The sequence below is a fragment of the Artemia sp. Qi Xiang Cuo genome, chromosome 12, assembly GCF_049724085.1.
Source record: "Artemia sp. Qi Xiang Cuo chromosome 12, ASM4972408v1, whole genome shotgun sequence".
Lineage (NCBI taxonomy): Eukaryota > Metazoa > Arthropoda > Branchiopoda > Anostraca > Artemiidae > Artemia > Artemia sp. Qi Xiang Cuo.
This window is the reverse complement of record NC_142805.1, coordinates 58,972,953-59,117,131: the sequence shown is the minus strand read 5'-3', so window position 1 is coordinate 59,117,131 and position 144,179 is coordinate 58,972,953. Positions and strand designations below refer to the sequence as shown.

Sequence of the window (144,179 nt, the reverse complement as noted above, 5' to 3'; positions counted from 1 at the left end):
GCCTCTGTACAGCAAGGTAGGTATTCGGGTTTGAGTAGGGGTGTAAGTATGTGAGTTAACCATGCAGAAATTATCCCTGGGGTGAAAACCCTGAAAACTCTTATATGGCTTTGTTGCTGAGAAATACCGAACGAAAACTGGGAAGTTTTTGATTATTTTGATCAAAAGCTTCCGTCAATCAATTGATTAAAGCGGGATTGACGATCTAAGAACTTTTTTAACGCTTGAGTTAAGCGTTGACGGTGATTGATAGCAAGTTTGAAGGACTCAATCGGTTCCTAGACGGTCAATCATGCTTTAATCAATTGGTTGATGGAAGCTTTCGATCAAAATGATGGACCGTCTAGAGTGTCCTTAACTCAAAAATAGGACAAACAACACGAAGTGAATACAGAAAAAAACATATATTTGAATTCTAATTTAACCTTAACTCAAAACAACAATTGTTGTTCTTCGCTTAAAAACCCAAGAACATGTGGAAAGAAACTAATCAAATATATCCATGGTCAATGCCATGGACATGGTCAATGGCTCGGCTCAATAAATATTAGCAACTTGTCATTAGCAACTTGGCCCTCTTTGGGGCAAAATTGTAGTTTTACGACGCAAAATGGCAGAAAACGCCACTTTGCTCTGGTACAAATTTAAATAGAATTTTTTATTTATTTTCATTGAAATGACTGCTTTACGATACAATCACCCGTGGTAAAAAAAATAAATAAATAAATACGTGTCTGTAATTTCCCTTCTCGAAAAAATGTAAAATTTCACATTTTTGGGGATAGTAGCTAGAAGCTCCTACAAAAGTGCTCTCTGATAAGCTAAGCTTGAAGGTGTAATTTACATCATGATCACTTGCTCCATTGGGGTTGTTCCGCTCTTTTCCGAAAATCAGGCAAACTTTCTAAGGCAAGCTTTTGATGGGTATATTTTAACGTTCGTGCCTGCAGCTTTCACTCCTGCTGGCCCATTGAATACTTCACAATCCTATCAAATTTCTTTTCTCGTTTGATTTTTTGTTCCAGGTATTCTCTATTCCCTCTCATTTTCTAAGAGTCCTGAAACCTCCACTGAATAGCACCAAAAGATTCAGTATACTGAAAATCATTTTTATTTTTGTGTTCTACTTGTCTATATAGAAACTTTATGCAGATAAATTTAAACACCTTAACCTAGTTATTTTGTAGCCCCTCGGCTAGATACTTACGCGATAGCTCTTTGATTTTGTAAGAATAAGATTTTGAATCTCAAGTTTGGTAATTCTCTGGAAATTTTTCACTCTTTCGTTTCTTTAAGTTCGAAGTTTCTCTTATAATTAATACATCATTTTTGAAAACAACCCAGTTAAAAGTAGCTATTGGAACCTATGCAACTCTTTGAAATCTTATGCAAAAGTTGACTTCTCAAAAGAGAGTTTGGGGATGATTCCTCTCAAATTCTCCTGTTTCGGGCCTAAACTCACTCTAAAAGATTGCTTTCAAACACAATCTTTGCAAGAAGTCAGGACCATGTACTTTCTAGAGCCAAGTAAATGCTCAGAACAATCGGTCTGTATACAAAATTCTGCTCTCTCTCTTTTTGAGAAACCTCATGGACAAAGAACACGCTGTGTCCAATTGACGGAAAAAGAGTTATTCAAAATTTACACAGGAGTTTGGCAGGGATATGCCGCAGCTCTTAAATTCTTTCGTTTTGTCATTGACTATGTCATGACGAGGATGGCTACCCGACTCAATTTCAGTCTGGATCTTGGTGACAGACCTTTAAAAGAAGTTTAATTCATGACAAACACAACTCAAAGAACTAGTTGCAGTACTGACAATCACGAGAAAATAAGCTAGAAAATTACCTCAATTACCCTCTCCTTTAGTTGAAGCATATGAAAAGCAAGTAGCAGCCACATAACACTTTACGGACCTCAGCTCCATTTTATCAAATGATGAATCAGTCAAGGGCAAAGTCAACGCACGAGTCGCCAAGACATCTTTTGTCCTAGGTAGACTTAACAAAATTATACATTACCCTGCTGCATGCTGCCTCACAGAGATACGAATATTTAACACATGTTTAGGCTCAGTCCTATTTTACAGTTCAAAAACGGCCATTAGCCAACAGGATTTTGTAGAAGATGAATGTGGCTCAGGCCAAATGACTCCAAAATATATAGGGAACCCGCTAAGTGGATTTTACCAGAAACGCCAACCACCTGACCCCTAAGATTTCATTTTCCCTGAAGTAGCGAAGCGTACACTGAAGTGGTAGTTATCTCCTTTGAATGCCAGAAAACAAGCACATGGTTGTCCAAAAATTAGATTGTCCAATAGCCTACCAGCCAACCCTCCGTGACACATGATCTATGGCTGGCAAAGTGCAACCCTCTAGCACACATTATCACACTTAAGTGTTTTTCACCCTTTTCCCAAGAAAATAACATTATAAACTAAAAATAACCAAAATATACTTCTTATACAATAAAAAACGATTCTTGCAAAACAAATTACCTTCAAAACAATAACCGATTCTTCCTACATAATACAAAATACTTACTACAAAACAAAAAATACTTCTTCAAAAAAAAATTAAAAAAACTACATCGTAAAAGATCATAAATGCTTATTACAAAATACGAAATACTTTGCAAAAAAAAAAATAATTCTTACAAAACAAAATAGCATCCTGAAAAGTCACAAATTCTCCTTACAAAATACAAAATATTTCTAGAAAATAATAAAATCTTCTTAGAATCTAAAAAATTATCCTAAAAACAAAAATATATACTAAAAAATTAGAGATTGTATTTACGAAACATAAACACATCCTAAAAAATCACAAATTCTTATTACAAAACAAAAATTACTTCTTACAAAACAAAAACTAATTCTTAAAATACAAACATATATCCATAAAAATAAAAATATAAAAACAAAAAACTATCAAAATTCTTCTTGCAAAATACAAAATACTTTTTACAAAAAATATACTTCTTACTAAACAAAAATACATCCTAAGCAATCATATATTGTTCAATACTTCTTACAAAACAAATATACTTCTTACAATGCGAAATTTATTTCTTACAATACAAAAATATACCCTAAACAATCAGAGATTGTTCTTAAAAAAAATAAAATACTTCTTACACAACAATTCATACTTCTTAAAAAACAAAAATATATGATAAAGAATCAGAGATTGTTCTTACAAAATATGAAATGCTTCTTAAAAAGCAAAAATACTTCTTACAAAACAAAAACATAATGCATACAAAACAAATATACATCCTATATAATAACAAATTCTTCTGACAAAATACAAAATTCTTCTTACAAAAAAAAAAATACTTCTTAAAAACGAAAATACGTCCAAAACAATCAGAGATTGTTCTAACCAAATATAAAATACTTCTTACGAAACCAAAAATACTTCTTACAGAACAAAAAAAATTATTCTTACGAAACAAAACTATATCTTAAACCATCACAAATTCTTCTTAAAAATACAAAATCTTCTTAAAAAACAAAAAATACTTCTTACAAATAAAAAAATAATTCTTACAAAACAAAAATACATCCTAAAAAATCAGAGATTATTTTTACAAAATACAAAAAACTTCTTACAAAACAAAAAATGTTTCTTACAGAACAAAATATAATTCTTACAAAACGAAAATACATCCCAAGCAATCAGAGATTGTTATTACAAAATATAAAATGCTTCTTACGAAACCAAATCTACTTCTTACAAAACCAAAAAAAATAGTTCTTACAAAGCAAAAAGAAATCCTAGGAAATCAAAAATTCTTCTTACAGAATACAAAATACTTCCTACAAAACAAAAATAATTCTTACAAAACAAAAATACATCCTAAGACTTCTTGCAAAACAAAAAATACTTTTTAAAAAACAAACAATAATTCTTAAAAAACAAAAATATATCCTAAACAATCAGAAATTGTTCTTAAAAATACAAAATCTTCTTACAAAACAAAAAATACTTCTTACAAAGCAAATAAATAAATCTTACAAAACAAAAATATATCCTTAACAATCAGAGATTGTTCTTACAAAATATAAAATGCTTCTTAAAAAACAAAAAATTATTCTTATAAACCGAAAATACAGGCCAAGCAATCAGAGATTGTTATTACAAAATATAAAATGCTTCTTACGAAACCAAATCTACTTCTTACAAAACCAAAAAAAATAGTTCTTACAAAGCAAAAATACATCCTAGGAAATCAAAAATTCTTCTTACAAAATACAAAATACTTCCTACAAAACAAAAAATAATTCTTACAAAACAAAAATACATCCTAAGACATCTTGCAAAACAAAAAAATACTTCTTAAAAAACAAACAATAATTCTTACAAGATAAAAATATATCCTAAACAATCACAAATTCTTATTACAAAATACAATATGCTTCTTATAAAACAAAAATGATTTTTACAAACCAAAAAATAATTCTTGCAAAACATTACATCATAAGAAATCACAAATTTTTATTACAAAATACAAAACACTTCCTATGAAAAGAAAAATAATTCTTACAAATGAAAATATATCCTAAACAATCATAAATTCTTCTTACAAAATGCTGGTTAAAAAACAAAATACTTCTTAAAAAACAAAACAATAATCTTTACAAAACAAAACATAAATCCTAAGAAAACAGAGATTGTTCTTAAAAAACACAAAATGCTTCTTACAAAACAAAACCAATAATTCTTACAAAACAAGAATACATCCTAAAAGATCACTAATTCTTATTAAAAAATGTAAAATACTTCTTAAGAAACAAAACAAAATTCTTACGAAACAAAAATACATCATAAACAATCACAAACTGTTCTTACAAAATAAAAATACTTGTTACAAAACAGAAAATAATTCTTACAAAATAAAAAATAAATCTTACCAAACAAAAATACATCGTAAAAGATCACAAAATCCTTTTAAAAATATAAATACTTCTTACAAAACAAAAATATAGCCTAAACAATCAAAGATTGTTCTTAAAAAATATAAAATACTTCTTACACAACAATTCATACTTCTTAAAAAACAAAAATATATCATACAGAATCAGAGATTGTTCTTACAAAATATGAAATGCTTCTTAAAAAGCAAAAATAACTTCTTACAAAACAAAAAAATAATCCATAAAAAAAAAATATACATCCTAAATAATAACAAATTCTTCTGACAAAATACAAAATTCTTCTTAAAAAACAAAAATACTTCTTAAAAACGAAAATACGTCCTAAACAATCAGAGATTGTTCTAACAAAATATAAAATACTTCTTACATAACCAAAAATACTTCTTACAGAACAAAAAAAATATTCTTACGAAACAAAACTATATCTTAAACCATCACAAATTCTTCTTAAAAATACGAAATCTTCTTACAATACAAAAAATACTTCCTACAAAGAAAAAAATAATTCTTAAAAGATAAAATTACATCCTAAACAATCATAGATTGTTCTTAGAAAATATAAAATACTTCGTACAAAACAAACAATGCTTCTTACAAAACAAAAAATAATTCTTATAAAACGAAAATACATCCCAAGCAATCAGAGATTGTTATTACAAAATATAAAATACTTCTTACGAAACCAAATCTACTTGTTACAAAACAAAAAATAGTTTTTACAAAGCAAGTATACGTCCTAAGAAATCACAAATTCTTGTCACAAAATACAAAATACTTCCTGCAAAACAAAAAAAAATTCTCACAAAACAAAAATGCATCCTAAGACTTCTTGCAAAACAAAAAATACTTTTTAAAAAACAAACAATAATTCTTAAAAGATAAAAATATATCCTAAAAAATCACAAATTCTTATTACAAAATACAAAATACTTCTTATAAAACAAAAATGATTTTTACAAACGAAAAAATAGTTCTTGCAAAACATTACATCATAAGAAATCACAAATTCATATTACAAAATACAAAACACTTCTTATGAAACAAAAAATAATTCTTACAAGTGACAATATATCCTAAACAATCATAAACTCTTCTTGCAAAATGCTGGTTAAAAAACAAAATACTTCTTAAAAAACAAAACAATAATCTTTACAAAACAAAAAATAAATCCTAAGAAAACGGAGATTGTTCTTAAAAAACACAAAATTCTTCTTACAAAACAAAACCAATAATTCTTACAAAACAAGAATACATCCTAAAAGATCACTAATTCTTATTAAAAAATGTAAAATACTTCTTAAGAAACAAAACAAAATTCTTACGAAACAAAAATACATCATAAACAATCACAAACTGTCCTTACAAAATAAAAATACTTGTTAAAAAACATAAAATATTTCTTACAAAATAAAAAATAAATCTTACCAAAAAAAAATACATCGTAAAAGATCACAAAATCCTTTTAAAAATATAAATACTTCTTACAAAACAAAAATATAGCCTAAACAATCAGAGATTGTTCTTAAAAAATACAAAATTCTTCTTACAAAACAATTCATACTTCTTAAAAAACGAAAATATATCGTACAGAATCAGAGATTGTTCTTACAAAATATGAAATGCTTCTTAAAAAGCAAAAATACTTCTTACAAAACAAAAACATAATCCATAAAAAAAAAATATACATCCTAAATAATAACAAATTCTTCTGACAAAATACAAAATTCTTCTTACAAAACAAAAATACTTCTTAAAAAACAAAATACGTCCTAAACAATCAGAGATTGTTCTAACAAAATATAAAATACTTCTTACGAAACCAAAAATACTTCTTACAGAACAAAAAAATTATTCTTACGAAACAAAACTATATCTTAAACAATCAAAAATTCTTCTTAAAAATACAAAATACTTCTTACAAAACAAAAAATACTTCTTACAAACCAAAAATTATTCTTACAAAACAAAAATACATCCTCAACAATCATAGATTGTTCTTAGAAAATATAAAATACTTCTTACAAAACAAACAATTCTTCTTACAAAACAAAAAATAATTCTAATAAAACGAAAATACATCCCAAGCAATCAGAGATTGTTATTACAAAATATAAAATACTTCTTACGAAACCAAATCTACTTCTTACAAAGCAAAAAAATAGTTTTTACAAAACAAGTATACGTCCTAAGAAATCAAAAATTCTTCTTACAACATACAGAACACTTCATACAAAACAAAAAAAAATTCTTACAAAACAAAAATACATCATAAGACTTCTTGCAAAACAAAAAATACTTTTTAAAAAACAAACAATATTTCTTAAAAGATAAAAATATATCCTAAAAAATCACAAATTCTTATTACAAAATACAAAATACTTCTTATAAAACAAAAATGATTTTTACAAACGAAAAAATAGTTCTTGCAAAACATTACATCATAAGAAATCACAAATTCTTATTACAAAACACAAAACACTTCTTATGAATAAAAAATAATTCTTACAAGTGACAATATATCCTAAACAATCATAAACTCTTCTTGCAAAATGCTGGTTAAAAAACAAAATACTTCTTAAAAAACAAAACAATAATCTTTACAAAACAAAAAATAAATCCTAAGAAAACGGAGATTGTTCTTAAAAAACACAAAATTCTTCTTACAAAACAAAACCAATAATTCTTACAAAACAAGAATACATCCTAAAAGATCACTAATTCTTATTAAAAAATGTAAAATACTTCTTAAGAAACAAAACAAAATTCTTACGAAACGAAAATACATCATAAACAATCACAAACTGTTCTTACAAAATAAAAATACTTGTTACAAAATAGAAAATATTTCTTACAAAACAAAAAATAAATCTTACCAAACAAAAATACATCGTAAAAGATCACAAAATCCTTTTAAAAATATAAATACTTCTTACAAAACAAAAATATAGCCTAAACAATCAGAGATTGTTCTTAAAAAATATAAAATACTTCTTACAAAACAATTCATACTTCTTAAAAAACAAAAATATATCGTACAGAATCAGAGATTGTTCTTACAAAATATGAAATGTTTCTTAAAAAGCAAAAATACTTCTTACAAAACAAAAAAATAATCCATAAAAAAAAAATATACATCCTATATAATAACAAATTCTTCTGACAAAATACAAAATTCTTCTTAAAAAAAAAAAATACTTCTTAAAAAACAAAATACGTCGTAAAGAATCAGAGATTGTTCTAACAAAATATAAAATACTTCTTACGAAACCAAAAATACTTCTTACAGAACAAAAAAATTATTCTTACGAAACAAAACTATATCTTAAACAATCAAAAATTCTTCTTAAAAATACAAAATCTTCTTACAAAACAAAAAATACTTCTTACAAACCAAAAATTAATCTTACAAAACAAAAATACATCCTTAACAATCAGAGATTGTTCTTACAAAATGTAAAATACTTCTTACAAAACAAACAATGCTTCTTACAAAACAAAAAATAATTCTTATAAACCGAAAATACATCCCAAGCAATCAGAGATTGTTATTACAAAATATAAAATACTTCTTACGAAACCAAATCTACTTCTTACAAAACAAAAAAATAGTTCTTACAAAGCAAGTATACATCCTAAGAAATCAAAAACTCTTCTTACAAAATACAAAATACTTCCTACAAAACAAAAAAAAATTCTTACAAAACAAAAATACATCATAAGACTTCTTGCAAAACAAAAAATACTTCTTAAAAAACAAACAATAATTCTTACAAGATAAAAATATATCCTAAAAAATCACAAATTCTTATTACAAAATACAAAATACTTCTTATAAAACAAAAATGATTTTTACAAACCAAAAAATAGTTCTCGCAAAACATTACATCATAAGAAATCACAAATTCATATTACAAAATACAAAACACTTCTTATGAAACAAAAAATAATTCTTACAAGTGACAATATATCCTAAACAATCATAAACTCTTCTTACAAAATGCTGGTTAAAAACCAAAAAACTTCTTAAAAAACAAAACAACAATCTTTACAAAACAAAAAATAAATCCTAAGAAAACAGAGATTGTTCTTACAAAATACAAAATGCTTCTTACAAAACAAAACCAATAATTCTTACAAAACAAGAATACATCCTAAAAGATCACTAATTCTTATTACATAATGCAAAATACTTCTTAAGAAACAAAACAAAATTCTTACGAAACAAAAATACATCATAAACAATCACAAACTGTCCTTACAAAATAAAAATACTTGTTACAAAACAGAAAATAATTCTTACAAAACAAAAAATAAATCTTACCAAACAAAAATACATCGTAAAAGATCACAAAATCCTTTTAAAAATAAAAATACTTCTTACAAAACAAAAATTCATCCTACGAAATCACAAATTCTTATCACAAAATAAAAATACTTCTTACAAAACAAAAATTATTCTTAAACAACAAAAATACTTCCTAAACAATCAAAAATTGTCGTTATAAAACAAAATATACTTCTTAAGAAACAAAAACTAATTCTTACAAAACGGAAATACATCCTAAGCAATCACAAATTCTTCTTACAAAATACAAAATACTTAATACAAAACAAAAATTAATTCTTACAAAACAAAAATACAACCTAAACAATCAAAAATTCCCCTTACAAAATACAAAATATTTCTTACAAAACAAAAATGTTTCTTGCAAAACAAAAAATAATTCCTACAAAACCATAATACATACTACAAATCAGACATTGTACTTACAAACAAAATACATCCTAAAAAATCACAAATTCTTACAATAAAACGAAAAATACTTCTTACAAAACAAAAAATAATTCTTAAAAAACAAAAATATATCCTAAACTATCAAAAATTCTTCTTACAAAGTTCTTTTTACAAAAAATATACTTCTTGCAAAGCAAAATACATCCTAAAATATCAAAAATTCTTATTACAAAATAAAAAAACACCTTCTTACAAAACAAAACTAATTCTTAAAAAACAAAAACATATCCTAAACTATTAAAAATTCTTCTTACAAAAAAAATACTTTTTCCAAAAAATAGACTTCTTACAAAAACAATCACATATTCTTCAATACTTCTTGCAAAACAAAAATAATTCTTACAAAGCAAAAAATATTTCTTACAAAACAAAAATATATCGTAAACAATCAAAGATTATTCTTGTAAAATATAAAATACTTCTTAAAAACAAAAATAATTCTTAAAAAACCAACATACATCTTAAACAACCCAGATTGTTCTTACAAAATATGAAATACTTCTTACAAAGCAAAAAATACTTCTTAAAAAACAAAAATAATATATACAAAACAAAAATACATCCCAAAGAATCACAAAGTACTTCTTACAAAACAAAAAATAAATCCTATACATACTTCTCAAAAAACAATACATGCACACACATGCACATACATTCTCCTTACAAAACAATAATACTTCTTAAAAAACGAAAATACATCCTATATATAGGATGTATTTTAAATACATCATATAAAATACTTCTTACAAAACAAAAGATACTTATTAAAATACGAAAATACTTTCTAAACAATCACAGATTGTCCTTATAAAGTATAAAACACTTCTTACGAAACCAAAAATACTTCTTAAAGAATAAAAAGATTATTCATACGAAAAAAAATACATCTTAAACAATCCCAAATTCTACTTAAAAATACAAAATAATTCTTACGAAACAAAAAATACTTCTTACAAAGCAGAAACTTTTTCACAAAAAAAATACATCATAAGCAATCAGAAATTGTTCTTACAAAATAAAAATACTATTTACAAAACAAAACAAAATTCTCACAAAACGAAAATACATCCTGAGGCTGTTCTTACAAAATATAAAATACTTCTTACGAAACCAAAAATACTTCATACAAAACAAAGAATTATTCTTAAAAAACAAAAATACATCCTAAGAAATCAAAATTCTTCTTGCGAAACCCAAAATATTTCTTACAAAACAAAGATAAAAACACACTCTAAACAATCACAAATTCTTCTTACAAAATACTTCTTATAACAAAAATAGTTCTTAAAAAACAAAAATTAATTCTTACAAATAAAAATTCCATCATAAGAGACAACAAATTCTTATTACAAATAAAAAACACTTCTTATGAAACAAAAAATAATTCTTGCAAATGAAAATAGAGCCTAAGAAATCACAAACTCTTCTTACAAAATATTGGCTGCAAAACAAAAAATACTTCTTACAAAACAAAACAACAATCTTTAAAAAAATACATCCTAAGAAATCAGATATTGTTTTTACAAAATATAGAATACTTCTTACAAAAAAAAGTAATTCTTACAAAACAAAAATACATCCTAGAAGATCTCAAATTATTTTTACAAAATGCAAAATACTTCTTACGAAACAAAAAATAATTCTTACAAAACGAAAATAAATCATAAACAATCACAAACTTTTCTTATAAAATACAAATACTTCTTAAAAAACAAAACATAACTCTTGCAAAACAAAAATACATCCTAAACAATCACAGATTCTTCTTACAAAATATAAAATACTTCTTACAAAAAAAATTAATTTATAAAAATAAAAGCACTTCCAAAAAAATCGGAGATTATTTTTACAAAATACAATATTCATGTTAAAAATAAAATACTATATAGAAAAACAAAAAATAATTCTTACAAAATCAAAATACATCCTAAACAATCAAATTTTGTTCTTATAAAACAAAATATATTTCTTACGAAACAAAAACTATTTCGTACAAAACAAAAATACATCCTAAATGAACACAAATTCTTCTTACCAAATACAAAATACTTCTTGCAAAACAAAACAAAACACCCTAAAAAGCAAAGATTGTTCTTATAAAATACAAAAAACTTGTTACAAAACAAAATATACTTCATAAAAAGCAAAGAATAATTCTTACAAAGCAAAATTACATCCTAAGAAAGTACAAATTCTTATTACAAAATATAAGGAACAAAAAAATAATTTTTACAAAACAAAAATCGATTCTAAGCCATCACATACTGTTCTTACAAAATATTTGGCATAAAACAAAAAATACTTCTTACAAAACAAAAATAATTCTTACAAAACATAAATAAATACTAAAATATGACAAGTTTGTCTTACAAAATACAATATACTTCATACAAAACAAGGAATAATTCTCAGGTGTTTAGAGTTAGAGACATATGAAGTGGTAATTTATCAAGATTTACACCTGAAGGCATTATTAACAGGTTAATATTAGAATCTCTACTGCTATCATCTATTCATTGCTTAACCTATTTTTTAGCTAGGTTCGTGTGGGTTCAGCAAGCGTACGGGCACGCTTACTGAACCCATAAGAACCTAGCTTAAAAAACAGTTAACAGAATGTAAGATAGGTAAAAAAATTGGTTTACTGTAGGTAGCTTGGTTCATGGCAGGTTGGCTGTGGGTACCCTGGGTGTTGCAAGATGGGAGGACTTGAAGTATTAAAAAAATATCACCATCTATGATTTAAATTCATATATGATAGCAGTAGAGATTCTAATATTAACCTGTTACAAATTCTTTTATATCTGAATCATTATAAATTCCGATTTCATATGTCTCTAGCTCTAAGCACTTGAGAATTATTTTCTTTTTTGTGAGAAGTGTGTTGTATTTTCTAAGACGAACTCGGAATATTTTTAGTATGTATTTATGTTTTGCAATAATTAATTTTGTTTTGAAAGAGTTATTTGTGTTTTGTAAGAATAATTTGTGATCTTGTGGGATGTATTTTTGTTTTTTAAGAATTATTTTTGTTTTTTAAGAATTATTTTGTGTTTTGTAAAAAACATTTTGTATTTTTCAGAATGGTTTGTGATTGTTTAGGATCTATTGTCGTTTTGTATGAATTATTTTTTGTTTCGTAAGAAGTATTTTATATTTTGTAATAAGAATTTGCGGTCTTTTATGGTGTATTTCAGTTTTACACGACTATTTTTTGCTTTGAATGAAGAATTTTTGGTTTTGTAACAAGCTTTTTGTGTTTTGCAAAAATACTCTTTGAACTTTTAGGATGTATTTAATTTTGTAAGAATTATTTTCTGTTTTGTAAAAAGTATTTGTATTTTCTAAGAAAAATTTTTGATTTATTAGGATTCCTTTTTGTTTTGTAAGAATTATTATTTATTTTGTAATTAGTATTTTGTATTTTGCAACAAGTATGTTTTATTTTGTAACAACAGTTTGGGACTGTTTAGGATGTATTATTGTTATGTTAGAATTATTTTTTGTTTCGGAAGAAGTAATTTTTATATTTTAATAAGAATTTGTGATCTTTTAGGATGTATGTTTGTTTTGTATGAATTATTTTTATCTTTTATGAAGTATTTTTTGTTTTGTAACAAGTATTTTGTATTTTGTATTTTGTAAGAAAAATCTCTGATTTCTTAGGAAGTCGATTCTAAGCCATCACATACTGTTGTTACAAAATATTTGTTACAAAACAAAAAATACTTCTTACAAAACAAAAATAATTCTTACAAAACATAAATAAATACTAAAAGATCACATACTTGTCTTACAAAATACAATATACTTCATATAAAACAAGAAATAATTCTCAGATGTTTAGAGTTAGAGACATATGAAGTGGTAATTTATCAAGATTTAAACCTGAAGGCATTATTAACAGGTTAATATTAAAATCTCTACTGATATCATCTATTCATTGCTTAACCTATCTTTTTAGCTAGGTTTATGTGGATTCAGCAAGCGTACGGGCACGCTTACTGAACCCAAAAGAACCTAGCATAAAAAACAGTTCACAAAATGTAAGATAGGTAAAAAAAATTGGTTTACTGTAGGTAGCTTGGTTCACGGCAGGTTGGTTGCGGGTACCCTGGGTGTTGAAAGATGGGAGGACTTGGAGTATTAAAAAAATATCACCATCTATGATTTTAAATTCATATATGATAGCAGTAGAGATTCTAATATGAACCTGTTAAAAATTCTTTTATATCTGAATCATTATAAATTCCGATTTCATATGTCTCTAGCTCTAAGCACTTCAGAATTATTTTCTGTTTTGTGACAAGTGTGCTGTATTTTTTAAGACGAACTCGGAATATTTTAGGGTGTATTTATGTTTAGCAGGAATTAATTTTGTTTTGAAAGAATTATTTGTATTTTGTAAGAAGAATTTGTGATCTTTTAGGATGTATTTTCGTATTGTAAGAATTATTTTTTGTTTTGTAAGAATTAATTTGTGTTTTGTAACCAACATTTTGTATTTTTCAGAATGGTTTGTGATTGTTTAGGATCTATTGTCGTTTTGTATGAATTATTTTTTGTTTCGTAAGAATCATTTTATATTTTTTAATAAGAATTTTTGATTTCTTATGATGTATTTATGTTTTGTAAGAATTATATTTTTCTTTGAATTAAGAATTTTTGGTTTTGTAACAAGCTTTATGTGTTTTGCAAAAATACTCTTTGAACTTTTAGGATGTATTTAATTTTGTAAGAATTATTTTCTGTTTTGTAAAAAGTATTTGTACTTTGTAAGAAGAATTTTTGATTTATTAAGATTCATTTTTGTTTTGTAAGAATTATTATTTGTTTTGTAAGTATTATTTTGTATTTTGCAACAAGTATGTTTTATTTTGTAAGAACAGTTTGGGATTGCTTAGGATGTATTTTTGTTTTGTAAGAATTATTTCTTGTTTAGGAAGCAGTAATTTTATTTTTTAATAAGAATTTGTGATCTTTTAGGATGTATGTTTGTTTTGTAAGAATTATTTTTATCTTTTATGAAGTATTTTTATTTTTGTAACAAGTATTTTGTATTTTGTAGGAAAAATCTCTGATTTCTTAGGAAGTATTTTTGTTTTGTAAGAGTTATTTTCTTAAGAAGTAGTTTGTATTTTGTAAGAAAAACTTGTGATCTTTTAGTATATATTTTAGTTTTGTGAGAATTATTTTTATGTTTTGTAAGAAGTATTTTTGTCTTCTAACAATTTTTTTGTATTTTGTAAGAACAATTTGTGATTGTTCAGGATATATTTTTGTTTTCTAAGAATTATTTTTTGTTTCTCAAGAAGTATTTTGTGCTTTGTAATATAAATTTGTGATCTTTTAGGATGTATTTTTGTTTTGTAAATGTTATATTTTGTTCGGAAGAAGTATTTTTTTTGATTTTTCAATAAGAATTTGTGATCTTTTAGTATGTATTTTTGTTTTTTAAGAATTATTTTTATCTTTTATGAAGTTTTTTTGTTTTGTAACTAGTACTTTGTATTTTGTAAGAGCAATTTTTTATTTCTTAGGATGTATTTTTGTTTTGTAAGAGTTATTTTCTTAAGAAGTAGTTTGTATTTTGTAAGAAAAACTTGTGATCTTTCAGTATATGTTTTTGATTTGTGAGAATTACTTTTAAGTTTTTTAAGAAGTATTTTTGTCTTTTAACAATTATTTTGTATTTTGTAAGGACAGTTTGTGATTGTTAAAGATATATTTTTGTTTTCTAAGAATTATTTTTTGTTTCGTAAGAAATATTTTGTGTTTTGTAATATAAATTTGTGATCTTTGAGGATGTATTTTTGTTTTGTAAGAATTATTTTTTATTCTTAAGAGGTATTTTTTATTTTATAATAAGAAGTTTTGATCTTTTAGGAAGGATATTTGTTTTGTAAGAATTATTGTTTTTCTTTTATGAAGTACTTCTTGTTTTGTAACAAGTGTTTTGAATTTTGTAAGAACAATCTCTGATTTCTAAGGAAGTTTTTTTGTAAGAGCTATTTTTAAGAAGTATTTTGCATTTTTTAAGAAGAATTTGTTATCTGTTATGTGTTATCTTTTAACAATTATTTTGTATTTTGTAAGGACAGTTTGTGATTGTTAAAGATATATTTTTGTTTTCAAGAAATATTTTGTGTTTTGTAATATAAATTTGTGATCTTTGAGGATGTATTTTGTTTGTGAATTATTTTTATTCTTAAGAGGTATTTTTTATTTTATAATAAGAGTTTGATCTTTTAGGATGTATTTTTGTTTTGTAAGAATTATTTTCGTTTATTAAGAATAATTTTTTGTTTCGTAACAAGTATTCATATTTTGTAATAAGAATTTCTGATTTCTTAGGATTTATTTCTGTTTTGTAAGAATTATTTTTTGTTTTGTAAGAAGCCCTTTTTGTTTTGTAACAAGTATTTTGTGTTTTGTAAGAACGATCTTTGAACTTTTAGGATGTATTATATGAACTTTTAGCTTTGCAAGAATTATTTTCTGTTTTGAAAGAATTATTTTGTATTTCGTAAGAAGAATTTTTGATTTATTAGGATTTATTTTATTTTTGTAAAAATTATTATTTATTTTGTAAGAAGTATTTTGTGTTTTTAACAAGTATTTTTTATTTTATAATAACAGTTTGTGATTGCTTATGATATATTTTTGTTTTGTAAGAATTATTTTTTGTTTCCGAAGAAGTATTTATTTTTGTAATAAGAATCTGTGATCTTTTAGGATGTATTTTTGTTTTGTAAGAATAATTTTCTTTAATTAGTCAGCAGTATTTTTTGTTTTGCAAGAAGTATTTTGCATTTTGCAAGGGTAATCTCTGATTTCTTTGGATTTATTTTTGATATTGTAAGAATTATTGTTCTGTTTTGTAAGAAGTATTTTTTGTTTCGTAACAAGTATTTTATATTTTAGAAGAAGAGTTTGTGATTGCTTAGGATGTATTTTCGTGCAAAACAAAAAAAATTTTTTTTTCAAAAATATATCCTAAACTATCAAAAATTTCTCTTACAAAATAAAAAATACTTTTTAAAAGAATATACTTTTTACAAAACAAAAATACATCCTAAACAATCACATATTCTTCAAGACTTCTTACAAAAGAAAAAGACTTCTAGAAAGCAAAAATATTTCTTACAAAACAAAAATATATCCTAAACAATCAGAGATTGTTCTTACAAAATGTAAAATATTTCTTATAAAAAAAAATACTTTTTAAAAAACAAACATACATCTTAAACAATCAGATATTGTTCTTACAAAATATGAAATGCTTCTTACAAAGCAAAAAATAATTTTTACAAAACTAAAAACAATACATACAAAACATACATATTTACATACTATTCAACAAAATACATACTTCAACAAAAATACAATATACTTTTTACAAAACAAGAAATACATCCTATACATACTTCTTAAAAAACAATACATACATAAACATACACACAGGCCTAAATACTTCTTACAAAAAATAATACTTCTTAAAAACCGAAAATACATCCTAAACAATCAGAAATTGTTCTTACAAAACATAAAATACTTTTTACAAAACAAAAAATACTTCTTAAAATACGAAAATACTTTCTAAACAATCAGAGATTGTTCTTACAAAATATAAAACACTTCTTACGAAACCAAAAATACTTCTTACAGAACCAAAAAATTATTCTTACGAAACAAAAATACATCTTAATCAATCACAAATTCTTCTAACAAGTACAAAATACTTCTTACAAACAAAAGATACTTCTTACAAAGCAGAAAATATTTCTCACAAAAAAAATACATTATAAACAACCAGATATTGTTCTTACAAAATAAAAATATTTCTTACAAAAGAAAAAATACTTCTTACAAATCCAAAAATAATTCTTACAAAGCAAAAATACATGCTAAGAAATCAAAAATTCTTCTTACAAAAACTAAAATACTTCTTACAAAATATACATCCTAAGACTTCTTACCCAACAAAAAATACTTCTTACAAAACAAAAAATAATTCTTACAAGATAGAAACACATCCTAAACAATCACAAATTCTTCTTACAAAATACTTCTTATAATAAAAATAGTTCTTACAAACCGAAAAATAATTCTTACAAAACAAAAATAAATCCTGAAAAATCACAAGTTCTTATTACAAATAAAAAACACTTCTTGTAAGCCAAAAATAAGACTTGCAAATGAAAATACATCCTAAGAAATCAAGAAACTCTTCTTACAAAATAATATATTTTTGCACATATTTTCTTACATATTTTTTGTTTTGTAACAAATATTTTGTATTTTGTAAGAACAATCTTTGATTTCCTAGGAAGTATTGTTATTTTGTAAGAGTTATTTTCTTAAGAAGTATTTTGTATTTTATAAGAAGAATTTGTGATCTTTTAGTATGTATTTTCGGTTTGTGAGAATTATTTTTATGATTTGTAAGAAGTATTTTGCTTTGTAACAATTATTTTGTAGTTTTTAGGAACAGCTTGTTATTGTTCAGGATAAGTTGTTTTTTCTAAGAATTATTTTTTGTTTCGTAAGAAGTATTTTGTAATTTGTAATAAGAATATGTGATCTTTCAGGATTTATTTTTGTTTTGTTACAATAGTTTTTTTGTTTTGTAAGAAATATCTTGTATTTTGTAACAAGTTTTTTTTATCTTTTAAGAACAGTTTATGATTGCTTAGGATATATTTTTGTTTTTTACGAATTATTTTTTGTTCTTAAAAGTAGTTTTTATTTTGTAATAAGACTTTGTTATCTTTTAGGATGTATGTTTGTTTTTTTAAGAATTATTTTTTGATTTTATGAAGTATTTCTTATTTTGTAACAAATATTTTGAGTTTCGTAAGTAAAATCTCTGATTTCTTAGGAAGTATTTTTGTGTTGTAAGAGTTATTATTTAAGAAGTATTTTGTATTTTGTAAGAAGAACTTATGATCTTTTAAGATGTATTTTTGTTTTGTGAGAATTACTGTTATGTTTTGAAAAAAGTGTTTATTTTGTAATAATTATTCTGTATTTTGTAAGAACAGTTTTATTTTTGTTAGAAGTATTTTGTATTTTTTAAAAACCGTCTCCTATCTTTTCGGATGCCTTTGTATGTTTTGTAATGCTTTGGTTGTTTAGGATGTTTTGTAAGAATTATCTTTTGTTTTGTAAGAAGTATTTTGTATTTTGTAAGAAGAATTTGTAATTGTTTAGGATGTACTTTGTTTTTTAAGAATTACTATTTGTTTTGTAAGAACTATTTTTGTTTGTAATAGTTCTTAGAAAGTATTTTTATTTTGTTATTTTTTGTTTTGTAAGAAGTATTTTGTATTCTTTAAGAAGAATTTGTGATCTTTTAGTGTGTATTTTTGTTTTGTAAGAATTAGTTTTGTTTTTTAAGAAGTTTTTTTTGTAGTTTATCAAGTATTTTGTATTTTGTAAGAAGAGTTTGTGATTGTTTAGGATGTATTTTAGTTTTGGAATAACTATTTTTGTTTCGTAAGAAGTATTTTGTATTTTGTAAGAAGAATCTGTGATTTCTTAGGATGTATTTTGTTTCGTAAGATTCATTTTTTTTGTTTTGTAAGAAGTATTATTAGTTTTGTAAGAAGGATTTTGAATTTTGTAAGAACAACCTCTGATTGTTAGGATGTATTTTCGTTTTGTAAGAATTATTTTTTTTGTAAGAAGTATTTGTATTTTGTAAGAAGAATTTGTGACTGTTTAGGATGTAATTTTGTTTTATAAGAATTATCTTTTGCTTTGTAAGAAATATTTTTTGTTTTGCAAGAAATATTTTGTATTTTCCAAGAAGAATATCCGATTTTTCAGGATGTAGTTTTGTTTTGTAAGAAGTATTTTGTGTTTTTGTAACAAGAATTTGTCATTGTTAAGTATGCATTTTTCCTTTGTTAGAATTGTTTTTTTTTTTTTTAAGAAGCATTTATTGTTTATAATGAGAATTTGTTATTTATTGGGATGAAGTTTTTTTTGTAAGATTTATTCTTGTTTTCTAAGAACAATCTATGATTTTCAATTGTGTATATCTGTATTGTAGGAAATACTTTCTAAATGCTCTTTACATAATTTTAATTAAACATGTACCAGTTACTAAAAGACCTTTGATGTTAGCTACCAAAAAGGCAAGATTAGAGATAAAAACGTGTTTTAAATCATTCTTCTTTTATTTCAATGACTTGCCTTGCTTCACGTCACTTTATTTACCAGGCCTGGTTGAACTTCGCTGAAGTAAGGATGCTGGGACTGTTTTAAAAAAATTTTGCTTTTAGTTTTATTGGTCGTATGTTGCTGTCAGTCTTTCTTCTTTGATTTATTTATGTTCTTCTGAGGACGGCCCTTGAACATAGGGTCAAAATATTCTCTCAAATTAGAATTTCACTGTCTTACGAATAGAATTCAATATTGTTCTTCCTGTGTTTGATGTTTAGAATTATTTTTTGTTTTGTAACAAGTATTTTGTATTTTATAAGAACAGTGTGCGATTGTTTAGGATGTATTTTCGTTTTATAAGAATTATTTTTGGTTTCGTAAGAAGTATTTTTGTTTTGCAATAAGAGTTTCAGATTTCTTAGGATGTATTTTTATTTAGTAACAATAATTTTTTGCTTTTTAAGAAGTATTTTTTGTTTAGTAAAAAGAATTTTGTATTTTGTGAGAATAATCTCTGATATCCTAGGATTTATTTTTGTTTTGTAGGAATTATTTTTTGTTTTATAAGAAGTATTATTTTCTAATAATTATTTCATATTTTGTACGAAAAGTTCGTGTTTCTTTAGGATGTATTTTTGTTTTGTAAGAATCACATTTTGATTTGTAAGATGTATTTTTGTTTTGTAAGACGAATTTGTTACTTTTTAGGATGCATTATTTCGTAAGAACTATTTTTGTTTTGTAAGAAGTCTTTTTTGTTTTGTAACAATTGTTTTGTATTTTTTAGGAAGAATTTGTGACCTTTTAGGATGTATTTTTGTTTTGCAAAAAATATTTTTCTTTTTTAAGAAGTTACATTTGTTTTTTAAAAAGTATTTTGTATTTTCTAATAACAATCTCTGATTTTTTGGATGTACTTTGTTTTCTAAGATTTTTTGTTTTTTAATAGTTATTTTTTGTTTTTTAAGAAGTATTTTTTGGTAATTTTAGTTTATAAAGTTACTTTCTTGGAAAAAGGGTTGAAAAACCCTTACGTTTTATAATATGCACCAGAGGTAGGCCTTTAGCCAGCCATAGATTACTACGGAGGCAGGCACATACTAAATCTTGGAATCGGCGGAACTTGGAACGGAATTGGTGGAATCAGAATTGGTCGAATCGGGGGTAGGGTTGAAAAATCTAGAACTGACGCAACCAAAGCCTGATTTGGAATTGGGGTCAGAGTGAGCATAGTGGGTACTGGAATCTATTCAAACAGAGTGAAAACCAACATAATCGGATGTAGAACCGATGTAACCAGGAGTCACAAGCGGGGGAAGCTGTATTGGATATTACTTTATTTTAAACACAAACCAGTGGATTTAAAAAACACAAAAACACAAACCAGTGGATTTAATCCATGATTTTTAACAAAAAAATGTCTGGAAAATACCTTAGCATTGATGAGCGGTGCCAGAAGGCCAGTCATATTCTGGCACGATGGTTTGAATTGACTTGGTGCATCACGTGAGGGTTGGCTTGTGAAAACAAGATCCAATGGATTTAAGGCATACATTTTAAGAAGAAAACACCTGACAAATGCCTTTGGAATGATGATGGTGCCATATGGTGCCTTTTGCCATTCATTATTTGCCACGATAATGTGAATTGGTGTGAACTAACACCTTCTACAGCTTAATATTAAAGCGGGAGATGTTAAAAGTATTTTTTGGTGGAAAGGTATTGAAATCTAACATCCAGTCAAAGAAACGGGGCATTTTCATTTAAACTTCTCAAAAATATCTCTTAATGTGGTTTAAATTTACCTCTAACGAGAATGCGTGAAATGCAAAGAAAAATATTACTCAAGCTTAGACTTGTCAACCACGTATGCATAGTCTTGGCTCAAAAAACGAGGCATTTTCATTAAAACCTCTCAGAAATATATCTTAATATGGTTTAAATTTACCTTTAATAAGAAAAACCTACCCTCTAGAATTGGTTGCTAGAGTTTCCACCTTTCTTTAATCCATGCTTTTTTTGTTTATATTTTATCCTATATCATCTTTTCGTTTTATGTTTTTCTGTTTTTTGAGTTTTAACTGTTTTTTTCTGTGATTTCATGATTTCATAATGCTTGTGATGGTTAGCAATCAGCAGTCCATGTTTTTGGCTCAATGAACCGTGGCATTTTCATTAAAAATTTCTCAGAATTGTCTCTTAATTTGGTTTAAATTTATCTCTAAAATAACCCCCCTCTCCCCTGGAATTAGTTCCTATGGGTCCCCGCCTTTTGGTTAATTCTCGTGTTTCTGCTTATATTTTATCCATAGCAGCTTTTCACGTTTTGTTTCTCCGTTTGTTGAGTTTCAACTACTTTTTCTACAATAAGCTTCAACTAAAATAACAGTCTTCTGTCCTTAAATTTCTTGTTCCATGATGAATATTCAATAAGTAATCATTTACGCAATGAAATATCTAAGGCCAATGTTATGCAATATTCCACTGATTCAATAGCTTAACCTGTCTAGTTCGCGTTAGAACATTAACAGAATGGAGCAAGCAGGTGCATTTAATAGATCAAAAATCAATAGCATTGGGATGCTTGCGCGCTCGCATGTTGAAAGGGTTGGAAACACGCCGTCCATTTAATCGTTTTAGAAAGCGGGCAGTGATTTTCCATAAGAGGAATAGGTTATTTAGTAGAATCAATTTCCTGAAGTCCAATACATCCCGTGTATTAAAAGTTTAGTACAACAAATTAAATCTTACAGAGTCAAAATCCATTCAAAACTACGAGCAAATGAATAGCGCGATACACGGGGCCATTGCAATAGAGCTTGGTTTAATTATGAGATGCTAGTGCTGGGCGTGGGGTTTGGGGGAAGTGGAGGGGGATATGTACTGTAGCATTAGTGGTGAATCTATCTGAAAAAACCGAGTCTATTCAATATTTACCTTCGTGCACCCAAAGCTTGTTTATGCTATACCACTGTCGTCTATGGCAGCTCATTGCTGAAAATTAGAGGCAAGGCTATAGCGTTTCCTATAGTAATGGCCATACGGCTTCAATATTTTATTATTTATTATTATTATTTATTTAATTTTTTCTCAGAGGCGCTTCATACGGAAAGGGTAGTCGCATAAACTTCAAAAGGGGCTCATTCGATTGGAAATCGAGAGTTCTAGTGCCCTTTTTAAGGGTCGAAAGTGATTGGAAGGCAACTAACAACCCTTCCACGCCAACCATTTCCCCAAACACATCCAATCAAACTATTTAGAGAGCCGTTTTATTCTATGTAGTAGATTTCCAGAAAGATACAAAGAAATAAATAGATCTTAAAGCAAGTAATGCTTAGACTGAATATGAAAATCGAGCTTAAAACGAAAAAAACATTTTTCTATTGAAGTATAAACGAAACTTAAAACGAACAGAAATTAAATAAACAATCAATTCAAACAAATGTACAACGGACATTAATGTAAATGAATAAATAAATTTTAAAACGAGTAAATCTTAAACTGAATATGCAAATCAAGCTTGAAACGAACAAAAATCTCTACAAACAAGAGCTTGGGTATTGCCTCCTTCTGTCACTGTAAACGTCTATAACCTACTGCGTCACTGAATCTCTATGTACACACCACTCTTTCCGGTGGACGCTAAAAATGTCCCTTCTCTTTTGGAGAGTTGCTGTGTCACACCCTGAAATGCAGTGCATGGATGCCAGGGAGTTCACAACATTTGTCTCTCAGTTCTGTGGAAGAAAGGATCAATGGGGATACAATAATTTGGAAACTTCACGGAGAGCTGCGGCACAGCACCCGCCCCAGGACAAATGTTAAGGAGACGAGGGAATTGGTTCACTGGTACCACAACTACATCAGTATCCTTAGCACAAACATTCACCCTTTCAAAGCCGTTTCTTAAGTAAAACACAACTTGCAGAGCCATTCTAGTGTCCGCTTCCTCATGTGTCTACATAGAAATTCCTCTAAACTGATCGAATCAACATAATGAACCAAACTTATGGCTCTCAACTGTCTTCAAATCCTCCAGACAGCCATACATGCAAGGTATTGGCAGTACTTAAGCTGCTTATAAAGTCCAGTCCATTTGTTTCCCATGTTTCATAAATTGCTTTCATCCAATTTGCTTTGCTCTTTGTATTTGCAACAACCTTTGTCCAGTTTCCAATTTTTAGCTCGTCGAGAAGAAGTAGACTATCGAGCAGCGGCCAAGTATCTGGTGACACACACAGCAGTTCTTCAGAGATATACTGCCACCATTTGGATCAGCGCGACCAAACAGTCCGTCATACCTGTCAACCACGATATGAATTTCACTTGCTGTTTCATCCCTTTCAACACGGCTTTAAGCAACCGCATGACAGAGATTCCAATGGTTTCATGTTCAGCTGGTGGCTTTCGGTGAACCAGTGGCATGAATTCGATAACAAAGATATAAAGCCCATACAAGCAACGTTCCTCTTCGAAGCTCGGGTTTTCAGGCCATTTGTGCAAGCCACTGGTGTCTCTCAGAAAGTCTAGCACGATAGACCTAAAACCACTTTGAAGTACCAACGTAGAATCCCTTAGCTCAAAAATTGAAGTTGTAAGCGAAACGAGTTAAAAGCACAGAATATTTTTAAGCTGTGTCAGTCCACTTTTAGGACTGAAATCTATCCCACACAGGATTCTCTTCATTGTCATAAGCTCTAAAAATAACTGCGGCACTCGTTATTGACCCCACATTTCTAGAAGATACATCCGTTGGGATTACATTAACTTTTGAAAAGGCTTTTTCATCCCCTTCGACATGCTTGGCTACAGCTTTAAGTCCTCGTTCTTCATCTGCAAGTAAGGAGCTTACAACCGATGGACTGGCCTGCTCATTGGTAGTAGTGGGGGGGGGGATTCAGTTTTAAACGGTGCTCTATTCTTACTTTTAAACGGTACCCTGCCTTTTAAACGAAGCCCAGGAAGACACACACCCGTCATTCCATGACAACAGGTGTTACGTCACAGGGAATATTTACATTTGGTAAGACGACCCCTGCATTCCTACGACACCCTGTTTTAAAATCCCAGAAGGTGTTACATCAAAGGGAATGTTTAAATTTGGTGGCTATATAATTGGAGTTGAGGGTCTTACGGGATTTGATAGGTTTACTGGGAATGAGGGAATCGTACGCAACTTGAGAGATTTATTGGGAATGACGCAATCTTACGTGACTTGGCAGATTTATTGGGAATAACTTAATGACGTCAAAAACGTGGTTTTTACGTAATGACAGCGCACATGTAGGGAGCTACGTAATGAGAGCATACATATGGGATGTTACGTAATGGCGGCGAAATAATACTTTAAGAGATCTTTTTTCTTTGGAAATTCTTTTTTACATGACGTTTTTTAATAGGTTTCAAAACATTTCAAGTCGTTTATAAGACATTTTCTTCGACACGTTTTTTCAAAGCGTTTTTGTTTTCTTTCTTCTAAGAGGTTTCAAGACGTTTCAAGACATTTTTCTTTGACATCTTTTTTCAAGACACTTAAAGACAATTTAAGACGTTTTTAAGACATTTTTTAAAAGACATTTCAAGACATTTTTATTCAAGCCGTTCAGAGACGGTTATTGATGGTAAAGGTTCTAATCATGAGCTTAAAAATAACCTAAGTTGTACTCTAGTGTCGCTGGGTGCCTCAAATTCAAAATGCTAGACGAAAATATAAGTTTATCCAAATGAGACGACAAGGCCATTCAAATAGACTATTATGAAGTAATTCATAACAGGGGCTCTGAATATGAGCTTAAAAATACCCTAAGTTGTACTCTAGTGCCGTTAGGTGCCTTAAATTCAAAATGGCTGACGGAAATATCAGTTGGAAAAAATCAGAAGATATGATCATTCAAATATGCTAGTATGGGGTAATTGATGGCAAAGATTCTGAATATGAGCTTAAAAATAACCCAAGTTGTACTCTAGTGTCGCTTGGTACCTCAAATTCAAATTGGTAGAATTTTTTTGAACTTAGAATTTTTTAACTCTATTTTGAACTAAGTTCGGTTAAGATACACTTCTTTTAATCAAATGTCTGGTTCAAATGTCTTGTACTCTGTTTCGCACAAAACTCGATGAAGATACGTTTCTTTGAATCGAATGTGTGATTCAAAGATTTTTTACTCTATTTTACACAAAGCTTGATGAAGATACGCTTCTTTGAATCACATGTCTGGTTCAAATTTTTTATACTATGTTTTGCACAAAGCTTGATTAAGATACGTTTCTTGTGTGATTCAAAGATTTTTGTACTCTGTTTTACACAAAGTTTGATGAAGTACTTTGGATCAAATGTCTTGTTCAAATGTGTTGTACTCTGTTTTGTACAAAGCTCGATGGAGATACGTTTCTTTGAATCAAGTGTGTGATTCAAAATGTTTGGTACTCTGTTTTGCACAAAGCCCGCTGAATATACGTTTCCTTGAAGCAAATGTGTAGTTTTAATTTTTTTTTCTTACTCTAAGCTATTAAAATAAAATCATTCTTGTAAATATTTTATTCAAACGTTAAATCAACATAACATATAACTTTTAAAACTGTAATGTCATCCTTATGTGAATGAGTATCACCCTCTTCATCATCAAGGGTAATTATTTCAACTTGAGGTGATGGCACTGTAACTATTTGAATACTTTCCTCATCATCTCGGCACATATTTCTATTTTCCTCAGGGGGGGGGGCATCAAGTAAGTGGTCGTCATATTCAATGTATTGGTCCCTAAGGACAACACCGTACCAAGTCCTCTGAGGTGTATAAGAGATTGTCTCCATCAGCATAATAAATTTGTTGTATCGCATAACTTTCTACAGTCGAATCAATGCAGAGGAACAATTTTTCCGACTCCATTAGTCTCCAGTCATCCTCTATGTTCTGTCCTTCCTGAGCATGAATAGACTGCTCCTATAAAAGAAACAAACTTAATGTCACATTTAAAAATTCAAAAAAAAATACAGAGTTATTTTAAAAGCGGCAGAGACAAAATCTCCTACTTTAATCCGCATTTTTAAAAGCCCCCTAAGAACAATAAAAAAAAATACAAATCTTGAAATATTATTATTGGAAATAAGAGAAATTTCAAATTTTACTTCTGCAGCCACTTCTGTTATAAATGAACTAGATCAAAGAATGAACAAAAATTCAAAACAAAATCGTTAGGGTTGTTGAAAGGTTATTAGTTACATTCAGAGTAAAACTTACTGAAATTCTTTCCTCAACCATGGTATTTTCAGTCACTCCACTTCATAACGCTCTCGAAAGAGCCACTTACGAAATTTGGGCACAAATTCATAAGTTTGCTCAGAAAATTGAAGACTTACTACATTCTGTTATGTTATCGCAAAGTAATTCCTTTCCTTCACAACTTGTTTAGCCTCAAGATCTATTGGAATATCTAAATTCAATAGCAAGCAGTTACCAGTAACATTCCTATTATACATTGACTATAAAAATGGGAATATTCTTAATATTTACAAACATATCAATTACGAGTTGGCAAATGATTCGCATCACGTTATTATTGTCTGTTTTTATTTTTCCCATCTCGTGAGTAGCCGAAGAATTTGTTTTATATAAAACTTTCGAAGTGCCTTCTCTCGTAAAAGTTTCAAATTTTGTCCTATCATTAAAAGAGAAACATCGAAAAATCCTTCCACCACCAATTTGTTTGAATTGGAACCACTATTCGGAAGCAAATTAATTAAAATCGGTCATCAGTCAAAACAGGAATGTAATTTAATGAATTTATTAGAATATCGAGCTTAGCATGCTGAAGACCCGACTTTAAATGCCTTTGAGTCTCAAAATTAGCAAACTTGTGTCCCGATTTTAGATCCCAAAGAGCAGTGACTCGGGTACCGAAGACCTGATTTTAGTAAGAACCATCATGTATAGCTTTGGAAGGTAATGGGAATATTATTTAAAATAATATACTTTCTGTTAGTTTTATATACTGAACATTTTACATAATAATTTTTTCAGAAACCCTCAAAGATTTGGTTGAGAAATAAATGGCCTTATAGCTCAACAAACATATGGTGTATAATTTTGCTGAAAATGCAACTTGATTCGTACTTAAGGGCCAGATATACGCCTTTTGGGGCATTTTGATGCCTTTTTCGGGCATCAATTTCAGCAGCTCAGTTGGCAAACGTTAGCGGTACAAAAACAATGCCTTTTGCTTGAGATTTCCAAAACCAAACATCAAGGACACTAATAGTCAACTGTATGTTATCAATAGTTGCACGATTTATCTCAACTTATTATTTAGTTACATTTATTATTAAAAATTGTAATTATTATTATTAGGTTCTTTTAATTTTCCTTAGTTCTTTTAAAATTGACTCCAATTTGGTAAATCGGCAACGAAAAACGCTACGCATATCCTGCTCTTTAAACAGGATTCATAAATTTTGACATAAATTCATCAATTCCAACTTTGACAGCTCATATTTTGCAAAGGGTGGTGGTTATACACCGTTTATATTACATCTTCATGTAAAGCTAAATGACTTTTTGTTGTCGTGCCTTATGATTTAAAGAATATTTAATTTTCAGAAAGAAAGAAAACGATAAAAAAAATTTGGTTTTTAAAGGCTAAACGAAAATACTGAAGAAACACAAAAAACGAAAATTTCGAGACAACAACTGCCTCTCTTCTTCAGCGCGAACATAATAATATAATTAAGGAAAATGCCGAAGAAAAAACAAAGCAAACGCGGAAAGTCAACAAGACCAATTAAAAACCAATGAAAAAACAACCAAAAAATTAATAGTTCAAAAACAAATTCAATAAAAGACAAAAATTATAAAAATTAAAATCAAATACCAAAAAACCATATAGTAAGTCATTCGACAATATCAGCGATTTGCAAGAAATCCAAAAATTCTTAAGTGCCATCGACAGATACTAATGAACAACTCGTTCGTTGACAAATATTCGAACAACTGAAAAATTGACAAATATTCGGGGAAATTAAAGGAATATTATAAAATACAAATAAGTGATATGAGACGACAGGATATTATTCCGAATATACAGAATAGCCTGTTTCAATGACCATGTCTTCTCAGTTTTACAAACTTATATTTTCGTCCGCAATTTTGAATTTGAGGCACCTTGCGGTACTAGAGTACAACATAGGTTATTTTTAAGAATGTTGAGAAAGGAGGAGGAGCCCACGGGGGAGGGGACTCCTCGGTTAATTAAATCCCCATGAAAAATCTATGAAGAAATGAATACTCACAGAAATTTTGTGCCTACTACGGCGTCCCCGGTAAGCGACGCGATCCCGCTCCCCAACAGCGGCGAGATCGACAAGTTTACGAGCAATTCCCTGTGATATAAATTACCTTTTTTTTCTCACAGGTAACTTTTTTCTTTTGAGAGTTCTATACAACATAGGCTAGAGTACAACATAGGCTAGAGTGCAACAATTTTGGGATGAGATTGCTTTAGAGATGGAAAAAGCAGCCAGAAATAATGACACGAGTAGGCTGTTTAGAACCCTCAAAGAAATAACTGGAATAAAGTCATCCATCGCTAGTCCCTTAAAATACGCTCAAGGAAGTGTGATCCCTGACATGCAAGGTAAACTTGATCACTGGAAGAATCACTTTAAAGACCTGCTTAATCAAAATACAGATGGGCAAGAAGCAACACCGATGCTGCCAACAACAGCTGAAAGACCGCCATATGAAATCGACATGGCACCACCTTCATCTTCAGAGATACTAAACGTGATCAAACGGCTAAAAAACAATAAGTCTCCTGGAGAAGATGGTCTCCCTCCCGAGGTCTACAAATCGTCGCCACACGTTGTAACGGAGCAACTAGAAACCCTCTTCAGTCTGATATCGGAGAAGAAGACCTTCTAGTCTGATTGAAAGGTGTCAATAATAGTCCCAGTATTTAAAAAGGGGGACAAATGCGACAGCCGAAACTACCGAGGGATATCACTTATGGATATGGTTACCAAAGTATTTGCAATGATTTTGCTTAAAAGGTTCGAGGAAGCAAGGAATAGGCAGACACGTGAAAATCAATGAGGATTTCGAAGAGGGAGAGGTTGTACTGACCAGGTCTTCGCTCTTCACCTTATTCTCCAACAGTGTGAACGCTACAAATTCCCCATAATTAACATGTTCCTTGAATTTGTGGCTGCTTTCGACTCTGTAACTCGCAATAACCTTTGGCGAATCATGTTGGAGGATGGTATATCGGTTGAATTCATGGAGCTGTTGAAGGCCTACTACAAGCATTGCAATCGACAGTAAGAGTGCTGGGAGAAGAAACTGAGCCCTTCAATGTTGAAAGTGGTGTAAAACAGGGGTGCATATTGTCCCCTGTTCTGTTTAACTACTGTATAGACTGGATTCTAGAGAGTGCACTCTCGAGTTTTGATGGAGTTGTTATGGGATTGGGCATTAACGTGTCTGACCTGGACTAAGCGGGTGACATCGACGCTCTTGCTGCTGATCCAGCAACTATCCAAGCAATGTTAAATGAAGTACCACATTTCTCTCGGCTACTGGGTATGAAAATCTACACGGCCAAAACTAAAGTCATGGACCTAATCATACAGTCGGATTATCAGCTTGTGCTTTACGGACAAGAATTGGAAAAATTCGACAGCTTTACCTATCTTGTCTCAATAATAGACTCTCGTGGAGGCTGTGACCTTGACATACAGAACAGAATCAATAAAGCCCAAGCCATCTTCTCACAACTCCACTGCCATTTGTGGATCCAGCGGGAGATCAGTATGAAGACAAAAATTTCTGTCTATAAAGCGGCTGTTAGATCTGTTCTGAAGAGAATGGAGATGAAGGCGCTTCATCTCAATGATTTGGAAGTCTTTGACCACCGCTGTCTACGAAAAATCCTGAGGATTCGATACTCTGATAGAATCTCAAATGTTGATGCGTGCCACTGCTGCTGTAACATCGAACCCGCCGCCATGATTGTCAAACAGAGAAGACTGCGTTGGCTTGGTCATGTCCTTAGAAGACCCAATGACCGCATCATAAAGCAAGTGCTTCTAGCTGTCCCATTGCCAGATTCACGCAGGTGACCTGGCGGTCAATTTAAGAATTGGTGGACAACTGCCAAAAACGACCTCGGCCCCATTGGCGGATTTCGAAAGTTTGGCAGAAAGTGGGAGAGCTGCTGGCTCCGGTCTTTATGGCCCAATCTTTATTTTTTTCCTTTTTCTGCAGACACGCCCTTTTTGCCATTGGCGCAAGGAATTTTGAATGCGCCACCAGAGTTTTGTTCAGTGCTTGTTTCTGCCCAAGATTCTATATTCAAACCTTCTTTAGCTTGTTGAAGCCTGGTGCATATTTTCTAGTGATCTTTCTTTATCGTGGGTCCTTGACTATTAATATTAGGTCTGTCTAACACTTTAATTTTCAATTCACTCTTAATTTCATTATCCTGGTTTTATCATTTTCCAAGCAAGAGGTCCTGTTTCTCTCTGTTTTAATAAATATGAAAGAAAATTATGACATCTTTGAGGATGATATAAAATTTATTTGGTCATAGTAATTTTAAGGAGATTATTTTAAATACAAGGGGTTTATAATTCTTAGTAATTATAATTCAGTAATAATCATATATTCTTAATAACTATAAATGATTTTATTATAAATAAATTAAGTTGGATATCTACATTGATAACATCACAAGACGGCCAACCCATCCCTTACTCACCTTAAGCTTCTTTCAAAATGAGACACCCAATAAATTATCTTTTCCGTATTTTCATATCCTTTGTTCAATTTTTATTGAAATATCCGTGTGCCATTTATCATTATAACCTGACCAAAGAAAATAGGCATAGAATTAAATAGATTTAAAAGAGCCCTGAAGATTATTTTTAATTGCAAATGCCTTACGTTCGTCTTTTTTAAGAAGCGGGATTTATCACCCTTGATGACAGATGTGAGGCTCATATAAAACGTTTGGACAAAAGGCTTAAATGCCCCGACATAGGAATTCTTTCCTTACCATAACAACCCAATTATAAATCATCTTCCAAGGGCAAGAGGCAAAAGATGGTTATAATCACTGATTTTCTTACAAAATGGAAAGGTGTAAGAAGATATTTACATGGACTTTTATTTTGAATTAATTCAAAAAAAACTTTCCAAAAAATAAGTTTTTCGAAAGAAAAGTAAAGGCAATTTTAAACTTAAGCTCAGCAGATACAAATACCTTTTAAAATTCAAACTCAAAACGACCAGAAATTACTATTAAAGAATAAATGAAACCCAAAACGAACAGAAATTAAATAAACAATCATAGCAAAAACATACAACAAGTAATAATATAAATCAATAAATAGATCTTAATGCGATTTAAGGCTTAGATTGAATATGAATATCAACTTAAAATGAAAAAATATTTTCCTATTGAAGTATAAATGAAACTTAGAACCAACAGAAATTAAATAAATAATCATTGCAAAGAAACATACAATAGATATTAATGTAAATTAATAAATAAATCTTAAAATGAGTGAAACTTAAATTGAATATGCAAATCAAGCTTGAAACGAACAAAAATTACCACAAACAAGAGTTTGGGTATGACCTCCTTCTCTCACAGTAAAAGTCTAAAACCTACTGCGTCATTGGCACTTTACTAAAAACCAATTTTATGACAAATATTTTCTTTTGTACTTAATATTGAAAATAAACATTAAATTATAACATTTTGAACTGATGAGCTTTCAGCAATTAACATCGTTATACATCAAATATTCAGTTTAATTTATTAGCTCTTTTTAAAGTTGTTAAAGACGAATATAGTTTCCCTACGAACAAGTGCTTGGATACTGCCTCCTTTCCTAACTGTAAATAAAAATCAAAAGCCTACTGCGTCATTGCCGCTTAACTGAAAACACAATTATATTACAAATATTTTCTTTTCCAGTTCTTAAAGCATTGAAAATAAAAGTACAATTACAGTGAAATAAATTCTTGAACTGATGGATCTTTGGAGAATTAATACTATTATACATCAAATATTCAATTTGATGTTGTTTATACTTTCTAAGACTGTTCAAGACGCATATAGTTTTCAGTAAAGCGCCAATGACGCAGTAGGTTTTAGACTTTTACAGTGAAAGAAGGAGGTCATACCAAAAATCTTGTTTGTAGTGATTTTTGTTTGTTTCAAGCTTGATTTGCATATTCAATTTAAGTTTCACTCGTTTTAATATATATTTATTAATTTACATTAATATCTATTGTATGTTTGTTTGCATTGATTGTTTTTTTCATTTCTGTTCGTTTTAAGTTTCATTTATACTTCAATAGAAAATATTTTTTTTCGTTTTAAGCTTGATTTTCATATTCAATCTAAGTATTGCTCGCTTTAATATTTATTTATTCATTTAGATTATTATTTGTGATATGTTTTTGCTGTGATGTTTATTTAATTTCTGTTCGTTTTGGGTTTCATTTATTCTTTGATAATAATTTCTGGTCATTTTGAGTTTGAATTTTAAAAGGTATTTGTATCTGCTGAGCTCAAGTTTAAAATGGCCTTTACTTTTCTTTGAAAAACTTATTTTTTGGAAACTTTTTTTTTAATTAATTTTTGTTCGTTTTTGATTGCAAAAAAATTCAATTTTTAAAAAATTTCTTATTTAAAAATCAAACTTTAAAAAAAAATCAAATATTCATCAAAGTATAAAAACTGATATCAAAGTAACAATATCAAAGTGAAAAAATAGGTTTGTGTCAACCTCGGACTTTTTATTATCTGATGTTTGAACTATTTTTAACAAAATTGCTATCTCTAAATTTTTATCGGATTAGTTTGGGGGAAAAGGGCGGGGGGACTAGATTAAGCTTCGGTCTCTTTTGACTCTTTAAAAGTGAACTAGAACTTTCAATTTTCAATCAAATGAACTCTCTCTGAAGTTTATTCGTGTATCCCTTCAATAAGAACCATATATATCCCTAGAGTATAACTTACAATGCCTGTCCCTGAGCCCTGGGGGTTGTGTCGACCCTGGAGTTTTAACATCTTATGGTTTAACTATTTTTAACAAAATGGAAACCTGAAATTTTTATCTGATGGAATTGTCCATTCGATACCTCCAAAGGCGTGGAGGGCGGGAGGGGTTAGTTGCCCTCCGATCTTTTTTCACTCTGAAAAAATGAACTACAACTTTTAATTTCCATTCAAATGATCCCTCTCTGAAGTTTATACGAGCATACCTTCCATAAGAACCATACATGCCCCCAGAGCAATACTTACAACGCCTCCCCCGGCTCGGAGGGGGGGCTGTCGACACAGGAGTTTTTCTTATCTGACCTTTGAACTATTTTTAACGAAATGACCATACTTAAAGGAGTTTTTATATTATCTTTGAACTATTTTTAACAAAATGGCTACCTCAAGTTGGGGGGGGAGCAGTTGCACGCTGATTACTTTAGGCTCTTAAAAAGGGCACTAGAACTCTCAATTTCCAATTGAATGAGCAACTTTTGAAGTTTATAAGACGACCCCTTCTATATGAAGTGCCTCTGGGAAAAAATGGAGTGTTAGGGGAGGCTAGCTGCCCTCCAATCACTTTTGACTCTTAAAAAGTGAATTAAAACTTTCAATTGCCAATCAAATGAGCCCTCTCGGAAGTTTATACGAGCATCCCTTCCATAACAACAATACATGCCCCAAGGGCAGAACTTACAACGCCTACCCCTGGGCCCGGGGGGTGGGGGGGAGCTGTGTCGACACCGGAGTTTTTTGTTATCTGAATTTTGAACTATTTTTACCAAATTTTCTGTAAAAAAATTTTTATCTGATGTATTTAGGGCGTGAATGAGGAGGGGGCTAGTTACCCTCCGATCTCTTTTGACACAAAAGTGAACAAGAACTTCCAATTTCCAATCAAATGAGCCCTCTCCGAAGTTTATACGAGCATCCCTTCCATAAGAACTATATATGTCCCTAGAGCAATACTCATAACGCCTGCCTCCGGACCCTGGCGGGTTCTGTCGACGCAGGAATTTTTCTTATGTGACTTTTGAACTATTTTTAATGAAATGGTTATTATAAAAATGTTACCGGATGGGCTTGGGGAAAAAAGGATGTGTGCGGGGGGAGGGGCTAGTTGCCCTCCGATATCTTTTGACTCTTAAAAATTGAACTAGAACTTTCAATTTTCAATCAAATGAGCCCCCTCTGAAGTTTATACGAGTATCCCTTTCATAACAACCATATACCCCCCCAGGACAACACTTACAACGCCTATCCCCCGCGCTTTAGGGGACGTTTTTGTTGTTTATTTTTTGAACAGTTTCCAAAACACTGGTTATCTCAAAATTTGTAGCAGACTGGCTTGGGGAATAAAGAGCTTGGGGGGGGCTAGTTTAACTCTCTTGACTCTTAAAAAGTGAACTAGAACTTTCAATTTCCAATCAAATCGGCCCTCTATGAAGTTTATACGATAATCCCTTTCATAAGAACCATACATGCCCTTAGGGAATAACTTAGAATGCCTTTCCCTGTGCACTGGGGGGTTCTATTGACACCGGATTTTTTCTTATTCGACCTTTGAACTAGTTTTTAACAAAATGTCTATCTCAAAATTTTCATCAGATGGGTTTTGAAAAAGAAGGCGTGAAGGGGGCTAGCTGCCCTCGGATCTCTTTTGACTGTTAAAAAGTGAGCTCGAACTTTCAATATCCAATCAAATGAGGCCTCTCTGAGTATTTACGAGCATCCCTTTCATACGAACAATATATGCCCCAAGGCATAACTTACAACGCCTGGCCCTGGGTCCTGGGGGATTGTGACGACACCTGAGTTTTTGTTATCTGACTTTTGAGCAATTTTTAACTTAATGGCTATCTCAAAGTTTTTATTGGATGCATTTGGGGAAAAGGAGGCTTGGGGGGGGGCTAGCTGCCCTCCAATCTGTTTTGACTCTAAAAAACTGATCTAGAACTTTCAATTTCCAATCAAATGAGCCATCTCTGAATTTTTTACGAGCATCCCTTCAATAAGCACCATGTATTCCCACAAAGCATAACTTACAACGCCTGCCCTCGGGTCCTGGGGGGCTGAGTTGACCCCTGAGTTTTCGTTTTATGGTCTTTGAACTATTTAAAAAAAATACTATCTCAAAGTTCTTATCAGATGGGTTCGAGAAAAAAAGCGCGTGAAGCGGGGGGAGGCTATGTGCCCTTCAATCTCTTTTGACTCTTAAAAAGTGGACTAGAACTTTCAATTTCCATTCAAATGATCCCTCTTTGAAGTTACTAAGAGCATCCCTTCCATAAGACCCATTAATGCCCCCAAGGCATAATTTACAACCACTGCCCCCGGGTCCTGGTGGGCTGTGTTGACACCGGAATTTTTGTTATATGATCTTTGAACTATTTTTAACAAAGTAGCTATCTTAAAATTTTTATTGGATGCATTTGGGAATAAAGGGCTTGAGGAGGGGCGGGGAAGCTATTTACCCTCAAATATCTTTTGACGCTTAAAAAATGAACTAGAACTTTAAATTCTAATCAAATGAGTCCTCTCTGAAGTTTGTACCATCATTCCTTCCATAAGAACCATATATGCCCCCAGGGCATAACTTAAATCCCTTGCCACTGAAAACTGTGGGTGAGTATCCTGCTCGAACATATAATTTCCAGAACTTTCAACTACGTTGAACAAAATGGCTTAATCAAATTTTAATTGGATGTGTTTGGGGAAAAGGTGGGCGAGGAAGGAGTGTCAGTTGCCTTAGAAACACTTTCGAATATTAAAAAGGGAACTAGCCATTTAAATTTCAAATCGAATGAGCCATTTCTGAAGTCTCTACGACAATTTTGTCTATACAAGTCCTTATATGCCCTTGAGGGCTGTGGGGGAGTTGTCATCCTCAAATACCTAATTTCCAGAACTTGAAACTTAATTAAATAAAATGGCTATCTTAAAATTGCGATTAGATATGTTTGGCGAAATGGTGGACGTGAGAGGGGAGTTAGCTGGCCTCCAATGACTTTTAACTAACAAAAAGGGCACTAGCCCTTTAATTTTCAAGTCAAAAGAGTTCTTGTTGAAGTTTTTACGACAGTGCCTTCTATAAAAACCTTATAAGCCCCCAGGGAATAACTTGAAACCCTTGCCCTGAGGGTTGTGGGGGAGTTTCCTCCTCAAAAATATAGTTTCTATCTGGAAATCAACTACGCTGAACAAAATGGCTATCTCAAAATTTTGATTGGATGTGTTTGGGGGAATGATGGGCGTGGGGGGCTAGTTGCCCTCCAATCACTTTCGACCATTTATAAGGGCACTAGTCCTTTGAATTTCCAATTGAATGAGCCTGTTTTGAAGTGTCTACGACAACGCTATCTATAAAAACCTTGTATGCCCCCAGGGCATAACTTAAAACCCTTGCCCTGAGGGTTGTGGAGAGTGTCCTCCTCAAAAACTTATTTTCAATTTGGAAATCAACTACGCTGAACAAAATGGCTATCTCAAATTTTGATTAGATGTTTGGGAGAATGATGGGCGTGGGGGGTGCTAGTTGCCCTCTAACCACTGTTGACTATTAAAAAGGACACTAGAACTCTCAATTTCCAATCGAATGAGCCCCTTTTGAACTTTCTAAGACGATCCCTTCCATATGAAGTGCCTCTGGGGAAAAAAATAATATTAATAAAACATTAGAGCCGTATGGCCTTTACTATAGGCAACGCTATAGCGTTGCCTCTGATTTCAATGTTTTGCCCTCTTTTAACTGCGTAATGTCTAGGGTTTTGGGTTTGATATCTCTTCTTGTGAAAATTGGTGTCTTTTTTCGATCTTTATTGATTTATGTAATAAGGGATTAAATAAAAAAGACAAGTTTTTTTAGCTGAAAGTAAGGAGCAACATTAAAACTTAAAACGAGCAGAAACTAATGCGTATATGAGGGGGTTTCTCTCTCCTCAATACCTCGCTCTTCACGCTAAAGTTTTTCGGCACTTTTGAAAAAGTTACTTCTTGTTCCAATTGAACGACCCTTGTCTTTCAGGAGCCGTTCTTAAAGAATTAGACAAAACTATATAAAAATTATAGACCTTCAAATTTACATTAGATATGGGTGAAAAAGCAGATGGTTTAGAAAAAGCAGTTGATAAAACTCCATCACAATATCCACTGCCCCCCCCCCCCTTAGACAATATGCTGCCTAATGCTGCCTACACCCATGATGACTTGTAGGGGGTTTTTACCCCTTTTTTGAAATCGGGCTCCTGACATTAAGTTTTAAGACAAAAGCTGATGAAACTTGTATATTTAAAATCAGCAAAAAAATCCGATTCTTTTTATTGGTATCCAAACTCTGTTTTTAATAGTTTCGGTTACTACTGAGTCGGGTCGCTCCTTACTTACAGTTCGTCGCCAAGAACTGTTTGATTGATTTCAAACAAGAGTGGGGCTGCAGCTACTTTTCAAACAGTCAAAGGTAACAAACTGTAAGTAAGGAGTGACGTGGCTCAATAGTACCCAAAACTCTAAAAAAGGGATCTAAAAGAGATTGGTATCTTTAGATACCAATATGTATATCAAATGAATCGGCTTATTATGTTGATTCCAAATACATAAAGTTCATTATGTTTAGTTTCACCCATCAAAGGAAACCAGTCCGAGAAAATTTTCTAATTTTTGAAAAGAGGGGGGGGGAGAAACACCCCCCAAAGTCGAAGAATCCCAGTAAAATTGGTTCTAGGCATTTACCCCCCCCCTCCCTTGGCGATTATCCCCCACCTCAGAAAATACCCCCGGAAAATACTCCTCATGAAATACCCCCCAGAAAATACCCCCCGCCGCAGAAAATACCCCCTCCCCTCGGAAAATACCCCCCGCGGAAAAAAACGGAAATACCCCCGCGGGGAAAAAAACATAGAAAATACCCCCCCCCCTCCGGAAAATAACCCCGCGAAAAATCCTCCCCCCCCCTGGAAAATACCCCTCCGTGGAAAATAAGGCTTTCTAAACTTGAGAATTTTATTTTTGAGTTTTATTTTTTTAATTTCCGTAAGGGGAAGCAATTTTGGTATTTGTGTATTATGCGCCACTCTCTCAAGTTTACGCTGTGTAATACTCGAGAACTAACCGGTTTCTTTGTTAATTTCTTTTTCAGCTTAGCGCAAGACAAGACAAAGACAAGTGACAGAATATATGGGAAATATATAATTTGGGCTATATATTTGCACCTAAAGAGGGGGGGGGGGAGAATAAAGTATTTTGGCAGTTTGAAGTCAGAAAACAATTCTTTCTAGGCATATGGCCACTAAAAAATACAGAAGAATAGCAAGGTATCTGGAAATTTTGTTATCTAAAACAAAAAAAAATCCAGTATTAAGTAAATGTAATGTTTCATTTAAGTGTTTTGTTTTTTCAGTGACCGTTTTTCCAAGTATTAAGCCCTATTATTAGGCTAATGTAGTGTTTCATTTAAGTGTTTTATGCTGATCTCTGATCAAAGTTTATGTTATTTTTGCCTTTTATTGTGTTATTTTACTGTGTTCATGGCCGTATATTTGGCTTTAAAATACGCTTATCTATCTATTTATCTAATATTCAGAATAATTGTACCAAACACATTTTGCATGCAGACCCGCTAAACTTCCCTCCCCCCCCCCTAATATGCAAATCAATAGCCAAAATTTATTTTTATAGTAATGAAAAAACTAACGAAAAACCTGTGTGTTCTCGAATTTTACACAGCGTAAACGTGAGTGAGTGGCACATAATACATAACTACCAAAATTCCTTCCCCCTAATGTTAAAAAAAATAAAACTCAAATAAATTCTCAAATTTGGAAAGCCTTATTTTCAACGGCCGGGAGGGTATTTTCTGGGGGATATTTCCTGGGTGTATTTTCCACAGGGGGGGGGACTATTTTCCACACAGTAATCGCGGGGGGGGAGGAGGTAAACGCCAGCCACCTAAAAAATCCCACTATCAGATTCAGCGTATCAGAGAACCCTACTGCAGAGGTTTCCAGCTCCTGTTAAGAAAATGTGGAATTTTTTGCCAGAAGTAAGATCACGTATGCATTTCTATTTGTTTTTTTTCCCCAGGGGTGATTGTGTCGAAGCAATAGTCTTAGAATACTGGGAGAGGCCTGATTCGACTGAATATTAAAAGTTCTACCGCCCTTTTTAAGTGACCAAAAATACTAGAGGGCAACAAGCTCTCATTACTTTTTCCCCCAAAATCGTCAGATCAAAGTTTTGAGACAGCCATTTTGTTCAGCATAGTTGAAAGGTTGAATAACTATACATTTGGAGATAATATAACGCCCCTCCCCAACTTCTGGGGGAAGGTCTTAAGTTGTAAAATTTCCCCAGTGTTTACGTAGAGTAGTTGTTATTGGCAAGTAGGCATACATTTTTCGGGAGGGGGGGTGAATTTTCTGCTTGAGGGATTTTCCAGGGGAGAATGTACCATGGCTAGGGAGGTATCCTGGGGGTGAACTTTTCAGGCGAAATTTTAAAGGAAGAATTTGCCAGGATTCCTATACGAAAATCTTTTTATTTGTCTTACTATACCTTTGCCGACTTAATTTTACGTGTGGAGATGTTAAGGGTAATTTTCCTGGATCAGTTTTAGCCGGGATTGGATGGTCTAGTTGATCTTTCAGTGGAGGGGGCGGGGTATTTTCTGTAGAGGTGGAGCTGGATTTCCCAACATTATTAAAAAAAAACGATCAGAAATTGAAAAACTTGTTTTTTACAATTAAAAATTATTACAAAAAAATATTAAAGTTCAAAACAAACGGAAATTATCATGTATATGAAGGTTATTGTCCCCTTCTCAATATCTCACTCTTTACGCTAAAGTTTAAAATTCGCTTCAATTTTTTAAGAAAGATGCATCAAATACAAGAGTCCTTTAATAAGAACAATAAGAAGCTTTTTTTAAAGTACTAAAAAAAATTACAGCAGTGTAGTAGCAATAATAGCAGTAGAAGTTGTGGCTAAAGTGTTAGTAATATTGGTAGGAATTGGGGTTTCAGATTAATACCTAAAGGCGTTATTGGAATATTATTAATCCACCTTTCTGATAACCCATATGTAGATACAGTGCTTTGATTTAGTTCAACACCACCCTCACCATTCCCTGAAATTTTATAAATACCCATAGCATTGGTAATATTTGTAGTTATAGTAGCAGAAGTAATATTACGAACTTAGGAAAAAGTATTGGTGATAGCACTTGCAGTAGTAGTAATAGTATTCACACTGTCATACAACATGAATAGACTGGGTACTATGGTACATTGAAAAGACAGTGAGACATTAAGTAATTAACACAAAAAGTATGTATATACTGTAATAGGTAGCTTTTAAAATCTGGTAGCTTTTAGCTGGTGGCCCCCGAACCAAAATCTTAAATACACCCACGGAGGGTAGACCCTTTTTTTAGGCCCTGTTGTCTGTTTTTGTAATCCTGTTTTTATTTAAATTTAAGACTAAGACTGCAAAATCTACTTGCAGAAACCAGATGTTCCTTTGTCATTAATGAAATTTTCAAATACGCTAATAGAACATCAAAAAATTACTCATGGCGTGAGCAGCATAATTCTGCTCACAGCTGAAGTTTTGAACTGAAGCAAGTGATTCCAGCAAGTCCGATCATTTGAAGCAAGTTGAAGCAAGTTCTGTTTTAGCAGTGAAGCAAATATACCGTGAGCAAAATTTCCCTATTATCTCGTCTGCTATTTAAATGTTTTTGCGTCTTCATATTTGAATGTTTATGCTTTGTTGCGATTTGATCTTACCCATTTTCATAAGAGTATTTCTTCTTTTCTTCCGTTTAAAAATTGGTTTATCCTAGTTTACCAATAAGATACTTAAATTTTTCTCTTAGAACTACTAGATTTACCGTTTAATTTCTTTTCCTAGGCATTGGTAATATCGTACCTACGGTCTCAAAAGATAATTTTGAAGGAACTACACTCTTCGTCAGAAGACCTTGTATATGTTGCAGAAATAGATGAAGCTGTTAGACAACAAGCTGATTTTTACCTAACTTTAGTAAATGAAACATCAGGAGCTAATAGATCAAAGTCATCCTCAAATGAAAAATGCACCGCGATCGGGAAGGATCAGAGAGAGCGAATCCCGTGGTTCCACAAATGGTTCTTGGGCTACCAGCCATTAGCGCAACATCCGAGCGTCAGTTCTCAGTTCCGGGTCGGGTTGCATATGCTAAAAGATCCCTAATTCGTTCAGTGAGATTTGACATGTTACAGTTTGTCCATGACAACTACAAACTGGTGCAGTATCTAGTCCAGCTATTAAAAAGGATCGGACTGAAAGATTTTTTATTTTTGCTCCTTCCTCTGTTGAACACAAACTAAACTCTTACTTATGGCAAATGCATTACCTATATGGCAAATGCATTTGATCAAAACTAGATCAGGATTATGCTCCCTTAGTTTAGTAAACAAAGAGCAGTTCTGTCCAACCATATTACTGGCACCATCAGTTCCTAGTCCTGTAATATTCTCCAGCTTCAATTTAATTTTGTTTTCAATGAAGTCCTTCAGTCCATTATAAAGGTTCTCAGCTGTAGCACTTTGAATCTCGACAAGTCCTAGGAAACGTGTCACTATTTTCTTCCTTCTATTGCAAAAGAATCTAATACATACAGCCATGTATTTGTGCGTTCCAACATCTGTAGACTCATCCAATATCAAAGAATACTTGTTATTACAATCTTGCACTATTTCTTCTAGTAGACTTGGTGCAATCACATGCACAATCAAAGCACTGCATTTCGTACGATATAGTCTAAGTCGATATGTTGGTTTGGCAGCAGAAGTAGCAGTTGAAGATATAATGACATTAATCAGTTCTCCTAGGTGGTCTACCGTTCTAACAGATGAGTGGCAAGCAATGTGACAGGCAATGGCAAGCTCGTGTTTCTTCACTTTGTCACTTAAAACTGTCACATGGCCATCAAGTGTCTTGCAACCTTTTGACGGGACCTGTTGCATTGACTTCAGTCTATGTTTTTTAGAGCTAGCATGCACTGACAGGTCATTATGATGAGCCCTAATTTCTTTTCTGCACGCCGTACAGTATGCTTTTGACTCATCAGTTGGGCATTGCTTGACCCAAGGAAATTCATTCTCCCACCTTTCATTATATGTTTTGGCATACTTCGCCCATTTTCCCATGGCGACAATCTGAAAAAAGGGATGTTTTAACCACCTGCTTGTTCTAACCATCTAAAGCAAACTGCTGGAAAAGCATGAACAACTTTTTTGTGTCTATCTGCTGCAGAAAAGTCTTAAATGAAACAGGAATAGGTTTTACCCTTTCATTTAAAGCTTAGTTTTGGCTAGAAAGTCCTGAAATTATTAATTAGCAAGCACATCAAGCTAACTGGGGATTTGCATCAACTGAATTTTTCTGATTGTCCCATGCACTCAAGAATATTAAGCTTCTGACAGTTATAGTTTTACATGAAGTATAATTTAATTTGGCATATTGTCTGATAATCCAAAACATACCCCATCAACATCATTGTCAATCTAACCAGCTAGCAAGTTGGCAATTATTATTAAAAAATTGGCAATTACACCAAAATAAACAAATTGTCACCCATTTTTAGTATGAGGGTTCTTTATAACCATTAACCATTTCACTCTGATTTTTAGTAAGCCAGAAAGAGGAATTATATAGTTTTTGTATAGCCATTAGGGTAACGGAGCTGGTAGACGGCCAGGTCAAAGTAGCCAGACACTCAAACACAAAAAAATATATAAAAAATTCGTTTTGTAAGATATATGTTGGATTTTTTTTTTAATTTATGGCCAGCAAAACAGCTGATATTCTGGCATAAAAAAACAACTCAAGATGTGGTTTGACAAATTTTTAATAAAATTTTATTTGTTTGAATTTCCGACTACTCTGACCTGGCCGACTACCAGCTCCTTTACCCTATGCTACTTTCGTGTAACCATAACCATCAAGTATTTCAAGCTACGAGCTGTTCGGCTCATTTAAAGGGAAGGAAATTGAGGAATCCAAACTGAAGCAATCAACAAAAAAACTTTAATTTATCTTTAAAACCTCTTTTTCCTATTTTACCAGATGCTGGAGTTAAGCAGAAGTAAGGTAACATAAAAGCAACAAGCAACCATCAAAACACAAGTTTTGCAATGTCCATTTTGCTATTATGAATCTTAAAAAAATTCTGTAGAAACTCAATACTGGTACATTAGTGTCTAGCTGAGCCTTTCCTCTGTTTACTGATTTACTCTGAATATTTTCTGGTTCCTTCTCTAAGCAAATGCTGAAAAACTAAGGTCAGGTAGCCTATATGGTTTTCAGTCGAACGATGCTCTGCTCACAGTCCAGATAAACATGTCCTTCTGTGTGTACAATATAGTATGGTATAGGAAGAAGAGAGATACCGTGAATCTTATCTGCTCCATATCTCCTTCATGCTTGACCAGAAATTAATAATTTTCACACAGCAGGTAAAGCAGACCAGATATTTTCAGCTGTGTAAAAATTTTTACACTTCTGGTCCAGCCTTGGGAAGATATAGTGCAAATAAGATTCACGGTATCTGTCCTCGGTTAATTTGGAATATAGGACCATAATGAGATAGCTAAAAAATAAACATACCATTCGACTCAAAATTCAATGCGGTGTCCAAATATAGCAATCATTTCCGGCGTAAACTCAGCCCTTAGATTCTACACATCAAGCTTTTCGGGTATACGAAGGGATTCGGGGGCGGGCCATGGGGTTGTAGGTGGGGTGGCCTAGACCTCGAATACCGAGTGAGCCGAAAACTAAACCGAAACTAGGTTTTTCCAATCCCAGAATCTGGAAATTCCAGAATTTTCAAAATTTCTAGAATCAATTTCCGCCGGAATTTATTGTTATATTCGGATAGAGGATTGAATTCTGAATCGAATGGTATGTTTATTTCCTAGCTATCTCATTATGGTCCTATATTCCAAATTTACCCTGTCCTCTTCCTGTACCAACAAAATTTAGTGGCCCCTACTGGTGTCAGACGGGCTGGACAATGGCAGAGGTTACGTTTGAGTACTCTCTTTGGAGAATGGTTATCTATGGTTTATCTAATGGTTATCTAATGGTTTAACTATGGTTATCTTATCTAAGCTAAGTTACTTCAGAATCTTGGCTCATAACAGACACAGCAACTCGGACAGCAGGTCAGTACAATTTACCTATCAATAAAGGAAAAAAAAGTTTTTCTACCTCTCCCCTTGTTCCAAGATTTATCACTTTCTTGGCTAGAGAATGAGTCACACACTACTCACTGGTCTTTTCTTTCCGTTCTTCTTTGAAAGTTGTTGGAGCGTTGGAGCTCGGCAGTTCCGCCACAGACAATCTACATGACAACTACAGACATGACATGATGACCGCTGGCTTTTGCATCGTGTCTCGGTCGATTTCGAAATTAAAAAAAATGTTTTGTAAATAGAGCCCAAAAAGAGCAAAATGAAAGGTTTTTTAGCCCAAAAACCCGCGTTGCGGGTTTTTGGGACTCTTACCCGCAAAAAGGAAATTTTACTAGCCCAATTGGCGGAAACTAGCCCAATCTGGCAACACTGATACTTACTTACTTTTTCAACCTAACGAATGGTCAGCGTAGTGCAGGTACCGATCTGCTGATTTTTTGCCTTCGGCCAGGAGTGTAATGCGTGGTTGGGGGCAAATCGTCCGACGCTTCCCGTGTTTATTATCCAACCCTTTCCCCCCAGATTTCTCCAGGTACCCATTTAGAGCAGGGTCATGAGCTTACAGAGTCACACCATTAACCCCGATTACTAACCAAATAAGCAGCAAGACAAGGACTCGGACCCATGTTCTCTTAAGATACAAACTAAATTGCGTTCATATCTTATCCATAATATGTAAATAAAAGTTCCATTTCAGTAAATAAAATTTTTCGACAGTACGTCAGTCGGGTGCCATGTCCATGTTCCATTGAAACACGTTTTCGGCACCATGTTTTGATTAGGATACGGGTCAATGCAGCACTATGGACGAGAAGGTGGCACATCGACATATTGTAATCCTCTTTTTTTCGCGCGAATTTTCAATTTTGTCAGAAAAAAATATGTAATGTTGGGTTTTAAAGACTTAAAAGTACTTTTGGGAAATAAAAGAAGACATCTTGAAGAGTATTTTTTCATTTGTACCAAGTCTTAAATTTTCGATTTTAAGAAAGCTCTAAAGCTTTTAAGTCTTCCCCACAAAAGTACATCTCAAAAACCAAACATGAGTAAGGTCCATTGCGTATCATACATGGGCTACTGAAAATGGGTTCTATCGATTACAACGAATAAAAACATGGACGTCCATAAGAACATGGACGGAGGGGAATGTTGACGTTTATTGAAAATCAAAACATTAAAAAGTCTGAAACAGACTCTTGATTTAACAAGTTTTTGAGTGTTGTTTAAAAGGCCATATGTAGGAGGAGGTGAGAAGTTAGAGGTTTGACCTCTCCCCTGTGAAATTTTGTCCAAACTCGTAGAACCGTAACAAAAATGCATTATCTTTCCTACTCTTGAGGATGGTGAAAACTTCTTGTCACTTTATGGAAAACACTGTTAAATGTACTTACGGTGTGGAAACCCTGCTAAGGTTTGAAAAAGTTTAAATATCAGAAAAGAAAAATGATTATAGAAAATAAAACAATTAGATTTTTTTGCATAATAACTAAATCATCTGGACAAGATGGTATATACTTGTTTCTCTATTCATTGCTTTTTCGTTCATTTTTTGTCCAATAGTAGCTGCAGTTTTGCCTGAAGATAAAATAAGACTTTCAGTTTCTTAAATTATTGTCATCTATGAACCGCTTTAGCTCATTTATTAGATGTCTCTGCAGATGAAAAAGTTCAAAATATAGATTCATTGTTCTTTTGCAGCAGGTTTGTCTTGAGATTAAGCCTACATAGGGGTGCACAGAGTTTCGTCATCTTTTGAAGCAACTCAAAAATGTGACTTTAGCTGTTAAGCAAAATGCGGACATTTATTATACTATCCATGGTGTTTTTTCTCTTCAAAATCAAACAAGCAAGATCGGATGAAGTGAATGCTTGTAGCCCATCTGGTTATGAAAGTGAACTTAAAATTGAGTTCAGCTCATCAGTTGTTGAGAATGGTAGGTACAGTGTGAGAAATTCCTTTATAAATTTATAAATTTTCCTACTTAAAAGAAATACTAGGCTAAGAAATTCTGGTAAATTTTTTACAGTTCATATTAACTTATGAATAAAGTAAATGTACCACTTGATTCCTTTTTTATGCTCTTCTCAAATATAATAATCATTTTTGCCAAAAATGAATTTTACCCTATATATATAGGCCTAAATTCAGGGTATATATTTGCATATTAGGGGGGGGGGGGTAAAGTTTAAACTTACTTCTCATTTGCATCAGAAATAAAATTACAATTTTATTAATACCCATTCAGATAGAATAAGATGAATATATCCTTAGGCTGTCCATTCAATGGTCTTTCCATATATAATGAGGGAGTTTATATTTCCAAATAAGCTAGCCTACATCTTAGCATCAAAATTGTAAGTTATAAAAACCAATCAAAAGCAAAGCTGCCCTATGACACCAGCTAGCTAAAATTCTAATAACTGAAAAAGGAAGCTATTCAAAAATTAGTCATGCTTCCATAGTCATAGTAATTTTTTTTATTATTATTATTAATAACTGGTCTCAATTACAATTTTACAAGGTTTAAAGAAGTCCTAACTATTTTTGAAACTGTTGATTACAAAAGTTAAGCAAACATTCAAAACCTGACAATTTTGACAGTGTAATAATTTGAATTTAGTGCTGAAAAGTGCTAGCTAGAAAATCTTTCTAATAGTTGGGTAGGTTTGCTTTCTAGATCTAGTCAATTCTAAGCTTGTTACAAATAATGGTCTAGCAGCTTTCTACTTCTTATGAATATTAATAGAAAGCAAAATTAGCCTTTTTCTAGCTTGCAAACAATACCCTATAATTGCTGATATTTTAATTGCATCCCAGTCTGTCCCCCCTCCCCCAATAGGGCCAGATATAGCTGGACTGTTTTCTTATGCTGCTAATCAGAATTTATGATTCTGCTGAGACATTAATGTAATTGAACTATAATTGTCAAGTATCAGTAGAAATACATTGACCAGTTTCAAGTAAAATGCAAGTTTTCTAATAGAACTACCAAAATTCTCAGATCCTAGTTTAGTTTATACAAATCTTTAAGAAGAATCATAATATGTTGTCCTCTTAAATTTGAAAATAATATCTGGATAATTCACATTGATTAATGTATTCAGTGTGAGTGCTATTCTTCAAAACACAACAATATTTTTTATTCAATAACATACAATATAATTAAGATCCAATATCACTTAGAATTTTTCCATGTGTTTTCTGGCTTAGTCTCACAATTATATAGAGTTCTTTTTGGAAACAATAGCCAAATCAAGGTAACTATGCTTAATAAAGTCATATCCAATATTATGACTTTAATGTAAATATTAGCTGAATATATACTTTGGTGTAAGGGGCAGTTGGAGAGGGAGCTGATTAGAACTCAAAATGAATAGAAATTATCCTGTATATGGTGCCTACCACTCCTCCACCCCCACATTTTGCACTAAAATTTGATTTTTTTTTCAGCAATGCTTCCAAAATGACTGCTCTAACAAAGGCATATGTAATAAAAAAGACACCATGCCTTTGAGAGTAGTAGGGTTGATTTATGTTCCATTGCTTTAAGAAAGAACAATTTCAGTCCCAGTGTTTTGAAAGGATATCAGTGAAAAACACCTAAAATTACCAGCTGGCCATGTCTTTGGACTCTAAAATGCTTTAAGTTAACCTCTGGTTGAACTTTAGTGTTAAGAGTGGCAGGGGGATTGAGGAGTCAGCATCCTTTCTCATACACAGGATAATTTCTATCTATTTAGAGTTTTACTTTTGCTATTAACTTTCTTTTGAAAACTTTTTTATTGTTGTTTACAGGGGGTGTCAATTGTTCCTGCCCATATCCTCGTAGATTTTAAAGAATACATTTTTGTGGGTTATTGACTTTTTGGGTATTTTTATTGAAGAAATTGAAACAAAACGACAATCCCCCCCCCCTAGAATTAAAATATCCATTATGCCATTCATAACTTTTGTGAATTCACTCTACAGGTTGTTTAATCTAAAATAGGGATTTGGTTTGAAATAAAGACATTTGCCAATGAAATAGGTGCTTTGAATAACTGTTCAGTACAGCAAATGAAATTGAGGCTGCTGAAGTAAACTCATATTGTAAAAAAAAAAAAAAAAAAAAAAAAAAAAAAAAAAAAAAGGCTCTTCTAGGATTTCAAGAATTTATCCAATATTTTTTATGGAAATATAAAATGCAATTGCTTTTTCAGTAAGATTTTGAGGAAATTTCTGCAATTTAAGCACAAAAAAAGATTGCAATTTGCAACTTTCATCAAACCTAAATTTGCTAATTAAAAAATGTAATAAATTATCTGCTGCATTTTTTTTTAATATTCATTAGGCTATTTTTTTGAGTTGTATTTTTCATGTTTTAGAGTATATAGTCACTTTCAATGGATACCATGCTTCAAAAGTTCGAAGGAAAATCATTGAAGATGCCCTCAGTTACTCTAATGGTTCATTTGGTTGGAGAATTATTGGAAGAAATAATGCAGCTAGCACTTACCCTAGTGACTTTGACATTGTAATGGTATGAAAAACTGCAGCTAATTGGCCTGAGCATTATGTATCTATTTATATATATATATATATATATATATATATATATATATATATATATATATATATATATATATATATATATATATATATATATATATATATATATATATTTATATATATATATATATATATATATATATATATATATATATATATATATATATATATATATATATATATATATATATATATATATATACTATCTTTATAAATGAGCAATAATTGTATATGTATGTTTTTCTCTAAAACGGCTTCATATTTTATTGGGAAAATTGGTATCTTGGGATATTCTTGCATGAAAAAAAAATGATATAGATAGGTCAAAAGCCTGAAAAACTTCTTTAAGAGCCTTAATTTTGGGTTTTGCAAATGACGTCATGTACTATGTTAGTACATCATATAAGCATTTCTTATGGCATTGTATAAGCTTTTCTTATATGATGTCATACATAGCATAAATAAGATTGTTGAGTTTCCAATACTAACTTTATAAACAAGTACTATCTTTATGTCTTTTTAAGACAGGGAATAAAGTTGAAAAAATTTATAAGTTCAGTTCAGAATCACTAAAGTTATTATGTAAACTGCAAAAAGTTTACGGTTACTGAGCAACAATTTTAATATTTTAATTCAAACGAGAAAAATACCTGAAAACTTTAACATTAGTTTATTTTTTTGTTAGATAAAATCAACTTGCTATGTGATTAAGCTTTCAGGCTTGAACACAACCAGTTATATAATGTCAGTAGGAAGAATATATATATATATATATATATATATATATATATATATATATATATATATATATATATATATATATATATATATATATATATATATATGTGTGTGTGTATATGTATATAAAATCAATACTTTAACCATATAAGTAAATTGTTTCAAAATTTACTTTAGCAAGTTAGTCACTTTGTTTAAAATGAACTGTTTATTTTAATCATGAAGGACCCCCTATGTGAATTGCTATTGAAGCGAAGAGACCTTGGCCTGAAATCCTACATTATCGAAGTGGGGTTCCATTTTTTACTACATTGCATGTTTGCTTCAACATTTCAACAACATCTATGAGGACCCCAAAATGATCACTTTTAGCTTAGGACCCCACAGTTTTTTCCCAGGCTCTAATAGTCTGTTTACAATTAAAGGATTATACTAATTTGATTTCTCAAAGGTGTCATCCCCGCTTTTGTTTTCGGTTCAGTTTTTTGTACATTTATATAAATCTGCCTATAAAAAAAAGTCAGAAGTCAATGAAACAATTACGAATTTTCGAGTTTTAATCAACATTCTCACAAAGATATAATTTGTAATGTGATTCCATTTTAAAAATGCCACATTTATGTCTTTCATTCACTATACAATAAACAAGTTTTAGAAAATGTGAAGTTTGGTAGTTGCATTTATTTTAGTGGTTGCATGTTTAATCACATTCCAAAGGTAGAACCATATACAGATCATCACATACCCCATGCAAAGCTCTATGGCAGGGAATACAGGGAGAAAGAAAAAACTCACTAAAAAGGGTAATGAAGTCCACTACTGATTACCCATCAAAAACCAAGCCAGAGCAAAGTGAAGGATCATGAAGGATTTAGGTAATTTTTATTTGTTGGTCAATTTGTTCTGGGGGCGGGTTGTGTAAACTCAGGAGGGGGCTCAGAAAATCACCTCATGTTCGTTTCATCACAGTACACCAAAGTAGAGAGGAGTCTCTGTCTGTCTAGAATTTTGTGTGCAGAAAAAGAAGATATTATAGTTGTAATATCTTGTGTTATTCTTACGCTTCGCCTATTATTTCTTGATGATATTCCTTTGTTCTCTTGAAGTTGTTCAAATTCATTGTTTTCCCTCAGATTGGTTTGAATGGCCCTTTTCGTTTTCTTTGTTTATCACCACAATTAGGAATGTTGCTGCTGCCTCTTAAACCCCCTAATGGTTAGTGCATGATTTGCGCTTTACTAAAAGCTAAATAGAATTCTAGAGATCCGATCTAATGCGCCACCTTCCAAGTTTCAACAACCACAACAGGGATTTTGCAGAGTCACTTTTTCATATTTTTTTTTTGTCACTTTTTTCGTACGCTTTTTGTCACTTTTGGGTGGAAAAAGTCATTTCTGTCACTTTTTAATAACTCTTGAAACAAATTCTGGCTAGTGTTGCTATTGTATGTTGATTAACTACTGGTAAAACTAAATTTTGAATAGAAAGAAGCAAAAGAGATTGAAACACCTTTTCTCTGGAATACTTTCTATATTTTCTGTTTCATTGTTGCCTATCTTGATTGGTGTGAATTCAAGGTGGGCCCTAGCTTCTGGTCTGTTATGTCACAGGTTATAGTACACTCTGTTTTTCTTAGGATGAGCAAAAACGAATTTCATTCGTCTTCGTGGAAAAAAAAACCTTATCAGACACCTGTATCTCGTTTTGGTGCACTGGTATTGCTGATGGAATTGGCTTTATATGTTTGGCTTGCAGGAAAACCGGTGTGGTTTTGATCTAAGATGGGTGGGAAGGTTGTCTACCTGTATTTGACGACTGTTTTCATTGTCCGCGCTAAAGCTGATCTTGAACGCGAGTTGATTAAGTGCATGTCTGAGTGTTGTTTACCTTTAGAAATTTTGCCAACTCTCAATTCTGATGGACCTAGTATAAACAAGAAAGTATTCAAAATTCTTGATGAAAAGAAAAGTTTTTTTGTGGCGGAAGTGGCTTCGTGAACATAGGGCCTGCAGAATCCACTCCATACACATCGTATTCAAGAAGGCAATTGAACAGCTGGGTAATAATTCTTTTCAGCTTGTCATTTCGTTATGCTTCTTTCTTCACGATTTGTGTGGCAGACTAGAGGACCCGCGGAAAATCCAGGAAGAAAAGAATATGACAAAACGCGTACTGATAAGGCATGTCCTAACACGCTTTCTTACACTTGGCGGTGACTTCTAGAGCAGTGGTCAGACATAAGGGATGGCTTGCCCCTATATTTGGAGATTATGAAACTTTTAAAGGGAAGACAATGTATGCAGAACTTTTCTGATTTGACTACAACCTCTCAACATGACAAACTTTTTATCCACTTGCTTTTTAATAAGTTGAAGTCAATTGGTGTAGCATTTGCTGGGATATTTCTCAACGAAAAGGAGCTCTCTATCTTTTCTGAGTATTTGACAATTTCAACATTGAATGACAGAAACCTGTACACTACCTTTAAACAATCTCCACAGTGACGCGGTATAAAGCATAGATGAAACCCTTCAACAGGATATTTGTTTTAAAAAAATTCACTGAGTGATGAAACTGCTTTGATTTTGTCATTATTCGACTCCCAAGTGCCAAGAAAATGGTCCACCTGCCACAGCAGTACATTTGGTCTGAAGCCAAACGCTGATGAACCTAAATTGCTGGACTTTGAAAAAGTAAGTCTCTCTTTGCTGTCAACAAGGATTGATGAGTATTTAAATAACGTAATTATCATTATGCATATGTCAGATTGATTTCCATTTGAGATGTTGTGTTTGAGCTATAATTTTTTTTTTTTAATACTAAATAAACAAATTATTTTAGCTGAAAATGAAAGAAACAAAAAGAAAGTCGGGTGTTGGCCCTGAAGGGTCATTAGGGATATAATGAAAAAGTAGAAAACCAACGTTTACCCGTTTTTACTACTACTTTCTGACCTAAGGTTCTTTGCAATTGCTCACTTTTTTCACTTTTTCTACATCTAAAAGTAACTAAATTCACTTCTTCGAAATTTATTTACATCGCACGATCCTTACCACAATCTCTATACGAATTGCCTAGGGGAAAAAAGTAACAAATGGAAGACACCTCGCACTTAACATGTTCAATAGTACTCCAATGACTCTTACCTAAATTATCTTTAAAAAGCCACATCAGTGCTGATGACATAGGTTTTTATGTTTCTAATACATTTAAAATCGTTCAGAGAACTAATAGGACCTTAACAGTTGTATAATTTCTTAAATTGTTTCCTAGTTCTTCTTAAATTCATCTAGTTCTTCTCTTTGTTCTCAAATAACTTTTAAATGTTTCTTTAGGTAGAGGATATAAAAGGAGTGAATCCTGTTGAGAATCTGATGAGTCATCCAGACATCAAAAGAGTTACTAGACAACGCTTGGTCCAGAGAACATTGAAATACATTCCACATCCTGACAACTGTACCAGTCCTGGTGTAGACTGCGAATTGAAACCTAAGCAGAGGAGGCTGGATTTTTCGGTGAGCCTTTTCTCGTCGTTTTTTTTTTTTGTGTTTTCTGTTCTTAAAACATGGCTTATAGTTTATTGCTCAGACTTAACTTCAGCTGGTGGCTGAATATGACTACGTAACTGAAAGTAGGAAATCTCTTGTACCATTTGGGAGAATGATACCCTCAAGACTAAATAAATTATTAAATACTAAAAAGGATGCTAAAAAAAACTAATTTGTTGACCACAGTGCTTTCCCGTTTTCAAATTTAAACAATTGAAAAATAAAAAACAGGCGTAATATTTTAGATAAGGCAGTGGACAAAAAAAATTACCAATTAAAATTTAAATAAAATTTTTGATTATTTTTGAATAAATTTTCAATAATAAAAATTTTTGAATATTTTTGCTTCGCGTCTGAAAGTCTTCATCACCAGTAAATAAAAATAATAACAAAATAAAAGAAAACTAGCCTTCGCAAAACATGAAGAAAAGATAACAGCGCAAACTTATGTATATTTTTTATGTTTTGTTTAGGCTTGTTTTCTTTTATTTTTTACTGTTGATAAAGGCTTCCAGATGTGAAGCTGAAGTATTCGTATGCTTTAATATTTAAAGGTTGCTTTCTTTTGTCCATTGTCTTATTTATAATATTTCACTTTTTTCTATTTTTTCATTTGTTTAAATTTTAAATGGCAAAATCACTTCTCCATATTTAAAGATTCAACTGAAAATAGAGTAACAAGGGCATGTTAATGGGAGGATTTGTAGAATAGACGTTGTGTTATTTCTATTAAAATAGCCATCCATAAACTACACAAAGGTGAACGTGCAACCCCAGAGAGAAATTACTTTACAATAATTCTATGGTGAAAATCCTGCGCTTCACTGGGTCATGTCTGTTTGGCTGATTTCAACCGTTTCACCCCCTCCCCCTCCAAAATTTTTGTCCGATTCAAACAGGAGTAAGAAAAACACATCAAAGAAAATTTTTATTCGCAGAAAAATATTTTTGTAACTTTTTTACTGTGTTACTTTTTTGCTTTAATTTTTTCTTTTGAACTTTTTATTTTTGACTTTACCTTATTTTTGTTAATCAATCACATTAATACTTAAGCGTATGTTGGAAAAGGAAGTCAGCTAACCCCGCCTTTTAAAAACCTGATTGGTTTTCCTGTGTTCCTCTGCAAAATTTCAAGCCAGTAAAAAAAAAAAAAATGAAAAGGTAAATTCCATCTGATTGGCTCTTCTATATCAAACTGGATCACGGGGTATTGTACAAGTATTCTCTCTGTTTCGTTTTGGTGTAACTTTAGGCTTGTTAAGTTGTTATCAACTTGGCTGGCAATATTTGTAAAATAGCCGTACTGCTGTTTCCATTAAAATACTCGTCCAATCAAGGTCGTATCCAGAGAGGGGGGAGGGTACGGGATTTTACCCCACCTCCTTCTCCGTAACGTAAAAACGTAATAAAAATTCGTATCAACAAATTTGTTATGCTTTTTTCATGTTTTTTAGCACCCCTACCGGAAAATACTCATCTCCTTCGAACAAAATATTGGATTCTTCCTCACGGTACATAGATTACACAAATATGAACTTGCAACTTCAGAGAGGATCAAATCAGGTGGAATTTAGCTTTTCTTTTTTTACGGACTTGAAATTTTGCAGAGGAACACAGGAAAACCAATCAGGATTTTAAAAGGCGGGGTTAGCTGACTTCCTTTTTTCAACTTACGCTTAAGGATTAATGTGACTAGTTAACGAAAATAACTTAAAGTAAAAAAATCAAAAGTTAAAACAAAAATTAAAACAGTGAAAAAGTTCTGAAAATCTTTTTTTTTGTGAACAAAAATTTGTTTTGATGTATTTTTGCTGCTCCTGATTGAATCTGACAAAAACTTTAGAGGGGGGGGGGATAAAACGGTTGATGTAAGCCAAACAGACATGACCCAGTGAAACGCAGGATTTTCACCATATAATTTTGGTAGTTTCTCTCTGTGGTTGCACTTCCATCTTCATGTAGTTTATGTGACGACTATTTCAACGTCTATTTTACAAATTCTATCTATAACATGTCCTTGTTATTCTATTTTCAGCTGACTTTTTAAATATAAAATGCTCTTCAGTTATAATATTTAATAATCTGCAGGGATTTGAACTCTGTCCAAAAAATATTTAGATACCCAGGGAGAAGTGATTTTGCCATTTAAAATATAATAAATGAAAAAGTAGAAAAAAAGTGAAATTATAAACAAGACAGTGGACAAAACAAAAACTTTAGCAAAAAATGTAAGGTAGACAAGCCGCATCTTCTTTGAACCTGATCGTATAAGGATTAAAACTGTATGATTGCTGGACCAAAGTAGATCCGTGATTCGGCTTCGGCTTTTCATATCTGCCGTTCTTTTCTTAGATACCCTTCCGTCACGCGTCAACCCAAAATCAATCCGATATTTCGTCCCTTAATTCTATGACTACCTACCTTAGTTCTGCCCTAGGAATGATCTTTGAATGGATGATAGATAGACTTATCTATCGACAAATGAAATGACATAATTTTTGTATATTCCTAAAAAGGCCTTATCCCAGAATTGCCTCTCAATCACTCGGTCTATCTGTCCTGGCTTTTTCTACAATTAGCCATGTCTTGATGCCTGCAAAATACTTGATTTTAATTCAGACCACAGATAACCTTTAGACCATAAGCGGACAAGCCTATTAGGCTTAGGTTTCTCTTGTTCGCTGGTTGTGAGTCCAACCAAATTCAGTCGCAGATATTGCAAATATCTCTAGTAGACCGTGGCAATCGCGTAGTTGGCCTAAACCAATGGAATCTTACGTCTTGAAACTCCGTGAGTTTCAACCTTAGCCCTACACTAGAATGGACCTTAAATGAACAACCGATAACTTGATCTATTAGCACTTAGAGTTATATTATCTTTGTACAATTCTAAAAAGGGGCTTATGCTAGATTTGCCTCTCAATCACTCGTACTATCTGTCTTGGCTTTTTCTACAATTAGCCATGTCTTGATGCCTACTGCAAAATACTTGATAAAGGTAGCACTAAAATACTAATAATTACTGCAAAATAATTTTAATTTTAGGTATGATAAACTCAATGCAAATATTATGTACAGATAGATATAGTAAGAGACAAAGATATACAATTAAAAAAGACTATAGCACGAGGAATTATTTTAAGACAGTGAAAATTTCTCTAAATGAATATTTCGGCTCTATTTCTAAGAGCCGTCATCAGCAAAGGCCATATAAATGTTAAATACCCGGCAAACCCGGCAATGGATACGGTACCTCTTGGATACGGCCTCGCTCTCCGGTAAAAAAAAAATGTAAATCTTTAAAACAATGGTAAATGTTAACTTGTAAAATGGTAACTTGTAAAAAAAATACATGGTCATTAAAACTATAGAAAAACAAACAAAAACAAAGATCATGATGCTAGGACTGTTTTAATTTTATTTTTATTGGCCATGTATTCTATTGTAAGTCTTATTTTATGTTTATCTGTGCTTTTTTGAATTCCTCATTGTTTACCTTTTGTGATTTGTACTATAGAAAGGCTGTGTGGTCTTCATTGTTATTTAAGCAGAAATATAATGTAGCAGATATGTACATTTACATAGGCCTACATCTAGTACCTAGTACATACCTTTAGTATATGTTTAACCAGATGATGTCACTGTTTGGAATCTTTTCACTAGCTTTGATTTGAATCATTATTCTTCGTTCTCCTACGTTTTCTGCTTTTATGAAGACAAGCAAAGAAATTTGAAAAGGGGGTTAGCAAAAAATTGAATAAAAAGCAGATGTTTCGACAAAGGACTTTTGCCGAGCCGTCTCCGGTGCAAAAGAAACAGAAAGGGATACGAAAAGAAAAACAAGCAATCTGTGAGAAACGTAAAAATGTAAACGTGGATAAATATGTTCTAAGACTACACTGGCTACACATGACGGTTGACAAAAAAAATAATCGAGAAAACAAAGGTGATTTTTAGCCAGTGGGCATAAAAGGCGGAATGATCAAAGCTGACATTCGACAAGAACCTCCTCCAGGCCGTTCTCAGTCCTGAAAAAAAAGAAAAAGAATGCCTTTCGAAGTTAACTCTAACCACTCTAAGTCTTTTTTTTAGCACTGAGGACGGTTCAGTGGAGGCCCTTGCTGAAATATCTGATTTGGCCTTTTCACTTCTTTCTGTCCTCTGGTTGAGTTTTTTTTTTTTTTTTTTTTTTTTTTTTTTTTTTTTTTTTTTTTTTTTTTTTTTTTGAACATAAATGTGAATAAATATATCAAACTAGATTCAATCTAAATAGAAGGAATGGAAAGATTTCTTTGATATATGGAACTCAAAAGACTGCTATATTTTAAAGGAAAATGACAAGAATTAATTCAACAGATAAAAACCGAAAATGCCACTCTCTTGCTTGAAACACTCAAAGAATGTAGAACTTAATAAAAAGTTAATTATTTGATTTCATCAAAATCTAGTCGAATCACTTTAAATAAAATGAATTTAATTAGAATTTACTTTTACTGCTTATATTATTTAATTGTAGAATTACATTACTTGTTATTCTATTTAAGTTAATCTGAGTTATATAACTTGTGTACTTATTTGATAAGACATTATCATCAAAAAATCTTGAGCAACTGAAATTTTTTTAGGGAACAGACTATCGGTATGCAGCATTTGCAACCCGAATGGAAAGAAACACAAAATCCTTAGATAGAGATCCGAAATCTAAAAGACCGATTATTTTAAAAGAAAATTGAAAAATTAAAAGAAACTAAATTAACGAACAAAAAACCGAAAAAAACTCATCTCTTCCATGAAAGATTCAAAGAACATAAAATTTAATCAAAAGTTAATTCTGAATTTTATTGGAATTTAATTATTTAATATAACTGAATGAATTCGATCAAACTTTATTTTATAACTTTAATTATTTAATTATGGAATTTAATTATTTGTTTCGCCATTTAAATTGCTCTAAGTTGTATAACTTATTTAATTATTTGACAAGAGATAATCTTCAACGAACTTTGCCCGACCGCCGTTGTTTTTTCTAGGGAACAGACTTTTGGCATGCGACTGGAAGACACACCGCTAGAAAACTTTTGAAGTCAGTTCCCCGTCAAATAACTTCCATTTTACAAGCTGAGCTGCTTTGGAACTTGGGAATTAAAGGTAAATGGTAGCAGAAATTGTAAGGAGCGTTATTTGAGCGTCATTTGCGCTTTACTGAAAACTTAATAGATTAATTAAATTAAAATTTTGGTTTATCTAAATATTTTTCTGTATAATTTAAAGGAATGGATTTAAAAGGAAAATTTCATTGACAAAAATAAGATCTATTTGAGAAAGTAACACTATTTGAATTGTTATATACATTGTATATCTTTTTGCGTCGGGGAAAATTCAGGATAAGGGTTGTTTAACTAATATACTTGAATCCAGTTCATAAAAAAGGTACCGTTGAAACACGGGCTCCATAGCTTAGGTGACTTAAATTGAATTTTTTGTTTTTGTTTCTAATTTTGTTAAATAAGTATAAGATTAATTTTCTATGACAAGACATTACAATACGAGAAAACATGTATTGACGTCGTCCCAGTTATTATCAGCTATTGAAGTACCATTCCACTTATTGCAAACATCTGTATATACAACTCCAACGTGGATAGATATCAACTCGTATTATCAGCAAATAATGTTCTGTCTCAAGTCTGCCGCTAAAAAAGCTGTCCCCTCTGAGCGCGTGCGAACGGATGCTCGCAATCACTTATGGAAGACTGATCCTAAAGTGAAGATAGCTAAAGAAAAAGCTCCGCGTGTGCATAGCCTGTGATCATCCTCCGTCGTGTGATCATCCATCGAATAAAGCGAAAAACAAAACGAGAGTACAAGTATTCCCTGCGTAGAGCGAGACTAAATGCCTGGGATGGTCCCTGCGACAAGAAATCCTAGGATTGTGTTATAAACAATGTAAAGTGTTCACATCCACTTAATTCCTCTCTTCGGCTATGTGATTTCGTTTCCCATTATAAAAATATTCTGCTTTCATTTAATGTTAATCTTCAAAATTATTTTACAAAGCTTGTCAACTCAATCCTTGCAGTTCGTATCAACCAATTTCAAGTGCTATCCGTGGAATCTTGTGTTATACTCCGAGCTGTTAAGCAAGTGAATAAGTCTGAGTCTCTTGATAGTGATAGTCTTTGATTCAAGTTTTTTGCTTATGATTGTCCTGAACTACTTAAGTATTTACAGTTATTGTTTCAGATAAGCTTGGCACAGTCCATTGTGTCGGGTGGTTTTTTTTTTCAAGATGTGTATCTTCCATTGTTAAGAGGGGTAAGGACCAGTGCTTGCTCTAATTACCGTCCTATCACTGTGTCTTGTTTTGTTAGTAAGCTATTTGAATATATGCTGCTACCGGCTGTTAACTCCAAGTGCGATTTACGCCCTTCCAGCTTGGTTTTAGAAAAGGTATGGGCAAGCTCACCATATTGTGGGTCGGCTACTGAAACAAGCTGTTGCTCAAAAAAGTCTCCTGTATTGTTTGACCGTTGATATATCTAGTGCTTTTGACAATTTAATTCATTCCAAATGCTTTGTTTTCTTTGGTCTGGCGTTAACCTTTTTGTTGTTTCCGTACTTAAGTATTGGTATGCTAATTCTTGAGCTATGATGAAGTGGAATGGTACTGTAGGGGAGCATATTCCTGTTAAAAAAAAGGCGTTGGGCAAGGTGCCGTGTTATCTCCGAGTATATTTAAGTGTGTTTTAGCTTCGTGTTTCCGACGTCTTCAACCGTCAGTTTTTTACAATGATAGTTTAGGCATTAGTCACGTTGCTTGTGCTGATGATGTTCTGCTTCTTAGCCAGACAAAAAAAAAGTCCAATTGCCAACTTTGACCTGCTTTCAGCCGCACTATCCGCAGTAGGCCTTTCAGCAGGGTTACCAAAACTTTTAAGGACAAAAGTGTCCAAATCAGCCAAAAATGGACACTTTTAGTGTCCCTCTAGAAAACTAGCCATTATACAGGGTTGCCACTATGAATTTTCAAAGCCTGTGAAAAAAGTGCCAAAAAACGGTGAAATTCGTCCTTCTTTGTTCCGCTTCCTCACGGTCTATTACCTGCATGAGTTCTGCAAGTATTTCCATCTTTGTCATTAACACTACCAATAATACTAGTTCAATTTGAAGATATGGCTTAAAAAAATCGTCATTAGAATGTCAACAGAGCGAAATTTTATATCGATTATCAATGCCGCTACCTATCTTATTTGAAAAGTAAAGAAACAATCATAGAGATTCATTTTCACTTCGGCATTTTCATAAGTTATGCGAAAAATATTGCGACTCGTTTATCTTCGGTAGCGATTAAGGATCTGTGGGTGCGACAAAGTTCCAACGGCTGTAGCAACGAAATGTCTATTTTGACCTATATGGTTTTAAAATTCAACAAAATATGTCATTCTCCTTACCCACTCAGTCAACTGGTTGGTCAAGGGGTTAAAATCATTTAACAACTCCTCTATCTTGTCGTTTTCTGAACATTTAGAAGTAGCCCGGAGAAAAAAATGACGTTTTCGAGAACTAAAAAAGTGAGAAGACAAGGCTGATTGAAATAAATTTGCTTGAGTTATACTCGATAGAAACTGGCGGCAAGCGTTAGACAAAAAATCACAGCTGGAAGTATAGAATTTAAAACAGAAACATCCTCTAGCGGCTATAAATAAAATTGAGCCACAACACAGCTTTTCTGCGAAACTCCTTTCTTTCTATGACAGCAGTATAATAAGAACCTTGTGCTTACTTGTACTTGTTGCACGTTCAAGCCGTATCCAGACTCATCGTGGCGCCCAGCAGATGACGACATGTCTCCTTCCATAGGTTTCGCTCGAGAGTGGCAGGCTCCACCATTTCATGCCACTGGCGATCCCAGCGACGGCTGTATTTTCGGAATCCTCCTATTGGCTCCAGATCAGACTTAACTATTGCTAGCCACGTCTTCTTTAAGCCTCCTGCCCTCTTCTTCCATGCCGGTAGTGGTAGACATTTGAGACATATTTTGCTTATATGGTCATCTGGTCTGCGCATTGTGTGGCCAAACCTTCTCAGTCTCCTGTGCTTAACAATGTCAGAGACAAGTGGGCAATCCCCACATCTTCTCCTTACTTCTTCATTCGAGATTCTATCTGAGAGGTGGATACCCAGGACATAGCGTAGGCATTTGTGGTTGAATATATTCAAGCTCAACGCTCCGGCTACCTTAAATGACCATGTTTCACATCCATAGAGGAGGACAGAGAGAACCAAAGCTCCATATACTCGGAGCTTTTTGTGTGGCGATATTTTACTCTGCTTCCATGCTTCTGTAGTTGAAGGAAGACACTTCAGTCTGACAATATGTCGCTCTAGGTTTTTTCTGAAGATTTGCCGTCACGATTTACCATCAATCTGTGGTATTTGAACAAATGGACGTCCTCTATCTGAATACCATTTAGGGCAACAGGGGTTTCATCCATCCCATCTGTTCGCATGGATTTTGTTTTTGGTAGGCTTATTTGGAGACCAGTCGAGAGTTCCTTGACTGCCATGTCATTTATCATAGCCTGGGCTTCTGCAACAGATTCAGCAAGCATGTTCACATCGTCAGCATAGTCAAGATCTGTGACGGAGAAGGACGGGCTCACTGCAACGCCTTTATACTTGTCCAGGACCCTGAGGATCCAATCGATGACGAATTTGAACAAAGATGGTGAAAGGACACAGCCTTATCGTACACCTTCCTCGATCAGGACTAGATCTGAAAGATGGCCATCGACTCTTACCCGGGCCTTTGTTCCAGCATAGTATGCCTTGAGCAGATTAATGATCTTCTCAGGCACACCGTCCTCTCTCATTGCTTCCCATATTGCATCACGATTGAGCGAATCAAACGCGGTAATGAAATCTATGAAGATTTGAATTGTTTCCTGCTGGTGTTTAAACCGGTATTCAAGGAGTTGTCACAGGCTAAAAATCTGGTCACACCAACCCATGTCCAGACTGAATCCTGTTTGGTTGAGTCCAGTGCATCTGTCTCTGGCGTCTCTGAATCTATTTAAAGGTATGACTGCGAACAGCTTGGCAGCAATGCGGATAGGGGATATACCTTGGTAGTTTTTGCAGTCCATTAGGTCTCCTTTTTAGAAGATAGGGGCAATTATTGAGGTCTTCCAGTCATCTGGGATGTATTCATTGTCCCAGCCTTCAGTTATAACGCTACGAAGTTTATCCATCACCACCTCAGGGAGAGCTTTCAGTAGCTCGGCAGGAATTCCAACTATTCCTGGGCTTTTATGGTTTTTCAAAACTTGGATCGCCTTAATTACTTCACCCCTGGAGGGTGGGTCTGTACATACATTTAATAAGCCTGGTTGTGTGGGCGGTTCTGCGGTGCAGTAAGTGGTTGCTTTCGATTACTGTTGTCTTCTGGTCTCGATAGCTCTTGGAAGTGAGCACACCATTTTTCGATATGCTCCTCGTTGCTTGTGAGTATTTTCCCATCCTTCACCTTAAGTGAGAGAATGGTAGTTTGCTTCTTCTTCCCAGTTTATTCTCCAAGTATCTTATAGAGTTTTCGTGCATCGTTCCGTTATGTGGCTCTTTCCATATCACTGGGCACATTAAACCAGTAGGCTTTTTTGTCAGCTCTTCCCGATTTGTAACATTCTTGTCGTAGCATTTTGTATGTGGGGGATTTCTTGTTGGTCATTTCTTTTTTCTTGTCAGAGTTTGAGTGTCTTTTCTGAGATCCATTTCTTGGTTTTATGCTTGACAAACCCAAGTATGTTTGAGGCAGCTTCATTGATGTGGTCCTTGAGTTTGTTCCATTTCTTCTCAATCTTTATCTTGGGGCAGTTGGGGCACTGATCAGTCGGGGTTGCCTCCTCGGTGTCATCTTGAAGGACAACGAATCGGTTTGAGAGTTCAAGGACAAATGCTCCTCGGTACTCATCTACTTTCAGCCTCAACACGTCTATTTTCTGGTTCGGCATAGTAGTCTTCCTTGAGCTAAGTTTGTACTTTAGCCTTGTTTTCAGAAAGAAGCGGTCAGATCCATCTTTTGATTCCGTGTCAGCACCTCTGCACACTCTCGAGTCCAACACCATGGATTTCCATCATCGGGATACAAGGAGATAATCTATTTGGGCCTTTACTCTTCCCTCACGAAATTCCCGTGTATACGTATGACACGACTTGTGCCTAAGCCAGGTGTTAGTCACAGCGAGATTGTTCTGCATTGCGAACAGCAGAAGCCTGTTTCCATTTGTGCACCAGTCTCAGAGGCCGTGCTTGCCGATCGCCTGTTCCAAGTTATTCAGCTTTCTGCCGATTCTGGCATTGAAGTCACCTCCAAGTAGGAGGATATCTTTCCGGGAAATCTTATCAATGACTGTCTGCAGGTCACTGAAAAACTGATCTTTTTGCTGTTCAGTGGCATCTCTTATTGGGGCATAAACGCAAAGGATAATCAGATTGTTTGTGCGACTTTTAATTCTTGCCCGTACGATTCTCTCAGACACAGGCTCATATTCGATGAGCCCAGTGATAGCTTTGGGGGACAACAGGACACCTACTCCTGCCCGGCCAGATCCATCTAATGGTCCCGAGTTAAAAAAGAGACCGCCTTCCCAGCCGAAAATTCAAGAGTCAAGATGTTATGTCCATTTAGTCTCGTGTAAGGAACAAACAGATTATCAAAGTTATAAAGATAATATTCATCAGTTACAAAAGATTGTGTCAATAAACATTTAATCGAGCTCAGGTTACAGCAGCCGATATTCAGGCCTTTTCTTCTTGATAAGACGGTAGCTAGCATGGTTTTCGACGAGAACACCATTCTCGTCACATTGCGTAATACCGGGGATGCTGTAGCCAAACTTTTAATCATCATATTTGTCATCATTACTGAGCGTTTCTTGGGGATAAGGTACATCACAAGGTCCCCAGTCTTGTGGTCACCCAAAGCGCGTTGGCCATCACCTTGCTCGGTGTGGAGCTCGGTGATGTTTACATCCCTTCACCACTTTGAGGTGCGCTAGAAGACTTCCTGTGCAGCCTCTGGACGAAGAATCAAGCCTCATTGCCTGGATGCCCACCACCGCCGTGGAAATTTACAGGCTTAGCTACCCCTTTGCTCCCACTTAGAATCAGTAATAGGTTTCAGAAGGCTTATAATATCAGCCATATGCACACGGCTACACGCCAAAGGGATTTACGCGGAACGTGCCAGCAGGGAATGGCCATTCACTTCTTCTTTCCAGCCTTCTCAGCGGCCTTGGTGACTTTTCCACCAGCAGTAGGTAGATCCTTGAAGTTGACCGACTTGATGACAAACGACAACCGTAGGATAGAAGAAAAAGATGGATTTGATAGTTCTAGCATACCACATTGGTTTATACTTTAGGTCTACAAAAAATTAAACAAGAAAAACGGGTTTTAATTTCTATAAAGCAGTGAATACATGCTTTATAGACACTGCATTATAGAATTTTATGTATTCACTGCTTTATAGAAATTAAAACCCGTTATTCTCGTTTAATTTTTTGTAAATGGAAAAGCAGTGTAGTCTAAGAAATTATTTAAGACATTAGGTCCTATTCGGTTGATAAATGGTGCTTGCGCAGGGCACAAAAAACATCTAAGAGAAATCTTCAAGCCGTTACCAAAGCTTAAAAGTAAAGTACAAATAAAAAAAAAGTAAAAAAAAAGAAGAAAATAAAGACATTTAATTTTTGATTTAGAAAAATATCCAAAAAGTGTCTTTTATTTCAAAAAGCAGCCTTTTTTGATCCAATATTGTCCCGGTGTCCTTCAGAGTGAAAAAGTGTACAAAAGGCACTAAAAGTGTCCATTTGGCATCCCAGCCTTTCAGTTAATACTGCCAAATGTGAGTTTTTGTGTTTTGGGAGTCCTCCACCAGCAGCGCCTCTTTGTTTGAGTTCTTCAACTATACCATTTTCAGCAAGTAATAAATGGTTAGGTCTAGCTTTTTCCACGTCACTTCTATCTACTTGCTCCGCTTTTACGTCCAGCGTGCTGAAAAGTATGTGGGTTGGTTACGGAAAAATTTCACCCAATCGTGGTCGGTATAACCGAAAAGGACTTTGCCGACCTTACTCTAGTTTTTATGTCCCTGCGGTGTTTTATCTTTCTGGTTTTTCTTTCCTCCTTCGCAAGAAGGATACGAAAAAAATACGCTCAGGATATTTTGAGTATTGTAAATATCTGCTGCGTTTGCCTCGGTGGTAAACGCACCACAACCATAGAATCGTTTCTAAATTTGACATTGTTCATGCGCCCTCGCGACTGAAACAAATATATGCAGATCTATGTTGTAACACTCAGAAAATGATTGGTATTTTTGAACCCTCTTTAGCCATTTTTTGAATTTAGTCAATTTACTTATGTTGTATTGTAGAATCGTATGTTTATGTTTCTTTTTGGGTTTTTTTTACTCCACAGTTTTTCCATTGTATTTTGTGGGTTATAAATAAATATTATTATTATATTGGACAATAAAAAAAAACGAGATAATTCACGGCTTGTGTAAAAAGGGGACAAAAATTTCGGCCGAGAATTCCATTCAGCCGTCCTCAGTGCAAAAATAATAAAATGATAAATAAAAGTCCGCGGAACAAAATATAGATACAAGCCCAAAAAATCCAAAACAAAAATCACCATCGCCTCTCGGGTATATCATATTCCAATAAAGCCACAATAGGGATACAATTGGTTGTTCGTTTGATAGTGAAATATAGCAAATGTAGATTTAAAAAAATAAATAGATTGTTCCATTTGGCTAGACTTCATTATCAAAGCAACAACCAAGCGTATCCCTGCTGTTGCTTTGTTAAATAGTGATGTACAAGAGAGACGACCTAATTTGTCCTATTTATGCTTGTTTCGGTAATATTACAAGGTGAATATTTACATATTGGACATTTCTAAGATGTAATTTTTTATATTTTATGTTTTTTTTTGTTTTTTTTTTCCTTTTCTTTGTATGTCTTTTTAGTTTATTCAGTTCAAGTTCAAGTTCAATCATTTTATTATTAACATAAACATGTATATAATTGACATAGGCCCATGGGGAGACAAGCTCGAAAAACTAGGCCTAGACAAAGATACAATAAAAAATTTTACGCTACAATACAAAGATAATTACGACGGCAAAGATACAATAATACAAAAATAATATGAAAGTAGCAGCTAGCCCAGGATCCAAATATAAATATAAATATATATAAAAAAAATAGAGATCAATATTATTAAATATAAATTCATACTAAAAGATAGCCGAGAGGCCCACATTCAGATAGAACAAAAATCCAAACAAATAACTTAATCATATTAAAAAGACACTTAATTAAAAATAATCCTGAACTAAATGAAATTTAAGATTCCTTTTTATTAAATGGATAGAAGAAAATTTATCAATAAAATCCTTGTGAGCATCCCAGCACCGGGCTATTGACACAAACCGGGCAAATTTAGATCTCTGAGTACTATACTTGTCAATGTAGATACTCTTTTTTTGTCGCGTGTCATAACGATGTAAATCTTGTGATCGGGAGAACAAACTTTGATTGAGATAATATGGCGGTAATTTCTTAATGTCATAATTAAATTTGAAAATAATTGCTCAAAGAGTAAATTGTTGAGAAACTGGAAGTATATCAAAATAAATATACAAAGATACTGTAGAAGACTTATTTGGAAGTGAAATAGGCGATGAAATAAAAAGTTTGAGGATTCTTACTGCTTTATTTTGTAAAATCTGTATTGGTTTAATATGGCTTTTAAATGTAGATAAATATACTAGAGAACAATAATTAATATTAGACTGAATCAGAGAAAAATAAATGCTTCGTAAAGCAGAGTAGGGCAAATAATGCTTTAACCTCCGCATTAAACCAACACACCTTGAAATCTTTAAGCGTATATTTTGAATGTGTGTTTTAAAAGATAATCTTTCATCAATCATAAGTCCAAGGTACTTTATCACATTCGCCCGAGATATTGATAATAGATACTTTGAAGAAGTAACTCGGGTAATACGAGGGCATATATTTGACTTCCTGCCGTAAATTATGAAATTAGTTTTTGATAAATTCAAAGCAATAAAATTTGCGGAACACCATTCAAGAACATTAGAAAATGCAGTATCAAGTTTTGCCTCCAACTCCTCATCATTCCTCTCAGAAATTGAAACTGCCGTATCATCAGCCGTTGATAAAGAATTTTCCCGTTGATAAAGAATTCCGGCCGCGAAGCTGAAATACTCGGACTTTTATTGTTATCAGTGAAAACAAGTTTTTTTTGTTATTTTCCTCTTTTTTATTTGAAATATTGTGCACGTTTTTTGTATATTTTTATTTCATTTTATTTTGATGAATAAACAGTGTTGCCACTGCTTTAGCGAAATCGATTTATTTATTACGTGTCATGTTATCGTCGTTCTCCTCAAAAGTGATTTTTAGTTTTCTTTTTGTTTATTTCTTATGCTTTTTTAAACATTCAAAGAGAACATAGGGTATAAGGGCGTAAATAAATCATTTTTATTATTATATGCTTATTACTGCAAAATTGGTTAAAATAAACCATAAGAGCCCTCTGTTCAAAAACTGATATCCTTGAATCAAATTTTAGGTGAAGGGGTGCGTGTTGCTGTGTTTGATACTGGACTTCCCCGAGATCATCCTCATTTCAAGAGGGTGAAGGAGCGGACCAATTGGACCTCAGAAAAATCTCTTAACGATGGCCTAGGTCATGGTACGTTTGTTGCTGGAGTTATTGCTTCCACCAAAGAATGTCTTGGATTTTCTCCCCACTCAGACTTGCATATTTTTCGTGTGTTTACTAATAACCAGGTATAATTTCTTATATATATTTTTTTATTTCAGATAACCCCCCCCCCCCCAGTGCCCTCAGGACAAGGGTTGTAAGTTGTGCCCTGAGGGCATATAAGGTTTTCATTAAAAGCGTTGTTGTAGAAACTTCAAAAGGGGCTCATTCGATTGTAAATTGAAATGGCTAGTGCCATTTTTAATAGTCGAAAGTGATAGGAAGGCAACTAACGCCCCTTCTATGCCCACCATTTATCCGAACAAATCCAATCAAAGTTTTGAGATAGCCATTTTGTCCAACGTAGTTGAAAGTTCTGGAAATTAGTTCTTTGAGGATGATAACCCCCTCAGAGCTCTCTCAAAGTTATACCCACGGGGCATATAAGGTTTTAGCGAAGGCTTTGTCATAGAAACTTCAAAAAGGCCCATTCGATAGGAAATCCAAAGGACTAGTGCCCCTTTTAATATTCGAAAGTGATTGGAGGGTGACTAACCCCCCTCTCATGCCCACTTTTTCCTCATACACATCCAATATTAATTTTGATATAGCCATTTTGTTCAACGTAATTGAAACTTCTGGAAACTAGGTCTTTGAGGGTGACGACCCCCCCCCCCCCCCACAGCCCTCAGGGCAAGGGTTGTAAGTTATGCCCTGGGGGCATATAAGTTTTTTTTTATAGAAAGAGTTGTCGTAGAAACTTCAAAAAGGGCTCACCATTGGAAATTGAAATGAAAGGCTAGTGGCCTTTTTAATAGTCGAAAGTAATTGGAGGGCAACTAACCCCCTTTTCACGCCCACCATTTTCCCAAACACATACAATCAAAATTTTGATATAGCCATCTTCGAGGATGACAACCCCCACAGCCCTCAGGGCAAGGGTTGTAAGTTATGCCCTGGGGGCATATGGAGTTTTTATAGAAAGAGTTGTCGTAAAACTTCAAAACGGGCTCAAGCGATTGAAAATTGAAAGGGTTAGTGCCCTTTTTAATAGTTAAAAGTAATTTGAGGGCAACTAACTCCCCTCTCACGCCCACCATTTCCCCAAACACATCCAGTCAAATTTTGAGATATTCATTTTGTTCAACGTAGTTAAAAGCTCCGGAAATTAGATCTTTTAGGATGACAACCCGCTGAGAGCCCTCGGGGTAAGGGTTTTAAGTTATATCCTGGGGGCATATACGGTTTTTATAGAAAGTGTTGTCGTAGAAACTTCGAAAAGGGTTCATTTGAATAGTATTTGAAAGTGCTAGTGCCGCTTTTAAAGTCGAAAGTGAATGGAGAGCAACGCCCCCTCTCGCGCCAATTTTCCCAAACACATTCAATTAAGATTTTGAAATAGCCATTTTGTTCAACGTAGTTGAAACTTCTGGAAATTATGATTCTGAGGAGGATAAACCCCCCGAACCCCTCAGGACAAGGGTTTTAAGTTTTGCCCTGGGGTAATATAAGGTTATTATAGAAAGCGTTTTCGTAGAGACTTCAAAAAGAGCTCACGCGGTTGGAAACTGAAAGGGCTAGTGCCCTTTTTAAAAGTCGAAAGTGATTGGAGGGCAACTAGCCGCCCTCTCAAGCTCACCATTTCCCCATACACATCCAATCAAAATTTTGAGATAGCCATTTTGTGCAACGTAGATGACCGTTCTGGAAATTAGGCCTTTGAGGATGACACTCCCCCCAGAGCTCTCAGGGCTAAGGTTGTAAGTTATGACCTGGGGGGATATAAGGTTTTTCTTATAGAAAATGTTGTCGCAGAAACTTCAAAAAATGCTCATTCAATTGGAAATTGAAAGGGCTAATGCACTTTTTAATAGGCTAGTCAAAACTGATTGGAGGCCAACTAATCTCCCTCTCAAGCCCACCATTTCTCCAAACACATCCAATCAAAATTTTGAGATAGGCATTTTTTCAACGTAGTTGAAAGTTCTGATATTATGTCTTTGAGGATGGTCGACCCCCCCCTCGACCCTCAGGGCAAGGGTTGTAGGTTATACCCTGGCGGTATATAAGGCTTTTATAGAGCGTTGTAATAGAAACTTCGAAGGGCTAGTGCCCTTTTAAATAGTCAAAAGTGATTGGAGGAGAAATAACATCTTTTCAATGCTCACAATTTCCCTGATAATATCCAATAATAATTTTTAGACGGCCCTTTTGTTCAACGTAGCTGAAAAATTCGTAAATTATGTCTTTGAGGATGACACTCCCCCCATAGCCCTCAGTGCACAGGTTGTAAGTTATGCCCTGGGGCCATATAAGGTTTTATAGAAAGTGTTGTCGCAGAAAATTCAAAAAGTGCTCATTCGATTGGAAATTGAAAGCGCTAGTGTCCTATTTAATAGTCGAAAGTGATTGGAGGGCAACTAACACCCCTCTCAAGCATACCATTTTCCCAAACAATTTTCCCAATTTGTTGAAAGTTCTGGAAATTAGGTCTTTGTCTGCGTTGTCGAAGACACTTCAAAAAGGACTCTTTCAATTGGGAATTGAGAGGGCTAGTGCCCTTATTAATAGGCAAAAGCGATCGGAGGGCGAATGCCCCCCCCCCCCACTCATCATTTCCCCAAACACTTCCGATCCACATTTTAATACGGCAAATTTGTTAAACGTAGTTGAAGGGTCCTGAAATTATGTTTTTGAGTATGTCAACCCCCAACAGCCCGCAGGGCTAAAGTTATAAGTTATGCCCTGGGGGCATTTTATGTCATATAGAAAGTGTTGTCGAAAAAACTTCAAAAAGGGCTCTTTCGATTGGAAATTCGGAGGGCTATTGCCCTTTGTAATAGTCAAAAGTAGTCAGAGGCAGAATCCCCCCCCCCGACGCCCATTATTTTCCCAAAAATTTCCAATCAATATTTTGATATGGCCATTTTGTTCAACGTAGTTGAAAGGTCTGGAAATTATGTCTTTGAGGATGACAACCCTCCCCCATAGCCCTCATGACAAGGGTTGTAAGTTATGCCCTTGGGGCATATAAAGTTTTGTCGTCGAAGCTTTAAAAAGGGTCCATTTGATGGGAAATTAAGGAAATTTGTGCCTTTTTTATTAGCTAACAGTGTAAAGAGAGCAAATACTCCTTGCAACACCTGTCATTTCCCCAAACAGTTTCTTTCAAAATTTTGACGGAGCCACTTTGTTAAGGCTGTCAGAAAGGTCTGGAAGTTATGTCTTTGAGGATAAAAAATCCCCCCAGCCCTCAGGGCAAGGGTTGAAAGTTATGCCCTGGGGAAATATAGGGTTTTTAAAGAAAGTGTGGTAATATAAACTTCAAAGGGGACTCATTGAATTATTAATGAAACACTTTAGTGCTCTTTTTAAGAGTCAAAGTGATCAGAGGGCAGCTATCCTCTCACCCCTACAGAAACGTCGTATTGTCTCGAAAGGCATCTAATAAAAATTTTGAGATAGCCATTCTATTCAAAATAATCAAAAAATATTATATAACAAGGCTTTGGGGGTTTAAAAAAACCCAAGGGATTAGGGGCAAGTGTTTTAAGTTGTGCCCAGGGGGTATTAAAGGTTTTTATGGAAGGGGTTTGTTTAACTTCAGAAGAGGCTCAGTCTTTCTCCCTGAAAAAGACTATGTCAATATAAAACGAACAGAAATAAATCAAAAATTTTTTTCCACAAAATAAGTTTTTTTTTAAAAAGTGAAGAACTCCATTAAACCAAAAATGAACAAAAATAGAATCAAATAATCTACCAAGTGTCATCCTCAAAGACCTAATTTTCAGAACTTTTAACTACGTTGAACAAAAGGCCTATGTCAAAATTTTGATTGGATGTGTTTGGGGAAAAGGTGGGCGTGAGAGGGGGGTTATTTGCCCTCCAATCACTTTCGACTATTAAAAAGGGCACTAGCACTTTGAGTTTTCAATTGAATGAGCCTTTTTTGAAGTTCCTACGACAACGTTTTCTATAAAAGTCTTATATGCCCCCAGGGCATAACTTACAACCCTTGCCCTGAGGACTGTGGGGGTATCAACTACGCTGAACAAAATGGCTATCTCAAAATTTTGATTGGATATGTTTGGGGAAATGGTGGGCGAGGAAGGGGTTTTAGTTGCCTTCCAATCATTTTTGACTATTAAAAAGGGCACTAGCCACACCAATTTCCAATCGAATGAGCCCTTTTCGATGTTTCTACGACAAAAAAAATTAATAAATAGTACATTGTGCCAACATCGTTCTTTACTTATGCAGCGCGATGGCGCTGCCTATGATATCACAAGATACCAATTTTCTAGAAAAAAGATGGAGCTGTTTTCGAGACAACATGTATAAGTAAATACACTAATATTGCTCGTTTATAAAGATAGTATATATATATATATATATATATATATATATATATATATATATATATATATATATATATATATATATATATATATATATATATATATATATATATATATATATATATATATATATATATATTATATTTATATATTTATATATATATATATATATATATATATATATATATATATATATATATATATATATATATATATTTAGTGAATACAAACCAAACCTAGAAATGATGGAATTATGTCCTCTCGAGCTCAAATATATTTTTTTGCGATAATTTGAACTTTGCGCTCGAGTGCCCCTGAGTATATTTCAGATTTGATATGTTTGTAGTTGAAGGAATAATTAATGGGTTACATAATTCAAGTTTTTTTTAATCCACTTGTTATATTTCTTTGGTGTGTTATAGTCATTTGTAGTGCAAGTGAATTTCTAATATTTTAGCTTTTTATTTATAAATTATAGGACTCGTTTGTTATTTTTTTTAGGTGTCACATTGTCGCATGCGTCCTTTGAAATAATTTTAATTCAAATTTCTCTACAGAATATGCTGTTTCTCAGTTGATGTTGTTTTAACCATAATGTTCCTAATAATTAACAGGGAATAATGTTTGGTCAGTAGTTACCAAATACCTAAAGATAGGAGTTTCAAAATCTTATATAGGTATTTCTAACCAAATAATTACCCTTAGCACATTAACACATTTAATCATAATCTACTTTTTAGGCTGATTCTAAATATGTCTTGACTTGACTTACTTGACTTAAGGCTCCTGCAGCGTTGGGGGTGGCGTAGAGAGCGTCGCAACTCTGCTCCTCCAGGCTGACCAGTCTACTGCTATTAGTGGGGCCTCGTCGACAGCAATGTTAGCCAACTCCAAGAATTTGTTGAGGCTATCCTTCCACCTTGTCTGAGGTCTGCCCCTTGGCCGAAACCAGCCATGAGCTTTAGCGTCAAAATCGTAGACTATTCGGGCTAGGGTTGTCGTCGGCATACACAGAAGGTGTCCGAACCATCTGAGAGTGCGCTGTGTGGGAGTGCGAGCAACCTTGCGTTGCTTATAAAATCGTCCCATCGGAGTCCCTCAATCCGACGGAGCTGTTTCATCTGGCAGACGTCTATCGTGCTGAGGATTGTTGATTTGAGAGGCCAGGTTTCCGCTGCATAGAGGAGGACCGATCTTACAGATGCATTATAAATTCGCATCTTCGTGCGCCTAGATATATGCGGCATCCTCCAGAGATTGTAGAGCTTTTCGACGATAGACGAGGCTTTTGAAATTCGGCTGTACACCTCTTCCTCTATAGAGCCGTCATTAGACAGAACAGAGCCAATATAAGTGAAGTTTTTCACAACTTCAACAGGAGCTCCGCAAACAGTTCTGTTCTCCGGGGGTGATACTGGGCTTGGGGGCTCAATTGCCATTATCTTCGTTTTAAGCCAGTTTATTTTCAGCCCCACTTTTGCTGCCTCTTCCTGCAGGACTTCCAGAGCGTCAATCAACTGGTCGATCGATTCAGCAACGAGACCAAGATAATCTACGAAGTCAGCGTCCGTGAGAACGCGATCTCCAAACTGCAGACCAAAGGGCAGGCGATTTGTTGTTCGTGTCATGACATGGTCTATCACGCAATTGAACAGTTCCGGGGCGGCTGCACACCCTTGGCGTACACCGGTTTTGATGCCGAATGTCGTGCTCCGTTTGCCGTTGACTTGGACGCAACTCACGGTCTCTTCGTAAAGATTTTCGACAACTTGCAGTATTTGTCTGGTAGACCAGTTGATCGAAGTATCAGCCAGAGCGAGTTGCGATCCACCGAGTCAAACGCAGCCTTGAAGTCCACAAAGGCTACATATGCTTTCCTCCTGAATTCCTTCGTCTTCTCAATTAACTGGCGCATGGTAAAGATTTGTTCAAAAGTGGATCTCCCGGGCATAAACCTCGCCTGCTAGACTCTCCTCTTTCTTCTGGGGATACTCGTGCATCTATCCAGCAGGGTCATAGCAAAGAGCTTTCCAGGCACTGAAAGAAGCGTTATGCCTCTGTAGTTCGAACAGATGCTCTTGCTCCCCTTTCTCTTCCATAAGGGAAGGATTATATCAGCTCACCAGTCCTTCATGATCCATTCTGTGTGCTAAACCCCAAAAAACAGCATGTGGAGCCAAAGTAGCATCGCCGGTCCGGCATACTTCAGGAGCTCAGCAGATATTTCACATACGCCTGCCGCTTTGTTGTTCTTCAAACGTTTTACTGTTGTTTAAATTTCTGATGACGTGAAAGGAGTTTCTCTGTCACTTGTCAGCAGTTCCTGGGTGCTGGCGGCTAGGCTGATGAGCTCCTTGGTCAGTCTGCGCTACGGCCTTGGCGTTGAGGAGGCCCGAGAATTGGTCTTTCCATCGACTGACCTGGGCAGCTTCGTCACTGAGCGGCTGGCCATCCACAGAGACAACAGATGCAACCGAGGGGGCTATGTCGCCTGTTAGATCACGGAGATGCTAATAGAGACTGCCAACGTCACCTTTCTTGGCTGCACCCTCTAGCTCATATGCCTTCCTTTCCACAAACAGCTTCTTGTCTCGCTGTATCAATTTTTTTGCGGACACCATTAAGGCTTCTATAGGTTGGCATGTCACCGAGTAACCTCGCCTTGCGACGTAGTATTGCGACATAAATATGTAGTATTAATTAAGTTTAAGATTATCCATTACTAGAGCAAGAACCCCTGAGTGGGGGTTTCAGTGCTCTATACACAAAAATGAGGAATCTATTTTTTCGGTTTTTTTCACACTTCCCCTGCCAAAGATTCTCTCTCCCTCTAGACTTTGAAAAATGCATTTTTGGTATTTTCTTTAAGAAAAGGCTTTTTTGGTATTTACATTTAAAAAGCAACAAAATTGCCCCCCCCTCCTAGGTTTTGAATAATATGTTTTTGCCCCCTCCAACCTCCAATACTTTGCCTTTAAAATTAGGCAATATCAAAATTCCCAACTTAAATTGCTGCTTCTTCATCAGTGCTGTATTACCACCTAGAGAAGGTCTTTTTTCCAACTAGTATATTTTTCAGCGTCAACATATTTGCAATTGAAGGTCGAATCTGTGAGATTTTCAATTTTATATTTATTAACTCGCTTCTTACATTTATTTTTATGTGTCATAGACATCCTCGTTTGTATATGCATATAATTATTAACTTGTTTATAAAACAATATTAACTTACTTATGAAATTAACTTGTTTATTTATATTAAATTTATTTGCTATGTCATCAAGTTTATTATCTTGCATTTATTTTAAGGTGCGATACACATCTGGGTTTCTAGGTGCATTTGATTATTAACTTCTTTATTAAAAAAAATTATTTACTTATTTATAAAAAAATTATTAACTTGTTTATAAAATTAAATTTCTTTATTATTTATTTATTATTTTTATTTTTTTATTAATACCAAGATACGGTAAGCTTAACAAGCTTGTCGCACAAAACAATTATAAAAAAGTCTATAACAATGTCAATGACATAACAAAAACATACAGTAACTGAAAACATTGGAAACAATATTACTGAAACATACAATAACACACCAATTTAACTGAAATATATCTGTTAATAATTGAAACCTACCAAAAAGTAAGCCTACAAAATAACTGTCATACTGTCACAAATCAGGTAATACAAAAGTAAAAAATATTCTCAAATTCGATTGTGATAGGACCCAGTATAGAGATATGTAAAGTCTAAACTACTTTTGAAAGACTGGACCGTTGCACTTGCAACTATTTCTGATGGAAGTGAATTCCAAGTGTTCTACACTCGGCTAGACAAAGAATTTTGGCCTTATCTTTTGTGTGAACATGGTGGGTAAATTTTGTGTTGGTGTTGACGGGTACTACTGTATTCTGTAAAAGTGAAAAAGTGAGTTGGGGTGATATTATCAATATTCCTAAAAATGCGAAATGTATTTATTACGTCGGGTCTATCACGTCTGAACTGGAGAGAAGGCAACTGTAGTCTTTGCATTCTCTGGTGGTAAGGTAGATGACTTGGTGGCCCTACGTTGCACTCTCTCAACCCTCTCTCTATCTCTCTTATTAAGGGGATACCATACTGATGAGCAATACTCAAGTACTGGACGTACAGTGGATACATAAAGTGAAATCAGTGAATGAAGATTAAACTTAGAAAAATTACGCCATAGACGTAATAATTGGCAATTTGCCTTATGGGTGATGTCTGATACATGTTTATTAAATTTGAGACTTGAATAAAAAAAATCCCAAGGTCACGAACATATTCCACACTTGAAATTGATTTACCCACAACAAACTAATGGTAATGTAGAGAGAGTCTACACAAACAGTGCATAATGTTGCACTTCGTTTCATGAATGAATATAGAGTACCCAGCACACCACTGTTCAGGAGCAACCAAATCTTCTTGAAGTAAAGAAATCTCATATTCACTCATGACTGGCCTGTAGATTTTACATCATCTGCAAACATTTTTATGGTCTAATTCCTAACAACGCCTGGCAAATCATTGATAAAATGGCAGAAGAGTACTGGCCCAAGACAACTGCCTTGTGGAACTCCACTTATGACAGACATAGGTGATGACAAAGCATCACCTACTGCAACCTTTTGGCTTCTATTTGTAAGATAATCTGTTATCCATGCTTTAGTTTGTGGGCCTATACCATATAGTTGACATTTGTTTATCAGAAGTGGAATGAAAATTTTCTCGAATGCTTTGGAAAAGTTTTTATGCAATAAATGCAATCAAACAAAATACCCTTATCAGCCATCAACTGAAAATCATGGATAACCATGAGAAATTACTTGTTACAAGATCGTCGCTTACGGAAACCATGCTGAGCAGAATGCCATAAGATATTTTCCACAAAATGGGCCTGGATTCTTCTCACAATAATTTTCTCCATTATACGGGAAAAGATTGATGTATTTGAAATTGGTCTGTAATTATTGAAATGGGACTTTGAACCATTCTTGTACAATGGCTTAGTGATAGTTCTTTTCCAAGCTGAAGGACATTTACCAGATGAGAGACAAAGATTAAAGAGATATGTGAGTGGTCAAGCAAGCACTGATGCAAGTTCACGTAACATCACATTAGAAAATCCATCAATATCTGGTACCTTTCCTGGATCAAGATTTCGGAGTGTCAGATAAACCTGCTGGACTGTAAACTCTTAATCAAGAAACTTTTTTGTTAAATCTGGAGGAATAAACTGAGTGTGTTTTATGGTGCGTGTTTGAGTAAAAACTGAACCAAATACCTAATTGAAAAGTTGTGATTTTGCAAAATCATCATCTATATATGAAAAAGTTTTAGGATCTATAAAGGAAGTGGATGATGGGGATTGTGAAACTTGATTCCTTCTCACATATCTCCAAAATCTTTTTGGGCAACTTTGGACTGATGTCTCCACCTCTTGACGATTTAAACGAAGGAATTTAGTTGCTCTATTTCTAGCTCTTTTATAATTTAACCAAGAATCTAAGGTTTTAAATCTTAAATGATCACGCCACCTATCACCTTTTTCTTTTAGCATTTGTACAATATACCCAGGAAGGATCTGTCTATTTTTAAAAAACTGTCTACTAATATATATTGGTACATATTGATCCTTACCTTCTATAAGGGCCTGCTTAATAAAATCAAAAGATACATCAACAGTAGCACTACATTGCTGTAACTCCTCTCGTATAGAAAGAGATAAAATATAATCTGAAAATGCAATGTAATCATGCACATCCTTTAAAGGTATCATGCACATCCTGGTTTGTAGGGACATTTAATTATTAACTTGTCTATAAAATTAACATTTTTATATTTATTAAATTTTATTAACTCGTTTATTACGTTTATTTTATTAAAATAAACGTTTATTACGTTTATTTTAAGGTATCGTGCACATCCTGGTTTGTAGGGACATTTAATTATTAACTTGTTTATAAAATTAAAATTTTTGTGTTTATTAAATTTTATTAACTCGTTTATTACGTTTATTTTATTAAAATAAACGTTTATTACGTTTATTTTATTAAAATAAACGTTTATTACGTTTATTTTATTAAAATAAACGTTTATTACGTTTACTTTAAGGTATCCTACACTTCCTGGTTTTTAGATGCCTTTAATTACGCAATCCTAAAGAAGATACACGTGCTAAATTTAAGTATCGGTGGACCTGACTTTATGGACCACCCTTTTATCGATAAGGTTTGGGAGTTGACGGCTAATGGCGTTATTCTGGTATCGGCTATTGGCAACGACGGACCATTATATGGCACTTTAAATAACCCAGCTGACCAAATGGATGTGATTGGTGTTGGAGGAATTAATTTTGAAGATCAGATTGCCCGATTTTCATCGAGAGGTTTGATTCCATTTTTGATATTATATTGTTGTTTCACAAGTCAACTAGAGGCAGCCACCCACACAACGACCAGATTACTTGTATAGCTTGTTTTATTTTCACGGTAAACTTGTAAAACACTTTATCACACGTTAAACAAGTAACCATCAGTAACTCTATAGGGGCATGCAAGATTCTGCTTCTGATTTGAGTAACTTTTTAGAGCCCGTTGCCTTTTGTTTAAAAACAAGTTAATAGAATCAAAAGGCTGGGGGGGGGGGGTAATTCTTCAATAAACATAGCTAAAACAAGGATAAACAGAACACCAGTGTTCCATCTGAATATCCTGTGCAGCGTAAAAAGAAAATGTAGGGATTGAAAAGAAAAGAAACATTTTAAGTAAAAGAAACACAATAAAAGAAAGGAAGAACTTAAAAATAGAAAACATTAGAAAATGCTCGCCTTTTAAAGATGTCGAATCAAGAATAAGGAGTTTCTACACATAGATATAGCCAAGCAGGATTACAATAGGCATAGGCGTTGAGTATTGGGGCTGGGGGCTGAGGACTCTCCTGGGTGACCCCCCTCCCTCTCCCCTCTGCCGAAAAACTTAGGGTTCTGCTCTGAAAAGTCTTGAAATTTATGATAATAAAAATCGATTTGTTTGGTGCCACGGTTGTCCTTCTATTAAAAAATTAAAAAAAACCTATGGCGGTGATTACACAAATGATTGATGCTTGGTGCCAATCTCAAGGAACACTCCCCCCTTCCTGCTGACTGCAATTGTGCTAAAGAACTATGTTTTTTCAATTACTTGTTTGTTCTATTAGTTCTTATTAGCTCTATTGTTGATGATTTAAAGTAAACCTCTATGACTGTTTAAGAAAAAAGGCGTAAATGGCAAATACAGCTGTAACCAATAAATTTGGCTAAAATTTCGCTGTATTCTCTACGCAATGTTAGGTATATTTCTTACAATTGCCCACGATTTATAACGTAAAGTCATTCTTTTTTTATACTTGTGTCACATTTAAAAAAAAGCGCAATTTTGTTTTAAATAAGCAGGAACCACGTTTTGGTGACATCTCTCAAACAGCATATTTTGTTTGCGTCATTGACGGAGTTGGGTGTGCATAGAAAAAATATGCATTGCCACATTCGCAAAAATTGTATAATGAATCAAAATTTTAGTTGATGGCGAGCACAGCTGTATTCGCCATCATGGGAATAGAAATTAAGAAAAATGGCGTAAATGGTGAATACAGCTGTAACCAACAAATTTGGCTAAAATTTCGTTGTACTATCTATGCAATGTTGGGTATATTTCTTACAGTTGTCCAGGATTTATGACGCAAAGTTATTCTATTTTTTATACTTGTGTCACATTTAAAAAAATGTAATTTTTTATTTTACACAAGCAGGATCCAGGTTTTGGTGACATCTCTCAAAGAGTATATTTTGTTTGCGTCATCGACGGAGTTGGGTGTGCATAGAAAAAATAATCATTGCCACATTCACAAAAATTATATAATGAATCATAATTTTAGTTGAATTATTTAAGGAATTAATAATCGATTTCTTTTTCAACAAACGAATGTTGTCTCGTTGTCGAAACCTGGATGACATTTATTCTTTTTATAAAAAATATAAATTAAACCATATTCCTTACAATGAATATTTTTTTATCTTTTTCAATCCTGAACTATATGCATTACAAGCCAGACTTCGCCATCAATAAAAAATCTATGTGAGAAAATATATTATAACAAGATAGCGTAATGACGAGATTACATGGTTACGAGAAAAAAGCAGTATCAATATTTCCGAAGTTTGCTGCTAAAATTGTGATGCACATTTTTTTTCCGTCCGTCTTATGACTAGAAAAAAAATTGATAAAAATCTGAATCCAAAACATATAACAAGTTAACCTGAACTAAAATTAACAAAAGAAACCAGATATAGGTTGTGATGGTTTAACTCTATAATTGTTTCATTATTTTATGACTTTCATCATACTTCGTGAAGATTTACTCGTTATTTTAAAAGAGACTTCTTATTTAAACATGTTAATTAAAAAAGGAAAGAAAGACTAATTGTTTTGAATCTTACCACTAATAACTTTTAGTGTCAAAATTTGAGATATAATTATAGTTTATATGGCATTATATGCAATAAATTCAGAAGCCATTATGGCCATGTCCATAAAAACAAAAATGGGGGAAAATTTCTCTATTTATGTACACTGTTTGTGGATTGTGGTGATTCAGCTGTATACTTGTTTTCATTATTTTGTGACTTTAATCATCCTTGTTGAAACTTTATTCTTTACTTTAAATCAAACTGAACTTTTTATTTTTAATTAAACTTTTAAGTTAAAGATGTTGATTAAAAAAGCAAAATAATGATTAACTAATTTTAATCTATTTCAAATAATTTCTGACGTCAGGATTAATGCAGATCTCATTTATTTAGAATTGTGTATACACTGGAGATTTGGAAAATTTTCAATTTCTATGTAAGCAATAATTTCATTTTGGTTTTAGCTACCGCAAAGTAGGTGTTTAGATTGCCGGATTGATTACGATGACAGATTGTCAAAAATCGTCCTTTTTGGCCATCCATCTAGGGCCAAACTGAAATGAAGTTGTTCTCGAATTGGGTGGGGAAGAGGCCGTAAAGAAAGATCTAAATGAAGTTGAAAATCCTTGGGAAGGTGTAAAGAGGGGAGCCTTGAATAGATTAGGATGAAGGAGGAGCTTTCGCAGCAGTGTTGGCCAGGGTTGCCGACTTGCACACTTTCCGTGTGAAATGCGCTCTTTTTTCATTGCACTCTTTCACACCACGGACCGGATTTGCACTCTTTTTGCCCATTTTTTGCTCTTTACACTCTTTTATGAAATGATGATATAAAAAGTATTAAGCGAAATAAAAAACGGTACTTGACTTGACTACGGTGAAGTTATACGGCTAGCTAAAGTTCACGACTAGCACCTTGAACCTCTTATATTCCTTTCAAAACATTTGATGCAGTCAACTGCATCAAATGTTTGATGCAATTGTATAAATGTTTGATTGTTTATATTCCTTTCAAAACTTTAACTGGACATTTGATGCAGTCAACTATAGTTCAGTTAAAGATCCAAGCAATCAAAGTAAACACCTGCAAATTTCCAGCATAGGATTACCTTTTAAGCTAAAAAAGAATGATAATAATCATTATTTAATCCATTATTTAGAGTTTGATTTAAGTAGGGAGTCCTCCTAATTTTATTTTAAATACATTTGAAAAAAATTTAAAGGTAATATGTATATGGATCGAAGGATAACTGATAATTATTTGTAAATGGCGTATGAGCTGTCAGAACAGGGAAAGGGGCTGCGCGCGCGACGACAGCGCGCGTGTGCAATTTGTTTACTTGCTCTCTTTTTTAACAACTTTCACTCTTTTTCTGCTCTGATTTGCACTCTTTTTTGGCGTCGGCAGTTGGCAGCCCCGGTGTTGGCCTCAGGTGGATTGGTTTTGAAATGAGTTGTTAGTAGTAGGACTAGTATTAGTGGTAGTAGTAGTATTTATACATTTGCAGACATGTATACAAAGGAATATAGGCTTACATAGTTACATTGTCTGCTCTGGACTTTTTGTTTTCTCCAAATGTTTAAAACTGGTGTTTGAAAAGAACTTGGAGAAATTGTTTTAAATTATGTATATTATTTCTTTATCTTCCATTCTGGACAAATTCATTTTTTGGTGAATAATTCCATCATTTTTTTATATTGCTCTGGTGTTGGATATATGGCATAGGAGACTTTGGCATGCATTAACAACAGGGGTGGTGGGGTGCAAAATACAAATGTTGGGATCCCAAGTTCCGTTGACCCCCCTTCCCCAACATTGGATCTGTATTTGCCCCATTTTTCGTTAATTTTTTTATTCTACCTTTACACTTATTTGTATGTGTGGGCTGCATAGAAACAAATAAATAGGTACACTGTTACACTATTATGTATCTATCTGTAGCTATGTAATCCTTATATCGCTGTGATCAGTTTGGTTTATCTTGAAAAGATGTAGTTACACATTAGAGTGCCACTGAAATAGTAACCTACTTCTAACGGGCACATTACCTTAATGTCCATTTTTAGGGATGACCACTTGGGAGCTGCCGAGTGGATACGGGCGACTCAAACCCGATATTGTCACTTATGGGTCGACTGTTCGTGGCTCCAGTATAAAAGGTGGATGTCGAAGTCTCTCTGGAACGAGTGTTGCTAGTCCAGTTGTTGCAGGAGCTGTAAGCTTATTAGCTAGGTATGTAAAGGGAAATCAGGCAAGTATTGAAACATACCTTTCGCACTGGGGAACCCGATGGAAACATGTATGCAATTTATACTAGGGCCCTGGCTACTGGATGGTGCTTCGGATCTTCTCAATTTTTCGATTGTCCGTTTTTTTTTGTATTTTTTTTACCTTCTTCCCTCTTCTCTCTTAGGCATGCAACATGCCTGTTTTTCTCCAAAAAAGTTGGTGGTGGGAGGGGAGGGCAGACCTGCCCAATATATGCTTTAAATCATGCAGGTTGAAAGTCATTCCATGTTTTGATTTATACCAAGTGGAACATACCTACCTTTCCTCTGAAAGATTACAGGTGCGGAAGCAGTAACTGTTCGACTTTGCTTCTCTTATCATAGAGATTAAAAACCCTTGCGTTATTTTGGTTGAAAGTAGGCGTAACATGTCTTCATTTTTGCTAAAATGTCAGTGAAAAGAGATGGCGGGTGTAGGAACGACCAGTGGCCCAGTTCGTGCCTCAAAATGTTTCAGTTTGACACCACTACTAGGATGCTAAAATGAATATTGAAAACATTGTTTTAGGCAAAACACTGTTTTATAGTGGTAAAGTATGGTTCTGGAGCGTGGCGCTCCAAAAGACGTAAGAGAATTTGTTAGATGTTTTCCAAAGAAATTGTCTACGGATTGTTTTGGGTCCCACAGACTGTATCTCAAACAGTAAGCTGTGCAAAATATATGGTTTTCTTTCGCTTTCTTAGGCTATATCATAGGCAGAGCAATAGCGTTGCCTAAGTAAAGAGCGATTTGGGCACAATGTATTATTTATTTATTTTTTAGACCAGGACACTTCGTATAGGAGGAGTTGTAGGAACGTCGAAAACGGTTCATTCGATTGGAAATTGAAAGAACTAGTGACCTATTAAATAGTCGGAAGTGATTGGAGGAATAAACAGCCCCCCCCCCTACTCTTCCCATCATTTCCCCAAATACATCCAATCAAAAATTTGAGAAAGACATTTGCTTCAGCGTAATTGAAAGTTTCGAAAATTATGTCATTGGAGGTGCCAACCCCCCCCCACAGCCCAGGAAGAAGGTTTGCAAGTTATGCCATGAGACATATAAGGTTTTTACTGAATGGGTGGTCGTATAAACTTCGGATCGGTGGGGGCTTATTTGGGTGGAAGTTCTAGTGGCCTTTTTAAGAGTCAAAAGAAAATTAAAGTCAATTATTCCCCCTCCCTAAGCCTATCATTCCCCAAAACAAATCCGATCAAAATTTTAAGAGAGCTATTTTTCTCAAAATTGCTCAAAGGTCCAGTAATTATGTCTTTGGGGATGTGAACCTCTTCACAGCCCTCAGGGCAAGTTGGCTGTAAGTTAGGCAATCCGTTCATTGTTTAGATATAGTATATGTTATTGATAAAGTGTGCATGTTTGAACTTTACCGTCGAAAAAAACGAAGGGTATTGAGGTGACCCTTTCGGAGAATGTTGAGGGGAGTCTTGAACTAAATCAAAACACGTTATGTGGATATTCAAAAGGGCGTTAACTCAGGAAAGACTGGGTAAATTAATTTGGAACTTTCAGTAAATAATAAGGGAGATGATCAAAATGGAAATATTTGCATGCTACAACTACTACTACAACTACCACCACTACTACTACCACACTGCTCTATTTACAATGTTGAGGGATAATTTGGACTAAATCAAAAGACGGTATGTGCATGTACATTTTCTAAAGAGCGTATCTCAAGAATTTATTTGGGTATTAAGTTGTAACTTTTACAAAATGTTTAAAGGGGAAGATCATCCGACCAAAAGGCAATATGTGCACGCTACTACTTATACTACTATCACTGCTACATTTACTACTACTTCTTGTATTGCAGTTACTTGTAAGGCTAAGAGCATTGAGTTGAAAATTTCAAGAAGTATATGAGAGGGATATTCTACTCACTAAAAGGCAATACGTTAATACTACTGCTACTACTAGTACTACCGCTATTACTATTAATACTACCACCAGTAATACCAGTACTACTAATGGGACTACTATTACAACCAGTGGCGTCCCGAGACTCGTTTCATTGGGGGGGGGGCGATCTTCGTAAATTGTACCGAATCGCTACCTGATTTATGCCGAATTTTTTGCAGAAATCAAGAGTTTTGCTAAATTTCGGGCAATTTTGCAAAATTTCTGCCAAAATTTTCGCCTTCGGTGAAAATTTTACCAAATGCCAAAACCGTTGGAGGGGCGGCGTGCCCCTCCCCGCCCCCTCCCCCTCGGTACGCCCCTGGTTACAACTATGCCTAAGGGTATGAAGGTGCAATTTCCATGAAATTTTGAGATGGGAAGGTGAGGCTTTTAAGGAGTATTTAGGCGGATGTTAACTAAATCAAAATAAACTATGAATATGTAGATTTTCAAAAAGGTGACAAAGCGATATTTCAAGAACAGCTTACATTATTAATTTAGACCTTTATGGGTACATTCCCCTGTAGATTAGGCTGGGCAGATAAAGGTTGCTGTTCCGCCCCTAGAGAGGGTTGTGGGTCTCTTGGCTGCACCACAGATACCTTCTTCGTCTCTAGATCTTCAGGGAGAAATCAAGCTGCGGGGTATCACCGTGGCAGAAGAGTGGCAACGGCCCTGTCAACCTAACCTTGGCAGACGCCGGCTAACACGCAGAAGGGGTGCCGTCGAATTGGGGACCCGTCGGTTAAATATATTCCCATGAATTGATGGAAATAGCAGAGAGAATTAAAAAAACAACTTTGGTTACGGCATTCCGGGCAAGTGACGCGTCGGAGGCTCCGGCAACCCTGACGAAGAGTGAACTAGCCGACCACCTGTTGAAACATCGACAATCCCTCAGTGTGGGGTGCTGGCTCATTAAAATGCCCTGCGACCCGGACCTTCATTGCAGGCGAATGCCAAAGATATTGCATAAGCATTTTGTGTGCATCCGAAACCCGGCTAATTGGAAATTTGGAAAATGAGCTCGTCTCCAACCCTGGTGGAAAATCCGAATTCCACTTTTTTAATCCGGACATGGCGATGGCTCTGGTAAGTAGCCTCGGGTGGAGGAGGATTGTGCAGTTGTGTTGGCTCAGGCGGGTTGGTGCTGGAGTGAGTTATTAGCAGTAATAGTAGTAGTATACACCACTTATATATACCATAATATATGCCTCGTCTTTCGTAATTTAACTTCGTCGTGACAAAAACAAAATGCCATCCAATTACTTCATAATTTTACTGGTGAAGCTAAAATATCTTTTAGAATTTATTATGGAAACATTTTCTGTCTTGGGATCTAAATAAAATGTTTGAAAATATAAAGTTTCTAGATAAATATTGTGGCTTTATTTTGCTAATACTACATAAAATCGTGATTGGTTGCTTTATCAACTGAATAAGATTTTGCTTCAATTGTGGCCGACCCCATTAACCTGCCTTCTCCCCTCCTACCTTTTATAGAGTAAATACATTTCATAAAGTGCGACCAGTGGATGAAAATTTTCCATATAGATCTTTCACAGTTAGCAATTCATTTTCAGAAAAAAATTTGAGGTACAACCTTTGGCTCTGGGTATGGATAATATAATCTATGGTTTATAGCATACAAAAATAACCTAGCCTATCCTCTTCTACAAATATTATTTATTTATTTCCCTCAAAAACGAGGAGTATAAAAGATAATTAAATAAATCTTCAAAAATCCAAATAACACACCATCAAACATGGCAACAATTTACAAATTGCCCAAAAGAAAACTTAATCAAATGCAACAAATAGTAATAATGAAATCATGCACTTTTTAAACTATAGAAAAAAAAGGAAAAAGATTATGAACATAGAGTATATTTTCAGATTTACGGTAAAAATTATTTATTTTTACCTTGGCTATTTCCAACGGCTCTTTAATTTTAAATTTTGAAACTAATTCAGTATTACTAAAGGAAATTGGAAAACCAAGTAAAAACTTACAATATTTAAAATAACAAACGCGAATTGCTGAAAAATCACAAATTTTAAAATCTCGAAGAAGAAGGGAAGGATAAAGAACATGCGGGAGGGCTACTGCATTAAAAAGAGAACCTAGAATTTCACGACGATAAACACCACGTAGCCGTATTATGGAACCAAACGCCTTTCTAATTTTTTCTTGAATATGTAAAATTAGCATCGACTTAGATTCACGAGCTGAAGCAGAATAAGGTAACCCAAGATAAACAACAGCATCAGAAACCGGAAATGATATATTTCTATCGCAAATTAATTCAGCTCGGTCATTAACATTAACGGGAAAAAATTGACATTTTTTAATACTAATAGAAAGGCCACGAACATTAAGCAGACTAGAAAGGGAATTAAAATTCTTAATTAGACTAGCTTTAGAACGGCTCAATAGGATAATATCATCAGCATATGCAAGAAAAGACACATCCCGTCCCCTAGAAATAAGGGTTGTAGATAAAGAACGAAGACACTCCGCCAGACATGCGTTAAAAATATAAGGAGATAAAACCCCACCCTGTCTCACGCCCCGACCCACGGAAATTGGATTAGAAAGAGAATCAGAAGTATGTGCAAAAATTTTTATCCTAAGCCCCGAATACCAAGATCTAAGAACTCTAACCACAGAAAGGGGAATCCCACCAGAAATAAGAGCTGAAAGAGCGGAAGCATGCGAAATATTGTCAAAAGCTCCTTTTATATCAATAAAAGTGTATAAAGTGGGAAGCCAGTAGACCTTGACTCTTAAATTATCGCATCAAATGTTGTATGCGCATGGTCAAAGCCCATTCCTTTTTTGAACCCTACTTGATTAAGACCAACATCCAAATAATCAAAAAGATCCTTTATACATAATTCAAAAAGTTTACCAATCATAGAACCCTTCGTTATCGGCCTATACGAATCACAAGAACGGAGATCTCTTTTACCAGATTTTAGAATAGGAGTTACCACCCCAATCCTAAAAGACGGGGGAACATTACCAAACTTGAGAATAAGATTAAAAAAAGTCAAAAGAAGAAGAAGAAAAGAAGTTGGAGCAAATTTCACATGATTTGAAAAAATCCCATCATGGTCATTAGAGGATTGTGGCTTTAAATTACGGCATGCACCCAACAAAGAATCAAACGAAATAGAAAAATCATGCGAATTAAAAGAACTGTTTAAAATTATATCAACATGCGAAAGTTGTTCAGGATCATCACAAGATTTCGAAAGGTTTACAAAATGAGTTTCCCACTCAACAAGAGAAGGGCCATTCTTTTTAGAAGGTTCATTAACTCTCTTTGTTGAACGTAGAGCTTTCCAAAGTTTCTTTTTATTCATATCAACTTCAGACAAAGCATCCATTAGCAAAATATTATTATGACGACGAAGCTCCAACTGGAAAATTGCCTTCTTTTTTTTCATGCATAGAAAAGCCGGATGAAGATCACGCGGTTTTCCACTATTTTTCCAATGTCTAAAAGCTAATTTAGATTCATGATTAGCATGTACAAGAAACGGATTTGACGACCAAAAAGGTTTTTCAACATTGGGTTTACACTTTTTAACTCCAAAAGTTTCTTTAGCACCATAATTTAAGCAATGTAATAACTGAAGATATATTCAATTAAGCTCAAGCTCTATGTTATCTTTATGACACTTCAGAATATCAGGTACAACTACTTTTCGAGCTAAAGAATCAACTTTATCTTGGTAAGCCGGAATCAGTTTTTCATCCCAGATAATTCTCTCAAAATATTTAGGGCGAATTGGAATAAAATTAGAAGCAGAAACAGAATCATGAATTACAGAAAACGATGTCAAAAACTGAATAGGTAAATGATCACTTATCGGGAAATCCGGGATAACTTTTACTATAATAGATGGGGAAAAATTAAAAAGTACATGGTCAATATTACTCGTACTCCCACTCCAATGAGAATAAGTAAAATCAAGTGTCTTACGGCAGATATTAAAATTTGGTAAAGATGAAAATAAAATTGTGCTACGTTCATTTACACTCTCAAGATCACAGTTAAAATCACCAAAAATAAAAATACTTAAACTCGAATCTAATATGGCAATAAAGCTACTAAGTCTATGGCAAGCTGACGTAAAGGCTTCAAAAGACGAATCAACATGATAGTCAGTAGGCAAATAGCAATTGACCAAAACACAATCAAAAAGTTTGCAGGCAAGAAAAGACTCATCAGCACAAGATAAAATAGCACTAAATTCTTTAGGAACAAATGTAGCAATGCCACCCGCAGGGCGGCCTCCGGTAGGCCTCGCAGGAACGGTAAATATATCATGTAGACTTGAAAGGGAACTTAACATATTCAAAGAATGGTCCAACAAATGATGCTCTTGCAAACATAGTATTGAACTATTTTCAGAAACAAATTCATTCAGCACTACAAATTTGCCAATGACTCCATTCGAATTAAAGGACGTAATCGTAGAACCAATATTCATTTAAAAAGCTTTTTCATAGCAGGGCAACTGAAACTGTAAGACGGGTGGTTAGTTGAGTTGCAATTTGCACAACAAATGGGGTTAGTACATGGAGTATTCTTCGTTGATCTATGATTTCCACTGCAACGAGCACACTTCAGAGTAGAAGAATCACAGTTTTTTTCGGTGTGAGAGGGACTTTGACATGCGAAACATCGTTTTGGAAGCACCTTGTCTTTCTCAACTCTGTAGAGCTCGTAACCGAACTTAATCCCATGGACGATATAATATTTTAAAAATGCTTCGGACTCAAACGACACCTTTATTGTTCTCGACATTCCAAGGCGCCTGAACTCCAGAATCCCAGGCAAAGTGGCTGCTAGAGCTTCAATGTCGAACTCGATATCCACACCACGGATTACTCCGAAAAACTTAGGCTTTCTAGTATTGATAAGACAATCAGGGAAGGAATCCTTTAGATCACAAGAAAACTTTTTCCCAGATTCAGCCGCCACAGTGATAAAAATCAAATCATTGGTCTTTTTTATTTGCTTGATACAGCCCGAGCCGAATTTGTCCAATTCATTTTTCCTGGAAACAGGGTCACGTAACGAGGGTGGCGGATTAGCGATAGTAATAGTCTCTACTGAATCAGAGCTGATGGGGAGTGGAGGCCAAGCTGGTGAATTTACAGGGGAGGGGGAGGGGGAGCCCAAGTTGGCTGAACACTTCGACAGCGAGGACTGTAAGTCTTGTTCAATTCTTTCAAGAGAAGTAATGGATTTCTCCAGCTTTCTGCCATAATCACTAACAAGTCGATCCAAACGTACATTGGAATCAGATTTTAATAAAGGGCAGTCTCTGAATGAGCGAGGCACTAATACAGGCCATTTGAAACCTTTCTGGTCAAGATCCGTGACCATCTTCATAATATCTTTTGCTGTAGCAAGTTCCGCAGCGTTGCCACGTCTCATTACTCTCTTTATAGGAATTCCAGAAAATTTCCAAAGCAGATTTTTCGCATTCACCAAAGCCTCAAGGCTGTAAAAGTTCGCCACAGTTTCAATAAGCTCCGTTTCTGGAATACCATTCGCAAATGCATCGCAAATAAAAAACAGGGCAGAGTTCACAATTACATGAGAAATCCCATCTGCAATTACGAAGGTTTTTGAAAAATCACAGAATGAATCAGAAGAATCATCGCAGGCAAAATTATTCCGCTTTACCTGTTCATTTGGGCAATGATTATCAGTCGAATCGTTAATCACAGGTGCTTCCTGGCTAACAGCCAAGAGAGGGTCTTGAGACGCAGGGGTTACGGCATTCAGTGGCGTCAGCATATTTATTGAAGAATTTGGGTGCTCACTCTCTATTGGGTCACTAGAAAATTCGGTAGCGGCTTTGCAAATAGAACAGATCCAGTTAGGAGTATTCTTTCTATCGGAAACGGTGATCCCTGAACAAGAGGGATGAAACAAATTGGAACACTTAGTGCATTGCAACAGCGTGCCTTTCCCCAAAGAACGTTCACAGTTAGGGCACACTTTTGGAGACATAATTGGCTTGAACAAAAAAAATATCACCCCAAAAGATAAGGGAAGTGGCAGCCCCCGTAATCTCATTCCCGCAGCTTAAGGGAGACTCTCCCGGCAGGTGCAATGGCACTTGCCTCGGGTTTACTGCCCCTCTTCTGCTTGCCACTTAGGGTTGCTCAAAATTTAAATCAGCACAATTTTTTTTTGGTAAAGTATATATAAATGTCCAGAAACTAGGTCAGTAGATTACAACATTTTTAATCCGTATGAAATGTTATGACAGAATGGTTGCACAATTACTCCGGTCACTGAATTAATTTAGGATCCTACCGAGTTTCAAGTTGATAAAATCCAAAAAAAGGTGTTATCACATTCAAGGCTAAATGAAGACTGTGAAGAAATGAATAATAGAACTATAAAAGTTATAACAATCATTCCGCTAATCCCAAGGGACTCGTCTGGGGAGTCTTGTGGGAAATTCATGGGAGTTCATTATTTTAGCTTTTCACTTACCAAATCCAATAACCGGAGAAAAGAAGCGGAAAGAAAAGTCATGGAAGAGCATAATCTTTAGTTTGGGTTGTTGCTTTATACCAACTAGCCTATACAATTAATTTTATAATGAAAATATTAGTAATAATATTTTTTTTATTTAATAATAACGATAGTAGAACACCATTAATATTAATAATACACATGAATAATATGTGTAAATAGTAGTAAGTTGTAGACACAAATAATAAAAAAGTTGAACTATATAAATGATAGTAATAATAATGTGAAAAAATAATAATCTTATAAGATATTTTGACTCACAGTCTACTGTGACTCAGGAGGTACGTACTATAGCAAAGCTTACGCACTGGGTTGTTGTAGCCCAGCAACTTCCATCTGTAGAGTACTGCCATCTATTTTTTGCCTATAAGCAATGGTCTAGATACCGCAGGGAACCATGTACTGGCTTCTGCCAAAAACGGCTGAAAAACTAAGAGTTTGTCAAGAAAAAGAAAAGAATAAATCTGTGGTCTGGTAGTGGGTAGCTCACCAAACATACTACCGATGGAAAGGTAGTATGCCAGTTAGAGTTACATTAACCTGTATTGTGAAATGGAGAAAGTATTCGGATGTTGGGCCACGAAGTTTTAAATTTTTCGAAACGTCCAGGTATTCATCCTTTAAATGGACTTTCCTATTAATATTTATGTTAATTTCTGCTCGTTTTGAGTTTGACTCGGTTATTTATTATAATTTCTGTTCGTTTTGGGTTTCATTTATTTATCGATGCTGATTTGTGGTAGTTTAGAGCTTGGTAGATTATTTGATCTTATTTTTGCTCATTTTTGTTTAATGGAGTTCTTTACTTTTCTTTTAAAAACGTATTTTGTGGAAAAAGTGTTTTTAATTAATTAATAAAAACAATTAAATATTAAGGACATAAATCTAAATGGTAGTTAGTGTAAAGGGTTAATACTCGTTTATGTTGCAATGGGAGGGTTTCGGAGAAGGAGGATAAGTATCTTGAGGTATTTTTAGAAATTTTACTGCTCTCTCTCCCCCATGGTTCTAACAAATGAGTAAAACTATATGTTTATTATAATGTTTATATTTTAAAATATTAGAAAAAATTGATCGATGAAATTGTTAATTTATGTGATTACGGCTTTAGTTGCTTTTATTTCTTCACTTTATTTTTGACTATTTTAAAAAAAATAGTCAAATTAAAAATAGTCAACTATTTTAAAAAAAAGTCTTTATTTTCGAAGAATTCAATGAAGTCAATTCACTTTCCTCACTTTACCCCTCCCCTTTCCTCTAAAAAGGTGAAGGCATTTAGATTGACATGCTACTACTACTACTATCAACTTATTCCAGCACCAAGCCGCCTGAGGCGAACACAGCTGCGCGCACGCCTCATTCATCTCAATCTATTCAACGTCTTCCTCTTTCCATTCTCCCAAGAAGTTCTAATCTCCTTTAAATCTTTTCTTATGACCTCTTCCCCCAAACTCCATTCGGGGACGACTTAACATACTGAGCTTGAAAAAAAAATACATAAATGAAATAAGTACGGTCATAGCCGTACTGACATTTTTTTATATCTGTTTGTGATCTTCTTTCAGTGCCGGGTTGAAACAGGGTAAGCCAGTTAATCCTGCAAGTATCAAACAGACTCTTCTCAATTCTGCTAGGCGATTGCCTGGTGTTTCCATGTTTGAACAAGGTCACGGCAAGCTAGATCTCTATAGAGCTTACCAGTATTTGATGTCCTATAAGCCTCATGCAAGTCTAAGCCCAAGGTAAGTTAAATATGCTATTCAAACATTAATTCTTTTGTTAGAGTTTTAGTGAAATTGAACTGAGTAAGTAACTTATATATTTATGTTTTCATTCTGCTTGTTTTCGTAAACTACCTACTACAACAACAAAAAATGTTGTTACTTCATTTTCACCAGCAGAGCTTTATTTAATTTCAGTTAGTCTCACTTTACAAATTTTCTCTAATTTAACTTAAAACTTATCTTAACTTTGGCAAAAATAGAAATTCCTTGTTATCTGTTTTATTCTGTGTCTAAGGGAACAATTTTGAGTCCCCTGAAAAAGGGCAAAAAAAACTCTTTTTCTTCAAACAACTTAAACTTATACCCGTAAGGTGTTTTGCCAAGGGAGCCCCCTTCACAAGAAATAGGCTGTGGGCACGGTCTTAGGAAACAGGGCCAAGTCAAATATTTCCTATATTGGCTTGAAACTTGCATTTTAATGCCCTTCACAGGGAACCCCAATTCACCAAAAAAAAAAGAAAGAAACTTCTTGGATTGCATATGCAAATTATATACTTTTGCTTAGTCCATCCAAGAGTTTCTCATCAGGTTAGTATTGACATTTTAACTACCTTCTACAACAATAACAAATATTCTCACTTCATTTCCATCCGCAATGCAATGGAATTCATTTCATTTCAATTCATTTCATTTCAATTCATTTCATTTCATTCATTTCATTTCCATCCGCATTTAATGGACCTCTATCGTCAGTTTCAGTTAGTCTCGCTTTAAAAATTGTGTCTAATTTAACTCAAAACTTGTCTTAAGATTGGCAAAAAAAGAAGTTCCTAAATATCGGTTTTATTCCAGCTATTTTGAACTTAAGATTTTACCCATTTTTGATCTGATGAAGTTTTATAATGCTTTATTTATGTAGAAGTACCAAAATAGTTCGTTGCCCAAGTGCTTGTGCGGTCTTTTCTTCATCGGTTTTAAGTGTTTACGAGCTTAATACAAGGAGTTCAAGTCAGTTTAGAAATCCCTGAGTAGTTGCTACACGATCCAAGTCTTCTTTGCGTCAGGTTTGCCCTATTGCCTGGAACAGTTTGCCTCAGAATATTATACAGGAATCAAACCTGAGTGAGTTTCGAAGGTTGCTGAAAGACCATTGTTTTAGGGTTTATGAAAAGTTCTCCGGTTTCTTTATTTATTAAATTAATCAAAGTATTGGATTTTTTTGGTTGATGGATTGGTGATGGGAGGTACCGAATAGTTTTCTGGAGCATCATTTTATTTACGACAATAAGTGTCGAGGAACCTTTCGGTTCGTTAGGTCAGCTCCAACTTCCAACACATATATTCCTATATAAATTAACAAAACTATAGCCCCCACCGACGGGCTAACAACACGGCATCAATACTGATTCTTATAGCATATATGGCACTTCTAAAACAAAAAAAAATAAATAAATCAAATAAAACCGTAATTTACCAAAAAAAGCTTTTCTTCGGGTTTTCTTGTGTTTTTTGTTGATTAATAAACCCTCTTCTTCTTAAAAAAAAAACAACTCAAAAAAAACTTTTCAAAAAATATGTGTCTAAGGCTTTTTGTTTGGAAAACACAATTCCATTGATTTAAACAGAATTTTAGGCCATATTTTTATTGTATTGGTAAAGCTTTATTTTAGAGATTTTCGTTGGTAATTTCAGTTTATTTCAGAGTTTATACAGTTTCGTCTTAGCGTGTCCAAATTTAAATTTTAAGTGAACAAGTTTAACTTTGCAAATGATGTTATCCAGTTTGACTTTAAACCTGTCTTAACTTTGGCACATAAACGTAGTTTCCGAATTTTGGATCGTGTGTGCTTCTATGGCTTTGTTCTGAAAAACTGTTCAATTGATGTGAACAACATTTTAAGCTACATTGTTAATTTATCACAAAAGCTTAATTTAGTGGTTTTTTATAGGCATTCTCAGTTGAATCCAGGTTTTATCCAGTTTAGCTTTACCTATAGGAGTTTAACTTTAACAGAGCAAATTTAGCTTTATAAATTTCGCCTTTAGTTTAACTGAAAACCTGTCTTAACTTTAGAGAAGAGAATGAAATTCATTAATTTTGGCTCGAGTGTGCTTATAGGGAGTTTTGGTTTTGAAAACACAGTGTTTTAAGCCATATTGTTATTTTATCAGAAAGGCTTTATTTAGCGGATTTTAATAGGCATTTTGTGTCAAATCCAGGTTGTATTTAGTTTAACCTTACCTGTAGAAGCTTAACTTCAACTAAGGAAATTTAGCTTTACAAATTTTACCTCCAGTTTAACGGGAAACCAGTCTTAGGTTTGGCGAAAAAAAGGAAATCATTCATTTTTGCTCGAGTCTTCTTCTAGGGCTTTTGGCACTGACTACCCTGTTCCATAGATTTGAACAGCTTTTTAAACCATGTTGTTATTATTTCCTTTTATATAGGTTTTCAATTAGTACTTTAATATAAACTAGATGGTAAAAATTACTATTTCAGATATCGTGAACAATGAGACTTGCACTAAACTGAAAGCTCTCATTAAATTCCATTAAACATAGCCTTGCTTATATGAATGAAACTATTTTTTTTTTTTTTTTTTTTTTTTTTTTGCTATTTCGATTAGTTCACAAGGGGGATTTCACCACGGGTCTTTTTTTTCTAATTCTTTCTGTAAGGCATTTGTAATTCAAAGCGCAAGGCCAGTAGATCAAAAAGTGGATTATTTAATCATCACAATTTGGATTTCAATCTTTGTTGGAGCCATTTTTGAATTAAAATGGTTCGAAGGTTTATGCCAAATGGAATCCAAAGAGTTTGAATCCCTCTTTCAAATTCGAAAATTTATCAAAATAAATGGTTTTGGGTGGATTTGCTACTGGTCAATCAGACGAATAGTTTGTATTAGATGTAGAGACAACTTTTTAGTTATCAACGAGGGGTGTTTTTATTGCCATGTGCTTCAAGGTTTACTTTCCTCAATTTTCTCCTATTTCTTCCATCAATTATAAACAGAAATTTGTTTCCTATATCAGAATTTGGAAAGCGGTCCTAGCGGAGTGGTTAGCACGCTAGACTTGAAATGCTTCGTCCGTGAAGACCTGGGTTCAAGTCCTGGTGTTGTTCGTTATTTTGTCTGGAACAGGGTCAGTGGCGTGACTCAGTAGGCTCAGCCAGAGGTGACCCAGCTCTAAATGGGTACCTGGAAAAATCTGGGGATGGTAAACGGGAACGGTGTGCGAAAGTAGAGGATGGCTGGTCACCAACCTCCCATTTCACTTCTTGGCTGAAGGGCCATGAAATGCAGATCAGCACCACCGGTAGGGAGTGTGAAGTCCACTGCTATATCCTTTACCTTACCCTCTGTCATCAAATTATCTATTCCTGTCGTTTTGAATTTCCCTAATTTAGTATTTTTATTGCTATTGTGGGTAGACTGACAAGACAGAGTTGATGTTCAAGTCATAAAAGGCCATTGCCCCCCCTCCCCCTCCCAAATAAAAAAAGTATCAATGATCTCTGGGCTATTGCTACCCCCTTGGGCGTGGTATCTTGAGATAGAGCTTGCCTATCTCTTTTCTCACCTCTGTAAAAGAGCCTTCCTTGGTAGTTTGAGGGGTCCAATATTATTTGCCCCATCCAAGAATGCCTACCCGTCAGCTTCATGCCGGTTGGGGAAAGCAACTCTCGTCCCTCAAAATAGAGTGGTGAGCCACCCACCGCTCGCCAGCAGTTAACGTTAACCGTATTTGATTCTCAGAGCCAGTAATGGCAAGATACGACGGCTATTCAGAAACTAGGGAACGTTTTGTAATAAAACAAAAACTAGGTACAAGAAAAATATTTTATTATATACATCTGAAAGAGTTACTAAAATACTACATTTCTACATAGTCACCAAACAAATTAAGGCACTTAGCGTAGTGGTGGACAAGCTTCGAAATTTCTTCGTCATAGAAATCCGCCGTCTGCGATCTCAGCCACTCAGTGACACACGCCCGGAGCTCGTAGTCGTCAACAAAACGCTGTGTCGCTAGCCAGTTCTTCATCTTCGGGAACAAGTGAAAATCACTCGGTGCTGGGTCGGGACTGTAGGGTGGGTGTGGGAAATTGTTCCAAATTGTTGGAAATTAGGTTTTATTACTCCCGTAAAAAAGAAAGGTAAAAATCAAGATTTGATGGTGTCCATCCCATTACTCATACTCCAGTTTTTTCGAAGTTATATGAAAGCTTTTTAGCTGAGTTGTTGAATTTAAAGATAATCCCAAATGTTGACCAAAGACAATTCAGAAACCTACGCTCTACATCTACTACCCACTATCTTGTTCACCCTATGGACACAATATGCAACACACTCGAAAAACCCAATACCTGGCTCAATGTTATCGCTGTTGACTTACAAAAAGCTTTTGATTTAATCAACCACAATATACTATTAGAAAAGCTATCTAATGACTTTCAAGTTGAACCTTATTTAATTAGAATAATTGCGTCTTTCCTCTCAAACAGAACACAAGCCGTGAAATACCTGAATGTATATTCTGATCCCCTCCAAATTTACAATGGTGGGCCCCAAGGAACCCTCTTAGGTTTAGATTTGTTCCTTAGAATGATATACAGCCTTGGTGTTTATTTTCCAGATAGATGGACATTCGTTGATGATATAACTGTCTTAAAGATATGTTCCAAAAATTCCAAAAGCAACCCAATGTACATCTCAGAAATGATATCTGTCAAAGCTCACAAAGATTGTATAAAAGTTGGCCCTTTAAAGTCAACTATTCTTAGTATTGATGTCTTCAAAGATCCTCCTTCTTTTTCCTTCCTTATCCCCCCTAAAAATTATGTAGTAAACATTAAACTACTGGCTGTTTCCAACTCCAGCAACTTAAAATGGGATTGTCATATTAATAACTTCTTAAAATGTGCAAATTCCGTATTTTCCCTCCTTAAACTCCTTAAAAAATTTAAATGCCCTAAATCGCACTGTTTAAGTATTTTTCCTGTCATTTGTACGCCCAACCCTTGAGTACGCCTGTCCTATTTGGCATCCTGGCATTTCCATTGAATTGTCGGACAGAATAGAAGCAGTACAAAAAAGGTGCCTAAGAATTATCTTCAATGAGGGTAAAGTACTTTATATTTCCCTTCTTAGGAGAGCTAACCTTGTCACCCTTAAGGAAAGGAGAGCAAAAATTACCTTGCGTTTTCCTAACAATGCCCTTCATAACCCTCGAACAACTCCCCTTGTCCCTGGTCAATATTCACCCCTTCGACCCCGCCTCCCGCGTTCTGTGTCAACAAAAATCCCCCTTCTCGCCCCAATAAGAGTTTGCACTGAAGATATAGAAAAACTTTTATCCCTTACATAGTTGACATTTTCAACCAGTGAATCTCCGCTGCCTCTCCCTCTTCCTCACTCACTCTTTACCTCATAGTTATTAATTTTAATGCCCATTTTGCAAATTTGGAGGTTTTATATTTATGTTTGTTAGTCACCAACTAACTTTTTTTTTTTTTTTAATTCTAATTTATCCCCTTGTTAATTTTTCGTTTTTTTTTTTTTTTTTTTTGGGGCATTTTTTCTGACTTGACATTGACCTTCTAATTTTATGAGTTTACTTTGTACTTTGTTTTGTTTTTAACGTTTTTACGTATTTGACATTGACCCTTTTATAATTTTCTGTTGTTGTTTGATTGTTTGTTTTTGTTGTTCTTTTTTCGCTGTATTTGACGCTAAAGTGCGAATTCGGCCCTTTTGGGCTTGTGATAGCCATTTTTCAGCAATAAATCTTATCTTATCTTATGTGTGTGGTAGGCGTCAAGAAATGTTAAGGCTGCTCCCACACGCTGACCTTTATGGAGGTTTCTAAGCATTTTTCTCTCTACTGTTTGTCGTAGAGAATAACTGAACTTGTAGATTGGCTATAACGACCTCACATAGCTACATGATGATGCATTAATCCCTTTTACTCCTTCTGTAAGGTCAGATTTCAATCCTATAATAGCAATTCATATTGTGTGGAATATGATGCCTAAATTCGCTCGAAGTTGTTACTCTTTAGGCTATTCAAATAAATAGCAAAACAATTTTGGCTTCTTAAAATTCATTTTATTTATTTGTTTACCAATTTATTGATTTTTTGTGCAGGATTCATTGGAGTCTATTTAATCTATCCAATCTAACAAATAGACTTTCAAATTTCTACTGAATACAGTCGCTGTATATGTGATCAAAATATCTGGACTTTTGTACCAGTTTTTTCACTGTCCAAATAAATGGATTTATCCCTATTTGAAAGTTTATTCGTTCGTCGTAGAACGGCAGTGTGGTCTAGGAAAACAGCACCTAATTAAAGGTGTTACATTGAAAATGATTTGATAGTTTAGTAAATTTTAGATCCATGATCCACGATTACGACACTCGATCTCCTCGAGACATTAATATTCCAGTGGTTCTTTCACTGGATTCTTCTCGAAATATTTAGCCAGTAAAAAAAAACGAAAAGTAAAAAGCTAAAATTAGAAGTAAATATTCTGTTTGTTTGTATTTTAAATCTTCAATACGCTTTTGTCTTGGCTCTACTATGTTATGACATTCTTGATTTTCAGTTTATTATGGTGACTTTGGTTTGATATTTTTTATTGAGGTATAGTAATTATGACCATTGTGACCATAGTAATTGTGACCATAGGTGCAACATTCAGGGAGTTCATGGGCAGAGCCTTCCCTGAAGTCCTACCATTTATGGGGACTTATCCCCTGGAAACTCATTAAAAGCATGTTTCAGAACATCAAAATAGTCAATATTATATTGGAACCTAATTTAATTCAAACGGAGAGCTCTTGTATCTCCCGTAGAAATGAAGATTTTGCGCCTATGATAGTGACGGTTTCTATGATAGTGGACGACGTTTTCTTTGCTTTGTTATCCATTATTTCGATTGAGGAATTTTGAAAAATAGCCTGAAAACCCTCACAGATGGTGTCGGAAATGAAATGAAAATTGTTTAACTGGAACAGCCATTTTCAAAACTTAACACAGGATGGTTACAGCCTCCAGATTGAACAATAAGGAAAGTTACTCTTTCATAGGCGTAGGCAGCATATTGTCTAGAAAGGGGGGGCAGTCGATAGTGTGATGGAGGGCCTTTTATCAACTGCTTTGCCAGCCATCTTCTTTTTCAGCCATATCTAATGTAAATTTGAAGGTCTAGGGGGGGCAGCTGCCCCCCTGCCCCCCCCACCCTACCCCCAAGCACTCTTTACTCACCTAAATCCCTTTTTATTCTCTTTTTTTCTGTCACCATTAACAGGGATCTGGAAAAATATAAAGAACTGCTCTGGGCTCATCTGAAAGGAAGTTGAAATATCTAGTGCCTTTTTGTAATTAGTGATTAGCGCTCCAGAGTTAAAGCCCTGAGGTCAGTGGTTTGAGTCCTGTTGTCGTTGGTTTTTTGGTTTGGAATGGGGGTCAATGGTGTGACCCTGTAAGCTCAGCCAGAGTCACAGCTCTGAATCGGTGTCTCGAGAAATCTGGGGGAAAACATGGGAAGCGTTGGATGATTTGCCCCAAACCACGCATTGCACTCCCGGTCGAAAGCATCGAATCAGGACATCGGTACCTGCACAACGCAGACCATTGGTCAGCATGCGAAAAAGTTTTTTTTTTTGTAATTAACAAAATACAGCATTGTAATAAAATACAATTTTTGTCTTACCCTGCGAAATTCCCCGAAACTTCACCTTAATTCCTTCACCCTTACGGACATATGGAGAATTAAACATTTCCCCTTTTCCCAGTGGTAATATATCATTCTCGACAACAAGGTGCATTTCGTATAATACACAATCCTTGCCCAAGGGCTTGTTATTCCTGGAGGTACAGCTGTTAGATCTTTTGACCATTTTAAAATATATACGAGTGTTTCAAGGAGGGTATATTTAAAAAAAACAAGAGGGGTTTGTTGCCCTCAGATCACTCTTCGTCATACCCTTAAAAATAAAATAGCGTGACCAACCACAATTTTGTTTATATTAGCAAGGACCCTTTTAAACAAAGGGCAAAAAGCTACTCTTTGAGACATTAATTATGACACTATAATGTATTGAAAATGATTAATGAAAAAAAAAATTAGTCACAATTTCCACGCTATTGACATTCCCTTGCACCGTGCGGGATTGAACCTCATAACCCACGATTAGTAGGAATGAATCGTTCCACTACACCAGTACAAGGGTACTTAAGGTCATTATTTCAAAAGGTTGTGTTGGTTTGAAGAATCTTAGTAAGCTCATTAATTATTTCATATTGCTCTGTTAGTTCAAAGTTTCACTGATGTGTATGGATAGTAAACAGTCCGAAAATGTTGTCAAAATATTTTAAACAGAAATCCTTTGGTAAATTTGAGGGAGTTTAAATTACTGACCTAGCTAAGAAATTGACGTACCCACATCCCAATGGCACCGGTTGGGGGGTAGGGGGGCCATTCCTCTGGAATTTGGGACAATAAATTCGGGTCAGGGGAGTTCAAAACCCCCAGTCCCCTTTCCCGGATACAGCCTTGGGGAAAGAGGGTTCGAACCCGTCGAAATGTTTGTCCGACTCGTACAAAGTTAAAAAATGCATATAAGCAAAATTTTGATGCATTTTGTAGTTTTTGTGTGCTCCCCCTCCCCCCCATCAAAAATGCTGAATACGACCCGAGTCACGCTATTAAGAAATAAAAAGAATTTTGTAAAATTTTACCTGGTTTAGGAACATTCCTTTTCACCTGCATCCATTTATATTGCGGAAGATTTTGTTGTGGTGAGCTTTGATGTGTTATTTGGTGTCCATGTTGGCTAAAATTCACTGTCCCTGGGTGACCAACTTGCAAAGGGAACATTCCCGGAATTTGACATGAATGGTCTCGTATTGCATCAGACAATTGCGAAGGATATCCAAAACCAGCCGGTGCTAAACCAGAGATGTGTTGTCTTTGGGAATATTGACTAATATCCATAAACCCGTACCCAGACGCTAAGACACTTTCGTGCGTGGGATGACTCCCCCCGTTTAAATGGTGGGCATGATGAGCATAAAGTAAGCTATGTGAATGAGGTATTCCAGAGGGGGAGGTCTGATGCGCAATCGTTGGTGATAAAGATGGGTTTGTTTGATGTGAGTATTCTGAATTAGGGTATATAGCAGCAACTGCTGGTGATGAGACAGAAGATCCAACATGATGCAAATTGGACAGGTTCGTAGCTGTTGCAGCTGTAACAGGGGAGGGGAATCTACCCTGATGTGTATAATGGTTTGAATCAAGGCTAGTATAGTTTATTCCACTGCTATCATTATCACTATGAGCATTTTCTTCCTGTACTGGGGTTCTTGGATCACTTACGGTTGTATCTGGTATATATCCAATATGATTTCCTTCAGTAGTTCCAGGGCCATTTCCAAAATAAGCACTATAATCTGCCCCGTAAGTTTGAGAGGCCTGATAACTATATTGTCACCACAAGAACTGTAAACTAAGTTGCTATTCATTCTCATTTGACAGTGATTACTCATAAACAAATTGACGAAGAATCATCTTAAATGACTGAAAATCCTCCTTTGAAAAGATGTATCACTGGAATAAGACTCCAGCGGGACTGGAACGCTTAATGCTGATGAACTTGACGTCAACAAATTTTACCAATGGCATCAAAGCAATGACTTCCAGAGTCTTAATAGGTGGGGCCTCTTTATCTATGGATCCTCCCCACGCAGCTTTTTATGGCACTAGACTCCTACTTTGGACTTAAAATTTTCGAGATAATTCAAGATAGAGCGTCATTATAAAATTGACTTTTTGTTACCGCATCATCATGTAATCAAGCATATTGAACACGATATAAGAAATGACTTCTTGTTGAGGATTACATCCAGAAGTTTGTGGCTGAAGAATTCTGCAATTATTATAAAAGAAAACAATGCAAATGGATTAAACATAATCTAAACTCTATATTTCACTTCGGGTAATAATAATTTAAGTACTTCCATTCTTATTTGGTTAAAGTATCGAATTTCGTCCAGTTTTATCTTTAGTGATGTCAAAATCGGTACTTGTTTGTTAGCCAATACACACTCGAGAATTTGGATCTACAGGTACGGGGCTGAAACAACTGAGACGCTTCGGAGATAGATATGATATATATAATTTGGGCTGTATATATGCACATTAGGGCAGGGGTGGATCCAGTATTTTTTAAGGGGGAGGCGCAAAATAGGTTGATCCGTTAAACTTGCGTTAGGAGCAAGATTAATTAACACAAACTTGCTTTAATTAAGTAAATTACACTACTTTAGACTACGTTAGGGGGTGCGCGCCCCCTTCGCCTTCCCCCTGGATCCACCACTGCATTAGGGGGGTTGAGTATAGTGGAGCTACATGCAAAATGTAACCTAATCTAACCAAAATACCAACTTAATATTTATTAAAATATAGCTACAATGCAGTTTTTCACTGAGCCGAAGCTAATTGTCTCCGCATACAAACATCAATAAACAGGTCATCGTCTGATTTTATAGATCCAAATTCTCGAGTGTGCACTGACTAACAGACAAGTATATAAAAATCTTCTAGACTTGACAAAAAAAAACAAAAAAAACAATCTGTTGCTCAGACACAAAGGCTACGAAAAGAGGTGCAATGCGGATACGGCCCGTTGAAAACTAAAGAATGGTTAGACTTATTTAATCATTGCGTTCCTATATAACTGACCTGTTTTTGGTAATTTGACCAGTTTTTTGGAAATTTCCTATATAACTGACCTGTTTTTGGTAATTTTATGACCCCACCTTTTATTTAGCTATAAAAGCATAATATACACAAATTCAAAAATGCGTGCGTATGCACACATGTGTTTATGCATAGGCTGTAAATGATTTGGAATCTTAAAAATGAAGAAAACCGTAAATAAGAGGAAAACGGAGCTAAAAAAAATGTTGTTTGCATTGCTCCTGCCGTCCAGGAGCCTTGGAGCCTTCTTGCTTTTCATCTCGATGTCATTTTCTTTATTTGTTTTGTTTCTATTTTTTTAGTATGAAGTGCGAGCCATCTAAGGACCCATGAGGTGGTCCTTGCACATATACGTATATGTATATCGTATGTGTATATTTTATCCGTATATATATATATATATATATGTATATATATATATATATATATATATATATATATATATATATATATATATATATATATATATATATATATATATATATATATATATATATATATATATATATTTAAACCTGATGATTTTCTTGGTATGTTGGAATCGTGGCTTCGGGACGAGAAGAAGAGGGTGGATCCAGGGGGACTGGGGGTACCCCTCTTCTCCTCCTCAAGATTTTTTTTGGTCCCCTCATTCTGTTATTCTCTTCTTTTACTCTTTTTTTAAAATAAAATTGTCAGTTTGGTCAATCATTGGTGCCCTTGTAACATTGTCCCCCCCTCCCAGATTTTGCTTTAGATCAGCCTTTGCCAGGAGATTCAGGTTTGGCTTACTGGGGTCAAGATTTCGGTAAAGCATACCGTCAACTTTTGCTTGCATTGCCAGACTACCCATGAGCTGATATATGAAGCCACTATAATCAGAAAAGTTTGCCCTGAGCGGAACGCTGGGAATTTTTGTATTTTCCCCCTGAACGGATACGTTTTTGTGTTTTATTATTTTTCCATGAATAATTGTACTTATCTAGTTGTCGCTTTGATAAAGATTTAATTTTGTACAGTTATGAAGTATAAAGCTGTCAAGTATATTGGTTTTTGGAATTCAATATTAACTTGAAAATATTGATTTAAAAAAATTTATTTGATTTTCTTAATTTTAGTTTTAGTATTTTACTTTGAACAAACTACTTTGATAATGAGTTACTCTTTATAAGCAACTGGGTCTAAGGGTAGTAAATATTTGGGTGTTTGATAACTAAGTTCAAAGCTGTCGATATTGGTAAAAAATATCCGTCCAACGCTTCGGCATTGCTCAACAGAACTGAATGCTGGGAGTTTATATCTTAATTTTTAATTAATAACTTCATTTTTATGTACTTTTACTTTAATTGACATAATTTTTTCATTGCCTTTAGAAAAATGTTGGTCTCTAAGCTTCATTAAATAAATGAAAAAAGTTTTTTTCAACTGAAAATAAGGAGCAACATTAAAATTTAAACAAACAGAAACTATTGTGTATATGATTAAAAAACTTGTTTATTTTTAATTGAATTCCTGATCTTTTTTTAATAACGCCAGGATACCTGGCTCCCCCTCCGTGGAAAATTCCCCCTCCCCACAGAAATATCCTCTGGGCCATTCAATCCTGGAGAATATTTACCCCGAACAATTATCCTTAACATCTCCACGCCTAAAACTGAATCGGTAAAGAAGAAGCAAGACATATAAAGAAATTTTGTTTAGGAATTGTGGCAACTTCACCAAGGGTAAAATTTCCCCTGAAAAGTTCACCCCTATAAACTTCCCTCTCCATGGAGAATTCTCCCCGTCTAAAATCCTCCGATTAGAAATTTTCTCGCTTCCCAACCGAAAAAGGTATACATATTCCCAATAACAAATAAAACAATGGGTAAATTTCATAACTTAAAAACCTTTCCCTAGGGTCTGAAGGGGGTCATTTTATCTCTAAAAACATATGATTATAGGGCCTTTCAACTATGTTGAAGAAAAAACTATCTCAAAATTTTGATTGGACGACTTTTGGAAAAAGGTGGCGTGGGAAGGGGCCTAGTTGCCCTCCAATTATTTTGGTCACTTAAAATTGGCACTATAATATTTTATTTCCATTAGAATGAGCCATCTATCGACGGCCTAGGCCCACTGGGCCGATACGATCACCCCTGAGAAAAAAAAAACAAATAAACACGCATATCTGATCTTTCTTCTGGCAAAAATTACAAAATTCCATATTTTTGCAGATATGTGCTTGAAACCTCTACAGTAGGGTTCTTTGATACACTGATTCTGATGATGTGATTTTCATTAAAATTCTATGACTTCGAGGCGGTCTTTTTCCCCTTTTTCTAAAATCAGACAAATGTCCCCAGGCTCGTAGCTTTTGATGGGTCAAAGTAAACTTAATGAAACTTATATGTTTGGAATCAGCATAATAAGCAAATTCTTTTGATATATCAATTGGTATCAAAATTCAGTTTTTTAGAGTTTAGGGTACTACTGAGCCGGGTCGCTCCGTACTTACAGTTCATTACCACGAACTGTGTGATTACTCATCAAAATCAAACAGTTCGTGGTAACGAACTGTAAGTAAGGAGCGACCCAGCTCAATAGTAACCAAAACTCTAAAAAACGAAATTTTGATACCAATGGATACATCAAAAGAATCAGAATTTTATGCTGATTTCAAATATATAAGTTTCATCAAGGTTAAATTTACCCATCAAAAGTAACGTGCCTGAGAAAATTTACCTGATTTTCGAAAAAAGGAGGAAACACCCCCTAAAAGCTATAGAACTTTAATGAAAATCACACCATCAGATTCAGCCTATCAGAGAACCATAATGTAGAAGTTTCAAGCTCTTATCTGCAAAAATATGGAATTCTGGTATTTTTTGCCAGAAGAAAGATCACGGGTGCGTGTTTATTTGTTTTTTGTTTGTTTTTTCTTTTCCCCAGGGATGATCGTATTGACCCAGTGGTCCTAGAATATCGTGGGAAGGCTCATTCGAGCGAAAATTAAAAGTTCTAGTGCCCTTTCTAAGTGACCAAAAAAATGGAGGGCAACTAGGCCCCCTCCCACGCTCATTTTTTTCCAAAGTCACCCGATCAAAATTTTGAGATAGCCATTTTCTTCAACATGGTCGAAAATATAAGAAATTTGTCCTTTAGGATGACTTAATCCCCCAAAGCCCCCAGGAGGAGGGCTGAAAGTTATGAACTTTACCCAATGTTTACATATAATATTGGGTGGTTATTGGGAAGTATACAGACGTTTTCAGGGGGATTTTTTCTGGTAGTGGGGGGGGGGGTCGGTGGTTATTTTGAGGATCTTTCCAAAGAGGAAGTTTTCATGGGGGAAGGAACAATGCTAAGAAGGGGGCGCCGGATTTCCCACCATTATTTAAAAAGCGATCAGATATTAAATTTAAAAAAAAACAAGTTTTTCAACTGAAAGTAAGGAGCAAAATCAAAACTTAAAACAAACAGAAATTATTACGTATATGATTGGGTTCGCCCCCTAGTCAATACCTCGCTCTTTAAGTCAATACCTCGCTCTAGTCAATACCTCGCTCTAGTCAATACCTCGCTTTTTTTTAGTACTTTCATAAGAGCTATTTATTCAAATTAACGATCTTTTCGAACTTTAGCGGAAAGAGCAAGGTATTGACTAGGGGGGCGAATCCCCTAATATACGCATTAAAACATATGAATATAGAAGTTCGTTACGTAAGTTAATTCGTAATTATGTATATTTATTACTAATAAAAACGTTCGTAAATAAAATTTAACAGCTTTCGAGAAAGCCCTTTAACCAAATAAAAGTAAAATTAATATGCAAATTTTGTTTTAACTATTCATGTACGCTGAGCCAAAATCAAAACCTGCAGTAATTCAAAACGTTCAAAAATTTAATAAAAAAACAAGTTTTTTAAACTGAAAGTAAGGAGCAACATTAAAACTTAAAACGAACAGAAATTATTAAGCATATGAAAGGGGATGTCCCCTCATCAACGCCTCGCTCTTTACGCTAAAGTTAGACTCTTTCTCGCAACGCTATTTTTTTAAACAATAAAAACTTTACCGTATAGAGCGAGGCGGTGAGGAGGGGACAGCCCCTTTCATATACGGAATAATTTCTGTTCGTTTTAAGCTTTAATGTTGCTCCTTACTTTCAGTTTAAAAAACTTGTTTTTTTTTATTTAATCCAAACAGAGATCTTTGAAATATTGATTGTTTTTTCTGCAGTACCAAAAGTACTGTATTCATAAAACTTTCCAATTTCATGAAATGTAATTAAACAAATAGAAAAGGATTTTCAACTACAGTAACTTAAAACAAATATAAATTACTTTGTATATAAGGGGGACTGCCCCCATTTCAACACCTTGCTCATTAAACAAAAGTATTCTTAGTGCTTTGAAAAATCTTATCTTTCCAATTGCAAATTTTCTTTAAAATGTGGAAAAAAGCCAAACTTCACAGTAAAGAGTAAGGAGCTAAGGAGGAGACAGCCCGCTTCATATAAAGAATAATCTTTTCAAATAGGTTTCAAATCTGTTACTTGCTCTCAGTTGAAAAGCTCTTTTTTTTAATTTCTGATCGTTTTCCATATCATACCCAGGCCTAACCAAAGACATAATTTGAGACACTTCTCCCTTAAATCCCTGGTTAATTGCTTTTAAAACGTGCAAATCAGTAATTGTATGTGTATTAGTACCGTCCTATGTTTAAATTTTCAATTTCAATTTTGGATAAAATTTGAATATACTTAAAAATTGGCGATGAACAGTAATTTTGGTAATAAGTCCTTGTAAATATTACTACTACAGAATTTTGTTTGGAAGAAAAGGAGTATTATTGTTTGTACGGATGGAAATTCTGTGAGCATTTTGATCTTCTATATAACTGAAGCCATCCTAACCTCTACAATAGGATTTTCTTATCGATAAATACATTACATAGATTTGTTTAAATACATTGAAGTACTTTACAGAAATAGAAAAAAATAATACCATGGAAAATTGCTGAAAACTAAGTTCCTTGCAGTATTTGCCACCCCAAATAAAAATTTCCTGGCGGGGATGATGATGACCTGCCTTTTCCACCTCTCTGCTAGTAGAAATGAGAATGTAACATTTTTGCTGTATAGCAAAACAATTTAATTAATTCATACTCCCACCACCCTACCTCCTTCAACATTTATCTGAAGCCTCGTGAAGAGTAAGCAGTTTGTCCATTTAAATGTACTTTAAGAATCTACCCTACCCCGACTAAACAACGACTCACCAAACATAGCCTAGTTTCATTACAAATAAAGCGAATCAACTTGGTTGAATCCAGTACTGCCACCGTGTGGCATTACTTCTTTTGCAACTGGGAAGCCTAAAATATAGTTATTGATACTTTTAAATCAATTAGCTTTTCAGAATTTCAAATTGATTGCAAATTCATCCTCAATAATGTCTGTAGGGATGACACCCCCCCCTGCGCCCTGAGTATAGGGTGGTAAGTTATTTTATGATGGCATGTAAGGTCTTTATTGAATGCGCGGTCGTTTAATTATCAGATGGAGCTTATTTGATTTGAAATTGGTAGATATAGTGCCCTTTTTAAAGTGATTTGAGAGTCAAAGTGATTTGAGAGCAAACAGCCCCCCCCCCCCTCCCTGCTAGCATTTGCCTTAACACCTCCAATCTAAATTCGGAGATAACAATTTTATTCGTCGTAGTTGAAGGTTTCAGAAATTATGTCTGTGAGGAAGACAAACTCCCCCGCCCCCTACAGCTCTCAGGGAAAGGGTTGTCAGTTATGCCCTCATATAAGGTTCTTATAAAAAGGGTGGTCGTATATGCTTTGGAGGGGACTCATTGGATTGGTAATCATAAGTTTTAGTGCTCTCTTTTAAGAATCAAAGCGATCAAAGCGCAGCTGCCCCCCCCCCTCCCACACACACACAAACACGTAGTGTTTTCCTGAGATGTATCCAATGGATATTTTGAGACAGTCCTTTCCTCCAAAATAGTTCAAAGATCGTATAACAAGGGTTTTGGGGTTGTCACCAACTGCCAAAGCCTGGAGACAAGGATTGTAAGTCTCACTCTTGGGTCATCTGAAGTTTTAATGGAAGGGATGATTGTAGAAGCTTAAGAAGTGACTCATTGGGTGGAAATTGGAAGTTCTAGTTCCCTTTTATGAGTTAATAGTGATGGAGGTCACGTAGCCCCCCCCCATCCAACTACCCTTCCTTTCACCAAATGCATTTTATTAAAATTGTGCGATGGCAATTTTGTTTTAAATAGTCCAAAGAACATATAACAATGCTTCCAGGGTTGGCGCAACCTCCTAAAGCCCTGGGGCAAGGGCTTTAAGTATACCCTGGAGGCATATAAGGTTTTTATGGAATGGGTGGTCATATTAAATTCAGATGAATCTCATTTGGTTCTAAATTGGAAGCTGCAGTGTCCTTTTTAAGAGTCAATGTGATCTGAGAGACCCCTCCCCACGCCCATCATTTCCCATGACAAATATTCACAAAATTTTGAGACATCAATTTTTTCAGCATTGTTGAATGGTTCAGTAGTTATATGTAGCAGTAGGAGTACAGTTAATAGTAGTAGTCTTAACTTTAGTAGCAGTAGTAGTGGTATCAGTAATAGTAAACTTAGCAGTAGTTGTAGGTGTAGAAGCATTAGTATTATGATGCAAATATTGCCTTTTGGTTAGTTCAACATCCCTTAGTCGGCGAAAATGTTCCTAAGATATTGCTGATATGCCCTTTTGACAACCTGCATATGGATGGCAGGTTGTCATCCGTATAACAGAAATATTCTCTGAAAATTCCTCCTTCATAGGTTTTGGATTTTGAGCTAGCTAGAAGACACTGCGCGTATTCATTTAATGCCGCTTCTACGGTTACTGTAACTAACGACACTAATGGCATCAATTTCAAACTTTTAGGGGACGTTTAGGAAGAGTTTCAATTAAACGAAAAACTTATATGCATGCAGGTATTAAAAGGATATATAAGCCCTGTAGGGCATATAAGAATATAGGCAGCGATGTTCTGTCATAGCTGATAGTATCATTGACGTTTTAAAGGAGCTAATTTGATTGAAAATTAAAAGTTCTAGTACCCTCTTAAGAGTCAAAAATGATTGGAGGGCAATCAGCCCTCCTTTTTAGCTCATAATTTTCCAGCAACTTCCAATCAAAATTTTAAAATAGCCATTTTGTTCAGCATAGCTGAATGGCCAAGTAACTATATCTCTAGGGTTATTGGGACTATATCTCTAGGGTTGCCAATAAGACATCTCAGCAATACACCAGAACGACTGAGGGTATTAAGTTCAAATTTTTGGGGCTGCTTCTATTACTACTCCTGTTCTTATAATTTTATTAAATCGAAAGTGTAATTGTATCCAGGCTGTGATAGAGCTATTATATATTTTTGGGGGAATGGTATTAACTTTTATTTATCCGGTTAACTAGAGGGTGTATATGACTAAATTAAACCCTACTATTTGTGTCATGATTTTCAATAGAGCTTATGTAGTTAAAAATTGATGAAAAAGTTTCTCCAGCATATAAATAGCAGGCCAGACTATAAATTCTTCAAGGAAAACCGTAAAGATTCAAACTAGTACTTTTCTTTATCCCTGAAAAAGACCATGTCAATATAAGACGAACAGAAATTAATTAAAAAGAACTTTTTCCACAAAAAAAAGTTTTCAAAAAAAAGTATAGAACTCCATTAAACCAAAAATAGAATAAAATAATCTACCAAGCATACAACTACCACAGATCAGTGTTAATAAATACATGAAACCCAAAACGAACAAAAATTAAAATAAATAACAGAGTCAAATTCAAAACGAGCAGATACCAGAATATAATTTGTACTTTACTGAAAAAATTCTTTAAATGTTTTCACTTTTATAAGTTTAAGAAACCAAAAATTAACTAAGGTTTTGGAATATATATCAGCATATATTAAACTGACAATGCACATTCATTTGAATTTTTTCAGTAAAGTAAAAATTATATTATGGCTGTGCGTTTCCGAGACTGTGCAATTTGGCTTTCGTCAGAACACAGCCTTACTGATCATTTTTTTTTTCAGCTGTATAGATGTAACAGAGTGTGCTTTTAGGTAGCCTTATTGCACCTAGCCGATATATTACTTTTTTGATCCTATTGTCGATGTAACCTAAAACCGAACAAAAAGTATAATTAACAATGTGTTCAAACTTAAAATAATGGGAAATTACCACAAATTAGGTTGTTGCTCCCTCCCGTCAAGCTAGTTTTTATTCAATTATTGATTAAATAAAGATTAATTCGCAATATTTGCAAGGGATATTGATCCCTCAGACGTGGGTTTTTAGCAAGTCAGGAAGGCCTAAATGATAGTACATGGAGAAGCTTTTATTTATTGAAAAATATTTTTATCAAATCTGCATACAAATGCAAAATAAAAATTAAAACACGAAGAAGCATATATCAGTCAATGTTTAACTATTGCCTCCATTTCAGCTATATTTATCGATTTTACGATTTGATAGATTTGACTATATTACCGATTTGACGGACTGTTCCTTTATGTGGCACTACTGCGCCCGGGCGCAGTAGGACCCGGGCGTGGAAGAGTATATATTACTTTTCTGTTACTAATATTGTAAGCGTCACATAAAAACAAACAAAAATTACGGTTAACAACGAATTCAGGGATAAATAAATTTAAATTACCATGTATGAAGGTTGTGCTCTTTCATCTCAAATTATTACTTACTTAATTATTGAGTAATAAAAGATTAATTCTCAGCCTCCATGTGATCCTTTAGACAAGAGGTTGTAGTGGGCCAGAAAAAAAAAACTAAACGATGACACATGCAGTAATAAATTGAGAAAATTTGAGGAAAGGAGCATGTGTATTTTTCAAAATTTAGGGAGGGGGACAAATTTGCTGTTTTTTTTATTATTATTCTTACGTGAAAATACTAAGAAAAGCATTTTGTCGATGAAAAAGCCTTCTAAAAAAGGTATTTCTCGAAATCCCAGAGGAACGACAAAAAAAAATCTTGGGAAACACATACCCCCTCAACCCCAATAGACATCACTGAATGCATGGAAAACCTTCTATTTATTGAGAAATATTTCCATAAATTTTACATACAAGTGCAAAATAAAACTTGGAAACGCAAAGAATTACATATCAATCAATAATTAAATAAATTCCATTACAGTTATATTGATTTGACAGAGTGTGCTTTTATGTGGCCCTACTGCACCCAGCCTATATATTACTCTTCTGTTCCCACTATTGTCAACGTCACAGTTCTAAACGGTATGGGAGTCAGTGGAAAGATAGTGAAAGAACCTATTTGGCATCCTTACTTGATGCACTATGGCCATCTACTTAATATTGAAATCTCGTATTCTGATCTACTTTGGCCCTGGTCTGGTTTCCTAGCAATCTCAATTTGTAAGCTAATATATATTATTTTATCGTTTGTGTTTTGTTTTTAGTTTTATTTATGTAATAAATAGTCTAAAAATATTCTGTCTAAAAATAGTCTAAAAAAAATCTAAATATTTTGAAAAAAAAAATCAAAAACTGTTGCTTTACGCGAACCCCTAATAATTTAAACTGGTTGGCTTCTTTTACCCCATTGGATTCTGAAAGGCAGGGCTATTTGGTAACTCTGAGTAGAACTGCATGCTTTAAGTGCCAAGAACATGGAAATGAAAATAGTTTTTGTCCCCTGGACTCATCTTAGGTGTATTCACGCCTTAAAAACATGATTTTCAAAGATTTGTTTTTTGTTGACTTAAATTGTGAGGTTTTTAGTGAAGCTTCACATTTTCGTCAGAATTGCCATGTTGGATTCTGGAAATAAGTAAGCAAAACTAATTAGTTAAACTTGACTACGCCTATCGTTAGAAAATATTCAAAAATTAAGAATATGGCGATTCCCAAAGGCAACCGCACCATCAATGGAAACCACGCCTTCTTAAGCTGTTTGGGTGCCTTATGTTTTTAGCTTATTTTCGCTGTTTTTTCGCCCACGTTTCTTTTTCTTTTTTTTAATGTGGCCCTGCCTACCACCGAAAACTGATAATAATTGCTAAGTAATAAAATAAAATTTCTAAATTTCGTAAAATTTCAACGGCACCTTCAATGGAAAATCACGCCTTCTTAAGCTGTTTAGGTGCCATGTGTTTTTAGCTTATTTTTACTGTTTTTTCGTCTACGTTTCTTTTTTGTTTTTTTTAATATGGCCCTGCCTACTACTGAAAACTGATAATAATTGCTAAGTAATACAATAAAATTGCTAAATTTCATAAAATTCCAACAGCACCTTCAATGGAAAATCACGCCTTCTTAAGCTATTTCGGTGACATGTGTTTTTAGCTTATTTTTGCTGCTTTTTCACCCACGTTTCTTTTTCTTTTTTTTATGTGGCCCTGTCTACTACTGAAAACTGGTAATAATTGCTAAGTTATAAAATAAAATTGCTAAATTTCATAAAATTTTAACAGCACCTTCAATGGAAAATTACGCCTTCTTAAGCAATTTGGGTGCCATGTGTTTTTAGCTTATTTTTGCTGTTTTTTCGCCCACGTTTCTTTTTCTTTTTTTCAATATGGCCCTGCCTACTACTGAAAACTGATAATAATTGCTAAGTAATAAAATAAAATTGATAAATTTCAACAGCACTTTCAGTGAAAAGCCGCGCCTTCTTAAGGTGTTTGGATGCCATATGTTTTCAGCTTTTTTAGACTTTTCACTGACGTTTCTTCTTTTTAAATTTGGCATTTAATGCTACTGAAAACTCCACAGTTGCATATTGAGGTCTTTTTCATAAAAAAAATAAATGTAAGTTTCCACTTAACCTATTAAATCGGATTCCATTTTCACTGTCCTTGGTACTTGACCTATTCAATTCAATTGAAAACTTCTCTGAAAAGTGTTTATTGTCCCTAAAATGCTTGAATAGGAATCCAGCCCCATAAGTGCCGCTGATAGTATAGATTATCATGTTAAAAGCTGATTTACGGGATTCGATACTTAAAGGATCACCCTGTCTCATCTATTGCAAACTTGTTTGGTTTGTGTAGCCAAACTATTTAGAGTTGATTGGGCGGTCTTGCCATAATTTGTAGAGCTTGGATAAGAAGTCTGAATAAACGATAGGAAACTAAAAGCCGAATCCTTTTTCCCGGAAATCTTAGAAAGAAACTATTTAACTTTCCCCGTTTTGTGCCGGACATCTTCAGTTTTACTGAAACTAGCATCATCAGAAGTGCGAATTTTTATTTTTTCGTTTAAATGGAGCAGAAATTTTATTGTTTCAGGAAAAGGTGGTCTCTAAAAATCTTCTAGCATACCTGCTCGGAAAACGCTAAAAATTAGTTTAAAGGAATTTTCATTTGAGTAATTTGAGCATGGGGAGTTCTATGTGATTCTAATCGCTTTGATTGACAAACTCGGCGAAAAAAAGGAAGTCAAATTTAACCATCTTTTCAGTCTAATTTTGCAGTCAAGCCGCAAATTCTAGATAGGTTTTGCTGATAGCTAGTTCTCCGAGAGAAGTCGCTAACTCTTTGTCTTTGAGACGGTCAGCCGACGGTGAGGCTAGTGAAATAATTTTTAAGTTATCAAATTCCCTTGATATGAAATTAAATAAATTGCTTATGACCAAAAGTCCCACGAGCAAAAATGGTTCTGCAAGCTGGTGCTTTTGGGTACTCCACTGATATATAATGAAATTAAAAATGATGTAGATTCTTAGAATTGTTTGGTAATGTTGTATGCCACTGATTGTTTCATTTCTTTGATTTCAACTTGAGTTTCCGCTCTTATCAATTTCCCATATTTTGGGATTGATTATATATTTTATAGCTTTCGTATGAGACTTCAGAAAAAAAAGAAGGGAAAAAACTACACAGTATGAGCACTCGCAGGGGGAGGGATGTAATGTGGAGATTTCCATTCCCCCCTAGAAAAATTTGTTTTCTTTAAAAGTGTAAATTTGCTGTCGGGTATTTTTCCTATATTTTTCCGGTATTTTATAGCATTTTTATTTCTTTTGACTGCAGTGTATTCTTGTTTGTATTTGGTAATTGACTTGAATTTTTGCCATTTTATTTTGGTTTATGCTTGGTATTATTGGTAAATAGTAATATATTTAATATATATGCAAATCAGAAAGAAAATCCTCCCTAGATTCGAAAAATATATTTTGCTCCCTCTCCTCCTCTCCAACATTTTCCTGAATTGGCGCCACTACTTAAGGCATGGATAGATTAGGTCTTATTTACTTGCTTACTTACAGCAGAACCAGATATTTTCCCGCCTCACCTGGTATCTAAATTCAGATGTTACGTGAAAATTTGTTTAACCGTAAGGTCCTCAGACATACGGCCAGATAAACTCCCATAAAACAAAATTAAAAAAAAACATTTTTAGAGATTTTCAATCAGGTGACTTAATTTAGATTTGTTTTAAATTATGTTTTCTTCTAGAGTCTATGACTGATTCTCCTGTTCTATACATTGTTCGATAAAACAAAATATTAAATTTCTGGGGTCGCCATTCACGTTTATGTCATCCCACTGAGGGATAGCGTATACCACTTCTTTCTTTTAGGTACATTTAACTTCTCCCTTTTAAGTAGTAGATTAATTTTCTCCCCGGGATGCCAATTCATGAAAATATACTACAAGGGTAAGCATTTTTTCTGTTATTTTAAGGTAAAGATATGAGAAAAAGGTATTTTTCAAAATCTAGGGGGGGGGCTGTTTTTACAGTTTTTTGTTAATGTAAAACGGTGTTATTCAAAATCTAAAGGGCGACAATTGACCCCCACCCCCTCTTTAGTACACCAGTTTTTCTCTAGAAATAAGTTTGCAATTTGGCCCATTCTAATCTTAGCCTAAAAAGGACTTCAGCAGCTTGACTGTAACAGGCAATAAAGAAACTTATTTCTAAAATATCAATTATAATAGTGCAATATAGTGTTAAATATAACATTGGTATATAATATAAATATTGGGTTATGATTGGTAATAAAAGTGATAAAGAAGGAGTTATAATAAAAATTTTGGATACATTCAACTTCTGCTTTTTTAAGATATCTAAAATAATAATTATATCTAAAATAGCAAAAAAATAATACGAAACTAGATTTTAGAGTCCCTACCGGTGTGAATAATCTTTTTTTTTTACCCTTCAGCCAGGAAGTCCAATGGGGTGACAGGGGGCCAGCCATCCTTTACTTTCACACGCCCTTCTTGTTTACCTTCCCGGTATTTCTTTGTGTACCTAATAGGAGATGGGCGGATTCTGGCTAAGCTTACAGTCACACTACCGACCCGCATCCCGAGCCAAATAATCGGCCACGCCAGGACTTTAACAACAAAAACCATGGTTTAATAATACGGCTTTATATTAGATGTAAAGTTATTATATTAATTATAATACAAATATGAATTATGTAATATAACACGTATTTGAAGTAATAAAGGATATATTCTACTTCTTGCTAAAATATAGGTTAAATTTGTTTTGCTAAAGTAATATGACTCATACTTTTAATTTACTTGTAGCTGTGTCTGAAGAAGCCGCTGATTGGGAAGGTATAGCACAAGGTCATATTTCTTTAACTGTTGAATCCTCCCCTGAAGATGGCACCACTGAAACCTTGACATCCACAATTACTCTTCCTTTGCGGGCTAAAATCATACCAACACCACCAAGAAGGTAAGTAGCAATTCAAAGTCTATAATGTACCAGCTACCGGAATCTAAAAATGGGGTTTTGACCTTAAATAGAGAAAGTTTGACTCGTAGTCTGCAAAAGTTTAAGGGGATGTAGTTATCTATTGCTAGATTTTCAGGCTCTCCCAGACCTTGGTCTGCCTCCCCCCAGACCCCAGTTTGCCCCACCCTCTCCCCCAGCTGAAATTTACTTTCTTCCAAAATCTTTTCAAAACTGAGATAAACTTGCATAATACAAGCATCAACAGAAACAGATCAGTTTTTTAGTACATATTTATCTTTACAGTTCTATAAGTTAGCTTTATATAGTACTGTTAAGTACCTTTATAGTACTTATAAATTACTAAATAGTGCCTTTATGATACCAAATAGCTTATTTTTAAGTTTTTACTGTCATTTTCACTTGGTTTGGGAAAATTGACTCCAACTTTGGCCCCCCCCCCCCACTCCAGGATTTTGACGAAATTGCGCCCCTGACGGAAACCCTACTTAGCCTAACCTGATCTTAGCCTACATTGAATTTTGATGAGAAAGATCGCTAAGAAATGTTTATTTGGGTACAATATAGGACAATTACATGCCTATATATATATATATATATATATATATATATATATATATATATATATATATATATATATATATATTCAGCTAGAAACTAACCTAGCTAGCCTAATCTGAATATGTGAGGGTTTTATTTATCCGTCGACTTGCCTAGAAATGGCTCGCGGATCTTCATATTGCGTGGCACTCTTTCGTTTACGATTTTTCAACGTGGATATCTGATTTTTTCAGATATCTGATTTTTTTTTCAGATATCTTGATTTTTTTTAACGTGGATATCTCCTTCGCCTTTACTAAGTAATATCTCCTTTACTATTCGTCGATATCTCCTTTACTAAGCACAAAATAAAAATGTAAAAGAAACCATATATACAACGCCTTACTATGACATAACTTTGACCTAATTGCTTCTATAAGACACTGAAATGTAATTAGCTTTTCTCGGCTAGTCTGTCAATCAAGGCGGGTGAAAGCACAGAAATTCCCAAAGCGTCAAGATCAGTCAAATGATAATTCCTTTGTACTGATTTTCATTATTTTAGGTAGACTAAAATATTTTTAGGGACTAACCTTTCATGTACTTAAATTATGCAGTTCTGATCCGATTAATAGAAAAAACGAAAATTATACTTTATCATGATGCAAGTCTCATCAAAACTGAATATCTGTGTATCAAGCACAAATTGGAAGAAGTTAAATGGTTTTTCTAAGTTATCGGGAAAATTTGGTGTCGGCTGTTAGTTTTATTTCGTTTGTTTAGCTCTATTATTTATGTTCTACAAGTTATATCAAGGCCGTCAACATAATTCTAAATAGTTTGACCACACAAACTAAAAACGTTTATAATGGACGAGATAGGGCAAGTCTTTATCCTACCACATCCCCTTAACGTCACGCGCCTGGGATTTTGAAAATTCATAATTTCTGTCTGAGCAACATGGCTGTCTAATCTTAAACTACCCCTAGTTATATCTCGTCTATTAACCACTTACCAGCAACCCCACCCCCAATGGGGTAGTGCTGGTGAAAAGTAGCATGCAAGTGAAAAGTTAGAATGCTGATGAAGAAATTGAATCACACTATAGGAAATCACAATATTGATTAATAAAAATGCTTTATCAAAAACACAGAAGACCATATTGACTTTAGAGACTTTAGACCCTTAGAGACTTTAAAGTACCAATGACGTGAAAATGAAATTAAATTGTTTGAAAATTTTGTTCAAATTTGAAAATGTATTTAATTAGTTTGGAACTAATTGAGGAATCCAGTTTTTAATGAAGAACAGCTTCCTATGCAGTTATGCAGTAATTTGCTGCAGCAAATTACACGTATTTACAGCAAATAATTTGTAATTTGCAATTGCAAATTAAAATGTCAGGAAATTAAAGAAAAAGAAACGTGGGGGGAAAATCAACAAAAATAATAAGCTAAACATGTCTGGCACCAAACACCTAAAGAAAGTTAAGTTTTCTCTTGGAGGTGTAAGTATCTTTGGGAATCAGCAGATTGTTAATGATTGAATTTGCGTGTAGTGCAGTCAGATTTAACTAATAGGTTCTGCTTGTTTGTTTTCACGGTTCAACCTGGCGACACTGACGAAAATATGATCTTCAGTGTGAACATAAAAATAAGATTCAGTTTGAAATTTAATCTTAGGAAATAATTGTTTTCGGGTATGAATAGACATAATATAGGTCCAGGGGCAAAGATTACTTTTGTTTTAATATCCTTGGTAGTTTCTACAGTAATTCACCTGTGCATATACGGTGTATCCCCTCACAAAGCTTAGATTTTACGCGCGAGTTGTTAGTCAGGAAACAATTTTCAGTAAATACGGTTGACCAGCAAATTTGTCTTTGCGTTCAACACTGTTATTTTGGCTACAACTACTGACAAAAATTGTTTGCAAATATTAACAATGGGTGTTGAATTTGTCTGTCAAACAAAGAATGAAAAAAAAACTTGGAGAAAGTTTGTGGAATAAAAGGAGAATTTTGGAAGATAGATGGCGGTTATTTTATTTTAAGACTTAATTTACCAATTAAATAAATAATTAGTTATTGGTTTAATTAATTAATTTAATTAAGTAGCTTATGCATTAAGACAATTTTAGAAGATAGAAGATCGTTATTTTGCTGTCTAAGCTATTATGTGTTTTTACAGCTTGAAATAAAGATGTCAGTTGGGGCGAATAAATTTTTTTCGAAAGATGGAACTATTTAAATTTATAAAGTTTAAATATAATTTAATAAATATACTATTAAAATAAGTAAATGAATACTGCATAATAATTTTTTTTACGATCTAATTAAAATTAATTAAATTGAAATTTTAAATCCCAGCAATACTTATTCTTTGCATGATAAAATTACACCAGCACCACAAAGAAAGCGAGTACCTTAACCTCAAACTGTAGGGGGGCTATCCAGCAAACTTTTGATCCAAATGTACACTCCGATCAAAAACGGGTTCAGGGCAAGCAATTGCTTGTTATATTTTTCTGTCAATTTAAGCAAGAAATTTTGAAACTAAAAAGAATGTATATACGAGAACGTTTGCGTGTAATTAAAAAAAAATTAGAAAACAAACGGCTGTCTTTTCGCATCGTATGTTCTATGCACTATTGTATTTTTATATGGCTAGAAGTAACACTATAAACTTATACATGAAATCTGCTCGTATTTACGATTGAAAAAACGAAAAGGCAAAATTAAAAAGAAAAGAAAATTGATTTTACAGTTACGATTAACGTTTTTACGATTTTTACGTTTTTACGTTGTTACGGTTTTACGATTAACGGTTCTGGTTAACAAATGAAAGTGTATAAAAATTTAATGCTACTTTAAATATGATAATGAAAGCACTATTAGTGACGGAAAAAAACGAAAAGGTAAAATTAGAAAGAAAAGAAATAAAATATGAAAATAAGAAAATTAGATTACAAAAAGCAAAATTCTGTCTAAAGGGATGGTAATGAAGGAATGGTCTGCATTTGGAATTTTGCTGGGTTGAAATTTAAGGTCAATTGTTTTTCGTTTCAGTAAACGGATTCTTTGGGATCAGTACCATAACTTGCGCTATCCCCCTGGCTATTTTCCAAGGGACAATCTTCGGATGAAGAATGATCCACTTGACTGGAACGGTGACCATATTCATACAAACTTCAAGGTAAATCATAAATTTTCGTTTTTTCTTCTTTTCTTTCTCCTCTCTTCATTACAGCATTTACCAGTATAATGCTATGCTCAGATTGCATTCTGCCTCAAAGGACATATATTTTCAGGTCCATAATATATACCAATTTTTGCCCCTTAAATATTCAAGACTAGGGCATTAATGCTCAAATTGTGTATCCTTATTAATTGAAGGGGTTTTATTTTTAAAGATAATGTTGATAGCACTCAGCTCTTGTGTGAAATGGTTGATCATGTACAACTAGTTTCAAAATCAACAATAATAGTTCGCATAATTAGATAGAAATTTGCCGAGTTTTCATAATTTTTGTCATTATGTTGTCTGGCTGCATGTTCTAGATCCTTAGCAATTTTAACACAGTGACCTCCACATTACACCTCCTTAATTCATAATATAACTAGTGTGAATTGATTGGCTGTTTTTCAAACATATCTCAGTAGAGGCATCATCATTGGTTAAAGCCCCAGTTGACGCATCAGTCGTAGCCCCGTTTGAAGCCCTAGCTGAAGTATAAGTTGAAGTCCCTGTTTAAGCATCAGTTTAAGCCGAGTTGAAGAATCAGTTAAATCCCTGGCCGAAGTATCAGTTGAAGCCCCAGCAGAAGCATCAGTTGGAGCCCCAGTTTAAGCATCAGTTGAAGCAACAGCTGAAGCATCAGTTAAAGTCCCAGTTTAAGCTTGAGTTGAAGGCCGAGCTGAAGAATCAGTTGAATCCCTAGCCGAAGCATCAGTTGAAGCCCCAGCAGAAGCATCAGCTGAAGCCCCAGTTTAAGCATCAGTTGAAGCCCCAGCTGAAGCATTAGTTCAAGTCCCATCAGAAGCATCATTTGGAGTCCCAGTTTAAGCATCAGTTGTAGTCCAGCTGAAGTATTAATTGAAGTTCTAGTTAATGCATTAATTGAACCTTTAAGCATCAATTGACTTCCCATTGTGGAATTTTTTCTTCTGATGTTTTGTAACCGTTGACCTCGAAAGTTGTCCTTGATCGTAAAAAAGTAGAAAAGATAATATTTATTTCCAAACATCTATCACAAGCTTTAGTAGAGCCGAATTTACATAAAATGATCAGTATAATAATTAAAGTAAAGCTATTTTACAAAATACGTAATTTTATAAAAACAGTGAAACTATCCAAAAATATTTCGTGAAAGGAACTGATTTTAAAGAAAGGATGCACTAACATTTTCTTCTTCTTTTTTAATTCAATCGATAAAATTAAACTAATTGTATTTTTATATCGATAAAAAAAAAGCTTAAAGCTGTACTGATATTGTAAAATAAATTTCAGAAATCTGATCAAAACACTTTTTAAAGTAATTTTTAATACGAACAGCGAAGTAGTGTCACTTGCCTATAAAGCTGTGCAAATCATGATACCCTCGGAAGTATTTTTCTCGAAGTGTTCCGCTGTTCTGACTTAAATGGCTAATTTTAATTTCAATCTGATGTCATGTGAGTCTGCGGTGTGCCTAGGGCAAAAGGGGTAACTATCTGTCCTCTGATAGGTTTGGCCCTTAAAAAGATTGCCAGGACTTTTGATTTCCAATCAAAATAGCGCTCTTCCAATTGTCTGCGATCAGCCGTTCTAAGCGATGACGCTGGCAAAGAAAAAATGTTGACGGCACAATGCTTTTTACTAAGCAAACGCTGTTGCGTTAACCAAACATTAGACTATATCAGCAGTTTTTAAAAGGTATGTACATACTTAAAACATTAGTCTTTCTTTTTTTGGTTGAGAAAATCAACAAATCTTTTTTGAAACTTTCTTGCACATCTATTTGGACAACTGAGATAATGAATTGGAGTTATAAATGAAAGAAAATATGATCCAATATAGATTCTCTGACTCTAGGAAGAGTGAATTCAAGGGGGGAATCAACTTATACTCCCTAACCTTTGCCCCCCCCCTTAGCTTGGATGTTGCTTACGTTTATGTAGTTTTCATTCTTATTGTCTATGGATTGTTTTGGTTACCCGACTGACTATCTCAAGCAGTAGTTTTGTGAAAAATGGAGTTCAATCCCACTTTCTATGGCTGTAATGAGAGAAAGCTTTAGATGGCTAGGATATGCTCTGCGGATGAAGGATGACAGATTACCAAAGATCGTCCTTGTCGGCCAACCGTCTAGGGTCAAGTGAAAAGCATGTCGTCCCCGAATAGGGTTGGAGGATGTCGTGACGAAAGATTCAAGGGAAGTAGGAACTTCTTGGGAGGGTGTAAAGAGTGAGGCTTTGAATAGACTAGGGTGGAGAAGGAGCGTGCATAGCTGTGTTGACCTTGGGTGGATTGGTGCTGCCTTGAGTTGCTACTAGTTGTAGTAGTAAACTAAGGTATCGTTAATTGGGAATTATTTATTTTAAACTAGTCAGTGCAAGTTAGTATAGTACAGGATTATTCTTTTCTATTTACTTTAGAAATTGTCTATCAAGCAAAAATAGAAAACAATTCTTGGAAATTTTTATTTCTGGAAAGAGCCCCCCCCCCCCCTTTTTTTAATTTTGGATGTTCCACGCGGGTTTAGATGTAGTTTCAAAGCGGTTATTCTGAGAACATTTATGTGGCTTTTTCCCCGAACTCCACTAAATTTTGAAGAACGAAATCTTTCTAAACCAAGTCCAGTGCCTTCACTCGTTGTGAATTTAGTCTTAAAATTCGCGTTAATTGCTAAATATGTTTCTTTTATTAGGATATGTACCAGTTTCTTCGTTTAAAAGACTACTTCGTTGAAGTGTTAGGCCATCCGTTCACTTGTTTTAACGCTAAAAACTACGCCGCTTTACTAGTGGTTGATCCCGAAGAGGAATTTTTCCCCGAAGAAATGACTAAACTAAGGAAAGACGTGGAAGACTTTGGATTATCATTAATTGTTTTTGCTGATTGGTATAATACGTCTGTCATGAAAAAGGTTCAGTTCTATGATGAAAATACAAGGTATGCTTCTTATAACGTGTATGATAATAATAATTTATTTGTAACCCACAAAAATACTGTACATAGGTATTAGAATGTGGAGTAAAAAATAGATAAAAAAAATATTCACAGAAAAATACGAAACATACAAAAACGAAAAATATTAAATATAGAAAAAAATTAACAAGTTGATTATACTGAGAAAGTTGAACAAGAGCAGTACTTGAGAGCTTCCTGTGTAGCTTTTCCAATTTTAATATTGTGTCGGGTATATTATATTTATTAATTACAATCCGGTTACGTGTTCAAGGAGGAATGAAAAGAAGAAACTGAAATAACTATATCTGATATCTATAACTGTATCAATATCTGAAATAACTACTCTGGATCCTTTTCTAATCACTTTTCTTAGGATGGGGAAACTTTCTACCGTTTACAGGACTGAATGATCACAAAGGGTAGAGAATAATTTTGCCAGTGACCTCGATTTTTATTTCCTTCGACTGGGAACAATTTTCCCCATATCCAAATTGTATCCTTTTAGAAATATCTAAAACACTACGCTGACGAAAACTGGAAAGGTTATTAGTAAGGGTTATTGTCCAACCACCGCAAGGAATCATCACAATTAAGCACAATTAGAGAAATTAAGAGGAGTAACACAATTAAGAGTATCACAATTAAGGAGAAGAAGAAGCTGAAGCGAAAGATAAAAGCTCAAACTTCTCTTCGTTGAACGAAAAGCTCATTCCTGAACGATAAATAAAAGTTCAAATAGGGATAAAATCCTTTTAATAGACAGTGTTTCACAAACAGCGATAAAATTTCATAAAAAATAGTAAATATTTCGGTCACATATGCAGTAGCCGTCGTCAGTAGTAAAACTGATGACTGTCACTGAATATGTAACCAAAATATTTAGTATTTTTTTGTGAAATTTTATCACTGTTTGTGAAACACTGTCTATTAAAAGGATTTTATCCCTATTTGGACTTTTATTTATCGTCATGGAAAAGCAGTGTGGTCTCTGAAGCTATCTACCGCATTCCTGAAAAAGCATTAGAACCAGAAGATACTGTTTTGGAGAGTCCAGTCCTAGTCCGACTAATCAGGAGTAAATGTTCAGCATACGTAAGATAAAATTCCGAAAAATACGATTCGGAAACATTCGAAAAATGCGTAGAGGAGACTTTCGCAAGCATGCCAGAAAGGCCATTTTAAAAAGTGTAAGTGATAAAACGCCACCTTGTCTTACACCTCTTTTACTTTAATTAATTAAAAAAGTTTTTTCCACAAAATAAGTTTTTCAAAGAAAAGTAAAGAACTCCATTAAACCAAAAATGAGCAAAAATAAAATCAAATAATCTACCAAGCGTCAAACTACCACAAATCAGCATCGATAAATAAATGAAACACAAAACGAACAGAAATTACAATAAATAACCGAGTGAAACTCAAAACGAGCAGAAATTAACATGAGTAGGGCTTAAAAACCCTATGCCTTCCCAAGGCCAAAACATAACTTGTACTTTCCTGAAAAAAATATAAATGTTTTTACTTTCATAACTTTAATAAATCAAATAATATTAACATTTTGATTGCTAAGTATCAGTATATAAATATTGAACTGACAATTCACATTCATTTGTATTTTTTTCAGTAAAGTGCAATTTATGTTCTCGCCTCGAGAAGGCATAGGGGTTTTAAGCCCTACTCGTGTTAATTTCTGCTCGTTTTGAGTGTGACTCGGGTTATTTATTGTAATTTCTGTTTGTTTTGGGTTTCATTTATTTATCGATGCTGATTTGTGGTAGTTTCAAGCTTGGTAGGTTATTTGATTGTATTTTTACTAATTTTTGGTTTAATGGAGTTCTTTACTTTTCTTTAAAAAACTTATTTTTGGGAAAAGTTTTTTTTAATTAATTTCTGTTTGTTTTATATTGACATAGTCTTTTCAGGGAAAAAGAAAATAATACTTTAAATCTTTTTTTTTTTTAAGAATTTATAGTTTGACCTGCTATTTATAGGTTAGAGAAAAATTTTTTCCAATTTTTAACTATATACACTTCTTTAAAAATCTGGGCACAAAGAGTAGTGTTTAATTTCGTTTTATTCCACCTCTGATTGATCTGAAATAGAAAATTTGATATCGTTCGCAATAAAATCTGTTTACTTTCTTTGATAGTTTGGATACACTTACGCTATTTTGAATTGGTTAAATTTTAAGAGCAGAAGTAGCCCCGAAAGTTTGAACATAAGTCGTTCTTGGGATGGCTGAGATGCCTTATTGGTAATTAGCATTAACACAGTGCATTTTGATTTAATCTTAAGGCAACATTTAGTTTTTAAACATAATGGGCAAATGGGAGGGTGGAGTGGAAGGGGGACTAGTCGTCCTCCAATCACTTTCGACTATTAAAAAGGACATTAAACGGGGTTACTTTGAACTAAAATTACTTTTTTTTTCTCCTTTATTTCGCTATAAATTTTGTAAATGGTAACATAACAACCTAGAAACACATTTCCATATGTATTTCTGACCGCTGAAGAGGGTGGATGTTACGGATTTTTTCTATCCCTTCCCACATGGCCATAATTTTATTTTGAAAATTGTGTCCAAAGTTTCCCACACTTCGTCAAACTTTTAACGACGTTATTTTCTTTTTCGTATTATTCATGTACTTTCATAATTTTTTCAAAGTTGGCCATGCTTTCGGTAAGTTTGAACAACTACTTATTTACAGACTTTTTCCTCTAAGATTCAATGTAAAAAAGGTCACTTATATTGAACAAAATAAAAAAAAAATACAGAAAATTAGACTAAGATCATGTCAAAAAAAAGAACTTGCAGAAAAATCCCGGAAAACTGGGGGCTAAAATTTGTGTTCTTTGCAAAGTTTTTTGTTTGACTTTGTAACTTCACGGTGCCCTGCAATTTGGAAGGGGCCATGTCCTTTTCGAACGAGTGGTCCAGCGAAAACATATTTTTCTTCAACAACACTGACATCACCTTTCTTGGGCCAGTTGTAACTGAAGTCAGCATTGCTCACACGTTCCATAAATTTGAACTTATCCATCCCCTCATCTGGAAAGTCTTCTGTTCGCCCAATGTAGAAATCTTTCTCATAGAAGTCAGACAGTTTAATTGGGAGACCTGAGTCCTTCTTACAAGTAGAATTGTCACCACCCTCATGTTCACTGTTCTGGCCTTCATCCCAACTAAGTTCACTAGAATCGTCGCACAGTTTTTTCGGCAAGTTGTCTGATGCGTCGTCAGATGAGCAGTCTAGATTCAGGACTTCTCGTAACTTATTTTTCAGCTCTCTGGCCTTTATTCGGCTTCATTTTAGCTTTGCCATATTTCACTTCACTCGTCCTTGAATCCTCAAGATCTTCAGCTTCTCTGTCGCTCGATTCAGCTAGTGATTTTCTGGGAGCCTTGTTAAGCTTTTTTCGCTTACGTGACACAGTACCAACAGTGACAAACCGCCTTTTTTTCAAAGGAAGTTTTGACAGAATCACCAACTGCCTCACGGACTTCGTTATTTGATCGCCTATCGGAAATCTTTTTGATGCAACGCTTTTTGTCAAAGCATGCTGTGAACCCATTTTGAATGTTGACATTGTCATCCTTTGCCAGCTCATCCCAGAGGAGCTTCAATAGCTTCGGAAACACCTTCTTTCGGACTGAATTTTCGGCTGGGTTATGCATCTTGTATTCTTCGAGGGTTCTTCTCCAAACTAGTTTCGTCAGCCCAAAGAATGAAGACTACTTTTTTCAAAATTCTATTTTATCATATTTCAATAATAACTTATATGCCCCCAGGACATAGCTTATATTCTTTGCCTTGAAGCCTGTGGGGGGAGTGTTCTACTTCTGTACATTAGTCTCTGGTATAGAGCAAATGTGAGAAAAATGGGTTATCTAAAAATTATGAGTCAACGTGCTAGGAGAAATGTTGGGCGTGGAAGGGGTGTTAGTCGCTCTCCAATCACTTTCAACTATTATAAATGGCCCTAGCCGTTCCAATTTCCAATCACATGATTAAGTTTCTACGACAAAACTTTCAATAAAAACCTTATATTCCCCCAGGGCATAACTTACAACCCTTGCCCTGAGTGCTGGGGAGGAGGTTGTCATTCTCGAAGACCTAATTTCCAGAACTTTCTACTGCGTTGAACAAAATGGCTATCTGAAAATTTTGATTAGATTTGTCATCCTTAAATACATAATTTCCTGAACTTTCAACTACGTTGAACAAAATGGCTATCTCTAAACTTTGATTAAATGTTTTTGGGGAAATGGTGGCCATAAGAGGGGGTTTAATTACTCTACTTACTTTCGACTATTAAAAAGGGCAATTTCAATTTCCAATCAAATGAGCCCTTTTTGAAGTTTCTATAACAACTTTCTATAAAAACTTTATATGCCCCCAGGCCATAACTTACAGCCCTTGCACTGAGGGCTCTGATGGGGTTATCATCCTAAAAGACCTTATTGCAAGAACTTTCCACTACGTTCAACAAAATGGATATCTCAAAATTTTGATTGGATGTGTTTATTAAAATGGTGGGCGTGAGAGGGGCGTTAGTCGCTCTCCAATCACTTTCAACTATTAAAACAGGCACTGGCCCTTTCAATTTCCAATTGAATGAGCCCTTTTGAAGTTTCTACACTTTCAATAAAAATCTTATACGGCCCCAGGGCATAACTTACAACCCTTGCCCTGAGGCCTGTGGGGGGGACGGATTGTCATCCTTAAAGACCTAATTTCCAAAACTTTCAACTACGTTGAATAAAATGGACATCTGAAATATTGATTGGATGTGTTTGGAGAAAAGATGGGCGTGAGAGGGGGGTTAGTTGCCTTCAAATCACCTTCGACTATTCCAATTTTCAATCAAATGAGCCCTTTTTCAAGTTTCTACTACAGAGATTTCAATAAAAACCTTATATGCCCCCAGGGCATAACTTATAACCCTTGCCCTGAAGACTGTGGCGGGGAGTGTCCTGCCCAAAGGTATAATTTCTTGAACTTTGAACTGCGTGGAACAAAATGGCTTTCTCAAAATCTTTATTGGATGTGTTTGGGAAAATGGTGGGCGTGAGAGGGGCATTAGTCGCTTTCCAATCACTTTAGACTATTAAAGAGGACATTAGCCCTTTAAATTTCCAATCGAATGAGCCCTTTTTGAAGTTTCTTCGACAACGCCTTCTATAAAAACCTTATATGCCCCCAGGGCATAACTTAAAACCCTTGCCCTGAGAGTTTTGGGGGAGAGTCCTCCTCAAAAATAAATTTATTATCTGGAAATCAACTACCCTGAACAAAATGGCTATCTCAAAATTTTTATTGGATGTGTTTGGGGGAATGATGGGCGTGGGGGGAGGCTAGTTGCCCTCCAATCACTTTTGACTATTTAAAAGGGCACTAGCCCTTTGAATTTCCAATCAAATGAGCCTGTTTTGAAGTTTCTAGGACAACGCGTTCTATAAAAAACCTTATTTGCACCCAGGGCATAACTTAAAACCCTTGCCCTGAGGGTTGTGAGGGATTGTTCTCCTCAAAAACATATTTTCTATCTGGAAATCAATTACGCTGAACAAAATGGCTATCTCCACATTTTTATTGGATGTGTTTGGGGAAATGATGGGTGTGGGGGGGGCGGTGGCTAGTTGCCCTCCAATCACTTTTGACTATTAAAAAGGGCACTAGCCCTTTGAATTTCCAGTCGAATGAGCCTTTTCTAAAGGTTCTACGAAAACGCCTTCTGTAAAAAACCTTATATGCCCCCAGGGCATAACTTAAAGCCCTTGCTCTTAGGTCTTTGGGGGAGTGTCCTCCTCAAAAACATATTTTCTATCTGGAAATCAACTACGCTGAACAAATTGGCTATCTCAATTTTGATTGGATGTGTTTGGGGAACTGATGGGTGGGGGGGGAATAGTTGCCCTCCAATAACTTTCGATTATTAAAAAGGGTACTAGCCCTTTGAATTTCCAATTGAATGAGCCTGTTTTGAAGTTTCTACGACAAGGCCTTCTATAAAACCCTTATATGCCCCCAGGGCATAACTTAAAACCCTTGCCCTGGGGGTTGTGGGGGAGTATCCTCCCCAAAAACATATTTTCTATCTAGAAATCAACTACGCTGAACAAAATGGCTATCTCAAAATTTTGATTGGATGTGTTTGGTGGAATGATGGGTGTTGGGGGGGGGGCTAGTTGCCCTCCAATCACTTTCGACTATTAAAAAGGGCACTAGAAGTCTCAATTTCCAATGAATGAACCCCTTTTGAAGTTTCTACGACGACCCCTTCCATATGAAGTGCCCTGCTCTAAAGACAAAAATGATAAATAGTACATTGTGCCAACATCGTTCTTCTATGCCCTCAGGGCATAACTTAAAACCCTTGCCCAAAGGGGTTTGGGGGAGTTTTTACCTTTTCAAAAACATATTTTCTATCTGGAAATCAACTACGTTGAACAAAATTGCTATCTCAAAATTTTGATTGGATGTGTTTGGAGGAACGATGGGCGTGGGGGGGGGATAGGTGCCCTCAAATCCATTTTGACTACTAAAAAGGGTACTAGCCACCCCAATTTCTAAGCGAATGGGCCCTTTTTGAAGTTTTTACGACAACTCCTTGAATACTAAGTGCCCGGGTATGGAGAGAAAAAAAAACACATTGTGCCCACATCCTCTTTTACTTAGGCAGCGCTAGCGCGCTGCCTATGTTAATAGTAGTTGGAGAAGATTTCAAACTAAGGAAAGAATTAGAATACCAATAGTGCAGAAGAAGAATAGCTGAAAATTAACACCTGAAATATAAAGAGAATAAAAGCTGGGAATGCATTGCACTGCCAAATGCTTTCAAAAGATTTAAAGCACAAATATAAATTCCAAAAAATTAGCTCGACAAACTCTTAGAATTGTTATTAGAAGAAGGGATACTAAAATACGATGAGGATGCTGACAAGCCCGAAAACCAAACTGGTTCTCTTTTTCATTAGTCTCATTAGCTAGGACTGTTCTGAATGTTCTCAATTACAATCTGCATTACATATAGTGTAGAAATATCTTCTTGGTTGGATTAGTTTCGGGCTAGATGTCCTCTAATGAGCTGAGAAGGGGCTATAGGAAAGAATTCAAAGAAAATGGGATGGAGTAAATGGTAAAGCTTTAATAGAATGGGACTTGAGGAGGGGAGTGCGAAGTTGTGTTGCCCTCAGGTAGTTTAGTGAGCTGTTTTGGTAGTAGTGTGACAACGTCCATTTAAAATTGTTTTGAAATAAACGACAATAAAAGACTTTCCTGTTCGAAGGGAAGATCTTGGGGAGTTTCGTGATAGTGAGAATTAGTAATCACTGGAGATGAATCACCACTTGAAAGAGAATATATTAAGCAAAACCGTGGTGTAAGCCTAGGACCCTAGGTATGCATAAGAAAACAGTTCTTGCTTCATAATATGTAGAATAATCCTAGTTAACGCATTTTGCAGGGGGAGAACCTTTGTCTTCACTTCTTTCCTTGTATATCCAATTTTTCTACACATTTCTAAATATTTGTGTCTATTCTCCAAGTCTTGAAAAGCGTTTGTAAACAAACGTCATCTAACCTAACTTAATCCAACCTAATTTATCATTATTTGTCTATTGACATGTTTTTTGAGAAATAATTACAGTGAAAGAAGTGAAGATAAAGGTGATCATCCTGCAAAATGTGCTAACTAGGATTATTCTGCATATTATGAAGTAAGAATTGTTTTCTTAACATGTTTCCTGATGTATAGCTAGGGTCCTACGCTTATACCAGAACCGTTACTGTTACCATTAGACTAAATCGTCCTTTTAATAAGAGCCTTCTTAATACTTTTTGTTTTTTTCAAATCACCTGTGTATTGCATGCTATGAATTTAAGACGATAAGGTAATTTAGACTTCAAAGTCTTATATCCGCTCGCTGTGACCTTTTAGTGCTCTTTTCGGTAAAACCTTATAATTGGGAAGGAAATCTGAAGGAAATATGGCTTTTGAAAGTGGCTTTTGAGAAGGAAATATGTTAAGAGAACAATTGTTACTTCATAATATGCAGAATAATTGTAGTTAACTCATTTTTGATGTGATTCCTCTATAATTTACCCCCTCCGCCTCCCCCTAATGTGCAAATATATAGCCGAAATTATATATTTTCCATGTATTTTCCGTTTGATTTCGTCAGCGTTGATTCAATTTACGGGTGAAAACAAGAGTGATGCACGGCAAGATGCTTCGGCCCAAATATAATTTGGGCTATATATTTGCACATTAGGAGGGGGTTTGGGGTAAAGTATAATTGAATTGCAGTTAAATGTTTTAACTGCGATTATTCTGCATATTATGAAGTAAGAAATGTTTTCTTAACATGTTTCGTTCTTAACAGTCCCAATTCTAGGCTTATACCCTCTTTTCAACTATAAATCTATGAAAAGCATGCTGAAATTATCAATGGCTTTGAATTGAGTCTTTAAACATCTCTCTACAATGTTGCCTGCGTCCTAGTTATAGTGGCGCCAATTGGGAGGGGGGTGCGCCAGTACCCCCTAGTTTTTGGCCCCTGCCTGGATTTTGAAAAACGCCTTTTTGGGGGAGTTTTACATTGAAAAGGTTCCTCTTTGTATTTCCTTTGAAAAAATTGGAAAATTAACCCAAAGTAAACTTTTTAAGTGCCATATGCTACTTTATGATGGCGATATCAATTTGAATTAATAAAAAATGATTAGATATAAAAATAGTTTTGAATGAGCGCAACGTCTCTCTACGATGTTGGCTGCGTGATAGTTCTAGTGGCGGGAACCAATGGAGGGTGCGCCAGTATCTCCTAGTTTCTTACCCCTTCTTAGACTTTGAAAAATACCTTTTTTGGAGTCTTTTAATTGGAAAAGGCCCTTTTTTGGTATTTTCATTAAAAAAAAACTGGGAAAAAAAATCCGAAGTACAATATTTGGGTGCCATATGGCACTTTATGATGGTGTTGTCAAGTCAAGTTTATAAAAAGCGATCAGATGTTAAAAGTAGCTTTTAAATAAGTCCTTAAACAGCTCTCTGTTTTTCCAGCATACCGCTATTGACGAAGCAGAAGAAGAAGAATAAGCAGAAGAAGAAAAAAAAGAATACGTCACTGCTACCCATGCAAAAAAGTGATTGTACATGTCGCCCAAGGCGGGGGGGGGGCGCTGTGAGTTTTTTTAAAGGGTTTGACAATAGCAATTCCGATGGTATATTTTCCGTTTTGAACCGAAGTTCTTTTCGAGGGGTTTCAGGCTTTTTTTCAAAATTATTGTGCATTTGTTTTCAAAATAATATTTTACTATTGTTATCAATCGAAATAATAGTTATCATTCCTGAATCAGCTATGAATGGCAATTTCTCACTAAACACTTTTTTTTAACGTCTATTTTAAGCTGTTGGTTACTACGGCCCGTGGTTTGCTCTTTACGAAGTTGCAGATATTAGTGGAATTTAAAAAAAATAACAGTATTATATATTATCGTAGACTATAGTATTATATATTCTTTTATATATATTCGTATACTTTTCAGGCAGTGGTGGATGCCAGATACTGGTGGTGCTAATGTCCCGGCATTGAATGACCTTCTTTCACCTTGGGGAATGGGTTTCAGTGACTTGGTCTTTGAGGGGGAGTTCCTTCTCTCCTCGAAAGACATGCATTATGCTTCCGGAACTACTATTTCCCATTTCCCGTCTTCTGGCACGTTGGTTACGCAGAGACTCAAAGTAAATGGGTGTTTTTTCTTTCTTTTTTCATCTTCTTTTCGTAATCTTTTTTCTTATTTATTTTTGTGAAATAATGAAACCCTATTCTCATTTTGCCGGTATTGTCAAGAAAAATGCAATTTTTAAAACACTAACTGAATAATTTGAGTAGTTCTGAAAGCTGAGTGAATGATTTTTTGTATTGTAATATGACCTTTGTACAAGTTTTATTGAATATAACAAAGCTTATAAAAGGTAATAAAGGTAATAAAAATAGACTACAATACATAAAAATTATGTTGCTTTTATTTACAATATATGATCAGAATGACCGTTTTCAATTGATTCTATTTTTGATATCTATTTATATTTATATAATTTTATATTTTTTTATAGTAAGTATGACGGTAATAGACCCTTAAGATCCGAACCATTAGTGCGGATGTCCATTTTATGGCCCTCAGCCAGGAAATGAATGGGGGGCGGGAGTTAAGTTGCCATATACTCTTACATGCCCTTCCTAAGTACCTTCCCCAGGTATCTCCATACACCCATTAAGGGCTGCATCGCCACGGGCTGAGCGTACAGAGTCAACCCACTGATCCCCGTCCCAAACCCAAATAACTGACCTCGCCAGGGATCGAACCCTTTCCCCTTGGGACAGAGAACTCTCAACCCAGCGCACGTCAACTTAGCCAGACGGCTCAATATTTTTTTATATATTTAATATTTTTATATATATTGATTATATTTTTCCACCATTGTGTATCTTAACTAGGTTAAGATGTGGGTTGAAATCCAATACTACCAACACTAACAACTCACCACAGCACCGTGCCGCCTGAGGCCAATACTCACTCCTCCTCCTGCCAACGCTCCTCCTCCACCACAATCTGTTCAAAGCATCAGTATGTACTCCCCCTCTCTCACGAAATAATTATTTCTTTTAAACGCTCTTATACCAAGGATGTCAGAATAAAAACAATTTTTGCCCCTGGACCTATCTTAGATCTATTAAGATCTAAAAACCATGGTTTTTTCCCGATTTTTCTTTTGCTGTTTCAAAATTTGAAGTTATTAGGGCAGTATCATATTTTTGTCAGTGTTGCCACATTGAGCCGTAAAAATTAAAAATAAAAACTAATTGGTTACATTTTTAAAGCGCTTTTCGTCTGTAAAAAGTCAAACATAAACAATCTGTTGATTCCCAAAGACAACTACACTTTAAAAAAACTGTATCGTCATAAGCGGTTTGTTGGCATATGTTTTTAGCTGATTATTTGCTGTTTTTCTACCCACGCTTCTCTTTTTAAATTCGGGGCCTGCTATTACCAAAAACTGCATATGGAGATCTTTTGCATGTTTTATATATATATATATATATATATATATATATATATATATATATATATATATATATATATATATATATATATATATATATATATATATATATATATATATATATATATATATATATATATATATATATATATATATATATATATATATATATATATATATATATATATATATATATATATATATATATATATATATATATATATATATATATATATATATATATATATATATATATATATATATATATATATATATATATATATATATATATATATATATATATATATATAAACACTTCGTTTTTGTAGGGGAGGCGTAGGAAGTTTTACGGGAGGCTATGGAGGTAAGATTAAAATATGATTTATTATGAGCGTATACTTCTCTTCAGAGGGTGCTGAAAGTCACTATAAAATTTCAAAGGACAATTATAATGAAATGTCGCTTATTTAGAACCAACTTTTTTACGAGAATATTTTTAGAAAATAGTACTACTACTGCTACCAACTCACCGCATCACCAAGCCGTCTGAGGTTAACTCTGCTACACACGCTCCTTCTCCATCCCAATCTACTTAAAACCTCCCTCTTTTCACCCTCCCAGGAAGTTCCCATTTCCCTTAAATATTTTTTACGACATCCTCCCGCCCCAACCGAGGACGACCTGTTTTTCGTTTAGCCCTAGACGCTTGGCCGAAAAGAAGAATCATCCGCAGATCGTGCCCTAGTCATCTCAATCTTTATCTCATTATACCCCTAGAAACCGGGATTGAACCACACTTTTCGCACAGCCTACTTTTTGAAATACGGTCAGTCAGCCGGGTACCCAGAAAAATCCATAGGCAATTTCTCTGGAAAATATCTAGCAAATCTTCCTTCGTTTTTTGGAGCGCCTATGCTTTAGAGTCATACTTGACCACTGTCATCACTGTAACTTCCAGTATTCTAATCTTGGTTCGCAGACTTATCTTACTACTCTTTCAAACCTTTTTCCCCTTCCTGAAGCCAATTGCTGACTCTAGGTGGGAGCATGGGGCAATCTAAGCCTGAAAATTTCTGCGGCGGGGGTAAAGTTCAAGGTAGCAAAGCTTGACCCTCCGTCTCTTGGTAGCATAGGAAATCCTTCGGCACACCTTAATGTGGTAAAGGGGTGTAAACATCGATAACCTTCACGCCCAGCAAGCTGATGGCTAATGTGCTGCATGGCAACCTTGAAAAGTGGTCCCCTTCGAGGAAATTACAGCCTAGTAAACGATACAGTATTTTCACTGGATTTTAAAAAATGCTCTTATCAAAAGAGGGGAGTGGGTGGCAGTTTGCCAAAATGTGATTTAAAGTTGAAACATGTAAGTGGTATTAGTCTTAATATCAATGTGTATATCTTACTTTCTGGACCAAGGCCTGAAGTGTTAGGAGCGATTAGAAGCGATTACCAGTGACTTAGAAAAAATATTAGAACTTACTAATTATTTACTAATTACTAATTATTAATTTACTAATTATTTACATATTACTTACTAATTACTAAAAAAATATTAGAACTTACCTGTACCTGTACTAAAGTACAGGTACACATGGGCGTAGGTAGCATTAGGCAGCATATTGTCTAGGGGGGGGCAGTCGATAGTGTGATGGAGTTTTACCAACTGCTTTTTCCAAACCATCTGCTTTTTCATCCATATCTAATGTAAATTTGAAGGTCTAGGGGGGGGCAGCTGCCCCCCCTCCTAACGCCCATGCAGGTACAGGTAAAGTACCTGTACTTTAGTTTGTAAGCTTCTGTTTGTGTACGAACAGAAGCTTAACAACAGAAGCGTTTACAAGTACGAAAAATTCTTATTTAAGAGAAGGATTTGTTGTCGTGATCCCTTGAAAGAGGTCTCAAAATAGGGACAAAAAACTTTTATTTTCTGAATACAGATTTGAAAACCTACAGGCAGTTCCTAGTCAACGGAAATGTCTGATGGAACCTTTTTTGATCAAAAAATAAGAAAAAAATGCTTTATATAGACTAAGGCTTTGAGTAGACTAGTTGAAAGCCTCAAATTCCAGGAACTTGCTTACCATCTTGCTTACTTACTAACTTACCAGTGTTTATGTCTTACTTTCAGGACCAAGGGGCTGAAGTGTTGGGAGGTGAGAGTAAATACTCTGAAGACGTTGCCATCCTCGGGTTTCATCAGGTGAAGCAAAAAGGAAAAGTTGTACTTTACGGTGACTCTAATTGTCTTGACAGCAGTCACATGCAAAAAGACTGCTTTTGGTTGCTTGAAGTTATTCTAGGCTATGTGAAAAATGGCAAAATCCCATTTACTCAACGTGAAGTAGTAATACCAGTTCATGGAATTCCTGAAAGATTAGCAGGCAATCAACTGCATAAGTATTCAAAAGTGCTTACCGCGAACTTAGGTGGCTCTGTGACGCGACCTTTACCCAACTGCCCAGTTCCCAAATATACTGTACCAGTGCCTCTAAATAAGTCAGCGCCAACGAACATCTACCAGCAACAGAAGTTATTATCCGCTGAAATGCAGTTCATCGTCGTTGATCCCCCGCGTCCTTATGAAGAAGAAGAAGTAATTAGCTGGGATGAATTACGAACATCAGAGAATCAGGAACATGTCAAAAACATTTTCGCTCGAGAAGTACCTCAAGTAGCCAAATCTCTTCTTGTCTTAATTAGTTTTGTGATGATGGTAATATTTTATGCGATGCATAGAAAAAGGACGAAACCCAAGAGAAGGAGACATAAAATCGGGAAGCCTGTTGGGAGTTCTAAAGTACCTGATGGAGGCTCAAAGGGCAGTGTAATAAAAGCTTAAAAATTAGAGTCGAATAGCGCGGGATTTTGTATAATGACAGGTGTCATATTCTACTTCAGCAGCCCAATTTCGTGCTGCCCGATAAAAAAAAGTCCATGTGTGCAAATAGTTGGTTCACTTTCGCTTCAGATTGAAGTTAGAAAAATTCGCACCTTCTTACGACAAAACAGTTGTTAAAATAAAATCTTCATTTATATTCACTGGTAAAATTGAACCGTTGCCAATCTCTTTATATGGGTATTCAAAGCAGCGTTATTGTTGTTGTTTTTTTTGTGTGTTTTTTTTTTTCTATATGTCATACGAAATGTGATTTCATAGATTTCCTGAATAATGTAGGCACCAGACCATATACATTGGCCAAAGAAAATGTTCATGCATGCATATATTTTGTTTATTTATGTTTCAGGTCAAAGTTGAAAAATTAATTTCTTCAGGCGAAAAAAAAATCGGGCTTAAATTAAATAGTCATGCTAATTCGCTAGTAAACTGTAGCAATGGCATTCTTTCAGGATAGGAGCATTTCTTTCTGGAACATTCTTTTTTTTTTTTTAATATGTTAAGGAAACCTCCTGAGTTTTGCTTTCTGTCAGACATGCCAACTGCTTTGAGCTAATTTGGGATGAGATTATACTAATACCGAGGTTTAGCTAGCGCTAATTTGAGCGAATCGGATTTTTCGTGGAATTATCTCACTGGCCGAAAAATTCGGATTGGCTCAGATGAGCGCCGGTTAAATTTCGCTGCTCGTAAAATCCCATTGTGAATGAGCCTTTAACGGTTCGCTTAGTCGTTTTTTCTTAACAACATTTGTCGTCTTTACTTTTGCTTGATATTTTAGTAGACATCACACTTTTTGCTTGATTATTTTACTTGATTATATGCGACGTAGTTTGTTTCTTGTCTAGCTTGATTTCTTTTAGACGTCGTATAAAAACGCTACGTATATCTTGAGCCTGAAAGGCTGAATAAACGCAGGGTTTATCCTATCGGCTGTTTTTTAGGCCAGTTTTTTAGTTTTAAATTTTCTAGATCTATGCTTGTTTCAATGTTTTTTCTACATTATAAATTTGTCTACCTCATCTTAGATTATTTAAGTTTAACTCTACAAAGCTGAATATTTCTCTGGGTTTGTGGAATTACCTGTTTGTGGACATGTACCTGTTACATGTGTGATGAGCTCATCCAAGTCACTTGACACGCATATTGACGGCTTTTCATAATACATTTCTACTTTGAAGGTCCACGTTCTACAAATTTAAAATATTGTAAAACACTTCTTTTTTGGTGAAATGGATGGGTTTTTTTTAGTGAAAGCAAAGAATGACATTAAATCCGAAAATGAACAAAAATTATCCGGTAATCGAGTTGGATAACGATTTGAATATCATGTGTCTGTCATATTCATGGTTATCCTGTATATAAGGAGGGCTGCCACCACCACCCCCCCCCCCACCCCTCCTAAACCCTCGCTCTTTTCTAAAGTTTACCGTTTATATCGCAATGCTCCAAGAAAATATTCTTTTACCTTTATTCCCTTTTACTGTCGATTTACTCTAGCTTTGTCTTTTGCTTTTCAAAATATTATATAAGGTTTTCGCAGGAAGAAGTATTTTACCCCCGCCCAGTCCATGATCTATGGGCTTAGGTTCAATTATCTATCATGCTGGATTGATGGGGCTCGCCATAAAGTTGGTACTTCAAGACAAAAATTTACTTTTGAGGCTTCAAGGACTCCTGTCCCCACAAAAATATTCCCTGACCTCCTCCCTAATACCTAGTCAGTAAGTATGTGATACTGGCGAACAGGATTTTGGAACAAAAATTCTCTTAGGGTCTAATTTGATGACAGTGGGTTATCTTCAATGAACATTTATGCACATTAATCTTAGATGGTAATAGTTTTCGTTTTACTGAAATTAGCCTACAATCTTGTCAGTTTCAATGATGTGAGTTCAGAAAATTTTTAATTTGTGGGTAAAAATTGTACGTCCACATGTTTAAAACTTCTGAGTTATCTGAAAGTAAGATAGTATATATATATATATATATATATATATATATATATATATATATATATATATATATATATATATATATATATATATATATATATATATATATATATATATATATATATATATATATATATATATATATATATATATATATATATATATATATATATATAATATTTATATAATATTAAAGTATGTTTTTATTTTGTCATTATGCTAAAACTAAAGGGCATATCTGACTTTTCATAATTTACAGCACAATATTTTTTTTAGTTTTTGCAGAATTGATTTTTCTTCAATGATTTAAGAACAAAAATTGCAATGTATGGCTACATAAAGTTGCTTTGGTTCTGGTATATAGATCTTAAAATAAAGTCAGTTAGTCTTCAAACTAAAGCGGCTGAAAAATTTTCTTTGTTGACATCATTACTGGACTTTTCTATCGTTTATAATTTAAGTTTACAACTTAGGATAGTTGATATGCTTTTCTGGAACAGTGACTTATTTGGGAAAGGTTTCATATCGTCAGTCGGGTATCAAACGGACGTATCTCCATAATTGTAAATGTTCACAAGAGCAAAAATAAACCTCACTACCTTTTTACTTCCCCTCCCATAACCGTGAGACAAAAACAGGTCGATATGTAAATGAATATACATCAATCCCTTTTTTGTTTTACGGTTATCGAAGGGGAAATAAAAAAATTAAGAGGTTTTTTGCTCTTCTGAAAATTTACAATTAAGGATATACGTCCTTTTGATCCCGACTGTCGATATACGCCATCAATTTTGGTAACTACGATACCTACTGGGTGTACCAAAGCTTCTCGAAAGTGTCTTTCAGTTTTCTGGTTGAAGTTTCGATGTCAAATTGCAACAGTTATTTTGGAATCAAAATAAATGTACTGGAAATTGTTACGTTAAAAAGTATCAATACTATGCTTTGAAAGAAAAAAAGGCAAACTCAAGAAATGAATTTTGTAATGTTGTCTTTCTTCTTTTTTATTATTATTTTAGTGCATTTTTAGAAGAAGATTTCTAACTCCGTCAACGGATTGGATATGAACTTAAAAATAAAAAATGAATGTCTGTAGCTCTTTTTGATAAAAAACAAAGTTACCGTTGCGAATTTCACGTAGTGTTAGTAAAATAGTTTTGTCTTGCTGGTAATCTTGTATTTCTCCTTCTTCCCCTTCTAAAAGTTCAATAGCCATCATTAGCTATTTGACAAGCAGAATCACAGTAACTTGGCCCTGGTTATGCCGGCCGGCTATTGTTTTTCTCGATTTATTAGCTAGTAAGTTACTACTGTTTTAAATGACGCCTAAGAGTTGCTTGTTTTCAATAAAGTTTTTTTATGAAGTATGTCTTTAATTCATATATGAGGTTCTTAGGCTGAATACAAAATTTGGTACTTTTTAATTTAACGAAACACACTCAAGAATGGCGCTTAGGTTAGTTCTGAGAAGCCCAGTTTCATAGCCTCAAAGACAAGTGATAGAATAGATGGGAAATATATAATTTGGGCTATATATTTGCACATTATGGGGGGGGGTATTTAGACAGCATGAAGTTAGAAACAATTCTTACTTCATAATAAGCAGAATAATTGTAGTTAACACTTTTTGCATGCATACCCGCTATACTTTACCCCCACCCCTAATGTGGAAACATATATCCCAAATTATATTCCCATCTATTCTGTCACTTGTCTTTGTGGCTATGAAACCAGTTTTCTCAGATATAACCTAAGCGTAATTCTTGAGTGTGGTTCGTTCAATTAACAAGTACCCAAAGTTTTACAAAAGGACGTTAAAACTATATTTATTTTGGATTTGACTAGCCCTACTCAAGTTTGATGCTCAATCTTAGCCCCAACCTAGTTGTGAGTGCATGAGCTGATAATTGGAATTCTTGGACATTTTCTTAGTAACAGCTGACGAAACCGTAAGAACCCTCTTACGGAGCTTACAGTCAAACTTAAGAAACTTACGGGCTCCGTAACGTATGAAACAGAGTTGAAATTTGTTCAACTTTTACGTCAATAGAAACGTAAAAACGTAATTATGTTGATAATTCGCTTGTTTAGTTCAGAAAGATGGATAAAAGATGACAAAAGTGTAGACATTAAAGAAAATATGGACACTAACAAGAATTTTATTTAAATTAGTTTCTAACAAAGGATACTTTTGTAAAACTAAAATGAGCATGAAAAGGTTGCTGCTTTAGAAGGAACCTTGCAGCACATGATCGCTTTGCCAAGTAACACTCCCTCCTGGAGACAAGAAGTACTTGGCAAGTATTTCTCTAAGATTTCTGGATTGCCTTGAAGCATTACAACTTGATGTGCGACCTACATCCTGGAATTAGACATTTGAAATAGAATCTGCAGGCTCTGTTGTAGCGTTTGTGATACCACGTAAAGTTATAATGTAATTGTGAAGGCAAAGTGTAGATTCCACGATTGTCAAAAACTTCTCAGGCTGCATGATAATTTCTGATCTAAACAGTCTGCACCTTTGCACAAAAATGCCAAAAGTGTTCTCAATTAACCTGCAAACTGAGGAGAGTATAATTGTATATCTTTTGAAGTTCAACAAGGTTTCTACTAGGGCCACATTATATAGTCCTTGAGTAGAAAGGCTTCGTCCCATAAGAAAAAATGTGGAAACTTAGTGGAAACAAAAGGGAATTCAAACAAGCGTACTTTTTACAAATTGATACATGGGTATAATATATGTCCTACGGTCCATCGGCCCACCGACCAATAAGGTGATAGCCAATGCCATCCGTGGGCCTGCCCACTGAAATATAAGTTTCTTTTCATCATCTTTATCTGTTGCTAATCAAATTCTGCTGCTTCCTGATATTTCCTGCTGTTTCCTGATATTTCTTACTGCCATCGTGGA

At 34.2% G+C, this 144,179-nt stretch overlaps 3 protein-coding genes and 2 pseudogenes across 3 annotated transcripts; 4 read left to right on the top strand and 1 right to left on the bottom strand.

Moving 5' to 3' along the window:
* Positions 1-29,407: 29,407 nt before the first annotated feature.
* On the top strand, positions 29,408-29,824 carry LOC148946347 (uncharacterized). The gene has a single exon (XM_089097674.1). The coding sequence runs from the start codon at positions 29,408-29,410 to the stop codon at positions 29,822-29,824; it is 417 nt and encodes a 138-aa protein (XP_088953800.1).
* Positions 29,825-30,444: 620 nt separating this feature from the next.
* On the top strand, positions 30,445-31,020 carry LOC148946346 (uncharacterized). Its single transcript, XM_089097673.1, has one exon. It carries the CDS (start codon positions 30,445-30,447, stop codon positions 31,018-31,020), a length of 576 nt encoding a protein of 191 aa, XP_088953799.1.
* A 15,863-nt stretch (positions 31,021-46,883) lies between these two features.
* LOC148946343 (membrane-bound transcription factor site-1 protease-like) lies at positions 46,884-141,295 on the top strand. Its single transcript, XM_089098385.1, has 14 exons — positions 46,884-47,121; positions 49,553-49,707; positions 53,810-53,989; positions 59,053-59,170; positions 68,690-68,910; positions 79,321-79,594; positions 83,717-83,882; positions 93,979-94,155; positions 114,109-114,347; positions 118,475-118,628; positions 122,254-122,380; positions 125,094-125,338; positions 134,899-135,094; positions 138,546-141,295. The coding sequence occupies exons 1-14, from the start codon at positions 46,980-46,982 to the stop codon at positions 139,254-139,256; spliced, it is 3,105 nt and encodes a 1,034-aa protein (XP_088954511.1). The 5' UTR covers positions 46,884-46,979; the 3' UTR covers positions 139,257-141,295.
* Positions 59,550-60,556, top strand: LOC148946345 (uncharacterized; annotated as a pseudogene).
* Positions 100,372-103,698, bottom strand: LOC148946344 (uncharacterized; annotated as a pseudogene).
* Positions 141,296-144,179: the final 2,884 nt, after the last annotated feature.

What these genes read in the sequence shown, in the direction of transcription:
- LOC148946347 (XM_089097674.1), top strand. Translation starts at nt 29,408, where the DNA reads ATGGAAAAAGCAGCCAGAAATAATGACACGAGTAGGCTGTTTAGAACC.
- LOC148946346 (XM_089097673.1), top strand. Translation starts at nt 30,445, where the DNA reads ATGTTAAATGAAGTACCACATTTCTCTCGGCTACTGGGTATGAAAATC.
- LOC148946343 (XM_089098385.1), top strand. Translation starts at nt 46,980, where the DNA reads ATGCGGACATTTATTATACTATCCATGGTGTTTTTTCTCTTCAAAATC. An exon ending in TTGGAACTTGGGAATTAAAG is followed by an intron (nt 59,171 to 68,689) that starts GTAAATGGTAGC and finishes ATCAAATTTTAG; the next exon opens with GTGAAGGGGTGCGTGTTGCT. An exon ending in ATATTCATACAAACTTCAAG is followed by an intron (nt 122,381 to 125,093) that starts GTAAATCATAAA and finishes TTCTTTTATTAG; the next exon opens with GATATGTACCAGTTTCTTCG.